Source organism: Peromyscus maniculatus, chromosome 11 (genome assembly GCF_049852395.1).
Source record: "Peromyscus maniculatus bairdii isolate BWxNUB_F1_BW_parent chromosome 11, HU_Pman_BW_mat_3.1, whole genome shotgun sequence".
Lineage (NCBI taxonomy): Eukaryota > Metazoa > Chordata > Mammalia > Rodentia > Cricetidae > Peromyscus > Peromyscus maniculatus.
The window spans coordinates 52,323,447-52,467,625 of NC_134862.1; positions in this window are offsets into that span (position 1 = coordinate 52,323,447).

The following is a 144,179-nucleotide window of genomic DNA, read 5'->3' on the forward strand; positions in this document are numbered from 1 at the left end:
TAAAAGACTGTGTGTTTTACTTTAAAAAAAAGTGTTCTATTTGATACCACAAATAAACCAAATTTGCATAGGCTGGTTCAAGTAAATATATACCAAAAACAGTCCCAAGATTGGGGAAACATTTGACATAAAACATAAAAGTGAAACAAACTGGCAATAAACACAATCCTTTCACACTCAGTCCTCTGGGACAAAAATGGATCCATTTGCAACCCTACCAAGCAGGATCATATACATATATGCTGCTGTGAAAAGACACACAGATGCCAAATGGGTGCATTAACCCCCCTTGGCACAGTTAATGTAGACATGCCCTTAGGGATCCATATAAGACCCATCTGTTCAGTCAAGCATTTGCTTAATTGTGTCAAATGCCTGGCAAATGCAGTGTCAGTTAATAGATAATAGATATGTAAATGCTGTTTGTGTTCCAGTACACATGCCCAGGGGCTTTAGAATACATACATAACTTTTTTTAAAAAAAAATAATTTCCTGTTAAGGATAAAAATGGAAGTTTTGGGAGCAACACTATTACTACTCATGATAGGCCAAACTATAATGCTGAAAGGCTGAAAGCTTTGTAACAGCATCGTCTTCTAGGGATGCTGGCTGCCACTCTATTTTTTCTGGAAATACAGAAGATCATGTTATTTGCCTTCAAAGTTATGAAAGGGCCTAGTTTACGAGGCCTCCTGAATGCCAACATGTCATCAAACATGAAGTAAGCATTATGAGTGGCTGAGAAGAACACAGCTTCTAGAAACCTGTCAAGCTGAGTACCTGTGCCAAGAGACGCTGTCAGGAAGGCACTCTGGAAATGCGATTGGACTGTGTGGGCACCAGCTCTGTATCAAGGAACTGAAAGGTAATAAAATTTGGCCCCTTATGGTTATAGAAAATTTTCAATATGGAAATATGAAGCACAATAGAGACCTTTAATAAATTCCCAATTCCTACTTTACACACTATCACTTTGCACGACCTTGGTTAGCCATAAAGAGAAAGTGAATGAGTTCTTGCATTAAACTGCCCATGACACCCTAACTGACAAGTACTGAGAATTAAGTTCTTAATATCCCCTTTCCCCTCTATGATGCAGACCTATTATCAGTGACATATTTGACAACTTTGAAGGAAATGGTTGCCAAAACGTTTGAGAGGATGTTAGATTGACAGTTCAGAACACAGCAGTCCTCTCTAGGTTTTATGACAGGAAATCCTTACAGCTTCCTTTTCATCTTTAAAATAGCCTTTAAGAATCACTTTCACTTGTACTTTGGACATAGATAGAACATCTTAAGCCTATATAGAGCATAAAACACTTAAGTGGGGCTTGATGCACTCTCCGGGCCTTCCAAAATGATGAATCAATTTTGATACTGACAGCCCAGCTGCTAGAAATAATTTCCATCACTTTTCATTTCCTTTGTACTCATTTTTTTTATTTTTCTTAGAATTGGAATCCTAGTGTTTTCTAGGAAGAACAGATTTCAACATAGACCTATTTTCTACCCGAGGAAAACAGGTGGCTGCCTTTTCCTCATTAGGGTTCAGCATCATTATAATTATATATGCAAGGTTAAAAATGTTACAGCCTATGTTAAGTGTTAAAACTAAATGCCACAGGTCCCTAAGCAGGAATTTCCACATAGTAAGTAGAACATACAATTGCTCAATGTCAGGCAATGAGGGACCAATTCAGAAAAAGGTGTCCTTCTGAGGGTGCTTATGGCTCTAGAGTTAAGCTATTTATTACTCCAGGGCTGCTTCATAAACCACGGTTGCGTTTGTTAAGGGATCTGAACATTTGAATATTCTAATAATACTATTTTTCTGTTTATCTATCACATTTGTGTTTACACAACTAGCAAGCCATTTTGGAATTCAGGTTCTAAGTGATACAGCTGAATGAAAGGCAACCATTGTTAAACTTTACTTTTTGAGATTTTTCTGAGTGGACTGAGAGCAGGTGGGGATTGTAACATGAGAGATCAGGTTGGGAGGACTAGAAGGGGAAAGTACTGGAAGAGACAACTAGAAAGGGAGGGGCCATTTTGGGGTCAGATAGAAACCTGGCACAAAGGAACCTCCCAGGAATCTAAGCTAAGACTCAGCAATAATGGATCCTGTAGCTGAACTGTAATAGCCTGAACTGGTAAGACTTCCATTGAAGGGATTGGAACACCAACCCAGCCACATAACCTTCAATCTACAGTCCATCCTGCCTATGGGATGTACTAGGGTAAGAGTGGCCTAGAGAGTGAGGGAGAGACTATGGGTATGGGATGAGGGTGGCCTAGAGAGTGAGGGAGTGACCAACCTGTGATTCAGCCTAAGACCCATGCCATGAGAGTAAGCCCATCCCTGACACTGCCTGGAGCACCAGGACCCACATGCTGGATGACACAAAGACCTACAATAGAACCAAATAAGACTGGAGGGGAAAAAATGTCACTGTAATGATGCCTAACTATACCAGGCTTTTTCTTTTGGGCCACCGACCAGCTCCCAAATCATAACATGGAGACTTATTATTAGTTTTGAATGCTCAGCCACACTTAGGCTCATTTCTGACTGACTCTTTTAACTTGTTTCCCTTTATCAACATCCTACCTAGGGGCTTTTTACCTTTTTTTAACAGAATTTCTAATATTTTAATCCTGTTGCATCAGTCCAAGATTTACTTATACACCACTGTATCACGCGTGTCATAGGAATTTACTTGCCAGACAATGTCTATTTACAGCCACTGATGTTATTTTTTAAAAAAATTTTAATTATTCATCTCTCATACAATATATCCTAACTGCAGCTTCCCCTCTCACCATTCTTCCCAGCTGCCCCTCCCACCTCCCCTCACCCCTAGATCCACCTCTCTAATCCAGGACTCTGAGGGTCATCAAAGGAACATGGCACAAGATGCAATAAGACTAGGCACAAAACCTCATATCAAGGCTGGACATGGCAACCCAGTTAGAGGGAAAGGGTCCCAAAAGCAGGCAAAAGAGTCAGAGATACCCACACTGTCAGGAGTCCCCCCAAAACACCAAGCCAACAATCATAACATATTCAGAGGACCTAGAGCAGGCCCATGCAGGCTCCATGATTGCCACTTCAGTCTCTGTGAGACTCCATGAGCCATACTTAGTTGATTCCTTGAGCCATGCTCTCCAGGTGTCCTCAACTCTTCTGGTTCCCACAATTCCTCCTCCCTCTTTTCTGTTGGGTACCTAGATCTCTGAGGGGAGGAACCCAATGGAGACCTCCAACAAAAGTAACACAGCTTTACACAGTTAAAGTAATATTCCACAACACCTAATAATAGTCTGCTCTACTCATAGATTGGTGCCTAGCCCAATTGTTATCAGAGAGGCTTCATCCAGCAACTAATGGAAACAGAAACGGAGACCTACAGCAAAACATTAGTCTGAGCTCAAGGAATCATGTTGAAGAGAGAGGGGGAAGGATTGTAGGATCCAGGGGGGCAAGGAAACAAGAAAACCCACAGAATCAACTAATCTGGGCTAATAAGGGCTGACAGAGTGTGAATCAACAACCAGGGAGCCAACACAGGACTGATTATGCCTTCTGCATATATGAAACAGTTGTATAGCTTGATCTACTTGTGGAACTCCTAATAGTGGGAACAGGGGCTTTCTCTAACTCTTTTACTGGCTTTTGGGAATCTATTATTCCCCATACTGGGTTATCTTGCCAAGCCTTAATACAAGAGGAAGTGCTTAGTGTTAAGGCAACTTGATATGCCATGTTTTCTTCATATCCATGGGAGGCCTGTCCTTTACAAACAAAAATGAAGGAGGAGTGGATGGGGGGCAAAAATGGGGTGGAGGAGTGGAGGAGAAACTGATGTTGGGATGTACAATAAATAACTAATATATAATATTTATATATACATATATATAATATGTATGCTGGCAAAAATAAAAATAAACTTTACTTTTCTATCTATATCTGCTTTTTCCTTCTTTGGTGTGAGGAAAGCATTTCTAAACCAATAATGTCATCCTAACAGCTGTGGTCAGGTATGGCATCAGAAATGGGGACATCTGTGTTCAGTAGATATCACCGGTTTCAGAACATTGACAATGCTAACACAAAGACTGGCCTGACTGCTGGTCAAATGTGATTCCAAGTCTGAATTGGGTCACAGTTATGCAGTGGGCAGAGTGTAAGGTGGCTTTGGTTCCAATGGGAGGCTTTGCCGAAATCTCCTACATAATAGACAGAGAAGAGACGGGCTATTTGGTGCCTTTGCATCAGTGACCAGATAACAGCATTCATTACAGAGAAAGATATCAGTACACGGTCTGGGTCAGGAAATTTGTCTGTCATATTGAAAGTAGCATCAGTCAAATTCTCACATATTCTTGGTCCCTGATTTCCAGTACTAATGATGAATCTCCTAATTTCCTGAGGCTTCATGTTACAATTCTGAAGGAAAAGGATGTTGCAAGCTTTTTGAACAACACAATCATATCAGGGAGACAAAGTTGGTAATAATAGTGTGTTTTGTTCTAGCCCTAAAATATAGTCTCATGTTAAAGAGTAACTACTATTTGGGAAAAAAAGGGCACCAACAAGGTTTAAACAAAACCTCCAGGTATATATCATTATGAAGAGCTGCTCACTTCAGTTACCTAGTACTATATAGGAAACCACACAAATGGGTGATGCTTGAAACTGGCACCACTGAGATGCTGCCTATCATTGAAATTGCATCCTCAACCAGGACTGAGGGACATAAATGTTCTTTATATTTGGAGACATGTGAGGCAGCTTTCACACACAATTACATGTGAGTATTTAATTAAAACTGCTTTACACGTATCAGAAATCTTAGTACAAAGTCTTATAAACAGTTAAGTTTCAGTTTACTTCCATCAAATTATACTGGCTAAGTAGAACATAGATAAGAAATGATTCTATTTTCTAACTCCCCAAATGCTGGTTTTCATTATTTTCTCAAAATTCTTTGAAAACTCTATTGCTTTATTTTTAGGCCATTTCTTTCTTCTCCCATCTCAGCAAATGAGAAGCCAATTGGCATTTTCACTACTCTTTCTGAAAGCCTCATCTGACAGATCCAACAGCTTTTTCTAGCTTCTAGCTTCCAAATTACCACAGGCTGTTTTGGTCATTTTTTCTGCCACTGTATAACACAGATTGCCTTTCTCCAGCTCCTAGTGGTTTTTTATGGTCTTTCTGGCCTCCAGCAGTAGCATCCTCACCATATGTATCAGTACCTACCATGGCCAAGTCCTAAATTTAGGTTTTTAAGCATTGTCTTCCTTGTCACTGTCTTTGTCTTCTTCATCATCATCATCATCATCATCACATTCCACCTAAATGTACCCAGTTCAATATTTTAAGGGTTCCTTAAAACCTATACTTTAAGGGTTCCTTAAATTTAGTGAGTAATTATCACTAACAAATTGTTTCTCAATACTTGACTGTGGTGTTCTTTTGTTGTTGGTTGAGTGCCACTCATGTTTTTCTAGCCCTAAGCAAGTCTTGTCATAGGCTGGGGACACACAGTGACCTTTAGCTTTTTCTTTTCTACCAATGGACTGACTAGAACAGTTATAATAGCTGAGCTTAACTCTCTACATCTCTCTGTGCAAGATACCTTCACAATGGAAATAAAACATGCTCTCTAGGCCTAGCTTGTGATGTAATTGTAGACGACAGACAAAATCTCAAGTAGTACCAATGGAAGGGCCATCTCAGTTCTGAGCTTTATAACTGGGTAACCAATAAAAGTACTTTTCATGATTTACAATTAGAAATAAATATAATTCTATGTGTCTTTTAGAATGTCATTATTCTAACCAGAAAACTTCATTTTAGGACAAGAACAAACCTTTCACTTAGTATTTGACATGTTATTAGTTCTTTGGGAATTTTATAGAATGTGTTTGGATCCTATTTAGACATACTTCAAAACTCATTCCAGATCCATGCCCCCTTAACCAATCAATTTTGTTTGCTTTTACTCTTCATCAGTTAAGTCTAATTTGTGCTACCCACATATTCTTGGATGTGTTGTCTTCAACTGGAGCTTGGTCTACCTCATAGTAGCAACACTATTCAAGGAAACTGGCTGTCCTTTTTCTAGTAGCTATAAATTGTCAAGAGCTCCTTGGCCAGGGTTAGGATTTCATGTTCCCCTCCCATGTCTATGCTATTATTTTTGTCTGGCTTAGCTTATAAGACCCTTGGGCATGCTGTCAAAACTGCTGTGGGTTCATATGTACAGCTGCCCTGCTGTATCAGAAGGTCACTGTTGATGAATCTTGCTGACATGATCTCATGTCTCATATATCCTGGCCCTCAGCACTGTAGCATAAATTCCACTTTAAATGAAGATATTCTCCATTAGTACCAGTAAAAAAAAGTTCTAAAAATGTGAATATTCTAATGATATTTCTCTGTACAACACATCTGTCTGTTTGCTGAACTGTGGCCTCTATTTGTTCATGGTGTCAACACTCAGAAAAAAGGAGTACTGTGTTTTGACATAAAAGAATCAGGAAAAGCTATCACAAATTTACCTTGTCTATACCTGGGGGAAAAAACTGTCAATATAAGTCAGATTCATAGCAAGCAGCAAAAGAGATACTGGAAAAGGATTTAATGAAGACACAAATTACCTAAGGAGATCAGGGCTTAAGGATTTACCCAGGGCTCAGAAAAATTAAAAATCATAACTTCAGCACAGTGTTTATACCCAAATTTCAAAGTACATAAATGCATTGCTATTAGTAAAAGAAAAAAGGAGAGGAGGAGGAAAAAAAGAAAGGAAGGAAGGAAGGAAGGAGGAAGGAAGGAAGGAAGGAAGGAAGGAAGGAAGGAAGGAAGGAAGGAAGGAAAAAAGGAAGGAAGGAAGACAAAAATGGCATTTCCAAATTTCTATAAAGCCAGTATCATTTAATGTCAAAACCAGTTAAAGACATACACACACATAAAGGAAGAATGAGAAAAGAAAACTACAAGCTAGTATCTCTAATGAACAAAGACTCAACAAATGCTCAAAATATTTGCAAACAGAATATATATGTACATCAAAAAAGATTATCTACCCTGACCAACTAAGCTTTGTCCATGAAATGCAGGGATGTTTCAATATAGACAAGTCAGTAAGTAATAAACCATACAAATGGACATAAAGACAAAACCCAAATGATTACTCAAAAGATGCAGAACATGCCATTTGTAAAATTTAGTGTGTCTTGTTGATAAAAGTCCTAGAGAGAATAGAATGAGCCAAAATATACTTCAACATAACATACAGCCACTATAAATCTTAAGTGGGAAAAAAAAGATTGAATTAGTCCCACTGAAGTCAAGAGATATTTATTACCCACCATTCTTTTTCAATATTTTGAGTGAAATACTGCATGGAACAATAAAGCAACAGAAGAAAAATTAAAGGGATATAAATAGTAAAAGAAATCAAACTATTCAAATTTGTAGTAGATATGATACTGTACATTAGAGATCCTCCAAATCCTGCCCCCAAACTAGAAATGATGAATAAATTCAGCAATATGGCAAGATATAAACCAATTTGTGCAAATTAAAAGCCTTCCTATACTAATAACAAACATACAGAGAAAGAGATGTTGGACACACTTCCATTATAACAGCCTCAAAGGAAACAAAATATCTAGGAATCAATCTAATTAAGAAAATGAAATGCCTGTACAATGAATACTTTAAACCACTAAAGAAAAATATAGGGGAAAAAAGGTACTAGAAAATGTGAAGATGTCTTATGCTCATGGCTTGGTAGAATTGATATTGTGAAAATGACCATTCAAAAGCTATTTATAGGTTCAATGCAATCCCAACCAAAATTCCAATTCATGCTTTAGAGAAAAAAAATCTTAAAACAAAATCATATGGATTACCCTAGATATTCAGAGCAGGTGGTCAAAATACTCCAGATAGTCAAAGAAATCTTGAGCAACAAGAACAATACTGTAGGGATTAACATTTTAAATTTCAAGACATAGTAAAGAGAAATTGTAGTGAAAACAAGATGGTATTGCCCAAAGACAGGTATGCAGACAAACAGATTAAGATTGATGACCCCAAAATGAGTATCTAAAAGTGAAACTGGAAACACTAAAAATATACACAGTTGCCTAAATGATACAGTTGTAGGAAATGACTTTCTGAATAGAACCCCATTTGCCCAGGAATTCAGGCCAACAATTAACAAATGGAACCCTATAAAACTAAAAAAGTTCTGCACATGCCAGGTGGTGGTGGCGCACACCTTTAATCCCAGCACTTGGAAGGCAGAGACAGGCAGATCTCTGTGAGTTGGAGGCCAGCCTAGTCTATAGAGTGAGTTCTAGGAAAGACACAAAGCTACACAGAGAAACCCTGTCTCAAAAACAAACAAACAAACAAAAAGTTCTGAACAGCTGAAAACAATTAATCAAGTGAAGAGGAGTCTCACAGAGTGCAAGATAATCTTTGCCACCTCAACATCTGACAGAGGATTAATATACGAAATATAGAAAGAATTAAAAAGGAGTCAAGAAAATCAAATTATCCACTCAGTAAGTGACTTTGGGATTTGAACAGGAAGTTCTCAAAGGAAGAAACCAAAATGGTCAAGAAATTTTTCAAAAAGTTTTCAGTGTCCCTACCATTGGGAAAATACAAATCAAAATAACTTTGAGATTTCATCTAAGCCCAGTCATAATGCCAAAAATTCAAGAGAACAATCAACATTAATGCTGGATGGTGTGAGGAAAAGGGAATCCTTATTCACTTTTACGAGTATTTCAAATTGGTCCAGCCCTGTTGCAAATCAGTGTATAAATTTCACAAAAATGTAAAAAATGAACATATGAACCTGAAATACTACTTCTTGGCATATGTCCAAGGGACTCAATATCCCACTACACAGATACTTATTCAGCCATGATAACTGCTTCTCGGCTGACAATAGATAGGAAGTAGAGGGAGGGAACCTGGGAAGAACTAAAAAGAAGTGATATAATTCTATTTAACTCAAAAAAAATTTAAAATACAATTAACCTATTAACCTAGTGTAAGAGTGGCTTATGTAACACTGAAATATGCCATGAAGAAGTGTCAAATTCTTGATTTTTCCTCACACTGTAGAGATGCCGCATTCTTTCTAATCCCAAGGAGACATGTGCCTATGTTTTTAATTTCCAATCTTACATTCCTTCTTCTTTCATTTATTTTTGATAATTGAGTCGTAACTAATGAAAACCTAATAGATTTGAGAAACTACTTGGTGGCCCTTGGCAGTGGGATCAGGATCTCTCTCTCTGGTTCATGAGTTGGCTCTTTGGAGCCCATTTCCTGTGGTGGGATGCCTTGCTCAGCCTTGATTTGGGGGGAGGTGCTTGAGCCTGCCTCAACTGAATGTACCAGGCTTTACTGACTCCCCATGAGAGGCCGTACCCTTACAGAGGAGGGGATGAGGGATGGGGGGGGTGTGAGGCTGAGGGCATCAGGAGGAGGGATGAGAGGGGAATCTGTGGTTGGTATGTAAAAGAAATAAAAAACATTTCTTAAATAAATTTTTTAAAATATTTACACAAAGCTTTTTCAAACATCTCTACCACATACAAGTCCAGGAATCCTAATTAGTGAAGCCCAAACTAAAAATTTGTATTCCAGTTCCTCTAACTATAATGTGATACTTCTATATATGGACTCATTTACCTGGGAGACAAGCCTCCAGACAGCTCAGAGCTCAAAAGGAAGCCATGGAGTCAGGGCTTACTAGATGCTTTTATCTGACGGGGTTGGGGAAAAGACAGTCACATACTCTCTTGATGGTTTCCTTCAGGCCTTTTCTTTATTCTTCTTTTGCATTTTTTCTTCTTTATTTTCCTGATGTTTTTCTTCTCTCATTCTTGATGGTTTCCTTTTAACTACATCTTTATTCTTGATGTTTCCCTTCTAGTTCCTTCTAAATCTCTCATTCTTGATATTTTCCTTCTAACTCTCTCATACCTGATGTTTTCCTGCTAACTCATTTTAACTTTCTTATTCTTGATGTTTTCCTTCTATCCTGTTTTAACTCTATTTTTATTCTTTTTCTTACAGCTTATATACCCCAGCAAAATCTTTCAGGTAATATAAAAATTACAATGTGATTACATTCTGTTTTTCAAGTGAATGATTACAATGAATCCAAAACAAATAGTAAAAAAAGCATGTTTTTATATCCTTTACATGAGTCAACATTTCATGTATTATAGGTGAAAAAAATTATCCCACAAACCCACATACATTCATACCCAAGCAATTTGTTATAGATTAACCATGTAGGAAACCAAGATATTTTTCTCAGTCAGGTCTTTTCCTGGCAGGCTGCAGTTTGCAGATACAAAGAAAGGGCCAATTGCTTTATTACTTATCTTGAAAGGTAGTGTTACAATAAGAAATCTTAAAGGAATCACAAACCTAAAATTTTATATAGGAAAACGAATCACTCAGCTCTACTTTAAAGCTTTAGGGTGCACACTCACTCATCAATAGTTGTTTATTTTTTAAACAGGAAATTGAGGGCAGAAATGGATATAAGGAATTAATCAACATCACTGGTCATTAACCAATCCTAGCAAGAAAAGTACATCAGCTAGTAATAAGTGGGCTGCTTTGTTTTTGTTCCCTGGCCTTAAAGAGTTCCACATTTAACCTTGTGCCTTTCTAAAACTTTAGAATACCTTGGGTTTTTTGCCTCAAAGCTATTTGACCAAAACATCTTAGTCTAGGTTATTTTCAATGATTTGTTTCAGCTATTATGCACTCTGAAACCTGTGAACACATCTTCCAACATTAATGTTAAAAGAATTTAAGCTACCTTGGCTACTGGAACTCACTTGTTTTTTCTTAATCATTATCCTAAGCCACAGTATATATGGCTCCTCAATAGAAACTCATGTGTTCTAGCTATGTGACACTTACTTGTATTTATTTTTATTCATCACAACTCTGTATAAATTAACCCTCTTATTATCAATTAGATAGTGCAGCTTAGGGAAGAAATCATCTTCATAATAATCCACAGGTTAAAATGCCCAGTAGAATGGAATGTTTCCATGAGATGAATACAGTACATTACAGGCAGTGGGAATCTCCCCACATCCAGTCACACCATACCAGATACCAGAGAAAGACAGCAACAAACATGTAAAGGCACAAGAGAAGCAAAAGACATTTTGGGGTTTGTGATCTTGGGGCCTTGCCTGTCCAAAATTGATCCAACAGAGAGTTCCCTCCTGGTGGGCTGATACCTTGAACTTCAATTGCCACCTGCTGCTCTTCTGACAAGGTCACCAGCAGTTTCCCCTGTAGAGAAATCACAAGATCATGATTTAAGTTTCATGCCAATTTTCTCATTTGTTTACTGAGAGTAATAGCACCTGAATATTATTTCCCAGGCAGCATGTGACAAGCTGATAATACAAAGCCAAAGTGGCGGGGGTGGGGGGGAGGTGGGGGGGAGCTTTACACCAATAACTTTAAGCTATTGAGAGTGATGGAAACATGAATTATTTAATATGTAATCATTTTCTATGCAGTCTTAAAGAACATGGATGCTAAAACTCTGTAAGTCCCATAACTGATTTTTTTCCAGATCTTATTCTTTCTTTAGTGGCTATAAAAGATATGTTTTGTCAGTCAAGTAAAAACACTTAAGACATGCTTCTCCTTAGACATTTTTGCTTTATTATTTATGGGTGAAAAATTATAGACCTGGGAGTGATCATAGTATTTAGTCCTCCCTTAAAATACATGCATAGCTTGGTCTTCTTATGGGACTCCTACCATTGGAAGCAGGAACTTTGACTCTTTTGCTGGCTTTTGAAACCCTATTCTTCATATTGGATTGCTTTGCTTAGGCTTAATACAAGGGGAAGTGCTTAGCATTACCGCAACTTGATATGCTATGTTTTGTTTACTCTGGGAATTTATTAAGGCAACTCCACATAGTTAAAAAAGAGGTTTATTTTGGGGTAACTTACAGCTAGTAAAGGGGTTGGTTACAGGATCCAGGAGAGGTGAAGTGCAGTCCAGTGGTGATCTTTGGAGAACTCTGCTCAGTCTACCACCCAACATCCAGGATCACCAGGAACCAAGAGAACCAGCACATCCAGATCTACAGTCTTAAGGGCTCCCATCTTGGCCCTGCCCCAGGGGCAGGTCATAGGTAGGCATGGTAGTTACCAGAAGCCTCACTAGGGGTACTACTTCCAGGTCACATTTGTAACAGCTACCCACTACTTCTCCCCGCTTTGTCTAAATAAGAAAGTTCTAACTGAATACAAAACTACATACAATAGGAATGATTGTCAAATAATGTCCATGAGGAATAAGGAATAATGGCTTAGACAAGATGGAACTACAACCAAAATGAACAATATCAAACAAGAGACATACTAAATGTCTAAGATCCAGAGAAATCTGCAGCATAGGTAAATGGCACATTGCAAAGATCATTCCAAAAGGTGGGTATTTCTATTATCCTGTAAAGACAAAAACAGCACCCTACCCCAACCCTTGTTTGTTAAATTTCTCTTACAACTTGTAGAGCTATCAAATTGGTGGATGAGCTTTTACTTCTCCTCATCAAGGGGTTTCTCCAGTTTAAGACACACATATGGTAAGTCACTAGACCACACAGGCAATAGGTGGCAGAGCTTGGGACAGTGTCCTATGGGATCATGTGAAGAGATGCCTCATATATTTATCATTGATCTGCACTCATTGGTCCAATGTCAGCCTTTGCCACATCTTCTACATAATCCAGAAGTTTGGAGTCTCCTGTCTGGGTTATTTCTAGAAGAAGTATTACTTCTAGGAGTACTCCATGTACAGATTTTACTTATATGACCTGATGTACCACATTTAAAACATTTGGTACCATGGGACCTACTTTTACCTCTGGGAATTGCATCTCCTATCCAACCAAGCCTCATTACTATAGTTAAGAGACTCAACACCATTAGTATAATGAATCCATTCTTCCACAGGAGGTGATCTGACCTTTAATGGCATAAGTATTCTTTTGTATTCTGTATTAGCATTGTCGAATGCCAAGGACTCATTTAATACTTGTCTTAATTCTTGATCTGACACAGCTTTCATTATACCTGTGGTCAGCCTTTGTAAAAAAAAAATCGTGAAATGTTCTTGCAGTCCCTGAAATATCCTTGTGTATACCTCAGTTGGTTTTCCTGATTCTGGAATTTTCCCCCAAGCATTAGAGATGCTGTACAGCATAGGGATATTGTATGCTCATTATAAGTGGCTTGTACATTCTTATCATAGAAACGTTCCTCACCAAGAATTTGATCTTGGGAGATCTCAAAACCTCTGAGTTTACCTTGTTGCTCTAAATTTCTTGCCTCTTCTCTCAACCAGCTTTTCCAATGTAACTGCTGGCTATATTCTAGAACAGCTGAAATTAACTGATGCCAGTCATCTGGAATGATTCTATGTGAGGGAGACCACAAATTTAACATCTGTCTTACATGTGTTGAGTGTATTCCATACATGACTATCACTTCCTTCATATTAAAAAAACAAACTCTCATTGAAATTGATTGTAATATATATTCCACATCTGCTGGCCTCTCATGGATGATGACAGGATAAGCCATTGTATGAGAGCCATTTGGAGATGTTACAACCTATACGGTTTGCCCTTCTGCTTACTAGGTCCCTTGTCATGTTTACTGCGAGTTTCTTCTAGGGCTTGCAAATGAGCAACTAGAGTCTGTTCTAGGGAGTGGACATCCTCTCTTGCAAGGGATTCCAGATTTCTCATGGAATCATGCAAATTTTTGTGTTCTAAAACACATGATTCCACAGAACTTATTTTATCAGTTAACGATAATCTTTCTTCCTTATAAAGTGTCTGAGGAGCAACAACTTCATTCTGGAGAGTGATTGTTCTTGGATCTTAATGACTCCCATCTCAGCCTCACCCCAGGGGCAGGTCATAAGTAGGCTTGGCAGTTACTGAAAACCTCACTAGGTGTACTAATTCCAGGTAAAACCTGAAACAGCTACCCACTACATTTGTTTATGCTCACTGGAGACCAGTCCTTTTCTGAATGAAAAAGAGGAGGAGTGGATTGGGGGAGAAGTAGGGGGAGGATTTGGGATGAGAGATGGAAAGGGAACTGTGGTCAAGAGGTAAAATAAATAAATTAAAAGTGCATTGTAATACAGCAAGAGGAATTAGAATGACTTTTATTCCAGAAGAGGAACTGTGGTCCTTCAACAACAGGTAATTAAATGCTGCATTTGGAGAAATACAAACTCCATCCTGGAGAGAACATGGTATGAGATATAAAGGCAGTATGGTTTGACAGGTGACTGGGTTTCTGCCTTCCTCTACTTTAAGCATCATGTGGTAGCTATGAAAGTATAGGACCTTCTCCCCAGTTCAGTTCCTCTAGAAGAAGAGCCAGAAATAAAGATTATCAACTAAAATAGTTATAGGAAACCACCTGAATCAAATAGAGAAGTGAGAAGAAAGCAAGGCGAAGAAGGAGAATGCTTAATTCTACGGGTAGCCTGATCTAAAACAGTATTTGGACGAAAATCTAACAGTGGAAGATCTGTGATGTGAGACAATAGGACTGACTTCTGCAGCAAGTACTGTCTAGAAGTTAGCCGTTACCTTATACTGAGGGAGATATTTATCTCTTGGATGTTCTTGGTGAATCATACCCTTTAGCAAAAAACAATTCTCAAGAGTAAAGTTAAGTTATCAAATGTGAATAATGAACATTCCAGCACCAGAGGGATGGATATCTGGATGAGACAACACATGGTTCCATGACACCCTTGCATTCCCTGAAAACCATCCCTGGAGAGGGAATCTGGCAGAGGCTGCCCTAGTGTCCTGCTTTGCTTCTTAATAAAGCAAGTGTAGGACGCACTTTTGCAGTCTATTCATCTACATCTGTAAAATCCAATAGTCTCCTTAATACTTCCATCTTACACACTCAATAGTCTGTTTTGCACAGAAATGGGAACACAATCCTTTTCATCATGTTTTCTACAATATCCACTTTATAATCCAAAACATTGTAGTAATATTACTCACTAACTTCCTGTTTTTAGTGATGCTATGTGCTTTATTAGAGGTGGCAGAATGGTGTGCACCATGTACGTGATGGTGCTTTCCATTCTTTACTCATGGTTCCCATTTAGCTGACAGTATGCCCTCTCAGCCATATAATACTATCACTGGCAATTCTTGCTCATTCCTGAAGGAGACTTTATTTTCTTGTCTCTCATTTTGTTTTTAGTACTCTATGTTGGATGCTATATTACTCTATGTTATATTCCATATTTTAATAACACAAAAGCAATGTTAAAAAAGAATGTGTTTTGTTTGCCAAGTAGCCATTATTAAGGAAAATGAATCCACAATGGACACATAACAACTGTCTGCTCCCTACGCTATTACTCACCTAAGCATGGCCTAGTTCTATACTGAATTGGACTTGATGTAAGTTGCAGAAAGAAAGGAGTAACCGAGATTTGTGAGATGTATTACTGAAGAGCTAGTTTCTCTTCTGACTCAATTAGCAGGCTGATGCTCAAGCCAATAGACTGTGGCAGACTATAACAGGATATATGATCTGACCTAATTTTATCACTGGGCATTTGTAGTTGGGGGCAAGTTAGATGGAGGTTGGAGCTTTTATTATAGAGTAGAAATGTGACTTGTTTCATTACCTCATTTTTGGGACATTGCGGTATTTTGGTGTGGATACTTTCCCTAGATGTAGAGTAGGCAATCAGTCCTAAGCAAGTAAAGTTTTATGTTTATTTTCATATGATAAAACTACAGTTTTTTAAAAAAAAAATGTTATCTTTCTAATTCATGTAGAAATTTAGACATAATATATAGATACCTGGAAGGAATTCAACAATTATTCAGTCCAATAGCCAGAGAGAAAAGTAAAAATAGAATTTTCTGTAGAGATAAAGATAGACATTTCATCAGTTTTAAAGGACTGTGTGGGAGTTATGACCCTCTAAAAAGCAGATACCAAAATTGGATAAGGATAAAAGAGTGTGTAGGGGGAAATGCTTGTTATGGATAAAGGGAAGAAACAAGAGTGTGTAGGACAATGAGACCATTAAGGTAAAGGAAACTGGCCAAGAAAAATCCCATGATATAAAACATTTCTAAGTAAATACAACCAGGATGCTAGGGTGTCCCCGAGTAATCGTTGTCATTACAGGTAGAATTAATAAAAGAAAGTGGAGGATGCTCAGCAAAATTTGAATTTCAAATCAACAAGCAATATTTAGTGTAAGTATTACCCAAGTGTTTTCTCCATATTCCTCAAATTGCTAATTGTTAATCTGAAATTCAAATTTAATTGGCTGCCTTGCATTTAATTTGACAACCATAGTTTCAAGAATTCCCTGGCAGTTAAGAATGGACTGGCACTAGTATGCACCTTTCTTTAATCATTGCTTAAAAAGGAGTAGGTGGAGGCCCGATGTAAATACTATAATTGAAGAGACAGCAAAGGGGCTGTCAGTCAACTATGCTTCCCACAGTAGGTGATATTGAAGGAGATGAGAGCAGCAAACCTCCTAGACAACACGTAATAGAACTTGGGGCTCCTGATATGCATTCCCTAAAGTCTGGAGACACCTAGTGGTCTAGTGCTTCTGCCTTGGCTGACAAACAGAGGGCAGATGATGAACGGGCTAGCTGCTGATGGGTAAAGCGAAAAGGAAGCAAATGTGTAGAAACAGCTGGGTCCTGGGTTGTCAGTGTTTGTCCTGACAAAGACTTCGGGCCCATTCCTAGTGCCAGGGGCAGGACAGATAGAGAGTAAGATGACAACACATCCATGAACCTTTACACTGTCAATACAATGATGCAGTGACTAGACATGGAGCACAGATTAGTAATGTCAATTAGTAAGTAGTACTATGTGTAACAATGACATAGGAAAGAGGTGAGGAAAGACACAGTCAACAAGCAGAGACTCCCCACTTGAGTCAAGAAGTACATTTAAGAACTCCCGGTAATGAGGTGTCTCCAAAATCAGTAGATCAACCCAACAAACAGACTGCAAATCAAAATAATTTACAATGATAAAACACATTCCTTATTTATACTGACCAGTGCCTAGTAAACTCACATTAGATGAAACCAACAAGTGTGGTTTCTTCTTAATAATTTTATGTTTTTCTTTGGTAACTTCATATGTAAATACAGTTTATTTAGGTAATAATCACCATGCCTCCTCTAGCTCTTCCCACATTACTACATATACATCCCCTCCCAACAGCATGTCAACTTTTTTATAGTTCCAAATAGTGAAGCCTATATACCCATAAGTGAGTACCATACCTTAGAGCACAAGCAACCCATGAGGGGCTAGTCTCCTGCAGAAAACTGATACTTCCAACAATGGCCACAGGCTAACATCAGCTCCTCAGCTAAATGTGAAGCTAGGTAAGCCCTTCCCTATCAATGCTATAGTATTGACTGGCTTGATGTTGTATGTGCCTTGTGCCAGCAAACTAGCTCTGCTGAGGGTTTCAGATTCTCTATACATGTGTATGATTCCAGAATCCAGACTGGAAGACAGAAAATGTTGAAAGTATGTTGTTCTCATGGAAAAGAGTAAGTAAGCAAGCTGAAACATGTATGCTTTGTCAAGGTTAGATTAAAACTATCACTTGTATCCTTTCTAATCTTTAAGGCAAGTTGTGTGGCCAACCTCAAGTAATGGGAATGAAGGATCCATTTAGGAGTCACTAGAAAGTCACAGAGCAAAGATCACTAATGGATGGCCCTATGCCAGCAAAGAAACAGCCATTTTGGAATTTTATGGACTGAGGCATACTCCCATATCTAAAATATTAAGAATTGGTTGGAGTCCCAACTGTACTCTTACCATCCCAGAATCTGATTCTATGGAATAGAATTTATTATAGGTGGGATAAAGTGAAATCATGAGTGAAAACTATTACTGAATATAACTGACATCATTATTCAACGAGCAAATTCAGACATAGCAGCTTACAAGAGGATGAAGAAAAAGGTTTCCTTTTGCAGATATCAAGTTGTCATGTCCATAGTACAAGTTTTAGTACTTAGGACAGTGATAAGAAATACTAGAAAGTTGGATAGGGGACAGGAACACATTCTCCATTTTAGGGCACAGGAGGGATTAAACCTGTCATTAAGCATTTTAGCCCACTATTTCTCAGTTCTGAAAAGAAATTTTTGATTCCTAAGCTGCATTTTTTTCCTACTTTGTTACAACAGATCCAGGAAACAACTACAGGAGTAATAGTATAATTATTTGTTAACTACTCTGAAAAACCTTAGTTTAGATATCAAACAACTATAGGCCAGGTCCAAATCAGATCAATTTATCTTTTCTACAATGAAAAGGAAGAATCTGATCTCACTTTTCTGGACACTCCATCCCATCTAAGGTCAGTACATAGCATCCCTACATGAATCCAGGATTAAAGAAGTTAGAAATAAAATCAGATTCAGGATTGTGATTACTATACATGATGGACAAGTCTGTTACTAAAGGCTGTGCTTTCAAATGACCAGAATACTCTCCCATAACAACATTAAAAACCCAAAATTGAGGTGCTGTTAGCTCTAAACTCTTCTATTTAGGACCAAAGAAAAATTTAACTTCAGCACAGTTTTAGGGAAACAATTGGAAGCCAAAAGTAAAATAAAAATAATTATATTAAAAATTGTTCTTGTTTGAAGAAACACGAGCTAGTTTTACAAATGAAGCAACTTGTGCTTAGAAGAATTTAAATGAGTTGCTTAAGGTCAAGCAACTAATTAGCAACAGAACTGGGACCAGATCCAGACTCTTCCACCCCCACCCTTTAAATTCCACAATACTCTACTGACTTATCTTAGTGACAGAAGAGATTTTTGTGGACTATTTGAGCTCTGTTTCACTTTTTTCCCCATTTAACTACATTGGAGAAGAGTCTGAAAGTGCCTCATACATTAAACACAAAGTAGCCTATGATCAAGCGGTTCTACCCTTTGCTACATGAGAGATTTAAACACATGACCACACATAAAGTTATACATAACTCTTCAGAAGGCCATTACATCAAAGGGCCAAATCATGAGAAAAATCCACATGCCTACAAACTGCTGAACACATAAGCAAAATGTGGCATACAACATAATAGGTTACAACTTCGCAATAAAAGGGAATAGTGTAATGTAATTATAGACATGCATTAATGTATATTATCCTTAGATGGGGTTGGTGTGCAGCTATTTTCTCTGAATTAAAATATTTCCCAAGGGAAGGGTAAAGAAGTTCATTGGGAAGCTAGAAAGCTTATCAGCTTCAAGAATTATTACTCTTCCAAGAGTCACAAGAAATTCCATAAGTCATATAAACAGCTTGCATATGCTGTAGCAATGGCTATAGAGATCAGAGTCTCCAATAGAGTTGCCTACAATATGAGCAGAGTGTCCAGGTCATCTAGCTCTTTAAGTCATTACCCATGCTGGAGTAGATTTTCCACTGGTGTAGTTATCTTTGAACAACACAAGTTCCTCTGAATAGCCCCAATAAACTCATCTGTTTACCTACCTAGACTTAGGTGAAATCATTTCTTTGGTCTTTTATACAACCTTATTTTTACTGAAAAGATTTTTGTTCCCATTTTCTCAGGAAAAGTTATACAACAATGGCATACACAATCTAAAAGCAGGTTACTCCTGATTATGAATATATGACTTCATTTACACAAAATGTCAAGAATGAACAACATACCCACAGGACAGAAAAAATATGGGAAACTTACAATGAATTAGACAAATGTGGACATAAAGGAGATTTTAGTGTGTGCAAGGTTTCTTTTGGCAGGATGTGTAGCAATCTAACTTAAAGTGATATTTTCCCAGTTTCATGACAATAATAAAAATAATTGAGTTTTGTAATTCAAACATCAAATTTATGACATGAGCATATATAGAATATATGTCAACATATATGTCAGCTTTTATTTGCTCTGAAAATGTAACTGATAAAATTGTATGAAGTTTTGTTTTTGCTTATAGTCTCAGAGTGATCAGTGGTTACAACTTACTTCAGTACTACCAGCCTGCAGTGAGACATAACACCATGATGACAGGAATGCGTGATTGAAGAGGCTTCTCACCTTATGATGGCCAGAAATCAGAAATAAGAAAGAAATAAAGGAGCCAGGGATAAGACACGCCTTTAAAGGAACACCTCTAGCAAGGCCCCACTTCCTCAAATCTGCTAGTCCCAAATTATGTAGCTGATTAAATAAATCTAGCACTTTTGACCCCCAATCCCTTCAGCAGTACTACCAGATGGATAAGCAGCCATCGATCCATTAGTTTTGGGGGATGGTACAGTTTATAACTAAATGATGACTAATAAAAAGGTATAATAGCAAAAGAGCATACTTTTGCTAAAAGATAAATATTTCCTTATTTTAAAACACCAAGGGCATAGAAACATCAGCATATTTTTACTAATTTAAATTTTCTCACAATTTACAATCTTTGGGTTTGCAACTTTGACAAAACCTTAGAGCATATTCAGCACAAAGTGTGTCATTGGATTCAAATAAAGATGTGTTGTACTGCAAACACAAACAGGCAGCTTGTTAGTTATGTAGAAGAAATTCCAATGAGCTTCTCCCAGGAAAACCAGTACTGTCAACTGCTCTGACAAATCTTCAAGAATCTGAATTTATACCTATCCCTCAGTATAACACCTCAGCTCGTATATTCATGCTCATGACTTAGCCCTAAGCAGCCACTTCTCAGCAAATATTGCCATGAGTTAAAGCTTAATGCATGATATTTTAACACTGAATAAAATAATGACCTTTAGACTCCTGGAAGACATGAAATGGAAATTCTCTCTCCATACCTTGTTCAAAACACTGTTCCGATCACATGAAGAAACTATATAATCTTAAGCAGTGTATCTTTCAAAGTGGCATATCCATTCTCCACCGGTTACAAAGATTATCACTTCTTAGAATCTGATGTACTTATAGATAGCAAAAATCGCAAAAACAGAACTCAAGTACAAGTGTTTAGCAAGTAAACACCACAAAATTCAATCACGTATGATAATTTAAGTACATAATAACACCCTCACAACTTTTACTTTCCTGTTAATGTCTCTATTATAAACACAATTAAAGATAAGGTCACTTAGCAAAAACCTTTCAATGATTTTGTAGGAAACCTTAATGACAAAAGGACATAAAATATACAGAAGGTAGTTAGCCCAGTCGACTTGGAATGCGTTCTAAAATCAATAGAGATAAAATAAGAAATGTTCCTCACAGAAAGTGCCTCACACTGTTATTGTGAAGATATTTTTGCATTTAGTCTGTTTGACCCTAATGCATCTTCAGGCGGCATTGATTACATTTACCTTGGCGAAATTCTTGTTTCCTTTTGTTACATAATTACATACTGTGTGTTTCTTTCTCTGCATAAACTATTAGATCTACCTAGTCATAGAATCATTCAGGTAGTTCATTCATATTGTACACACACACACACACACACACACACACACACACACACACACACACACACCACCACCACCATCATCATCATCATCATCATCATCATCATCATCATCATCATCTTTCTCTCTTCTTCTTTTCTCCCTCTCTCAATTTTCCCCTCCCTCCCTTCTCTTTATCTAACCCAGGAGTTCTACATTTTTCAAAGAAAAACAACACATAAACTAATGAATGTACAGTGTAGGTGAGAGAATACATGGTTTTCAATAGAGTAATAGCAAAATAAATGATATATATTGAAATAATTTTTCATACATCTTTTGGGAAAGATATGTCACAGGAGAACATCAGGGTTTGAGGTGTTTTTTGTTGGTTTTTTTTTGCCTATGGTAGAGTATTGAATTTTAATACTGTTACTCAACAAATATTTTATCTTATGCATATATATGTATATATATATATATATATATATATATATTCTTTCAGCTTCAGCTTTTTGTGTGTAACCAGAACAAGTATTAAGTTTGTATCTATATAACACATCTCTGCACATGCTATAGAGATGTGAAACCATAGTAAAAATTTAGTTTCCGGAACTAAACTGGAAAATCAAAACAAGCAACAATTTCTACTGTGCCTTGGACACAGTCTTTTTTTCCATAGGCCTGACAAGTATCATTTGAGCAGGACACAATTACACTTTCTAATACATACATAAGTGCTCTCACTATAGATTATTGTTCCATTATTTGCAGTATTAATTTTCCAGAGTCAATAGGTGTGATTTTCAAGGTGCTTGGAGTTGCAGAAACATGGATAATATGGCAGCACAGATATGATTAACAAAGGAAATATGGCAGGAGGACATTTGGAATTTCCACCACAGAAAAAGTAAAAATATGAGATTTTTCATATAAGTCATTTCAAATTGCACAAAGTGCCTGAAAATTAGTAAGATCAACAAAACTCTGCACAGTGAATCTAAACAGTCACCCCTAGATTGCCTAAAGGAATATCTACCCAAATAGTGTTTGAGCAGGTCTACAGTGGGGCACCATGAGAGTTTTTAAAAAGTCTTCATAGAAGTTTTTCATAGTATTTGTAATCTTTATTCCACATAGAATTCCTTTATCTTGTTATGGAAAATGCAGGCCTCATGACTTCACGTTGAATACAGAGTCTATATATACTTGCTAACTTCTCCTGAGCTTAATTTATACTTTATATTACTTAAAAAACAAATTATCCCCATAGCTTTCTGGCAGAATCTGTCTACTTTAGCATCATATTGACATTTCAAAAAACCATAATAAACTAGTGATGAAAATAGAATTCATAGATTCTCTCATAGTTCCGGTGGCAAAAATGTCAGAAATATTTTTTTCTGGATTAAATTATTGACAAGAATGCTCTTTTCTGAAGGTATAGAGGTGATCATTTTCCCTATTTTAGCTTTTAGAGGACTCCCAAACCCTTGGCCTTTTAGGCTGGTTCCTCTGTCTTCAAACTAGGGATCAGGTATCTTTAAAATGTTCCCTCTCTGCTCTTCTACTGTAATCACATCCCCATCAATTTGGTGGCCCCTATCTAATAAGAACTATTATCAGCACTTTGAATGTAGCCAAGTTATCCTACTTGGTCTCCCCACTGTGAAGTCTTTATTTTGATTATATCAGCAAATGCTTTTGCCACACAAGGTGTACATTCATTTACCTCAGGGACGAGGACACAAACATAAACAGGGAACCTCAGCCCAGGACACTCCTTAACTCCCCAGTATCACGTTACTTCATTTGCAACTAGAACTAATTTGACCTCTTCAAGTTGTGCTTATCTTCTTATGTTTACCCAACTTCACTGAATAAATACGGAAGTAAATTATTGGATAATCATAATTATAATCATTGCAGGTATCATATATTTACAGTAAGTTGGCTTGATGCTAGATGTGAGTAAAGAAAGAGGAGAAATATAGTCCACATTATGTAACAATGAAATGTAGTGGTTCACGTGGTTCTTCATATGAAAGATGTGAAGTTTTAAGATACATCATTATTAGAACTTGCAAAGGGTGCATAAAACTCATGTTTTTATTATATGATGGATAATTATAATACACTTTTAAATTGAATTTTTAACATTTTATTTACTTGTTGATTGTGTGTGTGTGTGTGTGTGTGTGTGTGTGTGTGTGTGTGCATGTGTGTGCACACACATATTCACCATGTCCCAAATGTGGAAGTCACAGGGAACATTAAGGAATCTGTCCTCTCCTTCTTTCATGTAGGCTCTGGGAATCTAATTCAGGTTGTCACTCTTGACAGAAAGGACCTTTACCTGCTGGAGCCATCTTGATGCTCCCTGAGTAATTACAGCAGGTTTTCTAATAATTAATTTTAACTTCTTCAAGTTAATTTCACTTCATATTTTTGGGTAGATCTTTAGAGTCTAAGTGTTATATGCTAAGATAGCTACATAGTACATACTTACGCATTTGTGTCCTCCATGTGTGTGTTTGAAAATCAGTTAAAGACCTTGGCAGCTTTAACATTTTTTACTTTAAATTTGTCATGTTTGAAACTTGATGACTGCTTCTTATATGTAGTACTTTTAAACTTTCTGTTTTTGTACATCAATTTAGTTCCCTTAGTCATCTTCACTGTAGTCAAACATCTGTGTTTTTATACCTAACTTTTAAGAAACTGCTCCATAGATTTGTTATATTGTCACAGAGCTATTAAAAATGACAATTTTGTTTTTCAAAGTGATCAAACTTAGAATTATTGAATAAGAAAACAATGATTGATCTAAGGTAACTGATTTTTTTCCAAAAGTATGTAAATAAAATAATCACTGAGGAAACCATGATGCAGAAATTTTAAATCAAATATTTCCTGACTTTTTCAAAAATGTTCATTCAGGTCTTCTTTGACTTCCACATTGTGTCACAGCAAGCATGTTCACATTCATGAATACACACACACACACACACACACACATACACACACACACACACACGTGCATACTCCTTTGTATTAAATGACATATAGGGAAAACTCATGTTCCCAAATAAAAGAAGCAAAAAACAGGATTAAAATTAATCATAATGTCAGGAGGATCTCTGTGAGTTCGAGGCCAGCCTTGTCTATAGAGCAAGATCCAGGACAGAAACCAAAACTACATAAAGAAACCTTGTCTCAAAAAACCAAAATTAAAAAAAAAAAACATAATGTTTATGCATTTATTCTGAATTTAGGAAAAAAAGTAGGTAAGAATTAAATTCACAAAAGTATTTAAGTACAGGTAAGGAAATTTATTATGTACTATCCATCATATGAGCATACTGAATAAAAATGAAACTTCTGATACTTGGGCATAGCACCATAGTAAAGTTTGCATTCTTATGAGAACCAAACAGACATAAACCCCTGTGAGAAAGAAACCAGATTGTTAGCAACTGGGACCTTAAATGAAAACTGTATTATTTTCATTTATTATTCTCTGATAGCTTCTTACATGTTTTATGCCATTAAAACTTTAATAGGAGGCCGGGCGGTGGTGGCGCACGCCTTTAATCCCAGCACTCGGGAGGCAGAGCCAGGTGGATCTCTGTGAGTTCGAGGCCAGCCTGGTCTACCAAGTGAGTCCCAGGAAAGGCGCAAAGCTACACAGAGAAACCCTGTCTCGAAAAGCCAAAAAAAAAAAAAAAACTTTAATAGGAAAGAGTTGGAAAAAATGTACCAGACATAAAATAAAAAAATGTACACCAAAGTCCTCTCCTTAAGGAATTCCAGACATTTCCATTTCTTACCTAGCATAATTTCATACCCTTTCTACTTTAGTGGGGTAAGTATGAGTTTCTCTTTTCTATTTTCTACTTCTTTTCAAGTTTTTGAATTGTTTTGGAGAAGACAGGTCTTAGGTTTCCCTGTTTTCTTATTCATTAATTTTTACTATTTACATCAATTGACATTGTATCATTGTCTCTTCAGTACTTTAAACATCACTAGTTTCTCAATTTTATTCAATAATTACTTTGACTACACAAACTCTTTGAGTCACCATTATAGCTGATTATTACTTATTCTAAAGCTTCTCACTGATTTTTAGAATGTCCGTAGTATCTTCCTATACTTCCTCTGTTCCACAACCAGGAACTGAGTCTACCTGAATGATATTTACATCATGTCAATTCAGTGTATGTGCAAAGAAAATGTGTTGCTTCATCTGGCCATATGAGACATTGTGATGAATTAGAATCGAAGAGCTTGGCTGAATTTCTGCCCCTATTATGACAGAGCCTGATAAAAGATGTGGAGAGAACAAAGAAAGTAACGATGCTTTAGATCAACCTCTTATACCAAGGAAGCTCTCTGTATGTTTTCTTCGACTGCATAATAGTTAAGCTTCCAATAAATATGTAGAAATGAGCAGAATGAGTGAATAGGACAAAAATGTCCCATGTGGAACGTCAATTCCTGTGACCAATAATGTACAAGTAATCAGGATCTGTATAGGAAAAGCAGAAGAAGCCTTATGAGGGTCAGTTTAATGAATAATATCTGGTAAATAATTAAAAAGAAAATTACCCCTAAAGTTGAATGTAACTCCTAAATGTGAATACATACTTGTCTAGAATTCAGAAAATATTCTATTGAAAAATTTTAGCTGTGTCTCTACACTTTTTGAGGGCATTTGCTAAATAATCATTATTTCAAAAACAATATATTTCAATGTGCATCACAAAGCACAGATACAATAAATATTGATGAGGTGTTGCCATCTAGAAAAGTTACATTGAATACTGTCCCAATTATTCAATTTGAAGTTTGGAAATGATCTTTTAATTCTTGATCTCATGATGTCATTCACTTATTTTTATTATGGATTATTTTTCTCTAAAGTATTTCTGTTCACAACTTAAATCACTTTTTTAAAAATTTATTTGCTTATTACTATCATCTGACTTCTGGTATCTTCTGTTCCACCAAATATTCACATATTTAAATTTTAACTCATAGGTCAATAGCATCAGAACATCAGACAATGACTTGTGAGAAGTTCTCAGATAGAAAACACTGAGGTAAACTCTTGTCTCTTCTATCAGGATACAGTAAGAACTATGTAGCATGCAACCTGGAAGAGAATCCTTACCAAAAGCTATTGCTGCTTGCACCACAGTCTCACATTTCTCCTCTAAAGCTGCAAGAAATGAAGTTCTATTGCTTAGCAGCATCACTACCCATGTAGCTCATTACAGCATCCTAAACAGACTGAACCACGCATCCAAACTTGGTATGGGGCAGACCCTACTCTCTGAAGAACAACAGAATGCAGAAATTATGTAGACAGTTCCTTTAAGAAATTTATAGCATCTTGAGGCAAATAATACTTGAGTTATTAAACAAATTTTGAAAAATCAAAGTAAGAAAAAATACACAGATAGGTTTTATACTTTAAAAGCTCTTCTAAATTGTGAGGTTTGAAGTTGAGATTTTTATAGTGAATATCCCTAGACATTTTGAACCTTATAGTAAATCTGTGAGCAATATTAGGCTGTAATATAGTCTTCAAGTGCATTGGAATGTGCACTCTTGTGTGTTGCAGTTGTTCAGAACTTTACTGTCTTGTATTAATCATCTGTCTCATCTCTACTTTCAACAATGCATTGCCGCATTACTTTACAAAAAAAGGAGAGGCATTTTCCTTTTATCTTAGAGGCCTTAGAGATGATAGAGGTTTAGCTCTTCTATTTTTATAAGCATATTTACATAATCCTTGGAGACTCATTTTCATACTATTTTGGAAGTATTGGGACTATTTTTTATCAAAAGGTAAGATCTATTCTCCTCAAACAATTGCACACATTTGTTTAGAAGCATTTCAACACTTCTCCTTTGTCTTCAAGCAAGCTTATCTGCCTTCAGGATTTATATTCCCATTTTAAAACAAAGAAAAGTCATGTCAAGGATTTCTGTGTGGGATTTCCATTCATTTATTCTTTATATCTCTTATTAAATTACAGTTAATGTTGAATCTTTTACGTGTTAGAGCATTTTACTCCCTGTTCTTAGCTATTAAAATTTCAGAATTGTCTATTCACTGGATCTGTGCCCTATTTGCTTGTGTTACTTCTCTGTTTGGTTTTATTCTTTTGAGTTGATAGACTGCTTTTAGTCTCAGAGCAATGAAATGAACAATACAGAGAAGCTTGAGGTTTTATTATCACTGGTTCTAGGGTGATTCCATTATTCAAATCATCCAAAGGCTGTGATACTGTTATTTGTTACTTATGGTACTGCTTAATAATTGCTTTGTTGATAGTAGTATCTATTGTGAATTATATACTAGATATTTTTTTCCAAAAGCCATTTTAGTGGAACAGAGAGAAAACATGAAGAGTTGTGATAATGGGATGTTGAAATATGAAAAAAACACTAAAGAAGACCAGGAAAAGATGTCAAAATCATTTTCTGTTTCTGCCAGGACACCAGCAGGAAGAAATGACACACAGAAAAGAAGTAATTGAATGATGTCTAAAGAAGAGAATATTTACAAGTTTATGTAAAGGGTTAATGACAGGAAGCACAGCTCACATCTGTGTAGAAGATGCTTCTAAACTAGTTTGCTAGGGCAGCCAAAGCCAAGGGAACAGAAAGGGGTCGAGGAGTGAACAGTAGGCAATGCTCACCCTGCTCTCGAGGCTGGAAATATTACATCAAAGCGCTGGCAGTTGCTTCTGAGGTCAATGAGTGAAAAATCTGTCCCAGGCCTGTCTTCTTGTTTGGTAACCTGTTTTCTCTTCTTTCCTCATATTATCTCCTCTGTACACATGATTGGTGAGAACCATAGCTATATGAGAATGATGACTAAGAGTGTATTCATGTAAGAGCAAAGTGCCAGGAGACTAACTGTGTCTTGTTAAATGAACACGCTGTCAGTCCTATCCTCTAATCTTTTCTCAATGTCTACATACAGTATGAAGAGCCTGACTGATTCTTTAGAGGAGGACCTTTCAGAGCACAGAACAAACAGAAAGACAGAGTATCAATTACTTTTCCTATTGTGTGACAAAATAAAACAGCATCAGAGAGGTTTATTTTGGCTTGTGGGTTGAGGGTACACTCCACAAGGGTGAGGAAGTCAGTAGTATAGTGGTAGAAGTATAAGACAGCTCTTCACATGTGTTCACAATCAGGAAGCAAGGAGAGAGAGGAAGAGGGAGAGAGAGAGAGAGGGAGGGAGGGAGGGGAAGAGAGAGGGAGAGAGAGAAGCAGAGAGACAGGCAGAGAGAGACAAAGATAGAGACAGAGAGGGAGAAAGGGAGACAGGGAGGGGAAGAGAGATTATGGGGTTCAGCTAATTTTACTACTTTTTATTCAATTTGGAAGCATAGTCTACAGAATGGTAATACTCTTACCCTGTGTGAGTTTTCCCATCATAGTCCAACCTTTCTGAATATGACCCCACGGAAATACTCATATGTGCGTTTCTTTAACTAGCATTCTATTTCAAGAAAACAACTTTTGGATCAGAGTGATGGGAAAGGGAATAAAGTTTTAATGCGTGAATATGGGAGCAAATGTTTATAATCCATAAATGCCATCTTAATACTTAATACCAGATTCTGAAATACCTTTCTAAAGGTTAAGGAAATGTAGTGCGAGAATCATAGTAACAGTATATCACAATTCCTCCTGATTGTGTGTGTGTGTGTGTGTGTGTGTGTGTGTGTGTGTGTGTGTAATTAATGTTGGAAAAAATAATATTGTAATCAGTAACTTTAGTAGGGTTTGTTCTGGATACAATTTTAATTAAGAAAAAAAATTATTGTCTGACATCTGAAGAAAGTGTCAATGAACTGGCACACAGTCCTCTTTACTATATACCAGTTTCAACAAATTTTATCATGAAAAAATTCCTGTTAGAGAATAGTGCTTTTTTATTGTAATGCATGCATACAAATAAAGTATTAAATGAAGTACTCTAAACGAATCCAGCAGTTTATTTCATCAAACAATAATCTGTTAATTGGGCATCATTGGAAGAGGCTGAGCAGCAAAGTCAGCAGTGAGCCTTGGGAGATCCAAAGTGAAGTAATATAGAGAGCACCTGCTTTGATCTACTTCAGGTTAGTCAGTTGGCTGCTATGAGAGGTGGAAATCAACTGCTTGTAGCTGATGACTTGTCACTAAGCCAAACACACAAAATATCCAAAAATAGGTTTCGGTTTAAGTACTAATTCATGCTGAAGTTTGTTATAAAGGAGTTCAAAGTATGACAGGCTGGACTAATGAAATCAACTGTAACTCAGAGGGATTAAACAGGATATTTGAAAGAAACAGCTATTCCTTGTTGAGTAGGACAAGAATTCAAGAGTCCTTGTTTTTCATACAGAATTTAGTGGGGTTTCATTTATTTATTTATATATTTAGTTAGTTATTAAAACTGCTTATTTTCTAAAACCAACACATAGTTGGTTTATGAAATGGTTCTAATTAGGTGGGTCTTTCTAATATAACCCTAATGGGCACTTTATAAATTTCTTAGTCATACATCAGCATTTTAATTATTTGTTGAGCTATATATTGAGTTTCCTGAAGTGAAAACTGTGCTTGCCTAGTCAATCAAAAATGTATCTTGTACTATGCAATATAACCTACAAAATAGATAACTAAATATTAACGTTACATAAAACTGAGTTATTCTGTGTTGGCACTCATGAAGGCTTGCTCCATTTTAAACAGAGGTGAAGGCAGGGTGGATGGGTGTAACCGCACACAGGTAAAGCCACAGAACATATGGCAACATAGATTAACAGAAATGGGTTGAGTTTAAATGTAAGAGCTAGTCAGTGGTAGGCCTGAGCTAATGGCCGAGCAGTTTTAATAAATATCAGCTTCTGAGAGATTATTTTATAAGCAGCTGTGGGGTCTGTGAGGCTTGGCAGTACCAGAGAAAACATCAGCTACAAATGGAGAGAGAGAGAGAGAGAGAGAGAGAGAGAGAGAGAGAGAGAGAGAGAGAGAGAGAGAGAGAGAGAGAGAGATTTCAAAATGGAGCTAAAAACAACTTCCTAGCTGTGTCTCTCAGGCCAGCTGCAGCCTGCGGGCTTGAGCTCCTCTATAGCAGGTTTGTGGTGTGCGAGCTTGACCTGTAGCATGGCAGGAATGAGGCATCTCCAAGCCACACATTATGCTGAGTGGTGGATTTAGCCTTTGCTAGTACAGCCAAAAAACATGTTTCTGGGCTACACTCTGTTTTAATGGAGGCATAGCCCCTTTGCTTCCAAGAGTTGGTGGTGCACATGGCTCCCAGAGCTGGCGGTAAATGTACCACCACCATATTGGGAAGCTGAAATGGACAGAATCAGCAGCCAAGGCTTCTGCTTCAGTACTAGTCCCTGCAGTTTAAAGCAATAGATTCACAATAAAACAGATTCAGATAAAAAAAAAACTCTAAATGGTTTACAATGTGTATAAAAATATACATAGGCTAGGAAGACAAAGGAATGTAGACAATTATATAAAAAAATAGAAAGTTTTAAAAAATAAAGTCTTTAAAGGAAAAGTAAAATTAATAAAAAAAAAAAAGCCACATAAGGATGGGTATTACACAGAGAATTTGGATTGTTTTGTCTTTGGAATTTTTAACTACAGAAAGACATTTTATTGTAAAGGCTGCTCAGTTAAACCAATATGAATATTTTAAAAATATCTTGACTTCAAAATTTGTGTTTAAGGATATGTTGCTTTGGAAAAGAAATGCTGCTTTTGTTTCCACAGAAGATGAGAACATGTGGATTGCTACCAAGCTAATGTGTTTCGATCAGCCAAGACCCCCTAAAAGGTCTCTGATAACACCATGGCCCGGATGATCCAAGATCCAAAACATCTTCTAGGCAACTGGCTCAGAAAATATAGCATCACAGACTACTCCAGTTGGGACTTGACCATAATTCTTCATTTTCTCAGGATCTCCATTATATTACCAGCATCCTCACCCAGCAGGAAGTGGTATGAGAAGCTATGCCCAAATTCTCAAAATATTGTTTATAAATGCTTATTTTTATTTAAAGAAGGCTGATTATAAAAGCAATCTCTTTCTAAAGAAGAAAGGGGGTAGTATAGATATGATAGGATAAAAGAATAGATTAATGAACCTACTTTTAAAGAGCAACAACTTGTTTTAAAATGTTTTACATTGCTATGGATTTTAGTTTATTTAAAGTTAATTTTGTTATACTGTATGTATATTTTTACTCTTGTTTAAGGTATTATGTGTTTACAACTCATTTAAAATTGTAATGTATCATTAAGAAATACAGATTATTAGCTAATCTTCTATGATAATCAAACTTATAGTTTGGCGCCCAATATTTTTATTGATAAGACCCTTTAAGATTCATGCTACACACCTCCATCGTTAATGAATAAAATGCATTGCAGATGTACCTATAGGTATTCTGATGGAGGAATTTTCTTGAGATATGTTCTTTGCAGTTGACAAAATATAATTCCAAGGATAAAATCATTTCCACTTTTTTCTAATTCAGTCACTTAGGCATTGACTTTATTACTATCAGGCAAATACTCATGCAAGCATAACATTAATACAAATTCTTCTTTGACTACAATGGACTTACGTCATTGACAAATAAGTACATACTTCCAATATATTCTAAGATTTCCAACAATTGTTGTGTCTCTTTCTGACACTATGATTATTATGACTCAGAGAATTTCTCCCTTAAAAGGTATGTATGTGACGGCATGGTGCTCAGCTGGTGATGCCATAGAGCAGAATGAACTATTAGGAAATAAGTGTATGTCTTTGAAAGGTTTTCCTCATAATGACCCTTTCCTACTTCTCCCTGGCTCCTATCCTCCATGTGATGAACTCTTTTGCTCTGCAGTAATCTCTCTACAATGATTCTGTTTCACCATGCATAGGTCAAAGAGGATAGGGGCAAAAGAACATCAGCCGAAATCTCTCAAACAGTGAGTTAAACTATATACTTTTTACCTTAGGATCATTTATTCAGGTATTTTGTCATAGTGATCAAAAGTGATTAACTAATATGCAGCAACAAAACTTGGTCAGATTATTTTTAGTGCAAATAGCCTGTGCGGTGAGGTGTGATTGCTAAGTATGTTGTTCTTTCTGTCAACTGTCAGGATAGCAATTGCCCTACCAAAGTAAACAATAAGCAATGATGTGATTTCCTTTTATCTGATGTGTTTCATACATATTCATGCAAAACGTATCTGATAAAAAACCATATCTGATAGCTTTAGAGAAGAAAATAAATGTAATATTTTAAGAGTAGATGCTTTCAGATTCTTAAATATGATATAATTACTATCTTAAAACAAACCTATGTACTAGTTATTATTGTTGACATTTTATAGATGTTAAAAAAGAGGATCTAGAGAGGTTAAAGACTTTCACATCAAATTCCATGGATGATGTGTGTCTGAATCAGATTAACACCTGAGTTGACTTCACTGTAAAATGTACTCATTCCATCAGGGATGATCCTGAGGACCTGTGGAGGTGCAATGTTTCTAGCACGTAGAACACACCTCAATATATTACTAGCATTTGGAAATGCATATTTAACTTGACAGTATTTATAAATCATGGGCTTCCTTCTCAGAATAACTGGTAGTGCAGAAATGCTTCCATATGCTAGAAAGTTGGTGTGTGCTTCTGATGAGGAGGGAGAATGTCATTCCATGCTTTGCCTGCTTATAATCACTCAACTGCAGCATGTGTAAATTTAGAAATGGCATTCCCACAGAATTAACTCCAGACAGCTTTACATTCCTGCTGACTTCAAATGCCTGATAAAGTTAAGTATGCAGTGCACCATTTCCAGAGTAACATAATTTTAGAGCTTGATTCAATGTTTATGTAGGCAAGAGAAATTTGAAAATTAAAGAATATTTAAATTTCTAAATAAATTTAACCTCTAAACTTTTAATAATAATGAGGACCTTTGATTTCTTGTAATTCCTGCTTTCCCACCTAATAACGATGTCATGGTTAGAACTTCCATTAAAGTATCTGCAATCACTTTATAATCTATCAAATGACATATCAATCTGACAATGAGGGATGATTTTGAAAACTTATGTGACATATTACATGAGATTTTTCATCAAGGTATAATTATGATTAGAAAGATTAGCATCACATTGACCTCACATAATAGGAATTCTCAGAAGTCTTATTCAGAAGAAAGGTTTATAGTCAGCCCTGGCTCATCCTGCTTCTCAGTCCATGCAGAAGGACAATCCAGTACATACTATGAATAAAACTATTTCATGAGAGCTCAAAATCCTTATGTGTAAAACAGATCCATTTTCTAAATAAATCTAAAACATCCTTAGGCCATTTCAAGGCAGTTTACCACTTCTCTCCAAATCCAAAACCCTTAGGGAGGTACTGAGACCATTCTTCCTCTGACTCTTTCGTACCAGGGCAAGAAAGAGTTTCCACATTTCTCATTCTTTCAGTGGCAAGTGGCTTGCTGTTTCATTCTTCAGTCATTCTCAAAGGATTATCAGGTTTGACATATTACCTAAAACCCCAAGATCAAAAGACTAGTAGCTTCTCCTAGACCAGAAAACATATCCTTCTCATCTAAAAAGATAAAAATGTCTCCAGACAATGAAAGGCATTTATGGGAGGTGTGGTGGGGAGAAGGGGAAGGGGGCAGGAAGGGAGAGAACAAGGGAATCTGTGGCTATTATGTAGAACTGAATAGTATTGTAAAATAAATAATAAAAAATAATAATAATAAAAAAGAAAATACAAAAATGTATATGTGTGTATGTCACTATAAAACACTGTGAAAATATTTAGTTACAAGCATTCTATTTTAATCACACTATGTAGAACTCAAAATCTGTTCCTCCACTCCAGTGCGCTCATCTTTTAAGAGCAAGTTAGGAATAGAGAGACAGATCTTAAAACAGTTCCTACTCTTTTTGTCTTTTCATGGTTCTGTGTTGCTAAACTTTTTGTCACAACTTAGAAGTCACAGAAAGTTAACTTACATCATTTCAAATTAGGACAATGGTAATCACTTGTTTATATTTCATAAATTTTCTATGATGTTCTTCACCACACGTAGACTAAACACTATGAAAAACACAGTAACCTAAAATCTGTAACCAAAAATTTATAAGATATTCTTTGATTCTAAACACTATAATTTCATATGGTATATACAAAATTGAAAAAAATAACTAGATTATGGGTGTAAGGAATCTTTGAATGTAAAATTTTTTAAAAGTAGAACCTAATTATGGGCTAAATGTGGGAATAAAATTCCTTGAGAATACACGGTAAAACTTTTGGTAAAAGTAATGATTTATTAATACTTAAAATACATGATGCTTTTTTAAGTAAAGGAATATAGATATTGTCATATGATATTAAACTATGATAGATTGATTTTCTTGATTTTTTTCGCTAAGATACTCAGTTTCTGTCAATCCTACTTACTCTCTTTCTGCCACTCTCAAAACTATAGTATAATATCACAGAGCTTTATTTCTGCATTGTTTAAAATATTTCCATTAAAGTCATAAATCAAAAGAGAATGAAAACTATCTCTGCTTTTGGAAATATTTTCCCATACAAAAAAAAATTCTTAGAAATAAGAAAACATGATAATTATTTGTATTTAGTAGGCTTTCCTCCAACAAACTCAAAAGAAATGAGGAAAGCTAATTAATTCATTACTAAATTAATTCATTACTAAATAGTAAATCTTGCCAATTAAAAAAAACATTTTGAAAAGTTTCTCTATGCAACTATAAATAATTACTAAAAATGTGGTAGGCAGTGTATTTCATATTCCCAATGATTTTTAAATGCATGGCTCCATTTATAAGAATAATAAACATACATGCATATGATTGTCATAGCACATTCTAGCAGCTGTGCTAAAGATATCAAAATGTAATTTAGAAAGTGGAGGAGTTGATATGAAGGCAATGGTGAAAAATCACAGGAAACCAGATGTCATCAGAGGCTCTGCTATCTTTGTGGAAAGATCACACAATTTTGTTAGGAAATGAAGGGGAAATGAATCAGTTCAGTGACCTAAATAAATCTCCATCTTGCTCTTTCCCAAAAAGTTTGTTACCCTGCGTTAAAATGAAGTGTGCTTACTAAAATATTTCCATTAAAGTCATAAAAATAACTTCATGTAGCTCCAACTAGGTATCTAAGAATAGGGAGTTTATAAAATTGGAAGCTTGTCTGGGACATGGTGCTCAGGCTAAAAGGCACAGGAACACAAACAACCCTGCCATCTACCGCACCTTAGAACCTTAGTCCTGCATTACGACTTGACAGAGAGTGTCCATGGCAACACAAGGTGAGCAGGCTGGCCTGAGTCTCTTCTCTTCCAACAAGCTGACAAATGTTAAGAAAGGGCCCACATCTCAATGTCATCTCATCCTAATTGCTTCCATAGTATATCAGCAAATGTCATTAACAAAAAATTGAGAATTTTGTTTTGTATTAGTATATTTTTGTTGCTATAAACAGATATTTGAATATGGATAATGTATTTAAAAAAGCTAAATATTTGTAGAGCATATTTGTAGCAAGGAAGAACACAAGATTAGGCTGATCCTATGCTTCAGCCACAGGTAGTGGCGCCATTGGCTGAATCACAAAATAGCAGACACCATCATGGAGAAAGGATATGCAGAAAGGAGAGACCACCAGCTGGCATGGGAGGCCAGACAGTAGATGGGGCCTTTTTTTCTTTTTTCTTTAATTATTACTTGAGGAGACACAAAACCCCCAACACACACACACACACACACACACACACACACACACACACACACCTACTCATCTCTGAAAAGGAACCATGGTAGATGGAGAACCATGCGAAAACATGAAGGAGTTTGACAATTTTGCAAGTTTCAGCTTAACCAGAAAAGTGGTATTTGTTTACTTCCCAAGCCTCATGAACCTATCCTTCTCTTTGGAGAGGGCATTTCAATTCAAGGGCATGTAATAGACATATGGAAAGTGTTAATATGAGAATTACACTAACTCTTTCAGAGAGATGCACTCTTATCAGTGACCTAAAATTTCCCAATATTTGGAATCACACTCCTAACAGAGCAGTAAGGAAAATAACACCTAAATCTATGGCATAGAGACATCATGAACACAGAATTTGCCATGCATGTCTGTGTTCAACACCAGCTTGACTACCTAACAAATGTCACACAAATATGGAATTGTTGCCACGGTGCCTGTGAGCAGAGTAGGGAGGAAGCAGAGAAATGCTCCTGTAAGTAATCACTTATCTGTTCTTTCTACAAAGAAAAAAATAAATATGAATGTGTTTATGGGGATAAGACAAGATCAAAGAACAAAGGGAATTTTGAAGTCATCATAAAAGCTGAATACTTAATAAAGATTAAATGATGATACTTTTGAAGGTACAGGAACCAGATACATTTTTTTATCATCTGATAGACCTTCTTTTCTATTATTACAATCAAGTTCACTGGGCAAATGAGAAAATCAAAGCAGCTTAGAAACAATGGAGGTTTTTTACTCTTTTAGTCCTAGTGGATTGAGGATAAAAAATTCAGAGATGTCATACAATGGGCCAGCCTGCAGGGACCCAAACTCCTATGTCTTTTCTGCTTCATGACATCTAGTGTTGGATTTAACACATATATATCATGGCTGAAGGAACTCTTGATATCACGCCAATATTCCAGGTTAAAAAATAATGTAAAAATGCCCTACACCACTACTGTTACCTGCTTCTCAATAGTGACAAACAGGCATAAAGGTGTCTGAAAAACTCAAGTTCTTCCTTGGTTTTATAACTATTCATAATGAAATCTTGGCAGTTTCTATTTGTTTGAAAATAAAATACAGATATTATCTGTTATTGCTGCATTTTTTAGACTTTGTCTATCAACATATAAGGAATGTCTAATTCAGCATAAAGCTTATTTCTTTAATATATATTATTAGTAGTAAATTCTCTGATTTGTTTAGTCAAGTTCTTTGAAAAATTATAGATTTTATGATGAAATAAAGAATGAAATGGCATCATTTCAACCCTTTTCATAAGCATGCCTAATTTTCATCAACACTATTATCTAAAAATTATATCAGCTATATCTCTAGCAGTACAAAATGTGTATTTATAAACTTGATAATAGAATGGAGGCAAGTTGTGATTTTTTTAAACTATTCAGTAACTGAAAATGACTCATGAGTTTACCTAAACATTCCAAGATGTTGGTCAAATGAAAATAATTTTGGAATGAAAGGAATACATTGTTGTGTGTGACTATACAAAACTGTCACTGAACTCAGTAGGGGAGATAACAATAAACTCATGCTAAATCACAAAGGAAAAGTAAGTTCAAAAAGAAAAAGGAAATCAACTCACAACACTTTGGAAATCAAGAGTAATTTAATTTGTATCACTGAAGTGGAAATACTCTTTCAGTTCTCTCTTCTAAACGTGGAGCATGGAAGACTAATATTTCACCGGTAGTGGTAAGGAAAATCAAGATGAGCAAGGGTCTATTATTTATAAACTTTTATTCTTCTCTCATTTAGTACACCCCAACTGCAATTTCCCCTCCCTTCAATCCTCTGAGTGTCTCTCCCATCTCCCCTTTCCCCCATAGAAAGGGAATATTTTTTCTTTTCATAAAGGAGCAAGAGCACTTAGGTAGTATCTAACTGAATCAAAGAAGATATGCATGAGATTAAGTTTAGTAATGGCCTAACATTCAAATTCTAAACAACAAAAACAGGACAGTGATGATTAGTTAAAGTAAGTTATTTTAGGACATAATAATTAGAAATCAATAACAAAAAAGTTAAAAAAATCATAAACATATAAAATGTTTATTTGGAAGCTGACAAACACACATTTGGAGGCCTTCTCTCTCTGATAAGAAAAAGAAAGAAAAATGTGTAAAAGTGTGGGCCAGCAAAATGACTCAGTGGGTAAAGGTCCTAGTCTCCAAACCTGGCAAATGTTTTCAACTCCTAGAACTCATTAGTGGAAGAGAACCCACTCCCACTGATTACCCTTTGACTTACAAACACAAGCCATGGCACATGCATTCTCACACACATTCACACACCTAAACACATATGCATGTATAAATAAATAAATGTAAAAAAAATTAAATAGTATAAAGACATTGTCAATAATAAAAGGCTATCAAAATATATAAATGTCAATATAAAATGGAGGTAAAGAAAGCTTAGGAAACATATCATGCTTTTATACTGAACAAATAACAAATTAACTTTGTACTACAAAAATTTAATAGAGATAAAATAAAAATGAACAGAACATATGAAAAGTTACACTCATAAATGAAATTATACTTACAATTACAGAAACACACAGGAAACTTCAGATGAGTCCAGTAAGGAACCACATCAAATACATCAAACAAAGTTATTATCTCTGAATTTTAAGGGTTATAATGCAAAGTCAAGAAATAGACTCATAGCTCTTGATGAGCAAGAAAAAGATCATGGACAGCCTACAGGAGAAGGAATGTAGTTCTTTAGAAGCCAGTGGAGATGGTCAGAGTTCAGTACAAGAAACATGAAGAACTGAGTTCTAAAACAGTGAAAATGAGTTGGAATTAAGCTTTTCTGTACCCTATCCAGTAAGAAGGGCTATGCAGTGGTCATCAGCTTTAGCTTTATGAGATCCACAAAAGAATGCTCATGCATGTAGTGCAATAATACATGTGTTAAATCAATGAATTTGTGGATTATTTTCAAAAACAGTAGAAAACTCCATCTTCTTTTAATTAGATTTGTGCTATCAAAATGTCTGTCCTATAACCTATTTTCTATAAACATGTCCTAAATTTTATGATTATCAAAATAATACATTAGTTCAGAAGGAAACTTGGTTTTGATGCTAAAATGGTCACATTATTTCTATTTGAGTCATTTATATGGGCATAAACATCATTATCCTCATTAGAGGGGGAAGTAATTGCTTGATGTGGCAATAGCTGCATTAAGCTAAACATAAATATTTTACAAGACATAATTATGTTTTATAAAATGTAAACAGAAATTGAGAAGAAGCTCATTACAGTCGCATCCTAAAAAGATACATGAGCCGAAAAGCAGACACTTTAAACTAGCTTTCCTGTTGGGTCAAAAAGGCGTGTGGCTATTCTTGCATAACACAGAAAGGCCATTATGTCGACATGAATAAATTCTTTCGATGTGAAAAACATGCCACTTGCCATGTGGCTGCTGGATTCATGAGGCAATTGAAAAATCTATTGTGTGTGACAACACGGAAGCTTCTTCCTAGTTATCCATGTGAGACCAAGTCATTTCCTCTCAGCATTCCATTTCCCTCAGGTCTCAAAAACATTTACATATTATCTTTTATTTTGAAATCTCAGAAATGAAAAAATACAATTCTTTGTACCTATAGCCTTTGGGACAGCCTTTCTAAGTACAAAACACAACAAAAATATCATAAATGTTTAGGTTTTTGTAGAGTAAAATAGGCTGCCATTTATAAATATTTTAATTGGTAAAGCAATATTAGAACATAACACAATTGAAAGAAGATATTTTTAAGTATTAGGATTCATTTTCTAAAAAGTTTTCAATTAATGAATATTATATCCATCTGAAGATTTTTGTGTGAATTATAGAGATATATTGAAGATAGTTTATTTCTAGTGTCCCTTCACCTGAATACTGTATTTCAGGAAAGGGAAAACACTGGAAATAAATGTAAACCCTGGTGAGATTCCTATGAGCATGAAACTCATGTAATATTTCATTTCCTCATCAGTGTAACAAATACTGAGTATCTTTAGACTAGACCCTACTGCTGGTGATGGGTTACTACAAAGGGGTCACTGAGTGAGTTCAATGGAGAGTGATAACAACATGAAGGAAAAATGAATGAGCAACATGCAATGATGCAACATGGTAGATGATTCAGATTAGAAAGTTAAAATAAAGAAATGAAGTGGAGACTTAGTAATGGAAAATTATGAAGTCAGAACTCCATCTACCCCTTTTATGGGAGCATGACTGAGCCTTAATAGGTTCAGCAGAAGACAATAAAACAAATGTAAGCAAAGGAAAAAATTTAAGTTTCAACACACAAGTAGCCTGGGTTATATTTCAGTGACCTTCTAAACATCCCTAGTTATAGATCACCATCATCTCAATTACAAATATGACAATATTATGGTGAGTGGTAAAACATCTATATTTTTATGCATTATTCTGACTGCCTCAGTTTACATAAATTATGAGAATGTAAGCAGGAGTCCAATAAAGTGCTTTATAGTAACCCTGACAATGAAGACAGATTTAATGGAAAAGTATGAAACTATAGAGGTAAGGAAAAAGATAAAGACTACATTACAAATATGAAATTTCAATTAAAATATGAAAATAAGAGTTTATGTGAATTTGATGCAAAAAGAAAAAAATTCAAAACTATCTGTGAGCTTTTTTCCTGAGTGACAGGGCAAATGGAAGATTTCTTTATTGAGATAAAAAGAACAGTTAATTGAGGAAATAAAGCATCATTATATCTTGGACCTTTAAGTTGCTTCTTCCATAGCCAAAGGAAGCCAATTTCAGAATGGGAACTGAGTCTTGGGAAAGCAGTTATAGCCTGAAACGGAAGCATGAATCTCCAGAAGTAGAATTTAAAACACAGGTCTGAGCATAGGACAAAGAGAAAAACAGAACAGAAATCAGAGGAAATCTGACTGTTCCATCATGAGGCATTATAGTATTTAATATACAAAAGAAGATAAGAAAGAAATAGAAGATACATCATCACTGATGTAGGAGCAAACTGCAAAATTTATACTATCACATAATAAAGGGTCTAAAGAAAAAATTGATCACCTAAGTCAAATATTATAGAGTAACTGGATTGGGATGAGAACTTCTGCCCTCACAACCAAAGTCTTGATTTACACAGATTCAAGAAGCCAAGTGGAAAAAGAATACAGGCTTAAAGTACAAGTACAAAGGAAAGCCTCTGTGCTGTGGGATGTTGTTCTGTAAGTTGTTAATATGTGTTGCTCTGATTGGTTGATAAATAAAACAGTGATTGGCCAATAGCCAGACAGGAAGTATATGCAGGGCAAGTAGACTAGGAGAACTCTGACAAGAGGAAGGGCTGAGTGAGGAGTCACCAGATAGACACAGAGGAAACAAGATGACAAGGCAAAACTGAGAAAAGGTAACCAAGCCACATGGCTAAACATAGATAAGAATTATGGGTTAATTTAAGTGTAAGAACTAGTCAGTAATAAGCCTGAGCTAATGGCCAAGCAGTTATAATTCATATAAGCTTCTGAGTGATTATTCTATACTTGGGCCACAGGACTACAGAGGCTTGGCAGGACCAGAAAAAACTTCTGGCTACACCTCTGTGACAACCATACATGGATATAGCCTGTGATTCTGTATGTATCAGAAGAGTCCAAGCTTACAATGAAGCCATTGATAAGAACAGGCCGAGGATGCAATAATAAGCAAGAGAGAGTCTCCACAAAGTCTAGAGCAATGCTTCTCAACCTACGTTTCAAGATTGCTTTGGGGTTCAAGAACCCTTTCACAAGTGTTGCCTAAGATCACCTGCATATCAGATATTTACCTTATGATCCTTAGCAAAAGCAAAACTACAGTTATGAAGTAGTGATGAAAATAATTTTATGGTTGGGGATCACTGCAACATGAACTGTATTAAAGGGTTGCACCATCAGGAAGGTGAGAATCACTGCTCTAGAGCAAGTGATGCTGTTGTTCAAAGATGGATTACAATAAATAATGAAACTTGAGTTTTCAGAGAGCTCAAAGTGAGTTTACAGAGTTTATAAAGGTTTGTGAAACCAGGTCAGTGTAAGAGACAAGGAGATAGATGCACACAGTAAAACTACATTATGAGAAATTACTTGGGAAAATTAGATGCTTCATGATCAGCAAGGCAAACATAGTTATTCATCATCATAATCACAGAAAACCATTGTTTTTATTGATGAACCCAATTCCTGGTTGAGACTCAACTCAAGCCATCAATAGCAGGAAAGGTATTTAATGTTTCTCATGTATATAATGAACAGGGCTGGAAACAACTGAAGTCAGCTGGTGCTTTTCCAACTATTTTTCTATCATACTTTTATTATATGATTACCTTTAACATACCTCACTTCAAATTAATTTTCATGTCATAGTGCATTGGATCTATTATAATTTAATCACTTACTTTTATGTTTACAGATCAATTTTTTCTCTATATAACTCTTTGGAGAGCAAAATATATCAAGTGTGAATCTTTCCCTCTAATCAAAAACAACAATGACAAATCTTGTTTACTCTCCAAAGATATGAGTCTATATTGGGGTCTGGAGCGACAATATGCAAAATCATACTGCCTATCTTTATAGGAGCTATTTATCTAAAACTTGCTTTCTCTAATTTCAAAAGTACATATATGTTTTAAACTATATGTTTCTTATAAATGCTAAAATCCAAGGTTTTATCATTAGTAATTCATTTTATAAAACACAATTTCCAAATAACATCTATTTTAATCACTGGATATAAATTTGATTTTAGATTTATTTTTATTTTATAATGTATGAGCATTTTACCTATATGTATGTATCTATGTTTGTATGTATATATGTATGTATGTATGCATGTATGTATGCTTACTTACAAGTGTCTGGTACCTACACAGACAAGATTGGGGAGTCAATTCCCCTCCACCTTTAGTCAAACAAGGTTATGGCCTAACATGGGTGCCAGGTACCAAATCCATGTCTTCTGCAAGAACAGGAAGTGGTACTATCTTAGCTACTCTCTCTCTAGATCCTCATCTTGACTGTAAAAGTGTCTGGCAGTCCTTTAGTTTTCTTAAAAAAAAATGGAAATAATTAAGACAGGGCCAGTGTCTTAACACTGTAAGATGCTGATTTTGTGTGTATGATTTCTTAATTGGCTATAACATCTCTGCAAATACAAAGTTCTACTGGATTAAAAAAGAATTTTATTCTGTTTAAAGATTTTGAATTACAAATAAAAAGATACTTGTAAGAGTCTCTTGTAACTCCTTTAAGAATGTTAATTCAACAATTTAAATATTCTCTCCAGGTATCTAATCCTTAATAAATTGATTTAAGAGATTTTGTATTTGACACAATCCCCTTACAAAGAGAGACAAGATTGCTTAATTTAGTCAGCTTAATTGCCTTCATAACACAACTTCCAAAAAGGTTTCCAAAATACCAGTGTCAGACCTTGGCTTTGGAAAACTAAATAACTGCTTATGACTATTAATTCTGAGATTCTTATGTTATTCTCAAAAGGATGTCTGGAGCTGGCTGAGAGTAATTGTCCTTAATTTAAACAAATCATTTATGTCCAAGACAATAAATAAAAAGGGATTATGATAACTTGTTTTTAAGTAATTCAATATTACTTCTTTTCTATAAACCCAAAACATTTGATAGCATTGGTCCAATCCTGCACTGCCATTGGGAATTAAAACAAAGAATGAACCAAGAGCAAATGGGATCACTCAGTTTTGAATTTGCCATTAATTTATCTTCAATCATTCGATCTTTATTGTTCTTTAAATAGTAAAGGAGAGGTATGTTGAATTACAGAATCAGAATTACAAGGGAAAAATTCAGGAAACATTTGCAGTAAATTTGATGTGATGCAGACCACAATGACCTCAATTTGAATTGAAAAATTCACAGGAGACTGATTACAGAAGTGGAAAGTTAAAGATATGGAAATTGCACTTGATAGCCATGACACAATTTTAGCTAAGAATAAGGACAGAACTAAAAGCTACAAAAATGGAAGGTGATGGCCTGTGTGGCTAGGGGGGGAATGGAAGGAGGAAAGAAGTATGAAGCATCCATGCTTCTTCCTGGAAAGGTAGACTTTTACTGTCTATAAAATTATACTGATTGCCTTCATTTAAATGCTCATTAAGAATAAGATTCTGTGCCCATTCAGAATGTAAAACTAAAAGTATTTGAAGATGGCTTTACCAATTAAAATTCATGTAAATAAGATTTCAGAACTTTATTTGGAAAGCTGCATCAATGAATATTAATGAGGGAGGAACATGAAAGAATCTATGTTCACCAATTCACAAGTCAGCATATTTGCAGATCTTTAATGTGATGTATCTTCAAGTATTTGTGCTTAGGATCTGAGCTTCATCTTTGACTGTTAATACCTTCAGGGAATAACTAAGTCTTATCTAATTTTAAAAAGCAGCTGAACATGAATTAGAAGTTCACTTCTACTCCAGCAATGACTTCCACTGTCTCCATGTGACCTTTCAAGGTTCAAATGTGTGAAAGCATTCACACAGTACTCTTCGGTGTTTATTCTAATGGATTTTAAGGTCCTCTATAATCTGAAGGATTTCAATATTGAAGTCATTTGCGCTCATGTCTCTGTAGACTTCAAGACTTGTCTATGTAATAATGATCAACAACCAGCTCATTGTCTTCACATGCAAGTCAAATTATGCATAGCTGGTGCTGCCAAAACAAGGTAAGTTTTCCTTTTCCTCATGCCTACTAACACCGAGGATTCCACCTTTGTAGTAAATGACAATTTCAGCCAAACACCCAGGATAAATATTAGAAGCTACCTCTGGTGCTTCCTTCTTTCACAAACCTCTGGCCTTTTCATAAGTATACCAAATCAGCTTGACCTTAGAAAAATAGACATAGCCGGGCGGTGGTGGCGCACGCCTTTAATCCCAGCACTCGGGAGGCAGAGCCAGGCGGATCTCTGTGAGTTCGAGGCCAGCCTGGGCTACCAAGTGAGCTCCAGGAAAGGCGCAAAGCTACGCAGAGAAACCCTGTCTCGAAAAACCAAAAAAAAAAAAAAAAAAAAAAAAAAAAAAAAAAAAAAAAAAAAAAAAAAAGAAAAATAGACATAAAATTCAAATTTCCCCCTCCTTCGCCAAGTCGGATCTTCCTCATTACATGCAAACTTTGAATAAAAACCTAATAAAGTTATTAATTACTAGAAATCAAAGTGTCTCCCTAAGGACTTAAAAGCTGAAATACCTGTCATGTTCCACTTATCTCTGGAAGCGTTTGTTCGACCCAAAGTACTAGAGAATCACAAATATGAAAGGGTATAAGCAGGGACCCAGTGCAGGTGTCGCAAATGAGATGAGAGTCCTTTTTTGCTCTAGGTAGCTGGAAATAACAAACAGGGAAAGCATAGCTCCATTTGGGGTAGCCGCTTCAACCTCTGCTTGGCGGAAACCTCCACTCTTGCTGCAGCAGCACAGGGCCAGTGGCCCAGCACTCTATGGCTGAGGATACAGCTCTGAAAACGGTGTGGGGGGTCCCTGGGCACCCAGTATTGCATCTCTGAGATACTCGCTAGCAGCTAGGACTTTGTCTCTGCAGCTTTCTGGAGTTCTCCCAATGGTCAGGGCTTCCGTCTTCTGCAGTCTCAGCTCTCGGCAGTCTTTCACCCCAGCAGTCTCTCCTCTTCGCTGCTCTTCGTGTTCTTCCGTTTCCGCTCTCTCTTTATCTCTCGCTTTCTCAGCACTTCTGGAGTCTCAGAGCTCTGCAGTGTCTGGGCACCATGCTCTGTCACGCTTCTGCTGCCCCTGAGCTGTTACAGGCTGTGCTTGGAGCTGGGAACTCTGGGAGACACCTACATTCTATGCCACCAGCTCAGCCCACTATACCAATGATAAAAGACCATAGATGGAAGAGAAAATCACTCTGAAAACTGGTTTTTGAAAGGGAAATGAACAGAATGGAGGTTTTTCTGAATGTTGGTAAATGTGAAGAACTCATTGGCTCATGCCCATTAGCTGCCATGGGTAGGAGAAAGGCTCCTTAGCATCCAGTGTGAGGGATGGTACGATATGGTCCAGCTTGGCTGTGAGAAAAATCATCTCTCATTATGGCCAGGAAGTTTCATTTGGTAGTTACCTTAAGCAGTCATAGCCACATTGGAGGTTTCTAAGCCATGAATGGCAGTTTTTTCCAGATAACAGTTCAAGAAGTCAAGTGCAGCTGCTTAAGTCACTTCTCTCACCACACCGGTAAATGTGCAATTGCCCATTCCGTGGAACTTCTGTATTGGCAGTAATATCCAGTGATGTGGGCTGGGGAAATATGGAGACAACCTTCCAGGAAGACTGTCTGGGATCATCATTGAGTTCTATTTGCAACAACTGCCTCTATAGAAGCTGGACAAGGAATGGTCTGACAGATGTCAATGAAACAACCACACTATTCACACCAAGCAAGTAATGTCATTTAAAAGGAACTATATCAAAGAACCTATGATTATAATAAAGATTTGCCATGAAATTTAAATTATAGAAGTATTAAGTCTCATCAAGAACCCTTTTGAAGGTGTGGGTCTTCACGTCTGTCTCAAAGGAAGTACAAATCATACAATTAAAGCATAGCATGCTAGGATAAAGTTGGAGCCATGATGTCATAAAACTATCATATGTTTTGTTTTAAAGACTAAGCAAGCTACCATACATCAGAATATGTTAGAAAAACTCACTATAAGAAGGAAATACCATTAAGAAAATGTAGGAAATAATAAAAAAAAAACAAAACAATAAACCTATATTAGCATAAAATCTGACTGAACAAAGGGGAATAGCATTCATTTAATCACTTAAAATGCATCTAGTGGGTCCCTAGTACAGAACAGCTCATGTTCCAAGCACAAGGTACACACCAATAAACCTTAGAGATGGAGGATACAGAAAATAATTAAGTTCATTAAGGTGGATAAGAGTAGCATAAGGAAAACAAAAGGAAGTGAACTGATAGAGAATAACTTCATGCTAGGATCCCGTCTCAGCATTGAGGAGCAGAACAGTAGGAAGGAGCTAGCTGTGCCCAGACATGAGGGAACAGCAGTACCAGTGGAATGGTTTAGAACTGATCTAAAATTGACTTGTCCTAGGACAGAAATGAATGTTACTGGGTTTGAGCATTGGTAGCAAACTGCAGGCATAACTGTAACCAATGTCCACGTGAGGTAAAAACATATAAGTTGTGATTTTAGTTGATTCTAAATGTAGGAAAAAAACTTTACTGGGTTGGGGTAATGAGAAGTATATTTAGTGTAATTAAATTTATCTATTTATTGATTTATTTATCTTTTTTGGGGAGGTGGTTATTTATTTTTTCGAGATATGGTTTCTCTGTGTAGCCCTGGGTGTCCTGGAACTCACTATGCAGACATGGCTGACTTAGATTCTGGAGATCCTTCTGTCTCTGCCTCCAAAGTACTAGGATTAAAGGTGTGTACCCACCAACAACAACTGAAAACATATTTTAAAATGAAGCAAGTAAAGCTAACCCTTGCAATGACTAAATTTTGTATGTTATGCATTGACTGAACCCTCTATGGCTGTGAGAAACAAGTTGTAGTAGTTTGAATGAATATGGCCCACATAGGCTCATAGGGAGTGGCATTATTTATGGACTAGGAGGTGTATTACATTCTAATAATGTATATTTCTAATAATTTACATTTTGTATTACAGAAAGGGAGGCATAACAAATACTGATGATGACTTAAGGAGGAGATGATGGACACTCCCTTCCACTATAACTTTACAAATCTCCCACTCATGCAACCTTAGAAATGCTAATAAGAAATAAAATGGGAAGATTTGAATTCCTGTCATTTCTTCTTTTGAGAATATTAATCACAAGGAATTAGGCACTAAAGGAAACAATTAAAAGTGTCTCTGAAACTTGAAAACATTCATCTGAGTACAGTCATCATTCATGCTTTGGTAAGCATGGTATGGATTTTTAGAAACAACTTACTTGCTTGTTACTCAGTCTGTATTTGTGGGATAAGCACATTTTCATTTTGTATACACCAATGTGGACTGTTTGTTACCTCTAAAATTTTACTTAAGCACTTCTGGAGTGTTTATTTTATTCCTATGTGTAGCTTTACTCAGTTGATTCTATTTCTCCACATAAAGTTTCATCTGCTAATGTTAAGCTGAGATATTGTAACTGAGGGGAATACTAAACTTTTATAGCTATAACAAACTTGGAAGAACAGACCAATTGAGTACATTGATTTTTACTTAAGTGAGCCTATTTTCACACCACCATTAAATGAAGACCAATTTTGTAAGGATTTTAATATTGAATTTGACAACTTTCCCATGTATTCTGTAAAGGAGATATTACCAATAAATTTACCTGTTGATTTTTATCCTGCTTATAAGATAATTTATTTAGGATATAAATCCTAAGTCTCTCATCTTAAAATGAGAAGTATTAGTAGAACTCAGCTGGATTAGGGGCTTATATTGTTTAATCACATTTTCTACCAGTTAAAAAAGTCAATTTTATTGAATATTTATCACTCCTAATATACTTGATTTTACTTACTTTAAGTTTTAAAATAGCTATTCTCAAATATTGATTATGAAACAATTCAATAAAATCTTACTGCTCAGGGTTTTAAATTTCTATTAATATATGCTGGCTTCACTGATACATGAGATACATATTTTAAATCAAAACACTTTAACTCCATATATTAACCAAAATTAACTCATAGAAGAACTTGTGAGTGTGAGGAGGTATTTTATAAAATGCAGCAAATTTCTTAAATATTCTCTTTCAAATTTGCCCAAATCATAGATGTCTGTTCACTACAGTTAAACATTTGATGGAGTTTATTTATATTATAGAAAAAAATGATTTTCTGTGCTGAGTTCCCTGAAGAGGAAGATTTTACTTGTAGTTAAATAAGTAATTGTAACATGTTTTACATGCATTCATGTGAATTAGGCTTTGGAGGTGGTACTAACATGCTTAGTATCATATGATTTCTGAAAAAAAAAACAGACATTGCTCATTCTTTGGAGTTAAGTCATTTCTTATATAGGTCAACTAAGTAGTTCATTTTTTACCCATTTTTTTCTTACTTATATAAAAAATGATGCATTTCATGTCACTGTAGATTTTCTTAACAAATAAGTTTATTCTGAATAATACTAATTTAGAATATTTTCTCTATTGTAGTTAAATAAAATCACAAACCATAAAGGTTTAAACATCTATGCAGATAGCATGCAGCTTGAATTTTTAAATATATAACATGGATTTCGAAACTGTGGGGTGTAATTCATGCCTGTAATCCAAAAACTCAGGGAGCAGAAGCAGAATTGCTGCCATGAGTGTTATGAGGCAAGACACTGAAAAAGAAGAGTTAAACAATCACAATTTTAGAAAGAAAATGTATTATATGGATTTAGTATTGATAAATATAATTTTACTGAAGTTAAAATTCCTGTGTTTAACAGTACACTGTCTCTCTTTCTTTATAACCAGATATTTTTCACTTCTTGATATTTTCGTTTTCTTTTTCTCAGTTCATCTCTGTCAATAGCACTATGACTTCTCACATGGCAATTTGTCTGAAACACCTCTCAGTGAAGTAACAGTGAGTTTCTCTTTGCTGAATCCAACCAGAAACATTTCATCTCCTATTTGAGAGGTCATTTGGTGTAATATCTCTACTCTCTGTTGCATTTTTTTGATCCACTTCTGTTCAGTAGCAGTGTTTGTCAAGATTATTCCAACGAGGGAAAGCATGTGACAGGACGTAAACCATAACACTGTGCTTTATCTTCAAAATCTTGTCTTCAAATATTCAAATGAGGTCAACAATGGCATTTACTATTATTGAGACTGTGCAACTCTGTCTGGGACCAGAGCAGTGGTAGGCTCATTCACATTTATTTTTATGTATTATACATAAGTAGACTCTGTTTGGGTTCTTAATTTCTTTACATATTAAAGAAAAATATATAATCTATTTTCTTCCTTTTCTTCTATTTAGCAATATTTTAGTTATTTTGCAAGACTTTGGTAAGATTGATATTTGCACAATTAGTTTTGGCTAGACATGGGAAAAGAATTTATGAAATTAGTGACAGGCTACCACAGTGTACAATGTATAGGAAATATTTTCAGTTATGTTTGTGTTGTGCTTTACATCAAAATCCAATCAATCTCTTTGAGATGCAGCAGCCATTGCTATTTATTCACACTCCACCCTGACTCAAAGCTTTGCTATTTTTAGCTGCATGCCCTTCACAGAATATGCTGTGGTGGTCTACTTTTCCCCATTCCCTCTACTTTTATTCTGTTAAAGTATATTCTTTCATTGCTAGAGTGCATCTACCTGGGCTCCCTTCTTCCACTGAAAGTCTCTAATAATTGATTACTTGAAGTTCCCGAAACTTTTACAGCAATCACAGTGATTGCATTTTCATTCTAAATTATTCATTTCCCCTTTCTGGAGAGCATCATCCCCACCTTATCACCGTAGTATGGTCATGAGACTTGATCGGGCTCTTAGAATATAAACAGGAATGATGCAGGTTGTACCTGAGAGGAAGCTTTAAATATATCACAGGGCTATGCTACTTCATTGTCTTTGCTATATAGAACAGTGATGCTCTAGGCAGGGCTTTCTCCTGTCTGTATCCCAGTGAAAGACTTGTGTTTTAATTAGGGTTTCTATTGCTGTGAAGAGGCACCATGACCATGGTGATTCTTATAATGGAAAACATTTAATTGGGGCTGAATTACAGTTAAAGGCTTAGTCCATTATCAGTATGGTGGGAATCATGGTGACATGCAGGCAGACATGTTGCTGGAGAGAAGCTGAGAATTCTACATCTGGACCTGCAGGAAGAAGGAGTGAGCTACTTGGCATGGCTTGATCTTCTGAAACCTCAAAGCTCACCCCAGTGACACACTTCCTCACCTTTTCCAACAAGGCCACACCTCATAATTCTTTTAAGTAATGCAACTTCCTATGACCTATGAGGGCCATTTTCATTTAAACTACCATATTTCACTCCCTGGTCCTCATTGGCTAGTAGCCATATCAAAATGCCAAATGCATTTTGTCCACTTTCAAAAGTACCCATGGTCTATTACAATCTCAACACAAGCCCATAGTTCAAAGTCTCTGATACTCATATTAACAATAACTCCCTGTAAAATCAAAAAGAGAAAGCAGATCACATACTTCCAACATATAATAGTACAGGATATATATTACCATTTCAAAAGGGAGCAAAATGAGGAAATATTTGACCAAAGCAAGACTCAAAGCCAGCTGGGTCAACTTTAAACTCTGCATCTCCAGGTCTGATGTTAAAGCACTCTCCAGATCTCCAACTCCTTTCAGTTAGTCCGGTTTCACACCTGTTGTGCAGCTCTCCTTGGCAGGTATCTCATGGCTGTGGCATCTCCAGTGTCTTGGGGTCTCCAAGGCAACCTAGGTTTCACATTCACAGCTTTACTCAGTGGCTGCTCTAGGCTCCTCCTATGCAGTGGCACAGCGGCCACATACCTGACCTCAGCAGCTTTCCTTAGTCAAGGAGGAAGGCTTTACAACCCATTTCTTGAATTCTTAACTCTAAAGCCAGAACCATGTGGTTGAAACTCCGAAGTTCTGCTGCTTGCTTCAGCTGGAATACCCCCCTTACCTCTGCCTTGTTCAATTATATCTGCATCAGCTTTCTGTTTTTGATTACCACCTAAGCTTGGCTGTTCTGGAACTCACTCTATAGATCAGGGTGGCCCCTCTCTCTTCTGAGTGCTGGGATGAAAGGTGTGTACCACCATGCCTGGCCCCGCAATTCTCTTTAAAACGCCTTTTCACTTTTCTTTAATTCCTTTTCACAAGTTGAGAACTTTGATGGATGCTTGCTCAGATGTCACTGTTAATATTCTGGCCTGGCCCTTGAAATCCCGCCCCGTGGCGCTGCCCTACATCCCACTGTAAAAGCCTCATTTTAGGGAAGAACCCCCCCCTCCTCGCTCTCTTCTGCTTTTCTCCCCTTTTCCGCCATGAGGTGCGCACACCTCAGCTTTTCCTCTCTTTCTTTTTTCCTGTCCCCCCTCTTTCCCTGTCTTTCTCTCTATCTCCCATCATAATAAACTCATTTCTGCGCAGATGCAGCACCGGGGTTGTGAATGAATGTCCACCTGCCTGCCGCCCACCACTGCATCTGCCCAGCATGCCAGCATGTTTTCCCTCACAAGTGGGATACCCCGGCCAGCCAGAGTCCCATGCATGCAATATCATAACAGGCATCCCTTCCTTTATTCCACTTAGCATCTGATTTTTAATATATTTACACTTCCTGGTGCCCCCTTCTCCTTAAACTGTTCATTTTGTATTTTTCCTTGCTTAGCTTGCTCTTTTTTTTATTAAAGATCTGCATAAGCATGGCCACTAATAACCATATGACACAATCAACACTGGACTATTTTGAAATCCCCTTTGCCAACACAATTAATCCAAATCTCTTCAATTTAGCCTCACACAAAAATTTGGGACAAGGACAGAAAGCAGCCACATTCTTTGCCAAAATACCACAAGAATGTTCTTTAGGCCACATATTAATATTCTTCTTCTCTGAAACCACTTGAGGTGCAATATCCAAATCTATATTCCTCTCAGCACCACCATCTTTCCTGCTTCTAGTATGGTCCATTAAGCCCCACTTAAAGAATCTAACTGCTTTTCTAATCCAAAGTCCACATTCTCTGAGATAAAAGAATGGTCAGGATTATCCCAGCAATACTGGGGTCGCTGGTACCAACTACTATCTTAGTTAGGGTTTCTATTGCTGTGAAGAGACGCCATGACCATGGCAACTCTTATAAAGGAAAACTTTTAATTAGGGTTGGATTACAGTTCTGAGATTTATCCATTATCAGCATGGTGGGAATCATGGAAGCATGCAGACAAACCTGGTGCTGGGCGGGAGGTGAGAATTCTACATCGGGATATCCAGTTAGGAGAAAGAAAGAGTGATCTACTGGGCATGGCTTGAGCTTCTGAAACCTCAAAGCTCAGCCCAATGACACAGTTCCTCCAACAGAGCCACACCTACTCTACCAAAGCCACACCGCCTAGTCCATAAATAATATCACTCCCTATGAGCCTCTGTGGGCCATATTCATTCAAACTACTACAACTTGTTTCCCTCTCATAAAGGGTTTAGTCAATGTAGAACATACAAAAATTAGTCATTGCAAGAATCGGCTTTGCTTGCTTCATTTTAAAATACATTTTCTTTTTTTTTTCCTTTTTTTTATTTTACAATACCATTCAGTTCTACATATCAGCCACAGATTCCCTTGTTCTCACCCCCTCCTGCCCCCCTCCACTTCCCCCAGCACACCCCCCATTCCCACCTCCTCCAAGGCAAAGCCTCCCCCGAGGACTGAGATAAACCTGGTAGACTCAGTCCAGGCAGATCCAGTCCCCTCCTTCCAGACTGAGCCAAGTGTCCCTGTATAAGTCCCAGGTTTCAAACAGCCAACTCATGCAATGAGCACAGGACCCAGTACCACTGCCTAGAATGCCTCCCAAACAGATCAAGCCAATCAACTGTCTCACCCATTCAGAGAGCCTGATCCAGTTGGGGGCCCCTCAGCCATTGGTTCATAGTTCATGTGTTTCCATTTGTTTGGCTATTTGTCCCTGTGCTTTATCCATCCTTGGTTTCAACAATTCTCGTTCATATAAACCCTCCTTGAAGGGCGAGGGTTGAGGGAAAGAGAGCCTGTGGGAGCGGGAGATCCCAGCTGGATCAAGAACAGAGAGGGAGAACAAGGAATAGGAGACCATGGTAAATGAAGACCACATGAGAAAAGAAACAAACAAAGTGCTAGAGAGGCCCACAGAAATCTACAAAGATACCCCCACAATAGACTGCTGGCAATGGTCGAGAGACAGCCCGAACTGACCTACTCTGGTGATGGGATGGCCAAACACCCTAATAGTCGTGCTAGAAACCCCATCCAACGACAGACAAATCTGGATGCAGAGATCCACGGCTAGACTGTGGGTGGAGCTCCAGGAGTCTAATTAGCAAGAAAGAGGAGGGTTTAAAATACATTTTCAGTTATTGGTGGTGGGCACACACCTTTAATCCTAGTACTTGGGAGACAGAGACAGGAGAATCTCCAGTTTCTAGGTCAGCCTGGTCTATAATAACACATTTCTTCAGTAAGTATATAAATAACCTCTCCTAACATGTAGTTCACATTTGTTCTTTTTCCCGAGGGAACATTATCAATGGCCATTTTTTTTCTCTTGGGTTATAGTAATCCCACTTAACTTTAACTTTGCCTGAATATCATCTGAACAGCAGGCACCATAGTTATCTGCTAATCTTATGTACTAGGATGGAATGGAAACAGAACTGCTTTGACTTTAATAAAATGTGGTCCTCGCCCAACTTTAATTCTGTATCTATGCAGCTCTAGAAATCCATCATTAAGTAACTTGCCCATCTCTACCACACCTCTGGTCTACTCATATCTAATCTGCCTTTACTTTCTAGAACTCTTCCCAAAGCAAACACCATAAATAAACAAATAATAAATAAATAAATAAAATAATTATTCTTTTCATATATACTTAACATTTCTTCCTTCTGGCATTCCAAATAACTTATATCAATTAAAGTTCCATTTAGGCTGTGAAGTTTATAACCCATATGATGGATTTCTTCTTTGCCCACCATGAGTTGGGTTCTGCCTAATTTGAGAACATTGCCTTTAATCACATCATTTTTTTCTAACTTTTAATATCAATTCCTAAAATTTTAGAGCGTACTTAATGAATATAATTTAATGTAGCTAATTATTTGTATGTGTCTGTGTGAGTACATGTACATGTATGTGGTGCATGCACAAATGTTCAGTTGCGCATGTCCAATGAGCAGGCATGTAGAGGCAAGGTCAAGTGTCTTTGTTTATTGTTTTGTAGCATCTTTTGAGACAAAGCCTCTAAGCTGGATACTTGTTCCTTTTTTTTTTTTTTTTTTTTTGAGAACAGATATATAGCAAGCTCTCTGTATTCATCTGCCTTTCTGCTACCTTTCGCAATGTTGTGATTACAGAGATATGGTCAGGGCCCACATTTTATGTGGTGCTAGGGATTTGAACTCAGTTCCCCATACTTGCAGAGCAAGTATTTTAGCCATCTCTCAAGCCCCAATATAGTTTATTTTTATGTTCAATTTTATATAAGGAAATTGATGTCATAAAGCTTTATTAATACTTAGTATACAACAAGCTCTACATAATGTTTGTTATGAGCTTTCTAAATATACATTAACAAGTAACAACATAACACAGTGAAACAGGATGGAGGCTATGAAATTCTATAAATTGTATCCAATTATTTAAATTGACATATTAATGACTACTAAAAGAAGAAAATTTATGTTTCCCTAAAACATAAATCCACTAGCAAAAGAAAAATGTTTAAAAGTATTGTTTCTCTCTCTTAATTCACTAAAATTTTTCAAATTGGATGATTCATGATGGTTACTCATTTGTTCTCACCCCCACTTCCTGATGTTACACCCATGAAAACATAGGCTATAATAATCTCGCACCAGCAAAATCAACAAAGGAAAACACACACAAACATACATCACCACTACTATCAACAAATAAAAAAATAAAAGAACAGAATCACTGGTCATTTATAATTCTTAATATTAATGGTCTAAATTCCCCAATACAAAGACAGAAACTAACAATGAATGCAAAAACAGATTGATCCTTCTGCTGTATAGAAGAAATATACCTCAACATCAAGAGTAGACATTTCCTCAGGTTAAAGGGTTGAAATAAAAGATGTTCCAAGCAAATAGACCTAAAAATCAGGTGGTGTAGTAATTTTAATAGCTAATAAATTAGACTTCAAAACAAAACTAATCAAATAGAGAAGGAAGCTACACACTCATCAAAGAAAAAATCAACCAATATGTAATTTCAATTCCTGAAATTGATGCCCAAAATACAATGACATCAATGTTTACAAAAGAAACACAACTACAGCTTAAATCACATACTGAACCTCACACACTGATAGAGGGAGGTTTCAGTACTATACTCTCACCATTTGACAGGACACCTAGACAGATGATACCAAACAGAGAGCTACTGGAGCTTACAGATGCTATAAAGCAAATGTACCTAACAGACATTTATACAACATTTCACCCAAACACAAAAGAATATATATATATATATATATATATATATATATATATATATATATATATATATATATTCTCTGCACCTCATGGAACTTTCTCCAAAATTAACCACATACTTGGATGCTGTGGGATAATGCTTTTGTATACTAGTTTAATAAAATGCTGATTGGCAAGTAGCCAGGCAGGAAGTATAGGTGGGATAAACAGACCAGGAGAATTGAGGGAAGAGAAAGGCTGAGTCAGGAGACACTTGCCTGCTGTCCAGGGAGCAGCATGTAATGGCACACAGGTAAAGCCACTGAACATGTGGCAACATATAGATTAACAGAAATGGGCTGAGTTTAAATGTAAGAGCTAGTCAGTAGAAAGCCTTAGCTAATGGCCAAACTGTTTTAATTAATATAATAAGCCTTTGTGTGTTTACTTGGGTCTGTGTGGCTGCAGACCAGGTGGAACATGGGAAATCTTCAGCTACATTTGGACACAAAGCAAGTCTCAACAGACAAAAGAAAGTTAAAATAACTCCATGCATCCTATTAGACCACCACAGTTTGAAGCTGGATATCAACAACAACAGAAACAACAGACAGCATACTAACGCAGGGAAATTGAACCACTCTCTATTGAATGAAAAATGGGTCAAGACAGAAATAAAGAAAGAAATCAAAGACTTTTAAAATTCAATGAAAATGAATACACAGCTCATCCAAAATTATGAGACTCAAAATAAGTTGATAGCATGAAGTACCTACATTAAAAAAAAAACCTGGAGAGAGCTAATACTAGAAATTTAACAGCACAGCTAAAAGTTCTAGAACAACAAAAAAAAAAATCACACACACCCAAGAGGAATAGACAGAACATCATAATCAAACTGAAATCAATAACATAGAAGCAAAGAGAACAATAAAAAAAAGAGTTGGTACTTTGAGAAAACCAAAATGATAGACAAACCCTTAACCAAAGTAAAGAAAAGAAAGGGGAAGAATATCCGAATTTTAAAAACTAGAAACAAAAATGGGGATATAACAACAGATACCCAGGAAATCCAGAGAATCATACAGACATACTTTAAAAATGCGTAATCCACAAGATTGGAAGATCTGATAGAAATGGATAATGTTCTCAATAGTAATACTTATCAAAGTTAAATTAAGGTCAGATAATCAATTTAAATAGGCCAATCTCCCTGAGTGATATAAGCAGTCATTATAAGTCTCCCAATCAAAAAAGCCCAGGGTCAGGTGGTTTTGATACAGAATTCTCCCAGACTTTCAAAGAAAAGTTAACATCAGTACTTTTCAAATTATTACAAGAATAGAAACAAAAAGAACATTACTCAATTTATTTGATCAGATCACAGTTACCCTGATACCCAAACCACATAAAGACCAAAGAAAGAGAATTACAGACCAATTCTCATTACAGATGTACATGCAAAAACACTGAATAAAAAACTTGCAAACTGAATTCAAGAACACATCAAAAAAGATCACCTACCAGGTTTTATCCCAGAGATGCATGGATGGTTCAATATATAAAAATCAATAAATGTTACCCACCATATAAACAAACTGAAAGAACAAAAAAAATCACATGACCATCTCATTAGATGCAGAAACCACCCTACATGATGAATGTCCTGGGGAAACTGGGGATACAAGGGGCATACTTAAAGATAATCGAGGCAATTCACAACAAGCACATAGCCAATATCAAATTAAATGGAGAAAAACTTAATGCAATTCCACTCAAAGCAAGAACAATATAAAGTTGTCCACTTTCTTTATATCTATTCAGTGCAGTACTAGAAGTCTTAGAGCAATGAAACCACTGAAGGAGATTAAGGAGATACAAATTGGAAAGGAATAATTCGATATAACTTTATTCACAGATGATATGATCATATGTATAAGTGACCCTAAAAATTCTACCAGAAAACTCCTACAGCTGATAAACACTTTCAGCAAAGTAGCTGAATATAAAATTAACTAAACAACAACAACAACAGCAACAAACAGCATACAAATGGAAAATAGACTAAGAAAGGAATCATGGAAATAGCACCTTTCACAAAAGCCTCAAATAATACAAAATATCTTGGGGTAATTCTATCCAAGCAGCAGAAAGACTTGTATGATTAAAACTACAAGCCTTTCAAGCAATAAAATGAGGAAGATATCAAAAATAGAAAAATCTCACATACTCATTGATTTGTAGAACTGATTTAGTAAAAACGGGCATTCTAACAAAAGCTATCTACGGAATCAATGCAATTGTCATCAGAATTCCAACACAATTTTTCACAAACCTTGAAAGGACAATTCTCAACTCCATATAGAAACACAAAATTCCCAACATTGTGAAAACAATCCTGAACAATAACAGAGCTGCTGAAGGTCCACTATCTCTAATTTCATGTTGCAGTGCAGAGCTACAGTAATAAAAACAACATGCTACTGGCATTAAAAATAGAAATGTTGATCAATGGAATTGAACTGAAGAAGTCTGAGACATAAATCCACACATACATGGACATCTGATTTCTTTTGTAAAGAAGCCAGAAAAACACATTGAAAAAAAGCCAACATCTTCAACAAATGGTACTTGTAAACCTAGATGTCTACATGTAAAAGAATTCAAATAGATCCATACATAGCACTATGCACAAAACTCAAGTATAAGTGGATGAAAGACCTCAATATAAAACCAGATATGCTGAATCTGATACAAGAAGGGGGATCTTGATTGTATTGGTACAGAAGACTTTCTGAATAGCACACAAATAGCTCAGATACTAAGATCAATAATTAATAAATGGAATCTCATGAAATTGAAAAGCTTCTGTAAGGCCATGGACAACATTAATCAGACAAATCAGGAAGCTAGAGAATGAGAAAAGATTTTTACTAACTCACATGCTAGAGAACCAATATCCAAAATATATAAAAAAATTCAAGAAACTAGATATAAAAAAATCCAATAAAAATGAGGAAGAGGTATAAACAGAATTCTCAATAAAGGAAACTCAAATGGCTAAGAAGCACTTAAAGAAATGTTCAACATTCTTAGCTATCAAGGAAATGTAAATCGAAACTACTTTGAGATTCTCACACCTGTCAGGATGGTTAAGATCATTAATAAAAGTAACACCTCACATTGATGAGGATGTGGAATAAGGGGAGCACAACTCTATTGCTGTTGGCAATACAAACTCGTACAGCCATTTTAAAAATCAATATGGCAGTTCCATAGAGATGGGAATCAGTCTACCTCAAAATCCAGCTATACTCAAAGGAGACTCCATCCTACCACAAGGACACTTGCTTAACAATGTTCATTGCTGCTTTATTCATAATAGCCAGAAATTAGAGACTGTTGGAGACCGACTCTGGACAGCTATGTCTTGAACCTTGTGTTACCTGCCACGATTTATCAAGCCTCCTGTAAATAGGAGGCTTTTAGTCTAACCTAGGAATGTAGGATTAAATAAACCTCTTTAAATCAGCTAGCTGCAGGGGCCTGGGACCAAAGCGACCTCCTGCTGACCCTCCTTAGGAATTTTCTTTGTCTTCTCCTCACTCCTGCTCCCCCTCCCTACCTGAAGCCCTGTTTATAAGCTCTAACACCCAGTCAATAAAGGAGGCCTTGACACAACTCAGACTGCTTTGTCTTTCTTCACGCGCTTGGTCTCCTTTCCCTCTCGCCCCCCATTGATTCACAGGTGGTCCCTCCTCGAGACCCTCGAATAACCTGGCCTGCTGGACGGGTCAAGAGACAATCTAAATGAACCTCAATAACAAATGAACACTGAATATGTGGTACATTTACACAATGCAGAATTATTCAGCTGTTTAAAAACAAAACAAAAGACATCTTGAAATTTTGAAGTTAATGGGTGGAACCAGAAAATAATCACTCTAAGTTAATTAACCTAGAACCAGAAAGATAATGTATTTGCTCATATGTAGATATGTTAAGTCAGTGATAACCAAGATACATACAAGGTCCATAGAAGTTAGACATAAAGGAAGGGTCTATGGGTGACACATGAGTCTCTGTGCAAGTGGGAAATAGAAAAGGGAGACTGGCAGCAGGTGGAGGTAGGAATGGGGGGAACAAGTGTGCAGTGGGAGGGGAGATAAAATAGAGGGAGAGAATGCAGAGAGAGACAGCTGTATTTGAGGGGCATTTGAGAGATGGTATGAAAATATTGGAATGTAAACTTCCTAAAAGATATAAAGGTAGCCGGGCAGTGGTGGCGCACGCCTTTAATCCCAGCACTCGGGAGGCAGAGCCAGGCGGATCTCTGTGAGTTCAAGGCCAGCCTGGGCTACCAAGTGAGCTCCAGGAAAGGCGCAAAGCTATGCAGAGAAACCCTGTCTCCAAAAAACCAAAAAAAAAAAAAAAAAAAAAAAAAAAAAAGATATAAAGGCAATCCTAATGAGGTCTCTGAAATTGGGGAATAAAGATTCTCAACTTGTAGATGTAACCAACCATCTTATTAAATAAGAAACACAGACCAATGTAAAAAAGAAAGCCGAGAGGTCAGAGCTCAGAGCTAAAATCTCACCCTTCCTCCCCTTTTCTATTTTAATAAAAATAAGCAAAAGGTTATAACTAACAAAAGAAAAACTATATACAAAAGTACAATAACTATATACAATATATACAAGTAATCAATGCCTAAACAATGTCTAGTCCATTTGTATTTGACAAATCAGAGAAAATAATTCCATTATCTATCCTATTTTGGTAAGTCCAAAATGTATCTAATTCCTTTCTATCCTAGTTAATCTTCAACTATAACTAACTAATCTTCAGCTATAACTAACTAATCTTCAAATCCCTCAGAGACCCAAGAAGGAAATAATATTATCTAACAAAAATAAAAACAGGAAATGCATGCAAGCAAATTCCAAAAAATTTGTGAGTTGACAGAAACAGCTAGCTGCCTGGACAGTCACCTGAGGTTTCTCCACAGTGTTGGGGCATCATCTTCAGCCTATAGGCTTAGCGTATCTGATAGACTCATTTGTGAAGTAGGATGTACACAAAGTCAACAGTTCAACCTCACATTGGGTGAGAGCAGTCCATGTACCAGAAACACCTAAATTCTACTAGTGTCCTGTCAAGATTCAGGATTTTAAATTCTGGAAATTGTTGACGGTTTTTGAATTCAGCTGTTCATTCTTCTTGGCTGTAATTATATGGCTTCATCTTAGCATCCCCTTCTTCTCCACATCCCTCTAATAAATGCCAGTCTATTATTGAGAGGCGTGAGCTTTCAGCTGCTGTTCCATTACACAACAGAAGCCATCGGCCCATTGCCTGTTCAGGTGCCTTCAAAGAAAAGGGCACTGTACCTTTTCTGGATTGCGAAGGCCACTTCAGGGATGGGGCCATATTGTCCTGGCCTCAGAGGATGCCTTTTGATAAAGCCATAACCACACTTGTTTTGGAAACAATCAGTAGTCCTTTGTTTCGTGTTCTGTCTGTCCATTTTGTCCTGTTGATTCAAGGATACTTTGTTGTTCAGTGGCTAACTTTTACCACAATGAAAGTTAACTCCATATGCAGTTTCTTCAATGCCCATATTTTCTCTGAAGTAGATTGGTACTGCCAGGAGCGGTCATGTCTCAAAAAAGAAAAATTTCTAAGTTATTAAAACATTTTAAATGCCATATTCTGTAGATCTCTGAAGGGTTTGAAGATGACCTATCTAAAATATATCTGCTCATTTTTTAAAACATATCTAATATGACTACAAGTTCTATTGTAATGTCTAACTACTAACTTTCATTTCTTTATATCCTAATAGTTGGTAATAATATTTAAGGATCAGAAAATTGCATTACATGGTTAAATGAAGGGTATAAATACAATGAGAAATATACATATAGCATTTTCTAACAATATCAATTTCAAATTTGTATACAGTATAAAACAATCCAATCCAATGTAAAGTATTTAAAACTAGTAATTGTCTTTTTCTTTTCTTTCTTTTTCTTTTCTTTCTTTTTTTAAACAAGAACCTTAAATCTAATCTCCTTTGCTTAGCCTTTTTCCTAACCCTTGACAACAACTTGTAACCAACCCCCCTATACAATGAAAATTATCCCAGACCCAAAACCCATTAAAAAGACAAAAAAACCACCTGCCCTATACCACCTCTTTGGGAATGTGGGTGTCGTATTCTTAAAATTGCTTCCTGCTGGGTATGGGCGAAGTTAACTTTATCCTGAAAGAAAAAGTTTAGGTTAATTGTCAAATTCTAGGAAAGGTAACTATATCCTTCATTATCCAGTCTGTGTATAATGCCAAAGATCAGGGTTTATCTCAAGTCCTTATTCAAGTAGTCTTTGAGACTGGATCATCTCAGCTAGTCATCTCAAAAGTGCTCTGAGCACCTTGTAGTTCAAAGCTGATCTGTAGATGATGTTTGTCAGCTCAATGATATTATTATTGCCCACGTGGAATTGTTGTTGTTGTGGGGCCCCATTTTCTTCCTGGAGACTTCAGCTGATGTTAGGCCTGGCCGTGATTTCCTGCAGAAAACTGATAAGAGACTCGAACACAAAGACATATATATATATGCAGCTAATTGAAGGCTTTTTCTAGAATTAGTTAGTACTCTATATGACCATTCATATCTTAATAAAGTTTAAAATGTATATATATATATTATATATATTAATCTTGTAAATTTTGATATAAAATTCATACTTTAAGAAAAGTTTAAAGAATCCAAATAGAATCAAAGAGTTGAGGTTAGTAACAGAATAGTCCCTTAATTAATTTGGCTTTTGTCCTGTCCCATAGCAGAAGATGGCTCTTTTATTCTGGCATGATACAGGGAGTTTGCATTTTCCTTTTAACAACATGCTTGAGTTTAAAGAATGAGAGAACCATTCTCCAACTCCAAAGTCAGCTTTAAATTTTAATTGAACTGGGACTGTTAGAAGACCAATAGTGTTAAATCTTTAGGGAAAAACAGAAACAAACATTTAGGAAGACATAAAATTTTTTAGATAATATATACCCATATACCGTTTCACTCTGTTTCCTGGGATAGGTGATTTGTCCCTTTTCTTCAGTTGTCTCATTTGTCCAGTGTTCTTCAGATTCCTTAACCTTCATTCTCCTAAAAGACAAAACCAAAACCTTTCCCCAAGACTAATTTTGGGGATGTTCCTTTTTGGAAAATTATTATCTGATTAAATGAAAAGGCATGTGTTACTGGTACAAGTTAGTTTAAATTGGATGTTCATGCTGGTTGATGAACTATCACCTCCGCTAAATAAGAGGTTTCTCTTGTTCAAATCGAACCTTTATCAATTTTGATGGTACCCACAGCTTATCTTCTCCTGTAGAAACAAAACCAAAACCTCGTCCCCAACATAATACATACCCTGGTTTCCATTCTGAGGTCAGCACATCCTTAAAGTATATAGGCTGATTTAATTCTGTAGTTTTTTCTATTATCCAATGTCTCTCTGCAGCTGTTGTTCCTTTCTCATTGGCATTCAAAAAATTCAAAGTTAATAGAGCATTATGCAGTCTATTTCTGGGGGTTTTTGTTACCCCTTTCTGTTTATTTAGCATATCCTTTAGAGTTCTGTTTGATCTTTCTATAACTGCTTGACCTGTAGGATTATGTGGTATACCTGTAATATGCTTTATATTATTTATAATAAGCAAAAAACGGTTTCATTTTAACAGATCATATGATGGAGCATTGTCAGTTTTGATTTGTGCAGGTATACCCATGATGGCCATAACTTCTAGCAAATGAGTGATTACAGAATCAGCTTTTTCAGAACTCAAAGCAGTTGTCCATTGAAATCCTGAATAAGTATCGATGGTGTGGTGTACATATTTCAATTTTCCAAATTCTGCAAAGTGAAATACGTCCATCTGCCAGATTTCATTCCTCTGAGTACCCTTTGGATTACATCCTGCTGGTAATGGCATTTGATTGTAGAAGGAACAAGGCCATCTCTTGTCACCAAATGAGGTAATAAGATTGGGTTGCATTCAGTTGAGTTGTTGACCAGCAGTGCACATGGAAATCCCCCAACAACCCAGGATGTTGCTAAGTCAGTGAGTTGTTCTCCACAAACTGACAATATGGATCCATTGCAAAGATAACACCCACAAAATTCATTGAGTTAGTGCCTACATGGAGCCTTGAACCCTACATTTTAATGTCTATTGCAGTAAGGAACTCTGCAAGTTAACAAAAGAGAAAAGAAAACACCAGCCCAGCCACAAAAGCTTTGACCTACAATCTGTCCTGCCTGTAAGATATTCTAAGGCAATAGTAACACAGAACTTGTGGAAGTAGCCAACCTATGTCTGATTTGAAATAAGATCCACTCCATGAGACAAAACCCATATGCAACATTTGGGTAACCAAGAACTAGAGATTAGATAACCCTGAGACCTAGGCTGAAACTAAACCCTACAGGTTTGGGGGGAAAAAAGTAAAAAAAAAAAAAAAATGACTCCTAATTATATTCTATTGTCCTTATAGATCAGTGCTTTTTCTAGTCATCACCAGAGAACCTTCCTCCTGCAACAGATGGGAACAGATACAGAGACTCATAACCCGTCATTATGCAGAGACAGTCTAAATGGGAAGTCTCCACTAAATCTTTCCCGTCTGATCCCAGAGAACCCTTTGGAAGAGGAAGCAGAGTGTGAGAGCCAGGGGGGATGGAAGAGAACAACCCCTAAATCAAGTAAGCAAGGTTCATATGAAGTCACAGAGACTGAAGCAGCACAGATCTTACACGGGTCTACACCTGGTCCTCTGTATATATATTATTGGTTTTAGCTTAGTGTTTTTATGGACTCCTGAGTGCGAGAACAAGTAGGTCTCTGATTCTTGTGCCTCCTCTTAGGACTCTTCCTCCTATTGGGTTGCCCTCTCCAACTTCCATATGATGGTTTTGCTTTATCTTATTATATTTTATTTTGTCATGTTTGCTTACTATCTCTTAGAAGCCTGTACTCTTCTAATGAGATACAGAAAGGAAGTGGATCTGGAGGGGAGGGGAGGTGGAGAGGAACTGGAAGAGAAGAGGGAAGTGAAACTATAATCACCATATATTACATAAGAAAAGAATCTATTTTCTTTTTTTTTTTTTTTTATTATTATTATTATTATTATTTTACAACACCATTCAGTTCAACATAATAGCCACAGAATCCCCTGTTCTCCCCCTCTCGCCCACCCCTCCCCCCAGCCCACCCCCCATTCCCACCTCCTCCAGATCAAGGTCTCCCCCGAGGACCGGGGTTGACCTGGTAGACTCAGTCCAGGCAGGTCCATTCCCCCCTCCCAGACCGAGCCAAGTGTCCCTGCTTAAGTCCCAGGATTCAAACAGCCAACTCATGCAACGAGCCCAGGACCTGGCACCAATGCACAGCTGCCTCCCAAACAGATCAAGCCAACTGACTGTCTCACCCGTTCAGGTGGCCTGATCCAGTTGGGGGCCCCTCAGCCTTTGGTTCATAGATCCTGTGCTTCCATTCATTTGGTTATTTATCCCGGTGCTTTATCCAACCTTGGCTTCAACAATTCTCGCTCATATAAATCCTCTTCATACTCACTAATTAGACTCCCAGTGCTCCACCAGGGGCCCAGCCGTGGATGTCTGAATCTATTTTCAAAAAAAGGGCAAAAAGGAAAAATATTTAAAAATTGAAACTATTTCATTCTACTTATTTATATTTTTAGTCATTTTCATATATTTTCATCATATTTTTTCTATCCCACAATAGGACTGATTCACATGAACTCACAAAGACTGTAACATCATGCACAAGACTTGCACAAATTTATGCTAGACCAAAATGAAGAATGAAAAGTGAAACATAGGCACAAAGTCCCACCATAGGCAATAAGTTATTTGAAATTGGCATCTGCTAGGAGAAGAAAAAGAATCATTATTCTCCAAGGAATTTGATAACTAATTTCAATTTTCAGGATCAATTTCCATTGCTTATAATATTCAGCAAAGCTCAAAATTCCATGGACAATAGAAACTATGTTGGACATTATTAGTAGAAATATCAAGAATTTTAGATTAAGAATTATCTGTATAATAACAAGAGAGAGTTTGGCAAGTAATATGTAAACATTTATGTTGATCAGTTACCTGCTGAAAGGCCCGTTTATCTCAAGGGATACTAATTTAATTATTTTAAAGAAGATGTATTCCTCATCAGATTAAAGTTTAATTAATTTACATTAATTTATAGCTTATTTTCATATGTGCAGTAAAACTTTCCTGCTATCTGTTCTGTGTATGCTTTTATAACATGAACAGTATTATCATGATATGGGTAGACATAAATGAGGAAAAATAATTATAAGTAAATGTAGATTATGAGAAATGAAAAATAAAAGGCAAATTGTGTTGAGTACATAAACAGAGACTGACGGATGTCCACTTAATTTTTTCATTAGGGAACTTTTTTATTCATTTTACAAATCAATCACAGATGCCCCTTTCCTCCCTCCTCTCGCCCCTCCCACCTCCCCACAAACCAACCCCCATCCCCTCCTTCAACAAGGCAAAGTCTTCCATGGGGAATCTGCAGAGCCTAGAACATTCAGTAGAGGCAGATCCAAACCCCTCCCCTTGCATCAAGGCTGTGCACATTGAGGAAGACGTCATGGGGATGGGGAGAGGCCAGGTGCTGGGGAGGTTCCCAGGAATCCACAAGGATGATCTCAGCTTAGAATATTAGCAATTGTGAATAGAATGCCTGAACTGGCCTTCTCCTGTGATCAGATTGGTGAATACCCTAAGTGTAATCATAGAGCTTTCATGCAGTAAATGACAAAAACAGATGCAGAGATCCACAGCCAAGCATCAGGCAGAGAGGTCCAGGAGTCCAGTCGAAGAGAGAGCAGAGGGATTCTATGAGCAAGGGGCATCAAAATCATGATGGGGAAACCTACAGAGACAACCAAACCAAACTAGTGGGAACTCATGAACTTTAGACCAACAGCTATGTTTACTTAATATTATCTAGGCAATGCTGCTAGAAATTAAAACTTTAATTAATGTAATTAGTAGTGCACAAGCAAGAGAATATTAAAACCAGACATATTTTTTCATTAAAGGTTTTCAATCAGTTCTCTATTTTATTTTGCTACACATTTAAGAAAATATCAAATCATATATTACTATTATTAAAATGATTATCTGTTTTTATGCAGTTAAAATTGAGCTATACACATAAAATTTCAAAATAATTAACTGAACAAGATATAAATGTTTAACTCACTAAATATTGAGTATACTGAAGCAATTTAATTATGTTATAACCATTTACAATTCTTCAAGGAAAATGCCTAGAAACATTAAAATTTCATGATCATCTACTACAAAGCAATAGATTTCGTATCCAAAGTCTATTTATAAAATAGTATGTCAGCAGCTATTCAATAATAAATGCAGAAGATATTTCAAGTTCTTTGAAGTTGACCCATTTTAGAAATAATGAACTTGTCATAATAAAAAGCAGAAAATACTGTCTTTGAATAAAAGGATATAAACCTGAATGTGCAAACCAACACATTTGCATGATGCATAAGAATAGCTCAACAAGAAAGGTGAGTCATATTAGCACTCAATGACATATAAACATAGAAGATATACATTTTAGAATTTCAATTATTTACAAAATGAAATCTCATACGACAGGATTGCAACTGTCATGACAAATGTATCTTTCTCACGGTCTACTTATAGTCCATGTAAGATTCAAGGATTTCTGAAATGTATTACTAATATTTTTTCATGTACATTTTTATAAAATTATATTGCACACTCTAACCCACTGGTACTCAATTAGGAATTAACAATTTAGGAATGTTCCCTAGTTTAGATTCTGCTATTTGCTTATACAATCTATTATACCCAGAAGACAAAGAGATAGCAGGATTGCTCAGCTCCCACTCAGGTATGTGAATGTCCAGTAACACAGTAAAACAAACTGAGTAATACATAAGCATGCAATTGATAAGGTTGATCAGTTCATCATCAGCAAGGCTTGTGATACCTTATGGTAATGTCAAATCTAATTAATCACAATCAAATCATCTTATAATATTAAATATGTGTTCTACTAGTTTATTAATATAATTTTACTAAAAACTAATTACAATGACTTAATATTAAAGCCAGATAAATTTGCTTTTTCAAAATGTGTCTAAACAGCATCTTTTAAAAAAATTTCATCTAATAAACATTTTTTCATTTAATTTACATACTGACTACAATTTTCCTTTCCTCCTCTCCTTCTTTCCCCTCGCCCACCTCCCAAATATCCCCTTCCTTATCCACTCCTCCTTGTCTCCATTAGGAAAGGAGCAGACCTCCCATGGGCTTGAACAAAGTATGGCACATCAAGTTGAGGCAAGACTAAGTTCCTCCCCATGCATCAAGGCTGAATGAAGAAATCCAGCATGGGGAATAGGTTCCCAAAAGTCAGCTCAAGTGCCAGGGACAGGTCCTGATCTCACTGCTAGAAGCCTTACAAACAGACCAAGCTACACAACTGTCACACATATACGTACAGAGAGGGCCTAGGTTGGTCCCATGCAGGCTCACTAATTGTTGGTTCATAGTCCATATGTTCCCAGGAGCTCAGGTCAAGTGTCTCTGTGGGTTCCCCTGTCATGATCTTGACCCCTGGCTCATACAATTTCTCCTTCCCTTCTTCAGCGAGACTCCAGGAACTCAGCACAGTACTTGCCTGTGGATCTCTGCATCTGCTTGCATCAGTTACTGGATAAAGGCTCTTTGATGACAATTAGTGTAGTTCCCAATCTGATTACAGTAGATGGCCAATTCAGGCACCCTCTCCACTATTGCTAGGTATCCTAGCTAGTCCTTGTGGATTCCTTGGAAATGCCCTGGCACAAGGTTTCTTCCTAACATCAAAATGCTACCCTCTCCATCAAGATGTCTCTTTTGTTACTCTCCCCCTCGACCTGTCTGCAAGCCTCATCCAGCCTGCCTGTCCCCTAAAGTTCCCACCTTCCATCCCCCAATTGCCCCCAGTTTACCCAGGAGATCTCTTCTATTTCCCCTTCCCAGGAAAATCCATGCATCCCTCTTTGGGCCCTCTTTGTTATCTAGCTTCTCTAGAGCTGTCAACTGTAGGTTAGTTATCCTATAATTTACTACTAATATCCACTTATGAGTGAGTACGTACCATTAAAAAGCATCTTTTTAAGTCTGTAAGATACAGGCACTCTTTTGTAATATTTAATTTACTAAATTTATTAAATTTAAATCTTTTATTAAAAATACCAACAAAATTGCACACATTAGTTTGGCAATGATCTATATAGCCCCCAATATGAGCTCTTCAGACCCTTAAAAACTCACATTTCTCATTCTTAAAATGAGAAAACAGGTATCACAATAAATATGTTGCTTGATATTATAAGCTACAACACGAACACAGGTAATCTCAGTCCATAATATACTCATATCATCATGCTTCATATATGACAGGATCTTTTTAGGGTTGAATTATTTCAATTTAAGTGAATTCATGTAAATGACTATGTGTGGCTTTATATTCACCATCATAATAAGTTGTAAGTTTCAGTTTTCATCTGCAGCCAACTCTTCCATCATGAGCATATATGAGCAATTTTTCTATGGGTAGCTTCCATCCAAGACCAAACTTCAAAGAAGTGCCTTAGTAAAGAACATTTGATTCTTTTTGATAGTTTGGTAGCAAGTCAGTTTCCTGTTACATGAAGAAGAATTGCAGGCAGACTCATTAGGAATTAGCTTCACCCCCAGCTAACTAGATATAATTTCTAACCTAGATATAATTTCTTCCTGTACTTTATGCATAGCAGATTTAGATTTAATTTTGATAAAAGGAAGGTCAGATCTCTTTTTTCATTTGGTGAAAAAGTAAAACTACTAAGGGCATACCAGATAAGTAGAGAGTTTGATCACAGCCACAAGATTAAAACTGGATGCCTCAAGTTCAAAAGAACAAAATTCCTTGTATTTTAAAATTTACAAAAAAAAGAGATGTAAATTTTAAAGACAACATGGACAACAGGAATGGCACACCAGAGTTACTCACTTTACAGAATTTAGAACAGTACCAGACACTGGCCTTTCAGCTTTATGATATATGGAATTCCATGTTATGTTTTCCCTAATGCTTGATAGCCAAATCTTCATTAATATTGATGAGTTTTCACTTTTAGTAACTGCTAATAATATGTTGTCATAATTTCCTTATTAAATCCAACAGAACACTAGAGATAGCTTATATCCTTAATGCACCAAAAAATTACCAAAAGACTAATCCTCATTATCTTCACTGGCTGCTGGCTCCTCTGGAGTCATCAATTATCAAGTCTGTATTTCTTTCAATTGACTGTGACTTCTAATGCTTGGAGATCCCCTCTGATAGCAAATAGTCTTTCTGAATCATCTAGCATCCTAGTCCTTGGATAACTACACGTTTTATTTTTAAATCTTCCTTTCAGCAATTCCACAGCACTAAAGTTAATGGTTTGCTAACCCCTTGCCTACCGTTAAAAGCAGGACTCGGCACATTTGTCTTGTAGCTTTGAGTCTGTTCTACTTTCCATTCTTTTTAAACAGTTGTTCTTCTATAAAGGCTCAGTGGGGAACTATTTCCCACAGGCACAATCAAGTGTTCACATCCGCTTGGTCTCTTTAGATCCAGATTCAATATATTTATTGGAACAAAATTAGCCTTTGCAACATGGGGTGCATTCTCAGTTTATCTAATGGCAAAACAATGAAAAGCAAAAAAAAGAAAGAAAGAAAAGAGAGAGATTCTTGTATTTTTAACCATTTAATATTACCATGTAAAAAATTAAATGACCTCTGTAGTCTTTTGAATCACCCCTTTTCTTTTGAAAATCATAAGACAATAACTACTCTATGATATATAATAAGCCTGCCTAAATTTAGCTTCATGTCATGTAACACAAGGTCATTCAAACTTACAAACAAGTATTTCCTACACCATGTGATTTCATGCCTGGTGAATAAACATAAAATATTTGTCAATACTACTGATAGGCAACAAATGATAGGTTTAGTGTTATATGTAAAATTTCTGACTAAGAGTTCTTAAAGAGTATATTTATATCATGATATCAGAAATAGAAGACCAAATTTGAAGTTCTCATATGATAAGAAAAAGTAATGTACAGCCGGGCGGTGGTGGCGCACGCCTTTAATCCCAGCACTCGGGAGGCAGAGGCAGGCGGATCTTTGTGAGTTCGAGGCCAGCCTGGGCTATCAAGTGAGTTCCAGGAAAGGCGCAAAGCTACGCAGAGAAACCCTGTCTCGAAAAACCAAAAAAAAAAAAAAAAAAAAAAAAAAAAAAAAAAAAAAAAAAAAGAAAAGAAAAAGTAATGTACAATACACAAGTGTTTTAAAACAAATTTAAAGAATGAGTATATCACTGCAGAATCATATTTACTTAAAATTGCATGAGAAGGTAGAACTTTTGTGACTTTATCATAAAAAATCCATATCTTATCAACAGAAGTTCAACAGAAGTCTACACCACAATTATTTAAGTTGGACCTAATACAGCATTGACAAGAGTTTTTAAAAATCAATGTTATTTTCCTATATATCTTATGTTTTCTTTTCTAGAATATTGAGTCAACTAATAAAGGCGACTACCATTACAATGTGCTGTACAGAAAATAAATGTTAATAAACCATCCTCTCATGAGTCTTATCTAGGATCACTTAATAAAGGAAAAGGCTAGACTAAGGCTGTGTGGTTGGCTCTATGAGTCAATCAATCACTTTAAAAATGCCAGGGAAGAGGCAAATTTGGATCAAGGATAAGAGGAAACATGTAACAGACCCAAAATGTCATTTATCTATGAATTTTCAACTAAAGCCCTTGCTTTGTTAAGTATTGTCTCACTTCTTCAACATTCTAAATAGAAAATAGGAGATAATACCTATTCTCTGAAAACATCATCCTTATACCTGAAAATTTGGCACAACATTTTTTTTCTTACAATTTGGATTCTTTACTAAAAGTGTATTTTAACAGTATGCTATGTCATCCAGATATTTCACAATTTAATAATTGTAATAGACCCCTTAAATTCTGTATGATACATTTAAATCATAATTGGTAGGAAAGACAATTTAAATTCACACTCAGTGTTTATACAGGATGATTAGGACAATTTTTAAGTACAATGTAGTCACACTACTTTAGAAATAAATATGCAGGTTCTTGGTTGTAAGTCCAACTATCTTCACTTGACTACAGAGTGAGATGTTTGGTTTGTGAGACTAAGCACCCTGATGGTGAAGTCTGACTTTGAGTATATACTATTTATTAAACACCTTCTTTTTCTATACTCACCAAGCACAGATGTTTCTAAACAGCCAAGCAGGTGGTGTGAGGTAATAAAATTAAATACACTGCTGAAAGTGCTATACCCATTTAGTTCTCTCACTATATTTTACATGAAAAAATATAATACCCAATATCCCATCTATTATATGTGAATCAATAAAGGAAATCAAAACAATACAACAAATACTTCCCAAAATCTAGTTAAATACTGAAATTAGCTATAGGGGATAATTTAAAATTAAAATCAGTCAAAATATAATGTATACTTGACAACAAGGTCAAGATTTCTCTTTCTGAAGTTCAGGAGACACTGCTCAAGAATTGAGTCAAAGACTAAATAGAGAGTCTCTTTGGTAATCATTTTCTGTGATTCATACTCTAGTATGTTGACTAAACCTTTGTGGAGAGAAGAAAAGAGGTTTCTACTGCTTAAACAAAAATCTGTGTGACATCAAAACTCACTCCTCTTATTACATCAGCAATGATTTTAAAGGAAAAGAAAGAGTAGTGAAACAGAGTAAGAGTACCTAGAACATTCTGGAGGTTAACAGAGAGTTATGAAGGATACCACAATGCAGAATATTCTGAATGCAAGCACAATTTAGCCAACATGATAGAATTGCACAATCTCACTCTTATTTCCAACGATTCACCATCTCACTAAAGATCAAGGTTACAAACATTTCCCTAAGCTTGTGTTTTAGAAGTTGTTTGTAGCTCCTGTCAATGAGAGGAAATGGTATATTTCTGCATTTGAAATATATGCCAGGATCTGTTTAAACTGAGCAAGGGACAGCTCACTAGTACCATCTCAAAACAGTATTCTTTTAATATCTTTGATATATCATTATAATGAATTGTTCACCAACTTCTCTGTTCAACATTATAATAAGAGTATTTTCTTTAAGTTTGTCCTACATATTCTCTTCAAAGAGTAAATAACTACATGTATAATTTCTATCATGAGCCATGTAGGAAGAGAGTGCCACTGTACTATGATATTTTGAATCCTAATATTTTTGGACTTCAGCAGCTATGAACATTATATTATTTATTCCCACTGAGAAGTTGTAGAAAACATTCATACACTTAAAAGGGAATGGTGTAAAAATTCTAAAATAGTCTATTAGCTGGCAGTAAATATGACTCAACCACCAAGTTATACTTTCATCTGAAGAACTGCTTTAGAGGCTAAGAGCCAGAACAGCAAGCCTCCATCACTTGCTTTTCATTCCCATAGGAATACTTTGTGTGATTAAAAAAGTATCTACGAACAATGATGTTTTTAGCTTCATATTATGCAGCAGCACACTGAATGAACAAGTTTCAAAGAGAACAAAATGGCCTCTTAACAAATATGTTTGTTTTACATTAGAGGCCACACAGGGCTGTGGACATCAGTACTGCCAAGCTGGAGGTACCTCAGCCTGGGCAGTAGTAGCATTCAGCTTGCTTAAATTCCCCCACATGGCTTTATTTTCCTGTGGTAGACTTCCTCTGCTGTTCTAAACTGCTGTGTTGTGATTTTTATACACCAGAAACAGCTGCTGCACTCACTGATGGGAAATGGAAAAAGTGAGTAAACAGCTTGCATCAGTATATTAAATATTATGGAAACATTTCAAAGAAAAGAGCAATCCTGTCGCATAAATTAATATTTCAAATGGTTATATCTCAAAGGAGACGTTACATAAGACTCTTTCAGATGTCACTATTGCAAGAAGAATACGGGGAAAATATTTGTTTTCATCATTCATACCATGTCTCTTCTCACAGTGTATAGATTCTCAAGTTGAAGAATAAAAATTTTCCATATCTAAAGTCTAAAGAATTATTAATATTATTATTTGAACATATTTAGAATATTGTGCCATTCTGGATAGTACTTACCGTCATAATAAATGGAGTTAATTCTAACAACATAGATGTACAATCTAATAAAAAAGGTTAAAAATAAAGATTGGGAATAAGTCTGGATTTAAGAAAACAATGAAATTGTTAAATATAAATCCATCAAAAAGGCATAAGGAACTCAAGAAATTAGTCATCAAAATGCCCAACAGTCCAATTAAAAAATGGGCTATAGAACTAAAAAGAGAATTCTCAACAGAGGAAACTCAAATGGCTGAAAGACATTTAAGGAATTGCTCAACATCCCTAATTGTCAGGGAAATGCAAATCAAAACAACTCTGAGATACCACCTTACACCTGTCAGAATGGCTAAGATCAAAAACTGAAGACACCTTATGCTAGAGAGGATGTAGAGCTAGGGGAACTCTCCTCCACTGCTGGTGGGAATGTAAGCTTGTGCAACCATTTTGGAAATCAATATGGTGCTTTCTTAGAAAATTGGAAATCAATCTCCCCCAAGATCCAGCTATACCCCTCTTGGGCATATACCCAAGGAATGCTCAATCATACCACAAAGGCATTTGCTCAGCTATGTTCATATCAGCATTGTTTGTAATAGCCAGAACCTGGAAACAACCTAGATGCCTTTCAATTGAAGAATGGATAAATAAAATATGGTACATACACACAATGGAATACTACTCAGCAGAGAAAAACAATGACATCATGAGGTTTGCAGGCAAATGGATGGATCTAGAAAAAAATCATCCTGAGTGAGGTAACCCAGACTCAGAAAAACAAACATGGTATGTACTCACTCATAGGAGGATACTAGATGTGGAACAAGGATAACTGGACTGCTATTCACATCACCAGGGAGGCTAACTGGAAAACAGAACCCCAAGAAAGACACAAGCATCACCCAATGACAGAGAAATGGATGAGATCTACATGAACGGCCTGGACATGAGTGTACGGGGTAATGAAGGGCGAGGGTCGAGAGAAAGAGCTTGGGGGAACAGGAGATCCCAGCTGGATCTAAAACAGAGAGGGAGAATAAGGAATAGGAGACCATGGTAAATGAAGACCACATGAGAATAGGAAGAAGCAAAGTGCTAGAGAGGCCCACAGAAATCCACAAAGATACCCCCACAATAGACTGCTGGCAATGGTCGAGAGACAGCCTGAACTGACCTACTCTGGTGATGGGATGGCCAAACACCCTAATTGTTGTGCTAGAAACCCCATCCAATGATGGAGGGAACTGGATACAGAGATCCACAGCTAGGCCCAGAGTGGAGTTCCGGGAGTCCAATTAGTGAGAAAGAGGAGGATTTATATGAGCAAGAATTGTTGAGACCAAGGTTGGATAAAGCACAGGGACAAATAGCCAAATGAATGGAATCACATGAACTATGAACCAATGGCTGGGGGGCCCCCAACTGGATCAGGCCCTCTGAATGGGTGAGACAGTCAATTGGCTTGATCTGTTTGGGAGGCATCCAGGCAGTGGTACTGGGTCCTGTGCTCATTGCATGAGTTGGCTGTTTGAAACCTGGGCCTTATGCAGAGTCGCTTGGCTCGGCCTGGGATGAAGGGACTGGATTGCCTGGACTGAGTCTACCAGGTTGATCTCAGTCCTTGGGGAAGGCTTTGCCCTGGAGGAGGTGGGAATGGAGAGTATGCTGAGGGGAAGGGGAGGGGGGCAGAAGGGGTGAGAACAAGGGAATCCGTGGCTGATATATAGAACTGAATTGTACTGTAAAATAAAATTAAATTAAATTTTAAAAAAGGCTAAAGTAAACAGACTTAGTAATACATGAAGCTTCTCTTGAAGAAAATTATAGTAATCCTATTATTCCATAAAATTTAATAAAACTTTAGAAAAAGATTGGGGGTTATACACTAATGATTTTAGCATGACAAAGTTTATGGAAATGGCCATTTACTTACAAAATCACAATAATCTTTATGAATGCAAATTGATATCCAGACATGCACAGTCACCAATCCAATAGAAGAGCAAAAACCATGGCCAATGATTCCTGTCAAGGAACGAGGAGCATAGAATTTGTATTCCTGTGCCTACCACATTTTCTGTTTTATTCCAAACTCAGTCTTTTCTGCTAAAATTCTTCTCAGATGGGTGGGAATGAGTGGCTGTCTTTCTTTACAGATCTACTAGCAAAGCAATTAAAAGTTGGAAGAAAATTGCACCAGAAATCTGGAGTACATAATTTATTGGTTTTACTACAGGGTGGTCCTTCTCAGTCATTTTAATGAGGGGGGATGCTGGAAAAGAGTGTGTTGGAGCTAGTTAGAGCTTCCAAATAAAACTCTATCAACCTTATTCTACAAGGCAACAATACAATGGGTGCCTGAAAGTAACAGTCATTTGCTCTTGTAGTATATAGCAGTTATTAACTTTATAATTATATGGTATCAATATCTGGTGCTTGTAAAAACTTTTCTAGAAAATAAACCTATGTCTTGTATATATGCGTTTAGTATGGGGTGAAGTATATACACATGAGTTAGAAAGCTTTGGTCTGGTGGTTTGATAAACTAAGCTTTGGCAGCAAATAGTCTCCATATTTAGAGGAGCAAGATGATATCTTTTTTGAGCACCAGACAGCATTTACAGGGCAAATATATGTTTCTTGTATTAATAGTCATAATCCTTGTTAGTGTTCTAAATAAGTTATATTTTATCATTGAATTTCATAATTCAAGATTTTGTTCATAATTTCTGCTGTCTACAATTACCAGTTGAGGGTGGTCATACAGAAAGCAAGATGTAAACAGCAAAAGATGGTAACACTGAGACCTTTTTCTCCATCCCATGTTAAAATGTACTTCCTTAACAATTTTGTTATTCCAACTCAGGATCTTGTTGTTAAATATAGATGAAAATATGCAATTAAACTGTATATTTGGAATAAACACTAGGAAACCTAAGTGATAAATCTGTAATGAACTGAGACTACTAGGCATAAAAAGGAAAACCAAACCTCTTCAAACTAAGAAGCTTCTGTAAGGCAAAGGGCATGACAAACAAGACAAAATGACAGCCTACAGAATGGGAAAATGTCTTTACCAACTCCATATCTGACAGAAGGCTGATCTCCAAAATATATAAAGAACTCAAGAAACTAGACATCAAAATATCAAACAATCTAATTTAAAAATGGGCTACAGATCTAAACAGAGGATTCTCAACAGAAGAATCTCAAATGTTTGAAAGACATTTAAGGAATTGCTCAACATCCTTAGTCATCAGAGAAATGCAAATCAAAATGACTCTGAGATACCATCTTATACCTGTCAGAATGGTAAAGATCAAAAACACTGAAGACAGCTTATGTTGGAGAGGATGTGGAGCAAGGGGAACACTCCTCCACTGTTGGTGGGAGTGCAAACTAGTGCAACCACTTTGGAAATCAGTATGGCAACAGAAAATTTGGAATCAAACTACCTCAAGATCCAATGATACCACTCTTGGGCATATACCCAAGGTATGCTTAATCATACCATAAGCACATTTGCTCAGTTATGTTCATAGCAGCATTATTTGTAATAGCCAGAACCTGGAAACAACCTAGAAGCCCCTCAACCAAAGAATGGATAAAGAATATGTGACATATATACACAAGGGAGTATTACATTGCTGTAGAAAAACAATGACATCATGAAATTTACAGGCAAATGGATGGAATTAGAAAATATCATTCTCTGTGAGGTAACCCAGACTCAGAAAGACAAACATGGTATGTACTCACTCAAGAGCAGATACTTATATATAAAGCAAAGGGTAACCAGACTACAACCCACAGCTCCAGAGAAGTCTGGTAACAAGGAAGACCCTGAGAGGGACACACGGATCACCTTGAGAAGGAGAAATAGATGAGAACTCCATTAATAAACTGGGGGATAGGGGGTGCAATGTAGGGAAGGGAATGGAGGATAAGAACATGAGGGAACAGAAGAGTCAAGCTGGATGAGGGACAGAGTTGGAGAGCAATGAAAGATATCTTGATAGAGGGAGCCATAATGGGGTTAGGGAGAAACCTGGTGCTAGGGACATTCCCAGGAATCCACAAGGAAAACCACAGCTTAGACTACTAGCAATGGTGGAGAGGGTATCTGAACTGGCTTACCCTAGTAATCAGATTGGTGAATACCCTAACTGACATCATAGAGCCTTCATCCAGGAACTGATGGAAGCAGATGCAGAGATCGACAGTCAAGCACCCAGCTAAGCACTGGGAGTCCAGTCGAAGAGAAGGAAGAGGGATTATATGAACAAGGGGAGTCCAGATCATTTTGGGGAAATCTACAGAGACAACTGAACAAAGCTCATAGGAACTCACTAACTTTAGACCACCAGCTGTGGAACATAAATGGGACTGGATTAGACCCTCTGCATGTGGGATACAGCTTGGACTGTTTGAGGGGCCCATGGCAGTGGGATCAAGATCTAACCCTGGTGCATAAGCTGGCTTTTTTGGAGCTCATTACCTATGGTGGGATGCCTTGATCAGCCTGGAAGTAGCGGGGAGGGGCTTGGTCCTGACTCAACTAAATGTACCAGGCTTTGCTGACTTCCTGTGGGAGCCCTCGAGGGTTTTTTTTTGTCGGGGGGATAGGTGGGTCGGGGTGGGAGGGAGGCTAGAGGGGAGGAGGAAGAGGGATGAGTTGGGGATCTGTGTTTTGTATATAAAATGAATAAAATATTTCTTAAAGAAAAAAGAAAAACAAAACATAAAAAAGACAATCAAAAAATCATAAAGTCTTCAGTTCTGTCTCTGAAAGTGACATTTCAATATATATCATAATTAAGGGGTGAAATATGCACATGTGTGTTTCTGTATGTATGTATATGTCTTTATCTGTTTTTACCAGTATAAGAAATTGTTTTATAAAAGGTGTATCCTGTTATCATTGTAATATCCTATATCTTCTATTTTAAACAACTACTTATATGCATATATACATATATATACATATATACATATATATATACCCCAAAGACTACAAAAACAACTTTCTGAAATAAATTACAGAGAATAAATACAAAACTACCAAATTAGTCATGTTTACTTCATCATCCTTAAATTCTCTTGAGAATACGTTCAAGGAATATGTATTTGAAGTGAAGCCAGGCAGACCATTGGTAGAGCCTGCTGCATAATCAAGTGGATGCATAACATAGAAGATAAACAGATGTTTATGAAAATAAGTGCAAGTGATCTGGGCTAAGTGCATAGCTTGTCTCTAGCACACCTACCTTCAAAATGGTTGTTGTTCCCACATTATTAACCAAAGTACAGGGAGCATGTTTTCTTTGGGGATTAGAGACAGATAGATGTTCTCTCATCAGCTACAAATATATATATATATATATATATATATATATATATATATATATATATGCAAATTTTGAGACAGTGACTTACATTCCCTTCTGGTATGGACTGTAATTTACTATATATTCTGGGTTGGTCTTGAACTCATGGCAATACTCCTAAAATAACACAGTGATGAAACTATTATAATTACAGGAGTGAATCACCACAACTAACTCAGAAATTACATTTTTAAAGAAGAAAATTATTGTATTTCACAAGATAATTCAGTGGCATGATCTTCAATCATTTGTAATAATTAACCTCCTTCAACACATAAATAGCAACCCAGGAGCAATGCCTGTCCCCAGGAATAACAAGGTTTAGGAAATTTATTATTAGGTGAACACATTTTGATGTGAAAACCCATGAAGCATCTTTTGAAAAGGATAATGAGGATAATGTTCATTTGGCCAAAATCAACTAGACTTACAATAAAAATTTCCCTCATTGTTTAAACAGAATTGTAAATTAGAAGTATGCAATGCTTTAAGAATAAAAGACTCATGGGAAGCAAAATGTCTGTCAAATAAATGGATAATGTCTCCATGCAATTATCTTCATTTATATCTCATTTATATCTGTTTTTACATTATATATGCATGTGTTTTAAATTATAAATAATCAAGTAAAATTTTTATTCTAAAAGGAAAAGCACATCTTGGCATGACACAGCACATGTTTAAACAGTCTGTTTCCTACTTCTAGAATGACCTAGAAGTTTTACTGCTTTGTTTGAAAAATTATTGGAAGAAAATTAAATTTTAGCTATGAGCTCAATTCTATTGTCTTTTCTCAAATATAGATTCCCTACTTCAAGTATTAAGTTCAATATGTTAAATGAGAGTTAAAAGAATAGCTTTTAAGCAAACAAAATCGTGGAAATTCAAAGCAAAAGCTAATATAACCTAGAGACAGAAAAACACACATCATAAATTCAGATAATCCTGTCACTTCTCGGCTTCAGTGAAACTCAAATGCCAGGAATGAGCTTTGAAATATTTAAATATGAAACCTGACACTCTGAACCGCTGTGGTTTTGCCATTATATTTTGTTTGTCTGTATTAATAAAGCATGACAACAAAAAGTTTTTAAACTTGTACATGACAGTTGGCCATGTTGATATAGGCCTATAAACTCCTATAAACTTAGTTCTCAGGAGGCTGAAGTGGGAAGACCACACATTTCTGTTCATACTAAATTACACAGACAAACCCTGTCTCAAAAAAATTAAAGAATAACTAAAACTCAAACTAAAACACATGGTTGGCAGTATTGATTCCTAGATTAATAATAGTCTACCCTGAGAGAGTTTGTAAATTAAAACATACTTCTTTTCAGTGCATTTTTTTTTTGTTTATTGCTACTTTGGAGATCTTGTTTCCTTTATTTCTATAGAAAGGCAGAGATGTGGGTTCTGTGTCAGAGGTCATGCCCAACACAGAAAGTCACCATTCCACAAGTGCTTGAACAAACTGCACACTTGCTCTAGCACATTTATACCTATGAACTAGTTGTCTAGACTCACTGAAAATCAGTAAGTTTCTAATGAATAAGAAAATAGGTCTACCAATGGAATTATCTCTCACTTGGAATACAAATTAACCTGGTATTTTACAGATCTCAAATAAAGAATAAGCAATGATAAAAGCTAAGTATGTCTCTGTGGTATTTACTATTTGTTTATAATCTGGAAAATACAACATCTTAAGTTGTAGAATAAATAACTCTTGTTTTAATAACTCAATACGTTTGACTTTTCAGTGTTTCAAAATAAACCACCACCACCACAACAGAAATAAGCCCGCTTTATTCATGTCATATCTTTTCGCTACTTAATTAATGATGTAATATTAGTTTTGATAAAATTCTCAAGCCAAATCAGCACACATGGTCATTTTAACCAGCTATGTACAGTACATGTGTAGCAATGTACTGAGACTCATTACTGTTTTGCAGACAAAAGGCAGAGACCCTATGACTAACCAGCACAATTGTGTCAGATAATACCAGAACAATCTGTCAGAGAGGGTTACACATTAATCAGAAGCCACCCCACCTATGCCACTAAGTTGAGGAATTCCTGACTGAAAGTATGTGAATGTAGCTAGAGTTTTCCTGCCTTGCCCACACTCAGGACAAATCTTTGTCACCCATCAGTCACACAGCTGCTCAGACCCAACTAAGGAAACACAGAGACTTATATTGCTTACAAACTGTATGGCTGTGGCAGGCTTCTTGCTAACTGTTCTTATAGCTTAAATTAACCCATTTCTATAAATCTATGCCTTGCCATGTGGCTCGTGGCTTACAGGCATCTTCACATGCTGCTTGTCCTGGCAGCGGCTGACAGTGTATCTTACTCAGCCTTCCACTTCCCCATAATTCTTCTCCTTGTCCGGCCTATACTTCCTCCTGCCTGACTACTGGCCAATCAGTGTTTTATTTACTAACCAATCAGAGCAACACATTTGCCATACAGAACATCCCACAGCATGTGAATACATCATCACAAATCTAGAATATTTGTTAAGAAAGAAAGCTCAAATTTCCATGCCTCAATAGGAAGGTTCAGCATAGCATTTTTGTAATTATATCAATTTTTGCTAATATTTACTATGTGCCAGCCTTTTAGCTGAACACTGCATTATTGCATAATTTAATGATGACAATGGTCTTCTCAACATTCTCTGTTAACATCTCTATTTTTCAGCAGAAGAAAATGAAAATGAAAAAATTAAATCATTGCTCAAGGTCATGAAGCTACAAGAATATGGACTAGATATTTGAAACTGAACTGGGCTGTCATTAAACAGTACTATATCAAAATACAATGCTATCAAATTTCAATAAAAGAAAAAGAGATTAATTACATCTAATCCAACATTGAAATTTTATTTTGTCTTATTATTAAAATACATACTTTTTTCTTACATAATAGATCTTGATTATGGTTCCCCTCCTTCTCCTCCTCCTAGTTCCTCCCCACCTCCTCCACCATCCAGTTCCACTCCTTTACTGTCTATCATTAGAAAATAAACATACTGCATATGAGCTTTCATCATGTTGATTTAAAGGGCTTTTTTTTTCCTTGGTGTCCTCCACACCCTGTGGTGTTAAAATCCTTTCTGCCTTCTCTTCTGCAGGTCTCCCTGAGAGCTGAGGAAAGGGATTTGATAGAGACATCAAGTTTAGGACTAAATGTTCCTAGGCTCTCCATCTTCACATAATATCTGGCTGTTGTATTTTTTTTTTTGCTCTCATTTGCTGCAAGAGAAAGCTTCTCTGATGATGGCTGAGTAAGGCATTGATCTATGAGTATAGCAGATGTCATTAGCAGTCATTTTATTGTCATCATTTTATTGCTATATTTTTTAGAAAAGTAGTATTTAGTTTTACACCTAGGTCCCTAGGCTGTCTAGTCTCAAGTTCTTGGTCACCCCAGCAGTGTTGGTTATGAGTTCTATTTCATGGCGTGATCCTTAAGTCAAATCAGATATTGGTTAGTTACTCCCACAAGTTTTGTGCCACCATTACCTTAACATATTTTGTAGGAAGGACACCACTGTAGATCAAAGAGTTTATGGCTGGTTTAGTATTTACATATATCTTTTGGTAGAGTGTGGGCTACATCCCTTTAATAAAGACATTAAAACTCAGGATTAAAGCCTCTATGTAGGCATCAGCTGGACTTTTTCGTGTTCAATAAGTTGTGTAGGTATTGTCTTCAGTAATGAAACCTTGCTGTCAGTTTGTGGAGAGCAACTTATTGTCTAGGCAACGACCTGGGTTGTTTGAGGAACCCATGGGACCCTTTTGGCCAACAATACCATTAAATATAAGCCTGCCCCTGCACTGAAAGCTTCATTTGGTGACAAGAGATATCATAAGAAACAAGCAAAGCCGGGCGGTGGTGGCGCACGCCTTAAATCCCAGCACTCGGGAGGCAGAGGCAGGTGGATCTTTGTGAGTTCGAGGCCAGCCTGGTCTAGAGAGCGAGATCCAGGAAAGGCGCAAAGCTACACAGAGAAACCCTGTCTCGAAAAATCAAAAAAAAAAAAAAAAGAAAGAAACAAGCAAAAACACATAGTACTTGGAAACTTGTGATTTTAAATAGCTTTCAGAAAACTCTGTAAAACCTCACTCAGACAATGAATGCTTATGTTTCACCTTGTAACACAAAAGTTATCAAGAAAAAAAAAAGACTTCTGTGTATTCTGGTTGTATCATCTTGAAAGCCACTACAACCTCAGTTGTGACATGAGCAGATATAAAAGTACACAAACCTTTATCTCCACTTTCCATCAAATAACATGATAAAACATTTGTTACCATTGGATTAGTAACATTCATATCGTGAAGGAATAAATCTTAGCATTAATTTGAGAAGTATATCAAATATATGACTATTTTCACTTTAGAATAACCTATGTGCATTCATGCCTGCTGTTAGAAAAATTAAAAGAAATATTGTTGGTTAGTCCATCTGGAAAATTAGGTTTATAAATCATATGGAATACATAATCTCATTTTGTAAATGGTTTTAGAATATGTCTATTTCAATATTCTAGATTTAATTTATCCTACTTAAAAACTTACTTAAACATTAACAGAATGTCCTAGATGGAAGATAGCGTAGGCTGTTTTAGAATTTTAAGTATTTAAAAAGAAAACTAAAATCATTAAATTTGTAGATTCAATTTAAATACCATATGGAAATTCAATTATTAAAGATTATAAATAATATAGCCCATTAAATCATTTTAATTTTAATCAAAGATTCATCAAGAACTGAGAAACATTCCATCTTTAGAAGAAAACATAGGCAGTACCCTACAGCATATAGGTGTAGGAAAGAACATTCTTAACAGGAGACATTTGCTTAAGAAGAAAGGCTAACAATTGCCAAGCAGGACCTCATAAAAGTAAAAGGCTTCTGCACAGAATAAGTCAGTCTAGTAAAGAGGAATCCTGAAGAATGGGAGAGAATCTCTGTCAACTATATATCTTATAGAGGATTAATAGCCAGAATATATAAGGAAATAAAACACCAAAGCATCAAAAACAACTGATCCATTAAAAAATGGTATATGAATGGAGAATTCTAAAAAGAAGAAATAAAAATAGCTAAAAAATTCTCAAATCATATATGATTATTCATAATTAAATATGAATCATATCCTTTTCAACTGAGAAGGACCCAAAAAAGGGATGAACCTTTATTTTCTGCTAACAACTTTAAATGTAAATGTTAAAATGGACTTTCCCTTTGATAGTTGAACAACATCTCTTCTAAACACCATGAATAAACAAAATAAAAAGCACATTGCTTGGAATATCTGGCCTCTTGTGGAGCTGTTGGCCAGACAGGTGCCAAAGCATCTTGGGCTATTGACCATGCTCTGTGTTATCCTACCCTAGAACTTAATGAGAAGACCCTATTGTCTAAGGCACCACATAACTGAGTCATAAATCTGGACACCTAAAAGCTTCCTTTCTACTAGATGGCTTCCATAGTGCTGGAAGTTGTGGCATATGCTCCCTGGGGACTGAGGGGAGAAGCCATCAATTTTACCAAGCTATGAATGAACCTTGCAAGCTATAATAGTGACTCTGCCCACAGGTGCAATAGCAGCATGAACATCAGGGTATTAACCAACCTCTTGATGATTAGACTTAAAGTTCAGCTCCATAAAATGAAAACAAAATCTGGTACCATTGTCAAGCCAAGAACTTTTGGCTAGATGGGTCATAGACCCTAGGAAAATACCCACTATTATTGCATAGTAAATAGTCATTGTATTAAAGTGATTCCTGTTGGCTTACTATTACACCCATAAATTAATACATCCCCCAACCTTCATTAGATAGGCTCCTGTTTAAAGGAGATGGTATTTAATACAGAGATTCACAAGTAGTCAACACACAGAAAACAAAACACTACAAAACGTAGGCCGGGCGGTGGTGGCGCACGCCGGATCCCAGCACTCGGGAGGCAGAGGCAGGCGGATCTCTGTTAGTTCGAGGCCAGCCTGGTCTCCAAAGTGAGTTCTAGGAAAGGTGCAAAGCTGCACAGAGAAACCCTGTCTCAAAAAAACCAAAAAAAAAAAAAAAAAAAAAAAACACTACAAAACGTTCAGCCCAAACTGGAACCCACACACTGCTGCCACCTATCCTCGCAATGCTCAGGGATCATTGCTAGAAAGAGGCAAAAAGAGTGTCAAAGCCTGAGGTGGAGGATGACTACAATGGAGAAGCATCTTCTAGACACAACAGAGCTGCTACACAAACAAACTCACAGTGCAAATGACAGCATGCACAACACCTGTGCAAGGCTACATTAGAGCAAATCCTAACACAAAGAGGGGCATTGGGAACTAAATCTCAACCCTGAGTAGATCTTCTCTGAGTGTATCCCTTGGTAAGTCAATCACACTCCAGTGGAAAGCCACACATTCAAGAATATTTGCTAAACACAGTTGTTCTGGATAGATTTTAAAAGTAGAGATATGAAGCTGGGTTGCAAGTGAAGGGGGCTAAGGATTAGGGAAAAGTTGGGAGGTAAAGTTCTCAAAGAGCTAATAAAAATGTTAAATATAGTAACTAAAAGTATTTTTCATTTAAAATATATACCTTCATAATGTATTTATTAAACTTAAAAAAATCTGCACATTTGAAAATAGTTCTCTTTAGTTTTGCTTACTTTTCCCTTGTTAATTAATGTAACTCATATGGTTCATTTATAAGGTTAGCTATTATTTTTCTTTCTGCTTTCAATGAGATTTTGTTGATCTGCTGATGCTGTTATTATGTCACATGTTACTATGAATAGATTTGCATTAACCTTGCACATTATATCAAATATACATAGAAAAAAGTGTTTAGACAATTTACCAAAATAAATTTATTGCAATGTCTGCCTAAAATAAAGACAATGGGGTTTCAGAGAAACTTTTCATGCTTCCTTTGTGAAAACCAACCCTAAACGGGAGTGTTAAAATTTTATTTAAAAAATAAGATACTATTTCCATTATCTGCACACAATTCTCCTCAGATTGTTTATGTCACCGTCCAAATACTAGCTTGTTTAGGGAGGAAAAACACAGACTCTTTTTGATGTTGTACTTTAAACATTTTCATATTTCCCATACCCAACCAGTGTTTTAATATTATGGTATAGCAAAGCCCAAGACTATTTCCCCAAATACAAAGCACAGACGTTTTTGAATTTCTGTTACATTTTTGCTCCCAAATATGTAACTTCTGCCATGTACACTGAAGAGGTAAATACCATCTCTCCACCAAGAACAATCGTCTGGGAAAACAGATTTGTATCTAACCATAGCCACACTGCTACATAAGCACAATGCATGGTTCTGAAAGGATTCTCAGTGTGTCCTCTAAACGGGTCCACAGTGACTGCAGACTCGCTAATCAGGTTACTTCACTACTTAGCGGAACCATACGAGAAAGGAACTTCAAGGTTGGATTATTGTCATGAAGTCGCAGTTCCATTCTTTATTTCCCTCCAGTGCATGCGTGCCCAGTAGAAAGGAGTCTATTTTCCCTCTGACCCGCAGTTTCTCCAGACACTTTGAACAATGACATTTCTCTGTCATTCAGCACACAGAAGCTGATGGCCCTTTGCTCCCATTCCCTGCCTTTCACTGTTCTCACTACAAATTCTTCAGTGGTTCTTTAAATGGTCCCAAGGCAATTTTCTTCTATCAGCTCTTTCTTTTTATTCACATTCAGGGATCACAATAAGTCGGGGCATAGTACAAGAAGCTGCAAAGAAAGACATTGAATCCTCAGACACTGAAATACTAAATCCACAATAGAGGAAAGAGACACACACAGAGATTAGGGAATATTTATTGCTTCCAAGAAAAAGAGATGGTGTGGGTGCATATTATCTAGGATGATGTGTAACAGGATCAACATTTAGAGCAGAATCAACTCATGTTAGAGTTACCCAAATCTGTCTGTCACTTAAATAGAGAGTCTTAACTGAGCATATAGTTACCTAAGTGATTTTGACACTAGTTGGCTTGTGGTTTAGCTAATGGAATTATGGTTTTGCATTCCAAATAGTAACAACAAAAAAGAGTTGAATGACACTGATGACATCTGAGTAACTATCTCATAGGAAAGTCCCTGACCTCAGTTTCCTTTCTTTTCTTTGATGACAGACAGGAGCATGGTACTGTCACGGCTTAGCTCTTCCTTGAGATAAAAACAACATTTTTGACATAAATACAATGGATGGACACTACATTCCTGCGTTATTCCCCCTGCTCCCAGGAAGAGCCCTGCTATCCGCTGTAATAGTCATCAGACAGCACTAGAGTGAGAATACAGCTTCTATTTTATTTAAGTAACTACAGTCTGGGATCTCTATTTAAAGATCATAGCCGTAACTCCAACTGAAAGAAAATTTTATCTGGAAACTTGATATGTACATTAAAGTATTGTTTTAAAACTGCAAAGGACAATAAGGACAATCATGCATGTCTATCCCTGCACAGGCCAAGTTGTCTGGTTTAATTCATTCAAGATGACGAAAGAGGAAAATGAATGGGAAAGCCACAAACACACATTTCTGAAATCAAGATTTTAAAACTATAACTCCAAAATTTGAGTGATATGCATTTCTTTTCAAAAATAGGAAATGAACTATTGTACTGTAAGATGACAAGATGGTTACTAAGTTAAATTGGCATAGCATCAAACCACACCCTTAATATGTTTGTTTTTTTACCACAAGGGAAAGTAGAGCTGTTCTCAGTCTAAAACAGAAGCCTTTCCATGCAGTGTATGGAGATAAATCCAAAGACCTATTGCTTTACAAGATACTGAGAATAAAGGATAGTTAATGAGTTGTGACTAGACAAGACATTTACATCTCTCTGTTAAGACACAGAAAAAAAATTCCAAAGAAGGCGTAACAAAAGAGCTACAGGATGGGGAGCTAGCAGGATATAGACATGGAAACTCTGAGCTCACAGCAGCTGTGCATACTGCCACTATATCCACAAAGGTAGGACTCTCTTAACAGTCAGCTATGGAGGGGAAAGGGCTCATGGGGTCCTATCACATACTTTAGATCTATTATCAATGAACAGATTCCAGGAGATGGTGAGGTAGAGCATCCAGTTGTATATGCACTGGTGAGCCCATTAGGATTTGATGGGTGTAGGCAAACTCAGAATTACAAGAACAGCTCTAATTAAACTCTAGAGAACACTTAACTAAAGTCAAAACATAGAAGCATAGATTTAGATGGAGAAGTTGAGGGTTGCTGGGAAGGGAAATAGTAGAGTTACCATTTCTACCATCTCTCATATATATATATATATATATATATATATATACATGTGAATATATGTATGTATATAATATATACACAAATGGTAAAAGAACAGAAATTACTTATTAAACAAATCAATAAATATAATTTTTCAAATGAACTAACACACAATATGAAAGGAAAGGTCATAAGGTGTCATAAGAAAGAAGCTGAGACTGCAAAGAACAAAAATAGTTACATTGAGTTGGAATTTGCTTATGGAAAGTTTCAAAGTATGAGGCTTCTTCAAGGGCAATAAACTCAGTTAGGCAAAGTAAATTGTTACAACAAAAATCTTATCAGAAATGTACAGAAAATTGAGCAAAAAAAAGTTATAAAGAAAAATCTTATGGAACTAAAATAAAAATACACTGCTCAAAATATTAAAAAGCACAATTGTGAATCTTGGCAGATGACTCAATGGGTAAAAGCTATTGTGATCCTCCGACCTCTATATATAACTGTGACACATACATAGCTGTATTTACACACACACACACACACACACACACACACACACACACACACACACATGTCATCATCATCATCATCATCATCATCATCATCATCATCATCATAGGGGAAGCTGCCACTTGCGATGTATTTTATGAGAGAACAAATAAAAAGTAAAAAGAAAAAAATGATAACAGTAACAGTAACAACACGTTTATGAAAGTGTTTACAGTCACATGTTTAAGAACAAAGAATAAGTTTTCAATAAATGTATATGGTGAGCTAAAGAAAGCAACTCAGTCTATAATGGCTAATGAGCAACTATCAAAACAAAATTAAATAATGCTTAAGAAAATTATAGTGCCAGATGGTAGTGGTGCAGGCCTTTAATCCCAGCACTCAGGAGGCAGAGGCAGGCGGCTCTCAGTGAGTTTGAGGCCAACCTGGTCATGGAGCTAGTTCCATGACAGCTAAGGATGTTATACAAAGAAATTCTGTCTTAAAAAAAAAGGGGGGTGGGGGTGGGAAGAAAACAAAAGAAAAGAAAAATATAGCAAAAGCAAAAACATATGTATACATTCTTATGGAGGCAGAAGAGTGGTTTGGGAACTATCAGAAAGTTTGAGAAATATCAATCTACAAAAATAAGTTGATCATCTATTAATCAGATAAAGGACATTTAGGTTGTTTCCATTCCATGGCTATTGTGAACAGAGAAGCAATGAACACAAATTACCAAGTATCCATGAGTAAGATTCAGACTCCTCTGGGCATATGTCAAGGATAGTGTAGCTAGGCCACATAGTATATTTATTTTTAGCTTTTCAGAGGCTTCTCTATACTGATTTCCACAGTGACTAGACCACCAGTGAATAGGGGTACCTTTTCCCCTACATTCTCTACAGTATTTATCGTCTATTGTTTTGTTGGTATATGCAATTCTGTCCTAGGTAAGATCTCAAAGTTGTTTTCATTTTCACTTCTATAACTTCTATGAATGATGCACAAGTTTTGAGGCATTTATCAGCTATTTTTATTTCTTCCTTTTGGAATTCTCTGTTCATATCCCATTTTTAATGGCTTACTTGCTTTTTGACACCTTGGTGTTTCTATTTCTTTATGTATTCTGAGTATTAATACTCTATCAGATGTATAGTTTACTGAGATTCTCCTCTAGGATTCCTTCTTCACTAGATGGGTTGTTTATCCGTGCAGAAGCATTTTACCTTCATGAGATGTTTCTTGTCAACTGTTGACCTCAATTCTTTTTTTTCATTTTTTTTGTTATTTTTTCTTTTTTTATTAAGGAAATCTGTCCATCATTTTATACACCAATCAAAGATCACCCTATTTCCTCCTCTCACCCCCAGCCTCCCCCTCCCAACCCAACCCCCACTCCCACAAGAAGGCAAGGCCTCCCATTGGGAGGCACATCCAGTACAAGCAAGGCTGTACTCCCTGCCTCAAGGCTGTGTGATGTGTCCCATCATAGGTAATGGGCTCCAAAAAGTCCCCTCATGTACTGGGAATGGATTCTGATCCTATCTCCAAGATGACCACAAGCAGATCAGGCTACACAACTGTCTTGCCATGCAGAGGGCCTAGTCCACTCCCATGCAGGCTCACAGTCATTGATTTAACTTTCATGAGTTCCCATTAGTTTGGTTTGGTCATCTCTCCATCATGATCTTGATGCACTTGTCATAGAATTCCTGTTCTCTCTCTTTGACTGGACTCCTGGAGCACTGCCTGGTGTTTGGCTGTGGATCTCTGCATCTGCCTCCATCAGTCACTGTGGGAGAAAAGGTCTGTGATGACAGTTAGGGTATTCAGCCATCTGATCACTTACTTGAGTAGGCCAGTTCAGACACCCTCTAGACTATTGCCAGTAGTCTAAGGTGGGATCATCCTTATGGATGCCTGGGAATTTCCCTAGCACTCTGTTTCTCCCTATCCCCATCATGTCTTCATTTACCATTGTATCTCTCTCATTGCTTTCCCACTCCATCCCTGTTCCAGCTTGACCATCCCATTCCTTTATGTTCTCAACCCCTACCCCCTATCCTCCATTGCCCACTCCTTGTCCCCAGTTTATTCATGGAGATCTAATCTATTTCTCCTTCCCAGGGCAATCCATGTGTCCCTCTTTGGCTCCTCATGCCTGTTGTTTAGATTTTATTACATATTCTATGGCTCTTGGAGCAAGCACTGTCAACCTAGATGGGAAAATTTCTTTTGCAGTATATATTTATGTCTATACACAAACATATAATTTTATATGTATTACTTATATGTAATTTTAGGTAAATAGATAATAATATGCTTCCTTATTACTTTGCAACACTCATCTATCTAGGCCTAGGTTTCTTTGCTCAATATGGTCTTCCCTAATTCCCTCCATTTACTTGCAAGTTTTATGATTTCATTTTTCTTTAAAGATGAATAATATTCTGTGGTGTGTAGTTTGACAAAAACTGCCTCCAAATGGATAGATTACCTAAATATGAAATCTGAAACAATCAAACTTTTAGAAGAAACCATAGGCAGTACCCTACAGCGTATAGGTGTAGAAAAGAACATTCTTTATACGACATAGTTTGCTAGTCCCAGATAGATGAGGAGCCCCATTTAAGTTGTTGATCAGGGTTATTCAAGAGATAGTCAAAGCCATATAGGATATTGCCATTATCCTTAGTTGTCTTGAAAAAGTTGAAGGTAAATCCCTATTACAGAAGACACCATGTTCTTCAGACACAGGACCCAGAGGATCTGCTCAAGATTTGACCTAAAAGCCTCTTTCCTAAGGAATAGTTTTCATGGTATTAGAAGTGTGCCATGAAAGTTTCCAAAGGGATAGAAGTAACCAATAGTCATTGCTAGATATGATACCATTGAACTATATCACTGACTAGCAAGGCACAATATCCCTAAAAGTGTAAGAGTGGCCCATACACCTCGGGAGTAACCAACACATTTTTAATTGGACTCAATCCTCACTTAACAAAAGAGAAATCAAGAATTGCACTAGAAACCTAGCCAACTCCCCAGGGTTAGTAAAGCCATGGATCTTGGAGGAAAACCTATGACTACAACTTTACTAAACCAACATATCTCCTAATTACATACAAAAGTGTATTCTTTTTTCTCAGATTACAAGTACATGCCTTTATAAAATTAAAATGGAGCACGAAACAGTCATTCTTTAGTTTTAAATAACAGATTAAAAGTAATATAAGACCTAGAAAATGTTCCCATCAATGCTCTTGTACAGTATTCTCTGTGATACTTAGCATGTGTCTAAGAATGTTGTAGTATGTTCTAACAGGACACATAGGAATGTATATAAAATTGAAACATTTTAAAATATGATTATATTTAGCTCAATAACTAGAGCATATCACTTTCAAGAAAAATGATGGAGTATATTTGGTCATTTATAGATAATAGTTCTATGGCAGTAACTATGGATTGAAAACATGAGTTTCCCTGGGTGGAGCTCTGGGAGCCTAATTAGTGAGAAAGAGGAGGGTTTATATGAGCGAGAATTGTTGAAATCAAGGTTGGATAAAGCGCAGGGACAAATAGTCAAACAAATGCAAACACATGAACTATGAACCAAAGGCTGAGGGGCTCCCAACTGGATCAGGCCCTCTGAATAGGTGAGACAGTTGATTGGCTTGATCTGTTTGGGAGGCATCTAGGAAGTGGTGCCAAGTCCTGTGCTCATTGCATGAGTTGGCTGTTTGAAACCTGGGGCTTATGCAGGGATGCTTGGCTCAGTCTGGGAGGAGGGGACTGGACCTGCCTGGAGTAAGTCTTTTTCAAAAGTGTATTCATATATGAATAGATAAGTATAGGTCTACCTCCCAATCATAGAATCATCTATTTGCAATACATGGAGATCACTACAGAAAAACGCAGCCAATAAAATGCAGAGAACAAGTTGTAATATGGTTACTAACCCTAACTGATACATTCCTATAATGCAACTCCTGTACCCAAGGCCCAGGAATTATAATGTAAGGAATGGTGAAAAGATTAGAGCAGCCTAAGAAGAAAGAAGTTTTCTGTGAGATTCTATGTGTCTGTAACTCACATAAATGTCAGAAAAGCTATATGTGTGAGGTTTTATCAGAATACCTGCCTTAAAACTACTTAAACAAGAATGACAATAGACTAAAATGGAAATAGGAAATCTCATGATACCCCAATCCAGAAAAAGATCTACAAGCAAATAAGAAATGCTGAGAGTTCAAGAAATAGTCTTCCATGGAAGGGCACACCAACTGGTTATGAAATACCAAGTAGTCAGCCCAGAAATCAAATACAAACAAGAATATATACATATATATGTATGTATAAATATAAACAATAACTATTGTAGTTATGTATATTTATGTGTGTGCGCGCGTGTGCGCGCTTGTGTGTGTGTATATATATGTATTAAAGAAAAAGAGTCCATGAATTTGAAAGAGATAAAGGAGTTACATCAAAGTTATTGGACAAAGGAAAGGAAGGAGAAAATAATGTAATTAAACTTTATTTAAAAAATAAATTCAAGACACGTTATTATTCATTTGGCTGTGAAGGAAATAGTACAATTTGAAAAGAAGAAAATGAAGTCCATTCATTTCCATCTACTGAGTATGTTTTTAACTAAAAAAGATGAAAAACAAGAGAAGTGAGTAGTTATTTTATATTTATAAAATAAGATATTAATAACATCTAGAAGACAAGGGGAGCCTAGGAGTGAGTGAGGAAGCCACAGAGTCACCAAGTTCTGAAGAAGACTACATGATGTTCACATGCATGATGCTGCTCATGGTGTCTCCTCACACACCATATGCTAATTACTTGGGGATACAGTATAAACCACTAGAAATATTTGTTCCCTTTTTGATATTACATACATACAAATTAAACCAGAGATTAGACTGATGGCAGTGCCTCTGAATAGCTGGCCAAGCCAGGTGGCTCTTCAGAGCTGAGTGATTAATAACCTAACATTCACCATGTATCTTGTAGTCTGCATTATTTTAAGAATTGTCAGTATCTGAAAAAATTACTAAAGAAGATACTCTTAACACTTAAGTTAATCACTCCTAAAATGAATAGTGTGAACATACTTATTTTTAGATATGAAACGCTAGAAGCAGCCTTTGTATCTTACTTTCAGCCATTTTAGATATCTATTAAGGGAAGGGGATCACTTCCTTGACCCTAGCTCTTAGAGAGCTACATAGGCAATTTGATATAACATCACACTTTCTCCCTCAAAACAAAACAACACAGATGCCTCTTAGAGAATGCAAACTTTTATAATATGATATCCAAAAAGCAATATACATTAAGATTTAAAATAAGTAAGGATAATTAAGTTTCTAAATGTGCATTGAAGTACAAAATTTATTAATTTATTCTGGTATAAAAAAATTCTATGTCACTCAGAGATTGTTCAATTGTCTCAAAGTCTGACTACTTGTCATTCTTAAAGTTGTAGGGCACACCCTCTTTTTTCTTTTTTAATTATTTTTTAGGTTTGTTGAGACAGGGTTTCTCTGTATAACAGCCCTGGCTGGCCTGGAAATCGATTTGTAGACCAGGCTGGCCTTGAACTCACAGAGCTCTGCCTGCCTCTGCCTCCTGGGTGCTGGGATTAAAGGTGTATGCCACCGCCCAGCAGGCCACACCCTCCTAAAGTACCCTCTAGCTCCCTTGCATCTATCACATCACTACCTTGGATTTCTTCTCTTGTCTTTTTCTCTTCCAAAATCCTTCTTTTCCATCCTCTTGAGCCCACAGATAATAGTTCCCTGAGCCAAATCTGGCCAGTTTAATTTTGTGCAGGCTAGATTGGAAAATAAATTCTTGGCCAAATATGATTCTCTTTACAAAATTAACAGCCTACAGTTCACAGCTGCTTTTACACCAAAGTAGCAAAGTTTAGTAGTTACAGTGGGGACCAGCAGGCCTGCAAAAGCCTAAATATGTACTTTCTTAGTCTCTATAGCAACAGTTTACAGATCCTGGATTTCAGCTTTGTAATTCTTCTTGCCCCAGTTCACACTTTCTCAGGCAACCAGTCAACTCTGAATATTTTATTATGTTCACAAGCTACTCTACCAGACCTATCTGTCTGCATATTTAGCTTCAAATGTCCAGGTCCCTGAGTCTTCTGATAACATTCACTTGAGTATTAGTTTCTTCACATTCTACTACATCTAACACTAAACCCATCATTTTTTTTTACAAAGCCTTGGCATTCTTATATCTCAGTAATTATGCCCACATCCACTAGGCATTTGATTACACTTATCCATATTATATGTATGTTTATACATAACAGTTTGTACATGAATATTCTACTATTTACATGGCATTCAGAAGACAACTTGCAGAAATTTGTTCTCTCCTTCCACCTTGTTGGCCTCAGGAACTGAACTCAGATTTCCAGCTTGTCATCATGTGTCTTTACATGCTAAGCCATCTTGCCAACCCCCATGTGATTTTGAACTGAAGTAATAGGAGCAACTTTGTTGACTTTTTTCCTTTCCCCAAGATCCTACATTTACTCTCTTCTGTGTGGGTATCAAATACTCCTAATCATGTATGCAGCAACCTAGCTATGATAGCACTATATTTTCTCTGGACTGCTGTACACACTCAATTCCTAAATCAGTACAAGGCATTATTTTTCCAATCTCTTTTTCACAACCAGCTAGCACTATTCTCTACTCTAGGAGATTGAATTATTACTTCTGTTTTCATCCTGCTACCTACTAAGTGTCTCAGCAACCACAAGCTATTAATGGTGATAAGAAACACTTAACAAATATAGGGCATCCGCATGTTCACTATTAGAAAGGGAAGGAGTATAGGATTAAAACTCATTTTATATCAGATATTATATTTTTTAGAATAACATAGCAAACGACTCAGATGATCAACCCTGCTTTCTGGACACATAGACTATAGTTTCCATTTCTGTTCTGAGTTTTCATTTAAACATGGACATATAAAACATCCAGTAGAGTAATATGGAATATGGTAGCTCTTTTCCTGAGGTCTGAGTCCAACAGCTACCATTTATTATCCTCTAAATCAAATCCTCTTACTCTTCAATATGGGACGATAATAAGGAACTTGTGTTTACAAGATGCCAGAAATTGAACTTATTTTGCAGCTTAAATGAAAATAACTGGAATACTGTGGTAGACTAGATGTAGACTCCAACAAAAAGCCAGATCTTAGGCACAAATGATATAAAATACCTGGGGGTAACACTAACCAAGCAAGTGAAAGACCTATATGACAAGAACTTTAAGTACCTAAAAAAATAAATTGAAGAAGATGTCAGAAAATGGAAAGATCTCTCATGCTCATGAATAGGCAGGACTAACATAGTAAAAATGGCAATCTTACCAAAAGCAATCTACAGATTCAATGCAATCCCCATCAAAATACCAACACAATTCTTTACAGACCTGGAAAGAATAATACTCAACTTCATATGGAAAAACAAAAAACTTAGGATAGCCAAAATAATTCTGTACAATAAAACAACTTCTGGAGGCATCACGATCCCTGACCTCAAGCTCTACTATAGAGCTACAGTAATAAAAACAGCTTGATACTGGCATAAAAACCAACATGTGGACCAATGAAATCAAATTGAAGACCCTGACATTAATCTGCACACCTATGAACATATAATTTTTGACAAAGAAGCCAAAACTGTACAATGGAAAAAAGAAAGCATCTTCAACAAATGGTGCTGGCATAACTGGATATCAACATGTAGAAGGCTGCAAATAAATCCATATCTGTCACCATGCACAAAACTTAAGTCCAAGTGGATCAAAGACCTCAACATAAATCCAGTTACTCTGAACCTGATAGAAGAGAAAGTAGGAAGTAGTCTTGAATGCATTGGCATAGAAAATCACTTCCTAAATATAACACCAGTAGCACAGACACTGAGAGAAACAATCAATGGGAACTCCTGAAACTGAGAAACTTTTGTAGAGCAAAGGACATGGTCAACAAGGCAAAGCGACAGCTTACAGAATGGGAAAAGGTCTTCACCAACCTCACATCTGACAGAGTACTGATACCCAGAATATATAAGGAACTCAAGAAATTAGACATCAAAATGCTCAACAGTCCAATTAGGAAATGGGCTATAGAACTAAACAGAGAATTCTCAACAGAGGAAACTCAAATGGCTGAAAGACATTTAAAGAATTGCTCAGCATCCCTAATCATCAGGGAAATGTAATTCAAAATGACTCTGAGATACCACCTTATACCTGTCAGAATGGCTAAGATCAAAAACACTGAAAACAGCTTATGCTGCAGAGGATGTGGAGCTAGGGGAACTCTCCTCCACTGCTGGTGGGAATGCAAGCTTGTGCAACCATTTTGGAAATCAATATGGCACTTTCTTAGAAAATTGGGAATCAATCTCCCCCAAGATCCAGCTATACCATTCTTGGGCATATACCCAAGGAATGTTCAATCATATTACAAGGGCACTTGCTCAGCTATGTTCATAGCAGCATTGTTTGTAATAGCCAAAACCTGGAAACAACCTAGATTCCCTTCAACTGAAGAATGGATAAATTAAATGTGGTAAATATACACAATGGAATACTACTCAGCAGAGAAAAAAAATGACATCATGAGGTTTGCAGGCAAATGGACGGATCTAGAAAAACTCATCCTGAGTGAGGTAACCCAGACTCAGAAAGACAAACATGGTATGTACTCACTCATAGGAGGATACTCAATGTAAAACAAAGATGACTAGACTGCTACTCACAACTCCAGGGAGGCTACCTAGAAAACAGGACCCCAATAAAGACACAGAGATCACCCAATGTCAGAGAGATGGATGAGATCTACATGAACAACCTGGACATGAGTCGGGGAAATGAAGGGCAAGGGTTGAGTGAAAGAGAGCTTAGGTAACAGGAGATCCCAGCTGGATCAAGAACAGAAAGGGAGAGAACAAGGAATAAGGGACCATGATAAATGAAAACCACATGAGAATAGGAAGAAGCAAAGTGCTAGAAAGGTTCCCAGAAATTCACAAAGATACCTCCACAATAGACTACTGGCAATGGTTGAGAGAAAGCCTGAACTGACCTACTCTGGTGATAGGTTGACCAAACACCCTAATTGTCATGCTAGAAACCTCATCTAACAACAGAGGGAACCGGATGCAGAGATCCATGGCTAGGCCCCAAGTGGAGCTCCAGGAGTCCAACTGGTGAGAAAAAGGAGGGTTTGTATGAGCGAGAATTGTTGAGACCAAGATTGGAAAAAGCACAGGGACAAATCGCCAATCGAATGGAAACACATGAACTATGAACCAATAGCTGTGGAACCTCCACATGGATCAGGCCCTCTGGATAAGTGAGACAGTTGATTAGCTTGATCTATTTGGGAGGCATCCAGGGAGTGGGACCAGGACATGTCCTCAGTGCATGAGCTGACTGTTTGGAACCTGGGGCTTATACAGGGACACTTGGCTCAGCCTGGGAGGAGGGGACTGGACCTGCCTGGACTGAATCTACCAGGTTGAACTCAATCCCCAGGGGAAGCTTTGCCCTGGAGGAGATGGGTATGGGGGGTGATCTGGGGAGAAGGCGCGGGAGGGTGGGAGGGGGGAGAACAAGGGAATCCGTGGCTGATATGTAGAATTAAATTAAATTATAAAAAAAGCCAGATGTTAGGAATCTCTACATTCTACCACTACAAAAAAAATAAATACATAAAATAAATCCTGATATCAGATGAGACAGGAGTTTTTTAGATGAGCAAAACATTAGTCCAAAGATCTTTCCAGAAAAGCCCCAAGGGAAAGCTGGGTTTGAATATTGAAGCTGAATGTTGATTGACACAGAGTGAAGAAAAGTAATGTGATATATGACACTAGTCCAAGAACAAGTGTTTCCCAGCAGAAGAAAAAGGTAAGAGCTAAGTTCACCTGAGGTCTCCGTGAGGAACAAAGGAGAAATATGCTCTGAAGACATTTGGACTTCTAGCTTCTACAACTAAATAGGTTAATATTTATTGTCATTTCAGCTACGAACTACTGTAGAATTGCTAGCTGTGACTAGATGAAGTTCTTATTAGCTCACCCAGTACAGACTCAGAAAAGATGCTAGAGTTGAAGTTAGGTGGAAACGGAGTACAAAGGAGAAAGAGAAAGTAAAGACAGCAAATGCAAACAAGTGTCTCTGAAGATAGCATGCATGTGAGAGTGGGAAGTGTGGATGCAAGGTAGACTGGAAATAGTGGATGCAGAAAAGCCTTGGAAGAGAAGAAAATAAATTGACTAAAATCATGTACAGATGTACCAGTCCTGAACATTAACAAGAGTTAACATTTGTCTCTCCTCAGACTACCGGGGCAAAAGTTCATTCTGTTTTATAGATAGACAGATTTGGTAATGCAGGTGAAAGCCTTCATTCTCCAAAGGAAGCCAAGTTGACCAAGCTGAAATTTACAAACATATCTGGACTTAGAAGTTTGGTGCACTATGAAATAAAAGCCTTGGGTGGGAAAATAAATTTATAGAGAAATTAAGTCGTGTTACAAACCTGATGGTTATGCATTAGTGATACCATCAACATTGGTCTTCTTCTTTTTTCTCCAATAATATTCTGTAGCAGTGGAGCAAGCACAGAGCAGGGAGAGGATCAGCTTGGTGGGGATTTGCTGATACCAACAGAAAGATGGAAACATTTGAGATTTATGGAGGGGTAATACTTAGTTACAAGTAACATTAGTCGGGATAAATCATAGATTATAAGCTAGAAAATAATAGGGATAAGAGACATTAACATTAAAAGGATGTAGAACTAAAGTTTCCAGCAGTGCTCAAGTGGCCTCTGTCACATGATGTCACCAAAGAGAACCCAAGCTGGAGCCCGAAACTAGAGAAGGAGAGAGTGAACTGATTCCACCTAAGTCCCACAGGCTGTCTACTATGGGCATTTTACAAAGAAATCGTATATTACCATTCTCACAAACTGCAAACTACAGATCCCATGTGAGGGCAATATCCAGAGAAATAGTATCCCTGAAGTGTAACTTTTACTAGACCTCTGAAAAGTCAACTGTACATACAAGATATCAAAGGGACATATTCCAACAGTTACAAGTGGAATATCATCATTTATAACCTTAAAGACATTTCAGTTTCACAATGCAAACATAAACATAAAAACTATTTTTTTCATTATGATAATAGGACTACTATACTGATGCAATCACTCCTGCAAAGTCGCAATGATGCAAGTATCAAATGATTATCTTATTTGTGGGAATATCAGGGCACATTATAGAATCATCAGATCAACTAGAGAGCTATTGACTACTGCCAAGATATGCATGCCACTTCTGTGCCCTTAGGACTGTTGTGCCATGGTGGTCACTGACATGGTTCATAGATGACATAGCTAAGTAAGACCATTGGTTGCCTTCCTCCTTTGAAAGTCTCACGGCACCTGATGGCGTCATGAAGGCTAGTCCTCAAGGAGGGGCCTTTCAGGTCAGCTCCAGCTAGTGTTTCTATACCTTGTTTCTGAAGTCTGAAGTGTGTAGTGTTATAATATCAATTATAATATTCAACAATAATTAAAGACTAAAAAACAATAAACACCAGTTATGTGACTCTTCTAATGGAAGACCTACAAAGAAATTATTACAGATGGAGAATGAATTAATCTATTGAAAGAGGGTCACAAATAAAATGCAAAGAAACACTAATTTATAAGCACATTTTCCAAACAAGAGGCCTCAACCCAATGCAAAGAACTACAGGCAAATAAGGAATACAAAGAGTTAAAGAAATAGTCTTCCACAGGAAAGAGCACAACAGTCAGTTACCTAATGTGAAATAGCCCTCAAATTGCATAAAATCAACATTATGTAGACTGAGCATGTTAAATTGAAGAAAAAATATACATTTATAAATATAACAACAATCAATAAGAAAAGAGGCCAAGTATTAAAGAGTTGGGAAGGATATATGGGAAGATTAGGGGGAGGAAGTGGGAAGGAGAAATAATGTAACTATATCATAATCTCAAAAATAAAAGGAAACATAACTATACTACACTGACCATTCAATAATTGAAATATATTAATGTATTATGTGTTCATGCAATGAAAGTTTTTATTGCCAAATTACATTAATTCTGAGCCTCATCTTTGTTTCTTTCTCAAATTTATCACCAAAAATAATCAAGCCAAATAGTTTTCCAAAATCAATATAACATTCTAAGATAGAAATATAGAAAATTTGAAAATGGAAGATACAAGAAAATAAAGAGATGGCAACAAATGCAGATGAAAGGATTATCCTAAGTACATCCATAAAAAATGCATCTCTTCCTCCCCTCCACGTGAATTATCAAATTGTGTCTATGTATTACCAGAACTTTGGGCTTATTCATAATATTTAGATAAGAGAAGCTGAAGTAAATGGATTCTGTGTAGCCCTGTACCTCTGGTATTGTACTCCTGAGAGACCATTTCATGGATATAGCACCCAAACACCTGATCTCCTTGGCTTGTGAATATCAACTCAGCTTTGCTACACAATGTATTCCATCCTTCTCTTTATCACTGGAAGCTCTAGTACTAAGTCTGAGATATTAACGCCATACAACAAACCATTATCAGTTTTCAGGTTAGCCCTTACCTTGTCAGGTTCAAATTTTGTGTTGGAATGAAATAATTCCGAGATGCTGTGATTTCAAAATCCACCTAGTTTCAGTTGAATATTACCTTTTTAAAATTTATATTTTCTTGGAAAACAATATGGATTATATGATCGAGTCCTAACTATTTTTAGAAGTGTAACAAGTGAACAGTTTATTTCAGTGTTAACTATGGGCACAATCACAGTGGAAACAGCATTACAAGAAAACGTTTACAAAATATTATGCAGTTATATCTACAAAGACATCACCCTTTAAATGCATTAGATTAAAAGAAATCTCTATTATGTTTTTTTAAAAAATTAAGCTCCAGGGGGAAAAAGTAGAGAAAAAGTAAGTCAAATATCTTGAATTTAGCTTATCCAGCATTATTCCCAAAGTTTAGAGTTAACAGAAGAGCTGGAACTGTTAAATTAAGTTTTCTACCAAGAGAAGTTCCATACTATGGTTTGGAGAAGAGCCTAAGGTTATATTTAAAGCTGTGATTAGAACCAAGAGTTTGCATAGATCAAAGTAACATCTTCTGTTTTATGCATCTCTGCAGAACAATTAAGGATTCTGTTATTAGCCATCTGCTTTCTTTTGGCTTTAGTTTTAAGTGAAACTAAAAAGAATAGGACACATTTGAATCACCATAAGCAGTTGAGTTTATTTGTATTAGACTGATAGATTCTGCCTTGGTCTTAAAAATGAAGGCTTTCAACTGAGCTGATAATTTAGGTATATGCTAAGACAAGGTAATGGGTCAGCCAGCAAATCTCTCATTAGGAAAGGCTCTGAGAGTTGGGAGGTTATCATAGGAGTACCAATTAAAATGTCCCAAAAGCTAAAACTAGGAACTTCTTTTCCACAGTAGTACATCATTAAAGGTCTTCTTTCTCCATAATTCTTAACAGAAGTAGAAAAACGTGCTAATCACTTAAACAGTAAAAAAACAGGCTTGCACTGTTGTATCTGGGAAGTATATTACTTACTGTGAGATGACTGTGTATACATTTTTGGAGTGTGAGCTATTCTTTCTAGTGTTAATTTCTATGGAGTTTCATGTGAAAATTGCTTCTTTTAATCAAAATATTTTCAGCTAATAATTTCCTCTATACCACAGGGGCTAGGAGAAAAAAAAACTAATGAGAGAAGAAATCCATCATTTGCATTTCATTAAAAGACTACTCAGAGAAATATTTAAATATTTAGAAAAAGGAGAAAAATTAAAATGATATGGCCAGGTTCAGTCAAATTACCAAAATAGTTTTCCATGTTGTGTTCGCTCACCTGTGCACTTTGAGTCAGCAGTGCTACATCACATGGGTGCTCACAGTGAGTCTTTTGAAGAATAGCAAATGGATCTATAATCAACTTGAAACATCAAAATTATGTTTTTGCAGATATCTCTCCATTCCAATCACTAAAGTAAGTACATGGCTGAATACTTGACTCCTAAATGCCAGTGGAATCAGTCCACTCTGTAGAAAAAGAAAACTAAAGTATATCCTGTGTTATTAAATCCAAGAGTTGAAAGGATATATGACTTTACGTTCTTAGATTTAGAATGACAAAACATAAGGCCTGGGTAGAATCTTTTTTTTATTTTATGATTTAATTTAATTTTACATATCAGCCACGGATTCCCCTGTCCTCCCTCCTCCTGCCCTCACCCCAGCCTACCCCCCATTCCCATCTCCTTCAGGGCAAGGACTCCCTGAGAATTCAGCTAAGTCTGATAGATTCAGTCGAGGCAGGTCCAGTCCCTTCCTCCCTTCACCCAAGCTGAGCAAAGTGTCCCTGCATATGCCCCAGGCTCCAAACAGCCAGCTCATGCACTAAGGACAGGTCCTGGTCCCACTGCCTGGGGGCCTCCCAAACAGTTCAAGCTAATTAACTGTCTCACTTATCCAGAGGGCCTGATCCAGCTGGGGGCTCCTCAGCTATTGGTTCATAGTTCTTGTGTTTCCACTAGTTTGGATATTTGTCCCTGTGCTTTAGTGAATACCCAGAGCAGTCCAGAGATGAAGAATCTCACCATTCAGGAAGCATGGTCAGTACTCTGAGTCCACCTGTCTAATCACTCAGACTCTCAGACCTGAGAAACTGTAGGATCCACAGACAAAGCAGGGCTGGTCTGTAGTTAATTAAGTCATGAGAGAAACACTTTCATAGTGCTGGAAAATGCTCTAGCATCTACTGCAGAAGAGAAGATATCAATGGCATCCCTGAGGCCAACCCTCCATGTTATAATATCAATGTGCCATTTAAACTTTGCTCACAGCCAAGATTGGCAGGAAGGTTATGAGAGTTACCAACTGTTTTTGGATCAAATCTGAGGCTGGCTCCTCAGGAAGGATTCCAAGCCTAGTACTATAAACTTGGCTCTGGAGGTCACGTGCCCTAGAAAAGAACCTCCTACTTATGAATTTATAGTGACTGCAGCAGTGTACACAGGGGTTCCAGAGGTCCAAGCGAAATGGAGTCCAAGTACTGAGAAATGAGGGGAAACTAGCCCCTAGAAGCTATCTCCAATTGTCAATTACTCAGAAGGAAAATGGCTTTCTCTAATAGAGTTTCAGTGAGTATACAAACTAGACACAAAGGTAGGACCCATGTCCCGCAGTATATGGCCAACTCAAAACCAGTCCAATAGTATTTTTAGAGATATTTTATCTCATAATGCTTTGGTTGAGCATCTTTTACCTTTTTGATTAGGGACTATGGTTTCTGATCTTGTTTTGCTTTTTTGGGTGTCTGTATATGTGTGCCTGCATATGCATGTGTCTCCTGTACCTTTTTTCTCATTTTGTTCTGTTTGTTTGCTTTTATTCTGGCTTGTTTTCCTTTTATTTGCTTATTTTTCTTCTAAAGAGAAAAAAAAGTATAGAGTTAAATGGGTACAGAAGCATGGAGGATCTGGGAAGAGAGGAGAGAACCTGTGTGATCAGAATGTATTGCATGAAAATGTTTTCAATTAAAAACTCAAGAAATAGCCGGGCGGTGGTGGCGCACGCCTTTAATCCCAGCACTTGGGAGGCAGAGGCAGGCGGATCTCTGTGAGTTCGAGGCCAGCCTGGGCTACCAAGTGAGTTCCAGGAAAAGGCGCAAAGCTACACAGAGAAACCCTGTCTCGAAAAACCAAAAAAAAAAAAAAAAACTCAAGAAATAAGAGACACATGTTGTTGAATAGCACCCTAAACATTTATGTTTGCACCCTTATGTTAATCTAGCCCTCACCCTTGGCTAGAGAAGCTTCTCTGAACAGTTCAGAGACTTATAATTCTTACTGATTTTCAGTGTGTGATAGTCTGTTTGGGGAAAGATGAAATCTCAAAGGCATTTTGATGTGTAATTTTCTCATGACTAGTGAGGTTGAACATGTTTTTTTTTATTTCATCCTTGAATGACTGTTCATTCATTTGTTGGCTGGTTTGATTGATTTCTTGTTCAGATGGTTTATTGTAGTTCTTTGTATAATCTATTGAACTTTATCAAATGTAGAGCTAGCAAAGATTTTTTTTCTCCTTCTGTGGTTTGTCTCTTCATTGTATGAACAATTTCCTGGGCTGACCAAAAGTATTTTAACTTCACAAAGTCCCCTTATCAATTATTGGCCTTAATTTCTGAGCAATGGTGCCATATTTAGAAAGACTTTACCCATACCTATTATCTCAGAGTGTTTTTCTTCCCTTTTTTTTCTAATAGTTTCATGTCTTACATTAAGGATTCTGTTCCATTTGGAGCTGGTTTTTAAGTAGAGTGAGACGTGGGGCTCATTAAGTACCACTCCCCCCACCTTTCTGGAAAATACTGTTGAGATATTTAAGATCACTCCACTGTCTTTCCTGCTATTTTCATTATTTTAGGTCAATACAAATTTTTTCCTGAGGAAAAAAATTACATGATAAATTTCCAGCTCTTTCCTTCTTAAGATGTTTGTTTTTAAATTAGAGGCATGTGGATTAGAATAAATGCTCAGTGGAGATTTGGTATTATTTGGCTCACACTTTTTTTCATCAAGTAAAATAAAACACAACAAATAATTTTGCATGAACATACACAAATTTACAGAATCAGAGCCACAAATTCTATGAAGCATTCTCATGCTGTAGATCTATAGCACAGTATTTTTTTTTAATATTTACTCTTTTCTTAAAAATCTCATTGAAACATAATAATATAGAATTCAGTGGCACAGTAATTCTACCAACACAGTCTATATTATTGCTAAAAGCAAGTGTACATTCTCCAAAGGGACTGAAAAATAACCGATAAGTTGTGTAATTATGTTCATGTTTATTTGCAAGCATAATACTACAGTGTATAGTTTAAAAAGGGAAACAGCTTCTCCTCCTTCATTATTTACAGTTGAGCTCAATTATCTCTGGGGATATATAAAAACAGTCACAGAGATAGAAAATTTGAGCAATAATCATGTTTTGGCATAAATAAAAAACTTTATCCTGAGTTGTATCGTATACCCCTGTGGCAGATAATCACCACATATCATTCAAAAAAGGGACAACATTCACTTTGAGTGCTAATACATAAAATAAACACTGCATAGAATTTAACAGGAACTCTTGGAAAGACTTTTTACCCCTCTTTTGACTTACTTAATTTGGTTCTTATTTTTTTAAACTAAATCTTCAAACCAAAGTATTAACATTTTTTTAGTATCTGTCTACCACTGCACTTTCTATCATTCTGCCTTTTAAAATATCTCTTACTGCATCTTCCTTTTTTAAGCTCTTTTATTATTTTTCAGTGATTAAAATATATTGGAAAAAAACAGGTTAAATTGAGAAGTATGAAATTCAGGCTCGAGAATTTTATCTTTTAGAGTATTCATATCATTTGATTGCTGAAATAAAGTTTTAGCAGTTGATGGTTTAAAAAGACTAGATTGTTATAGAATATTAGTTGAAGATGTGTTACATTTGTTTATGCTGTAGATCATTTGTTTAATGATGTAAAGATGTGTTGGATTCTTTCATGTTCCATTTGTTTAACTCTGTGAAGCTGTGTTATTTTGCCTGTCTAAAACACCTGCTTGGTCTAATAAGAAGCTAAATGGCCAGTAGCTAGGTGGTAGAAATGATAGGCAGGGCTGGCTGGCAGAGAAAATAAATAGGAGAAGAAATTTGGGAAGAGAAGATTGGGGAGGAAAAAGAGAAGATGAGGAGGAGTCCAGGGGCCAGCCACCCACCTAAACAGCAAGCCACAGAGTAAGAAGTAAAGAAATGTGAGAGGTAAAAGCCCAGAGGCAAAATATAGAATGAATAGTTTAAGAAAAAACTGGCTAGAAACAAGCCAAGCTAAGTCCAAGCATTCATAAGTAAGAATAGGAATCTGCGTGGTTTATCTGGGAGCTGGATGGTGGGCCCACAAAAGAGAAAATAGTTAAAAAAAAAAAAAAAAAAAAAAAAAAAAAAAAAAAAAAAAAAAAAAAAAAAAAAAAAACGTAAATGCTAGCTAGATCAGGTTGGAGTGACCTGAGATTAACAAGGTTTCTAAGAATAGAACAAAGAGATAGAAGAGAACAGCATTTAGAAAGGTTAAATTGCATTGGAGAAAATTTAATAGTAGGTGGGCACTCTGTGATTCTGTTCATGTTGTACTCATAAGACAATCTACTATGGGGATAAATAATGAAGTGGAAAACTGAGTGTCTTTAACTGCCCATATATCACACATACTTTATATCTGCCTATGTGTGTATTAGAAGAAAGAAGCTCAGACAGGTGAAGATTTTTATACTAATGTTTTTTAAGTAAGTGTTACTACTTTCAAGGGTTTTCCTAATTTGTCAAACAGTTACAATACTAATACTTGCATTCAGGTTGGTGGTAGATTATTAAAGTAATATTATATTGTAGCCAAAAGTTTCTCTGGTCCTGCCTGGCCCCAAGGTCCCATAGACACATATAAAATTATCACTCAGAGGCTTAATATTATTTATAAACTGTATGGTCGATGGAAGACCTCTTGCTAGCTAGATCTTATATCTTTAATTAGCCCATTTCTATTAATCTATGTTTGGCAACTTTTTCTGTGGCTTTACTGGTCTGCTGGCATCTTGCTTCTCCTTTGGTGGTGCCTGGCATCTTTCCCTCTTCTCCTTTTTCTCTCCACATATCTACTTGGATTGCCCTTGCCTCAAAGCTGTCTTGTCATAGGCCAATGTAGCTTTATTTATCAACCAATCAGAGCAACACATATCCACAGCATACAAAAAGGCATCCCACAACACTACCCCTTTCCTGTCTAATCAAAAAGGTTTTAACATTAACATAGTAAAATTACATATAACAAAACAGTTATCAAGCAAGAATTATAGTTACAATATCTAGTCTATTTGTAGTTAGCAAAATTAAAGAAAATATCCTATGTATCCTATATTTGTGAGTCTACAGTTTCATATCTAATTTATCTTTTATCATAACCAAGGAAAATTATAATTATAACTATCTACTCTTCAATTACATCAAAGACCCCAGAAGGATATAATATTACCCAAGTAAATAAGAAGTGCATTATAAGCAACTTCTAAAAATCTAGAATGACAGAGACAGTTGGATGCCTGGATAATCACCCATAGTTCCTCTGCAACATTGGGGCATCCATCTTCAGCCTATAGGTCTAGAATTTTTTAGTCACTTCTCCCCGTGTCCTGTAGAATATCTGGCAATCTCCTCTGTGAAGCAGAAACCTGAAGGATCATATCACCTCATTTTGGCAAAATTTTGTGGTCATTTTTCCATGGGTCCTACATGTCCAGTCTATACAACATTTTTTCAGTCTAGGAGGAGGAGGAGAAGGAGGGGGGAGGAGGAGGAGGAGGAGGAGGGGAAAAAGATAAACTCCATGTGAAGTGTCTTCATGTTCATCTTCCTCTTTGAAATAAATTGGTACTGCCAGGAGCAGACATGTCTCATTGTCCAGGAAAGTCTGTTTTTAAAACATTTTAAAGGCCATATTCTGTAGGTCTTTGAAGTGTTTGAAGATTACCCACCTAATTTAAATATATCTATGTATACCTAGAAAACTTAGCTAACGTAAGTATAAGTTTGATTATCATGGATGACTAATTATTAATCTGTATTTCTTAATTATACATTACAATTTCAAATGAGATGCACAAACAAGATATGTTTGTATCCTTAGACACAAATTTATAAGTCAAGATACCTTTAAAATATACACATTGGTTTAACTCAGCAGCCTTTATAATCAAATGTCTTTCTGCCATTAAAAATCCCAAAGACAATATAACCCAGACTCTCTGTGTGATTTCCATCTTTTACATGGCTTATTTTTTATTGTCTCTTTAAAGACTTTATTTCTGAAACTATCTATTTTCTATAAAACTGCATATACTTCTTTTCCTCTCTCTTCCAAGCCTACATACATTTTTACACACAATGTAAACCATTGAGAGTTTTATTCCATCTGAATATGTCTAATTGTGAATCTATGATCCTTCTCTGACCAGGAGAGATATTAAATTGTTAAACTGCATGGTTAGGACCAACATGGCAACCTTGGCTGCTGACTACACCCACCCCAACTTCCCAACATGGTGGTGGTATGTTTACTGCCAACTCCAGGAAGCAATGTGTCTATGTCTCCAAGAAACAGGGTGTAGCCAGAAAGTCTTTGTTTTTGTTTTTGTTTTTTTTCTTTTTGGTTCGTACTAGCAAAAGCTAAATTTGCTATGCAGTGCACTGCATGGCTTGGAGAAACCTCTGTGTACATCAGTGGGAATCCACCATGCTGTAGCTCAAGCTCACACATCACGAACCCACTATAGTGTAGCTCATGGCTTGCCTGAGAGACACATTTAGGAAGCTGTTTTTAGCTCCACTTTAGAATCTTAAAAAAAAAAAAAAGCTTTCTCAGGTTTTTGGTGGAAATTCTTGCTACCATGTCTGAATGCCAAATGTAGTCATATGGTTTTCTCTGATCCAACCTGGCCCAATGGTACCACAGCCGCTTATAAAAATAATCACTCAGAGGCTTATTATTTACAAACTATATGGTCTATGGCAGACTACTTGCTAGCTAGCTCTTATATCTTAAATTGACCCATTTCTATTAATCTATGTTTTCCCACACTTGCCATGGCTTTGCCGGTATGCTGGCATGTTGCTTCTCCTTTGGTGGGGCCTGCATCTCCTTCCTCACCTTTCTTCTCTCCATATATCCACTTGTATTTCCCACCTGCCTCTAAGCTGCCTTGTCATAGGTCAGTGCAGCTTTATTTATCAACCATTCAGAGTAACACATACTCACAGCATACAAAAGGCATCCCACAGCATTATATACTTATTGTTGGTTGAACATAGGCCCTAGTAAGGACTAACCTGTTATGGAAACTGCTGGCTGTTTACCAAAATCGTATTTTCTACTTCCATAGATCACATGCCCATGACTGCAGGTTACCCTTCATGATAGAAAAGTCATGTTGTAATGGCTATTCTTGGTTGTCAATTTGACTACATCTGGAATGAATTGAAACCCAAGTGGTTAGATATACCTATGAGTGACATATTTTTCTTCTTAACCAAACAATTCGAAATGAAAAGACACAGTTTTAAATCCAGATCTTTTGAACAGGGAGGATATACCTTTAGTCTGTCCCATACCTTCTACAGGGAGCCTTATATAAAAGACATGGGAAAAGGAAGCTTGCTCTGTTTATCTACTTGCCCTCACTTTTGCTGGAAAGTCCATTCCTTTGTTGACATTAGAGCCTAATTCTTCATTATTTCACACATACTGAAGACCATCTGAGACATCCAGCCTTCTAGACTGAACAACTACTAGATTTTTGGACTTTCCTTTCATAGACCGCCATTGTTGGACTAGCTGTACAGGAAACCTGAAGGCTGCTCTGGTAAGTGTGTGTGTGTGTGTGTGTGTGTGTGTGTGTGTGTGTGTGTGTGTGTGTGTATGTGTGTGTGTAAAATATATTTAGATACACACACACACACATATATATATATATTCAATATGAATACATATATACATATTAATTTTATCAGTTCTGTTCCTCTAGAGAACCCTGACTAATAAACATGTATATGGTAACTATACCATAAATATAGTGGTGTGCATCACTGGGAATTCTGAACTATTCTCATTATTCTTTCCTGTCTTCTGATGAATCTTGACCCTGCAAGGCTGGGTCAATTCTGTGAACATGAATCTTCATCATTATGACCAGAAAATGCCTCTCTCCTTATTCTGAATGTGTGCAAACCATTTTTGGCTGTCTGACAGTTTAATAAAGAACAAAATATCTTTCCCACAGACTAGAAAGTGCTTCTATAAGTACAGAAATAAGAGACAAGATATCACTCCTGTCTCCCAGGCTCTCTGACAAGGGAGAAGCCTAACTTCAATATGCGGCCAATTAGGAAACCCAAATGATCATTGAGGAAGATTGACAAATTAATAAATAACTCAGTGCATCAAACACATCTCATTATCAACCTCCCTGTAAAAACACTAAGAAATTTCCCAGTGGCTTACTCTAGCATTTAAACCACCTATTTTTTTTTTTTTTTTTTTTTTTTAGAGAATTTGGGTTATGCTCTGCCTCTAACCTATTGCAAAGTGTACATATATCCTTGATAATCTTTTTCTTACCTAATCTATTTCATACAAATTCTACTTTGATACCCTCCAAACAAGGAGAAACACCAACTATCTCTCTGAAAATATTAAAAATAGGAGCCTGTAGGCAACACAGAAATTGGGACTTTGTATTAGGGAACAACAACAAACAAACAAACAAAAATAAAACACAAGTGCAAAGACACACAAAGTGACACAAAAGAAATATATACAGTCTCTATGAAAATATATTCAGCAGACTTCAAGTATGATATGCAGTAAAAATACTAGCAAAACTCCCATTATCTTCAAATGCAGACCAAGGATGACTTTAGGGGGTTGTTAGAAAATAAAAGAATGCTGTGTTCTTGGTTTGGTACTAAAAGATAAGCTAGGGAAATAGTCTTGGGCATGACAGGAGAAATGTAAGCAGTTAACAGGAAGAATTTAGAGATTTTCTAAGTATTAAGAAAGGCACTGTTTATGTAACCCAAGAAATAATAATAAATATCTTGGGGAAAACCATGTGAAAGTAGAAAATCATTTTAGAATTGTACAGTTTATCAGAGGGATGGAGCATTGATGCCCAACGTGATCAATTGGTTAATAGGAGAAAACACAAAGAAAGGCAGAAAGGACTGACTTCCACTGGGCAACCTTCACTCTGAAGAGTCTAAAGGCTTGAAATCATATTTCAGCAGTGGCAGAACAATGGGTGTATTTACAAGAGCATAGTCATAAACTGTCATGTTCACAAATACTTGTATTATTACAGTTGATTTCTAGAATTTTTAAACTTGAATTTCTGGTCTATCCATGCTGTGTCCTTTAGTAATTTCATCTGTCATTGCCTCAATTTCCATATCAGTAATTAATGCTAGAATCAATCCCATAAGCTGTTTTTTTTCAGGACTGTTGTAGTTCCCATTAGGGTTTGGCAGTGACAGAACAAAATGGAGAGATGGTAATCAGATTCTATGGTTGATAATTTTAATCCAGTTTGTTTGAAAAACCAAAAGACTTGGGGTTCTTGGAAAGTGCCTGAGCCTACTGAGAAAACATCCCAAATAACTGAGTATCCTGTGCTCCTCAGAAAGCTGACAAAATGGATGTGCAGGCATACAGACATACAACAGAAAGGAATACTCTGCAGTATGAGAGGATCTTCAGATAGTGTTTAGAGCAGAGTGGTATGCTGTTCAAATATGCTTCCATTACAGAGGAAGTAAGAACAAATAATAATATATTTCTGTTCATTATACCATGATATTTGTATATAGATCTTTGCAATTGATTAGAACGGAGCTAAATTTCAAAGAACAGCAATCTAGCTCTTGCAGAGTTGAGTGGCCTAGATATTAATAAGGATATACATACTAATGATGATGAACCAGCTGTCCATGGAAAAGCTGATTTAGAGAGTATTCATTTTTATCATTTTGACAGCTCGCATGGGAAAACATACAGTATTCATTCCTTCTCCTTGTGCTACAGTCAAATTAGAATTTCATTTAGAGATAAGAAGCCAATATCACAGCATTTCACATTCTCATCTTTATGACCTACTTATTTTTAATACTTTCTGCTAAGAGATGGGTATTCTTCAATGTCAAATGGGAATGGTTTTATTTCTCTTGTTATTTTCTAACTTAAAAAATAAAGATTTCTTTCACCTCTCAAGTGGACTTTCTCAAATGCATCTTAGATAGCATTGATTGGTTTTGTTTATTTTCTTTTAAATACTTTGAAGTGGAACATTGTTTTGTATTTTTTCCAACTTCTTATTCCGCAAGATGTATTTGTATTTAAATTCTCATTTTAGAATTTGTCATTCATTTCTAATTAGTGAGAGATAATTAATTATAATTGGAAATAGATAACAGTAATATGTACCCATGTGTGTAATATTTTCAATGACCATAATAATGTTTTGATCACAACTCATTACTAATTCAACTTTTTAATGCTGTTTTGCTTGGCAACCAAATTAAGGGGATTTGAAATTAGCAGAAAGAATCAGCATACAAAGATCAAAGGAAGAGAGAGAGAGGAATAGAACATTTCATTTCTGATTTTTTTGAAAATACTATTTTGTTAACACAAATATCACTTGTAATAAGGACCAGGTAAAACTCAATTTTGTGCATTGTTCTCAAATTCCATTTTCTGAGTCATTCATGATTTTTCTACAAAGTACAATGCTTTCAAGTTACTCAAGATGCTTGCTTAAATGAGATCTACCTCAACCTGGTCATGAAAGGATCAAAGAATATGCATTACAACAATTAAGATGCACTGTTTGGGGCAGGGAATCTTACAGGTAGGAAATGAGCCAATTAAGTGCCACAAATTAGACAAGACATGAGTATCCTGTCAACACTTTTAGAAAATAGCCTGCTCTGAAAAGCCTCAAACTGATAGTCATGTACATACTTTAATGACATTTATACATGATTGGGGCAATTAAATATTTTAACTTCTAAGTGGCAATTGGAAATGGCTCTCTTGAAATGGCAGGGCCAGCCTGACAAGTCAAGAGCTAGAATTAGCTTGTGTCTTATTGGGCAAATCCATTCTGCTAACAGTACTTGTGGGGGAAGCAAAACCCTAGATTACCACAGCAAAGTGGGGGAAGCCAAACCCTAGATTACCCAGACTGTTTTCTTATATGGAAAGCATTCTCTATTGCTCTCTTTTGTTTGAGGTCCTAATTTTTGACATATGACTCACAAGTCAATACTTGTTACTGTATTAGGATGCTGTGTGGCTGTTACTCTATGCAGGTAATGTAAAAATAAAGTCATAGCCAGAATCTGTATGAGAATAACAAACATATATTAAAGCATTACAATGGCAAAAACAATAAGCTAAACTTCTGGAAGGTGTTTAATCATTTAATTCTTATAAGAATCTATAAAATATGCTGGAAAGGGGAAATGGGGAAAGGGACCAAGAAGAGGGAGGAAAGGAGGCTGCAGTTGGGATGTATTGTATGAGAAAAGAACAAAGAGAAATAAAAAATAAAAAGAACCTATAAGATAAGTGCTATGATCAGTCACAAGTATTTGTATATCAAAATGATGCAGTAGTACATTGTGTTGCCATTAAAAGAAATGAGTTGAGGTTAGAGAATTTAAATACTCTGTCATTCTGGATGGGAAAGACACATGAATTGAATAGATAGCTTTTATGTTTACCCAAATCATAACCATTCTAATTGCATTTTACCCCTGTGAAGAGACACAAATCAGTGGCTTTCTGGAAAACAAGCTAAAATATCTGGAGACAAAGGTGTGAAGAACAAAGTTTTGTGCCCTGAAGATTAAACAGAGAGATGGTAGCCTTCATAAATTAAACACACTGATTGAAGCAGATATCCACCGTCTGGAGAGTACAAAACAATATAAAGTAAGTATTCTCATCTTCAATTTCAGTAGATTTGTCTTATGAAATACATAATTCATGCATCTTCCCGGTCACTTTCTTGTCAGTATCTCAAAGGAAAGCAGAAAGGAAGGACCATTTTCATACTAATCAAAGAATATTTACATCAGAGCCAACCACAGTTCCCTAAATGTGCACAGTCAGTGTGAAAGCCAGAATGAGTTATTCAAGCCTTATAAGTTATTCAAGCATCAGGACTGAAGTGGAGCACTTTTAAGAACAGACTGTAATAAAAAAAAAAGTCACCATTCAATTTCCTTTAACCTTTTCTTTTTCCCACCAGTTTTCCAATTAACAACCTGAGGTTTCACTAACAGGCTTCTGAATCCTGTGTTCCTGGACCACTTCTGCAGGCAGCTCTTTGGCATCGTGAAGCCTGAGAAGTCACCCTCATTTGTCCTTCTCTTATCCAACAGCAGATCGCTACTTAATCCCCATCTATTTTTAAAAGGAGTGCGTCAAGATGGTTCAGATGGAAGAAAAGAATACTAAACACTGTAATTGTCCTTAAAGTTCCTTTTCATTGTCAATTTTCACCTTAGAAATACAAGCCTTGGGCTGAGATGAATGCAGTGCAGATGTGATCAGCTCGTGCACAAATGCCCTAGTTTCCATAAGTACACAAAACAGTAAGGTCACACACGGTAAACTACAACAGGAATTAACAATAGCAATCATGGGGCTTCAATCTGTTCTCCAAGACTCCAATTCCAACAAATACAAAACCAGTGCACTGAACGCCACAGCCTCCCTGTGAGGTTGTTGTCATTGTCACCGAGAGGTGTTCTTTTTGCAGCCTGGTTTCATTTATTCTGTGGGCTTCCAGGAACAGGACTCCTCCCAACTGCTCTGGGAAACGTTGCCACAATTTAATAGATGTCACTAGCACAGAGGAACTTTCATGCTGTTGTGACTAAATTTTTCTTTTCTTAATTGCATACCATTATTCCTAATTATGTTTACTGGTATGGTGCTAATTAATTATGCTCTATTCTTCCTGTTAACACCCTTCAAATATTAGTAACAGTTATGTCCCTCATTAATTTTAGCTGGGAAACCTATGTATATTTAATGCTGTATTATTTTTCAAATGTGTGTCAAATTGTCCTCTTCTTCCAAGATATTTTAATCCCCAACATGCAAAGTATTTCTGGATTTTTATTAAGCACATTTTTATAGCATCTGATCACTCTTAGCCTCTAATATTAATAGTAATTGTATCTCATGTTTTAATTTTTATACCCAATCCTCTTTTATTTTCAGTCTTTCTTTAATTTCTTCTTACCTCCTTTCTCCTGCAGCTAGATGATCTAAATATTAATTTTAGAAATGTTGCCTGGAACCTGAAGGATTCTCTGCACTTAAGTGTGTATGATTTTGCTCAGGTCTTCACAGTCATTTGTTTTGACTTACACCAAGAATGTTGATAAGACAATATCTCTTCCATCATGGCTTCTGACTACCTCTGTGCAGGTACTCTTATAGCATTAGGCTTCACTTCTGGCCACTAGCCCACTGGCTTCTTTTCTTGAAGACTCCCATGCTATAAAGGCATATTATAAAGTCTATAGTGTGAATCCTGGACCACTGAATTCTTCACCTTTCTTCCTAGCTTTCATTAGCTGGACTTTAAAGCAGTAGTAGAGAACTCCTTAGCACACACTAACCCTATTTTCTTGGGACTCCTCCTTGTATCCACAATCACATCTTTTTAGTTCAACAGGGGAGCTTTTTGCTTGATGCTTAACATTCTGAACAGTTTATACCAAGACAGTTTGCTCTAAGGAAGCATACCATTAATTATTCACCTACAAATTCCTATCACACACACACACACACACACACACAGAGAGAGAGAGAGAGAGAGAGAGAGAGAGAGAGAGAGAGAGAGAGAGAGAGAGAGAGAGAGAGTTTAAATGAAAATTTCCATCTGGGCTGACAGTGTCTCCCCAAGAGCCATAGACCAAATACCAAAGCCCCAATAGCAGGCATGAGGAGTCTTCTTTCAAGTTGTTGATCAGAGCTTTCAATGAGACTCAAAAAACACTATAGGCTATCACTATAGCACTTGGTTGCCTCCCCCCCCCCATATGGAAGTGAAGGTTTCCAAAAGAGGAAAGCAACCAACAGTCCTATCAAACTAAGATGTCATGGACCATAACAAAAATCAGCATGCTATAATACCCTATTGATGCAGTAGTGGCATGTATAGTTTGGTGGTAACTAATCTCTAATTGGACTTAAGACACATTTAATAAGAGTAATATCATGCCTGGTACTGAAAACATAGTCAACTACCTAGGACTAATGAAGTTATCAATCTGGGAGGAGAACCTAAACCATAACTTTACTAAACAAGCAAAATCCATGACTACATTCTAAATTCTTATCCTTATACCAACAAATGAGTGCAGTACTCACTTCCCATCAAGGAAACTTCTCTTTGCAACAGAGGCCATTATAGAAAATTACCAGCAAACAAATTGTAGAGTTGTGAAATACAGTCCCAACTGATAGATGTACAACACAAGAGAAAGCAGAAAAATTATGAGTCAAAGGAAAATGGAGTTTGCTGTGAGCCTGTGTCTCTTAGCAGTGCCAGAATCTATACCCATGAACTTGTACCAACATTGCTACCTAAACATGACCTGAACAAGCACAACAATAGACATTCTAATTTGGAAGGAGGAAAGTTCATGAGTCCTCAGTCCTAGGGGTCCCAACTGGCCATCACTTGTCACTAAATGAGGCTTCCAGTGCCAGGACTGAATTGTATTTAATTGATTATTGGCCAAGGAGGGTCCCATGGAAATCCCCAAGCAACCAATGCTGTTGCTAAGACAATGGGCTACTCTCTGCAAAGTGAAAGTGGGGCTCCATTGCTAAGGAAAACACCCACACAATTCAATGAACATGGAGAATTCCAGCTGGTGTGTACATGGAACCTTTACCCCTACATTTTAGTGTCTTTGGTGCAGAAAGGTACTTTGCAGGCTACCAAAAGAGAAATGTGTATACTAACCCAGCCACAAAATCCTTGACCTACAATCTGTCCTGCCTTCAAGATACTCAGGGGCAATGGTGGCACAGAACTTTTGGGAGTAGCGAACTAATGTCTGATTTGACTTAAGGCCCACTCCTCAACATAGCTAATACTACTTAAATAACAATGAACCAGAGACTATATGACTATACCCCAGAGACTTAGGGATATATATATGAAAGAGAGACTCCTATTGATATTCTGCTATGCTCATAAATCAGTACCTTAGTCAATCATCATCAGAGATGCTTTCTCCTGCAGCAAACAGGAACAGAAGCAAAAACCCAGAAACAGACAATATGCAGAGAGGGGGCGGGGAGAGAGAGAGAGAGAGAGAGAGAGAGAGAGAGAGAGAGAGAGAGAGAGAGAGAGAGAAAAGAAGAAGAAGAAGAAGAAGAAGAAGAAGAAGAAGAAGAAGAAGCAAGAAGAAGAAGAAGAAGAAGAAGAAGAAGAAGAAGAAGAAGAAGAAGAAGAAGAAGAAGAAGAGAGAGAACTTGGAACATAAAGCTCTAAATTGGGGATCTCCATCAAATTCCTCTCCTCATAGGTCAGGGGACCTCTTGGAAGAGGAAACAGAAGAACCATAAGAGCCAGAGCAGATGGAGGACACCAGGAGAACAAGGCCATCTAAACCAACTGAGCAAGACTCATATGAACTCAGAGACTGAAGCAAGGCCTGCATGCGTCTATACCATGTTTTCTCAAGCTTAAGCTTTCAACTTTGTATTTTTATGGTAATACTGAGTGTGTGAATGAATGAGTCTCTGAATCTTATGCCTGCTCTCGGTACTCTTTTCCTTCTGTTGGTTTCACTTATCCACATTCAATGTGATGGCTTTTGTTTTATCTTATTATATTTTGTTTAATCATAATTGGTTGTTTTCAAGCCTGTTCCTTTCTAATGAGAGACAGAAAGGGAGTGGATCTGGAGGGGAGGGGAGGCAGGAAGAACTGGGAAGAGTAGAGGGAGGGAAACTAATCAGGATATATTGTATGAGAAAATAATCTGTTCTTAATAAACAGAAAATTAAAAGTGAAAAAAATTAAAAGAAATTTTAAGAGCAATGAAAATATTCTTCCCCAGGTAAGAGCATCCAATTGTTTACCCTATACTAAATGGTCAGCTCTGAAAATATATACATACAAGTAACATTATGTGGGCTGAGTAGACAGGATTTATATATTTGGGAATATATATGTAACAACAAATTAAGAAAAAGAGGCCATGAATTTGAAAGAGAGCAAGGGGATTACATGAGTGGTGTGTAGGAACAAAAGGGTGGGATGATGGAATTATATTATAATCTCTAAAAATATAATTTAAAAAAACTTCAGTGACAAAGTATCTTCAACTTAATTTTATTCCATTTACTTGTATTTTACTATGTTTTTAGGTCAACTCAGTCATTCAAACTTATTGAAATCTATGGGGTATAGAGAAAAATATTAAATTACGAAATGAAAAACACAGATAAAAGATAGTAGAAATAAGATTATGCTAAACATAGTTCCTTTATTATCTCAATTTTCCAATGTCTTCAAAGTATGTTTGGCCATATGCTAACAATATTTTGATCAATAATGGGCCACAAATAAAGCAGAAGACCTTTAAGATTATATCGAACTGGCAAATTCTTATGTCTATTGATACCATAACTTTTAAAACATCATAATTCATTCATTATGCTTTTGGCAATGCTGGCATAAATAAACATGATGCATGCTAGTTGTATAACAGCACAATGTATTCAAATTTATAGGTTGACTAATATTTGATAATAAAAGTAGCCTAGACCAGTATAATCATCTTTCCTATAATTTTCATCATTATACAATACATGTCTATTTATTAAGACATGAAACGTTTACTGTGAAACCGTATGTGGTGCTCATCTGACTAGAAACTCAGGTACCTTATCTGAGCCAAATTCAATGGCTACATCCTGATATGTATCAGGTAGTTGCTCTCCACTACATAGGTTTGTGTAACTAATGAATTGTTTAACTGATGAATATATCCATACCTGATGAAACATTTCTCGTAAAACATCCATAATGATAAGAGCTACATTAGCGTCCACAATTCCATCACAGACATAGACGTCATACACACTTGTGATCTTTCATATATTGTAGATGAGGAATTATCTTCTCTTAATCAAGATGACACATCTGGATTGCAGTTACCTTAAAGCTTAACTAAGGAAGACTGTATTCCTCAAAATTTCCTATTAGGCAAGTTAGTGAACCAGGAATATATGTTCCTTTCTTTATTTTTCTAGCAAAAGCTGTTCTCAGGTCTGTAACACTTTGGCCTATCCCCAGCATGTCTGCTTGTGCTGTTCAAAGCAATTCAGAAAGTCTACATGTAAGATGGACATTGGACCTACTTGTGAAAATGGTATTCACAATTATTGCTGAATTCTATCTAGAAAAGACTTACTGAAAAGGAGTTATGTATAGTACTAAACACCTAATATCAAGCTTTTTTGAGACTATCCGAGAGGATTTCCTAACACATGGTTCAATATTGTAAAAAAAGATGTGGGAAAAATTTAAAGTTTAGAAAGACATGAGCCAATTCCAAGGTGTGAGTAATAGAGCACATAGGAACATGAGCTCACAGAGACTGAAGCAGCAAGCACAGGGCTAGCATGGGTCTGTATCAGGTCCTCTGGATATATGTTATGGCTGTTAGCTTGATGTTTTTGTTAGACTCTTAACAGTGGGAGTAGGTGTCTATGAATCATTCTTGGGACTCTTTTCCTTCTATTGGTTGCCTTCTCCAGTCTTGATATGAGGGTTTTGCCATGTCTTATTATATCTTGTTTTGTCCTGTTTGGTTGTTCTCTTGGAGACCTGATCTTTTCTGAAGAGGAAACAGAAAGGGAATGGATCTTGGAAAGAAGGGAGGTAGGGAAGAGTTTGGAGGAGGGGAGAGGGGGGGAACTGTGGTCAGGGTGGATCATATAAGAAAAGAATCTATTTTCAATAAAAATTTAAAAAAAATATAAAAGGGATCTGGCTTCTAAGATGACTGACTTGTGTTAGAATTTTCTCTGGATCAAAACCATTATCTCCACTATGTCCTCCACTTTTCCAGAAGCAGAACATTCTCAGTGCTGAGAGCTTTGAGAAAAGTTTATGCAAGAATTCTGAAAGGCTAGTCAAGGTTCAAAATCCAAGCTTGATCCCATTTAATCATTTACCAACCTCTGTGAATTATTTAAGAACAGAATTCTTAGCATATTCTTGAGATCTGTATTTTAAATGGCTTGTGAAGACAGCTGAATCTTCTCCTCCCTGCATAACTCCTCCCTGCAAAGTGACTGTGATTCTCTACCTATCAATAGATAAAATCTTGCACACAAGCTACGATTTTTAAAAATCGTTTTTTAACCCATATTAACTGTAGATTGCTGGGTTACACTGTAAACTTTCCATACATGAATACAGTGTATTTTGATCACTCCCTATTCTTCCCAACCTTTCTATGCCCAGTTCTATCCCAAGCGTATATTCCTAATGTTTAAAATTTTTTCTCTTCTGTTTTCAGGTCATTCTTTTAGTCCCTTCATATGAGGGGAAATGGAGCAACTGGCTAAACTTTTGACCCGAGGCAGCTTACAAAATAAAAGGAATGACAATTCTTATTCCAAAATGAGCTGAGCTCCAAGTAAAAGTTCATTGTCTCCTATCTTTATTACAGCAAATGAGCATGCACTAGCTCTCTAAAGAAAGGAAGGCTACCTGGAATAGAACTAAGTCAGCCCAGTTGTCCAGTTGAAAAACCTAGCATTTTTTTCGGCTGAGTTAGGATCCCCAAAATGGATGAATCTCCAGCTGAAAAAGTGGGGTGCTTCTCAGAACAACTCAAATCACTCCAGTAGCCTAGATAACAAGTAGACACATGGGAAATATTTGGTGAGTATATTAAGCCATTATTTGAAGTTATTTATATATAGTAATCTTTAAAGGACCACAGAGGGACAGAGAGTTAAGAAGAACTAAAATCAAAGTGGATCCATTACTAGAAAAACAATAGTATAAGGCGAGTCCCTGAGCATCAGGAGTAGCAGCTAGGAGGACAACATTCAAGAGTCCAGATTTTAGAAACATGAGAAATAAAGATGCCAATGGACTACCAAAGGAAACGAGCCTTTAAATCTGATAGGAATGTTTCTAAGATAAAATCAAAGTGATATTCTTGCTTTTCCAGCCTCATTTTATACTTTTAATATACTGAGATCATATGTGTCTCAGAAAACATATAAAATAAATTTAAAAGAAACATTTAAGTTATGTACATTTTACAAATAATCTGTAGCTAGTTGCCATGACCAAGAAGAAGGACATCCTCATCAGGAAACTGAGTGGCTTTCTGAACTTTTATAAAAATTTGAGGTTAACAACTGACACTATCCAAGCTGTATCTGAAAACCAAGTGGTCCTAAAACTATCCTCAAATGTGGGCTATGAAGATGATTCAGTGTGTAAAGTGACTGCCGTACAAGCATGAGGACCTGAGTTGGGTCCCTGGAATCCATGCTTAAAAGCTGGGGATGGGTGAGGTCTGAGACATGCGGTTCTCCAGGGTATTCTGAGCAGTCGTTCTGGCACAAAAACTGATTTTCAAATTCAGAAAAAGAGACTTTAAATTAAGTTAAAGAAGAGATTCGGGCAAATACCCTGATATCAAACTCTGACCTCAAGTACCCACAGGACTAGCACACATGTGCAAACACTTATACATACACATATACTTTACGCACGCGCGCGCGCGCGCGCGCGCACACACACACACACACACACACACACACACACACCTAACCTTCAAGTCTCAAGTATGGATGTTGCTAGAGTTTTCCTGCCTTCCCCGCAGTCAGGACAAATCTTTGTCACCCGCCAGTCCCACAGCCGCTCAGACCCAACCAAGCAAACACAGAGACTTATATTGCTTACAAACTGATGACCGTGGCAGGCTTCTTGCTAACTGTGCTTATAGCTTAAATTAGTCCATTTCCATAAATCTATACCTTGCCACGTGGCTGGTGGCCCACCGGCATCTTCACATGCTGCTGGTCATGGCGGCGGCTGCAGTCAGTCCTTCTGCCTTCCTGTCCTTTTATTTCTCCTCTCTGTTAGTCCCGCCTATCCTTCCTGCCTAGCCACAGCCGATCAGGTTTTATTTATTGATCAATCAGAACAACTTGACATACAGACTATCCCCCAGCACAGCCAAGTGCAGACCATCTCAGACACCTGCACTCAGGCCCATGGTCCTAATCATCCTCTATGCGGACCTGCTGGGTAACGCCACAAAGAACCCAAGAAGGGCTCCCACAGGACATACAGAACATCCCACAGCATATGGAAATGATCTAAAGAGTTATTTGTTGTAAAAGATTTTTATTTGGTTTGGTTTAGTTTTAATGGGTTTCCCAGATGATATTCCTTAGTTCACACAAGATCTAACATTGGCAACTCATTGCATTTGCCTATGAATGTCATTTCTTCCTTATATTAGTCAAACTCCATCTCTACTTAACTTATATATATTGATTCTTGCAGTGTCCTTCAGGATTTTTATACGCACATACACACACATACACAACATGTAATCCTCCTTACCTGTGGTGATTTTTAAGTATCTGAGGGCAGCTAGCGCAGCATTACCTTATTAAAGATTAATAAGTGACGGTACTATTCATCTCCTCTTGGATCAGTTGTAAGTCCCTGCAATGCTTTAGTGAATTGTAGCATGGATCCTAATTGGTCTTCATAATACAAATCCGGAGTCAGATATCAGGGTGAAAGCTGAAAGATCGGAGAAGCGGAGCAGCCAGCCACTAGAGTCCTTACCTCTATGAAATCCTCAGCCTGAAAGGGACTGAGCTCCTTTCTCCTCCATGTTATATTCCTTTCTCTGCCCAGCCACATCACTTCCTATCTTAACCCCCTCTAGTGCTGGAATTAAAGGTATGTGTGTGTGCCTCCCAGGTACTGGGATTAAAGGTATGTGGCACCACTGCCTGGCCTCTATGGCTAACTAGTGATTGGCTTTACCCTCTGATCTTCAGGCAAGCTTTACTTGTTAGATCATACACAAAATGTCACATAAGTAAATTTAAATTCCAACAAAACTAAACCAAAATTGTGTTTAATAATTAAAACTAAAGTAAAAGTTTATAAAGAACTAAATTTCTCAACAATTATGTCCCCCTATATCTTAATTACACTTTCTATTGCTGAGAAGAGACACCATAACCATGGCAACTCTTAAAAGGAAAACATTTAATTGAGGTGGCTTACAGTTTCATAGGTTTAGTCCATTATCATTATGGGGGGAATATGGCAACATGCAGGCAGACATGGTGCTGGAGAAGGAACTGAGAGTTTTACATCTTGATCCACAGGTAATAGGAAGTGAACAGTTTTACTCTACTGAGCGAAGCTTATAGGAGACCTCAAAGCCCACCCCCACAGTGGCACATTTCCTCCAACAAGGCCACATCTCCTAATACTGCCTCTCCCTAGGGGGGGCATTTTCTTTAAAACCACCACATTACTGCTATCTATAGACTTGTCCCAGGCAACTTCACACTGATAAATAAGAAGTCAGGATTTTCTATCTTTGTCTTTATTCTGTTTCTATAAAGTGCAGCATCAAGTGTCACTGATTTAACAAAGGTTTTCAATGTCTCCTTGCTCTGGGTAATCACAGACTTTCAGGATGTCTTATTCAATGAGTAAATATTTAACACTGCAAATATTATGAAGGAGATCTACATAAAATTCATATAACCCTTCATCCAGGCCAGTACTGGTTCATTTATAAGCTCTTTGATACAGTTTATCACCAAGTATGAAAACTCTTAACTGTCTTGCCACCCACCCCATTTATCTAATTTTACCTACAAGGAGGTAATGCTGGATTTGAGAAACCCCATATCTACTTCATGACTAATCAGTCATTGCATAATATGAAAGAAATAATTTAGGTTCTCTTTATTACCCATATTATAGAACTGAATTTTATTAACTGATAAAGCAAATGTGAATCCTAAAATAATAGAATATGTTTTGCAAATCATTAATATATCTAAATTTATGTTGGAATCATTTCTGTACTTTTCAAGTAAACTTTTATTCCAAATATTACTCTTATAATGTTCTCACTATCTGCCTTTCCTCTCTATGATCTAATAACACAAAGGAGCTTTACTACACTTAATGTCCTTGATGACTCATTAAAATTGGAACACACAAAGATATAATGGACCCAAGCAAAAATAGCCCTTGAAGGGAGTAAATAACACATTCACAATCCTTAAATAACACACACACACACACACACACACACACACACACACACAGAGAGAGAGACAGACAGATAGATAGATAGATAGATAGATAGATAGATAGATAGATAGATAGATAGATAGATAGAATGGAAATAGTTGTACAGTTCTAAATTAGTCAAATCAATAAATATTTACTCAATCTCAAGCTATTTCCAAGATAATAGCTAAGAAATATTATAATATGCAATGCAACTGGCATTTTAGAGGAATGCTAAAGTATAAGCATGCAAATGGAGAAATAAAAATGCTTAAATAACAGCACCAGACAATTACAAAAGAGATGTCACAGAACAGAACATGATTCACTGTCAGATGAATTATTCAGATAATAAATTTTGCAGGAGTTCAGGAGAGAGAGGGAGAGTGCTCACTTCAGACTGGGGTGCTCAATTCCATGAAGATAAATGTGAGCTGTTTCCAAGGATGGATCAGTGAGTAAACTTTAGATGAGAATGGGTCAGAGGAAAGGACACTTTGAGAATTTGTCACACCATCACTAGAATAGAGTGACTGGGGTGTCAGGCAAGTTTTTTTTTTTTACAAGTCATCAGTAAGTTCTTGGAGGAGCAGCTGGCATCTGTGCAAAGAAGGCTGAGAAAGCTATTTGAAGAGTTATGGTAACTTGGGAAATGACTTGGGAGCATGGACTATGGTGAGAAAGGTAGTCTTGTCAGTCATATCATTTGGAGTAGCTACAGATGAGAGCATAGAAAACTAAGCAAAAATAGAAGATACGTTCTCCTCCTATGGAATCAATTATTTAGAAACCTATAAGCCAAATGTCATAATGCTTTTTCTATATCCATCCCATGTGAAAAAGAGACACAACTAGGTGAAAAGCTCTAAATCAATACAAGAGCAGACATGGTAAGTAATGTGTGACAAACAGAAGGCACAGTACAAAGTCAAGAAGGATATATGAGTTGTTCAGTGAGCAACAGACAGATGCTCCCGAAAAATAGCTGTTATGGTATGCAGCTGGCTTCTGTGTTGACAGCATGGCATGCTTAAAGAACTGTGAAAGGAAGGAATCTTGGAACTGACAAATGAATTCAAATAATACCATACAAGATCAAAGTATACCAAAAGCACACCTCTAGATCCTGTGTCAGTTGCCTGCTCTAGCTACATAGCTTGTTTCATGTTGCTAGAGGTTAGACCCTGCGCTTATACCAATTATTGAATCTAGAGCTATTATGTTTCTACTCCCTTCCCCTGATTTATTCTGTGCTCTTATCCTGTCAGGTATGATCCAACTCGCTGTTATTTGTTCCACCCTTCAGGGAACTCTGCTTTCTTAAACATTCCTCCTGCACAGATGGGATCCACATCACAATTTTGGCAATTTCTTACTGGAGGATATACTTTTTTAACATAACATTTTTGTTTACTCTCTGTGATAATTTCTTATATTGTATTTTTATCACATTTACCCTTACTCCTCCACTGAACTTCTCCCATTATTCTCCCTCAACTCTGTGTCCTCTTTTGTTTTGTTTAATAACTCATGGGTCCAATTTGTGCTGTTTCCCATACTGACTAGGATATGTGGCTTCCTGATACTTTTATTTCCTAATCATATAATCATATTTATGTTATCTGAAATTTTAACTTCCTGTATTTATCTGTTTGTCCTTTGTATATTGCCTTATATGATATTTCATGCTACCTGAGTAGATTTGTAAGACTCTAACATGTAGTAATATAGCACAGACATTTATGCACACCTATACAAAACACAAGTGAACAAAACATTCAGTTTTTTCCTTAGTCTAGCAGAAGTTTTATCTATTTTTTGTTATTGAAAATGAACATTTTGGTTACAGTTTCCCCTCTCCCAACTCCTCCAAGTTCTTCCCTATCTATGGATCTGTTCTGTGTATAGGCAGATGAAATACATATATTCAATTTTTCTGAATTTCACTCAGCTCTTCAATGATAAATTATTACTCACATAGGAAAGCAGGTAGTCCACAATGAAGTTTACATAAAATCACTTCGTTTACCAACTGCTTTTAAAAATGGCATTCCTGTTGGCCTTCCCCTGAAACACCCAGCAAGCATATTATACTTATGAGATTCCAGCTAAGAAAATAGGCAGGCTTTCAATCAATACTCTCAGGAGAACTTGTCCCACTGGTGAATAAATTACTGAAGAAGATAACAGCAATTAAATCCCCTATGGTGTACAGAAGTTATAGTAGAAGAACAATTTCAAATTGATTCTAAAAGTTTCAATATGAAACAATCCAGTCTAAGTCCATGCAGACTGCTTATATAGATTGCTATAAAACAAATGGTGTATAAACACTAGAAACATATTCCTCATATTGCAGAAATGTTGAAAGGCCATGAAGGTGCTGTTAACAGATCTGGTCTGTGTCCAGAATCCACTCCTATTCATCAATCGTCCTCATTTCTCTGTATCCCCATATGGTGGAAGGACTTTGATGGTTGATTTTTGTCAACTTCACAGAAACATGCACATATTTTGGGAGAGGGAATCTTAATTAACAAAATCCCTCCATAAGATTGGCCTGTGGTCACATCTGTTGGGTATTGTCTTAATTAAGGATTGATGTGGGAGGGGCCAGTTCACAAAGGAGTATCATTACTGGACAGGTAGTTTGGTGTCTATAAGAAAGTGGGCTGATCAAGCCATGAAGAACCAGTAAGAAATGTTCCTCCATGGCCTTGCTTCATTTCCTGCCTCCAGTTTTCTTCCTTGAATTCCTTCCCTGGCCTCCTGGGATGATGAAATGTGATGTGGGCCTGTAAGCTGAAATAAATATTTTTATCCACACGTTGCTTTTGGTCATGACATTTTATAACAGCAATAGCAACCTTACTATAACAAGGAGCATTTAATCTCTCTACTACCTACAGCAATAAGGGCACTAATATTACTCATGAGAACTCACCCCTCATCATGCAGCCACCTTCCAGATGTCCTACATTTTAACATCATGTCTTTAGGGAACTACATTTCAGCACCTGAATTTAAGGTTAAATATAAACGTTTAATCAATTCCAACTTTATATGGCCAGATTACATAAATTGAGTACTTCTACTGAGAACTTGTTTTGAGATATTTGATTACACTATGGATAGATTTGAAACTATTGTTGGTTTAATAAAAAGTTAAATGGCCAATAGCTAGGCAGGAAGTATAGGCAGAACTTCCAAAGAGAGTGAGTTCTGGGAAGAAGAAAGAGGGAGTTGCCAGCCAAACACAGAGGAAGCAGTACATGCAGAAGGAGAGGTTGAAGCCACGAGCCATGTGGCAGCACATAGATGAATAGAAATGGGTTAATTTAAGTTCTAAGAACTATTCAGAAACAAGCCTAAGCTAATTAATCATAATTAATAAGAAGACTCCATGTCATTGTTTGGGAGCTGGCTGGCAGGACAGAGAAAGATTCATTACAAGAATGTGGTGATATTATGTCCCCCAATATATTGTGCACCCTTATAAACTTATCTGGGGTCAGAGAACAGAACACTAGACAGACATAGAGGCCAGAAAATGGTGGCATACACACCTTTAATTGTAGCATTCTGGAGGCAGAGAGCTGTCTGGATCTCTGTGAGTTCAAAGCCACACTGGAAACAGGCAGGCATGGTGACACACACCTTTAATCCCAGGAAGTGATGGCAGGAAGGAGAAAGGTATATAAGGCGTGAGGACCAGGAACTAGAGCCTTTTTAAGCTTTTAACTTTTAGCAGCAGTTCAACTGAAATCCATTCGGATGAGGATGCAGAGAATGAGGAAACAAGAACAGCTGAGGAATTGGCAAGATGGGGTTGAATGTGGCTTGTTCTGTTTCTCTGATCATTCAGCGTGTTATGTTTTTATTAATAAAACCTTTTAAGATTCATGATACACAAGAACAATATAATACACTTACCATAATAAATAGGTTTGCTTGAAAGATGTTTTTCCAGTAATGCTATTATCAGATCATTAAAATACAACCATAAGAGAACCAAATAAAAGTCTTTGTTGTAAAAAGAGGAGTGAGAGAGGAGGCACAGGGATGTAAAATAAAGTAGGCTGGGTTCACTTAGTCATTCTGTGTTAAATAGATGGAGCAGGTTTGAACAAGACACTAAGAGTCCTAACAAGTGTCATCTAAATTAGTGTATTTGTGAATATACGAAGCACTGAAAGAAGCCAGTTATCAAAGTCGGGGAACTAATATAACTGCTGTGTAAATGTTGTATTTAAATTAGTGAAATTAGAGTCTTTTTTAAAGGATTTATTTTACTTATATAGGTGTTTTGCCTGCCTTTATGTATGTTCTTTGCACACATTCAGTGACCTGGGAGACCAGAAGAGCTTACCACAGGTCTCCTGGAACTAGAGACACAGATGGTTGTGAGGTACATTGTACATGATAGGAATCAACCCCAGGTTTTCTGAAAAAGTAACCACTACTCATAACCACTGAGCCATTTCTCCAGGATCAAATTAGAGTCTTCTAAAAATAAATATTTTTGTCAAGTATGGGAAACATGCCTTTAATTATAGCACTTGGGAGGCAGAGGCAGTCAGAGCTCTTTACATTTGAGGCCAGCCTGGTCTATATACTGAGTTCTAAGACAGCCAGGATATACTGTCTTTTAAAATGATAATATTTGTAAATGACTAAAGTAATTTAATTGCAGGAGAAATCCTACATGAAATAATATAAAGGGAATGCATATTATTGAAGTATTTTATGATAAAGAAACTTATTTATGATATAGAACATTATTATCTAAATATTGAATACCAAAGTGTGTTAAAGTGTAAAAGAAAAATATGTAAACATGAATTTGGTTACTTTTTCTTCATAATAATTTATAAAAGAAAGTACTGTCGTTGCTTATAAACTATAATTATGCAGAAAGATTAAAGTATTTAAATTAATAATTACAGATTCTGGAAAAAATGACTAGCTCACACTTGATCTCAATTTTTCTAGTTGTAAAATAATGCCAAAATACTTGGTTTCTTTCCTGCCAGAATTTTTTTTTAGAATCAAGTTTAAAAAAAATTACTGTTTTACTTATACTTGAAATGTTACTTGTTGATATTAGGAAAGGGAAAATTTTTTCCAACTTCCAATTCAGCCATAATCTTATCTCATTCTCCAATATTCATCTTCTTCTCCCCCTAACTTTATAAACCATTTTTTCTTCCCACTCCTTACTCTGTGTGTCTCTGTCTCTATCTCACTCCTTATAAAGCACTTTTTGTCTTAACAATGATCATTGTCTCAGGCCCCAAGAATAAGAATATATATAACCCGATGACACAATGATTGAGCTTCTTTGTCAAGTTGACTAGGACAGGTATAATACATTATTTCCAGAGTATCTGTGAGAGTATTTTAGAAAAGGCCAGCATTTGAATGAGGAATACAAATAAAGGACCACAGAGAAGGAAGAGGAAAAGAAAGGGGTGCTTGTTCTCTTCATGAGTTGCCACATCCTTTTCTCCTGCCATGCCACCTCAGAGCCCAGTGGTTGAATCTCTGGCTCACAGATTTCACCAGTTGCCCAGGTTCTCACCCCTGTACTGAGCCCTTTAGCCACCGGCTGAATTATACACCACTAAGTTTCTTGGTTCTCTGGGTTATGGACAGCATATACTGAAAGGTATTTTCCTCTGCAACTCCTGAACGAATAATAGTAATCTCCTATTAACAAATTTATTTTTCCTCTGAAGAACCTTGAAACCTTGACTGATACAAAGTTTTTCAAAGCTTTCCCAAGCTTCTGGAAGAAACAACGACAGCAATTTCTCCAGATTTATGCTCTCCCTTTCATACTGAAGCACTGTCACTGAGAAAAGCTGCTTAGTTGGGAAAAATGTATTTCCTGCTCTCTGCACATGTCACCAGGGAGGGGCACATATGGTATCTAGAATGCGAAATTTGATATATATTTATTCTCATAGTATTACAGATGTTAAACTTGCGGTACAGAATCCTCATAGTGGATATCTCCTTAAGTTCTATCCATGATAGCAATATAAGCTCTCCCTGACTATGTTATTTAACAAGCAGTGTGTGTCTCTGCTCTTTTCTATTCCATCTTATTCTACATACTAGAAATGTCAGGAATTGGTTTTCTCTGTTGACTATTTTCAATACAGCTTTATTTTAGAGATATTCCATGGCAAATTTTAAAAAAAAAAGTAAGTTACTTAGCGTTTTTCCGTGTATATAATGCCACTGCAGAACTATATATACATACCATACATATGCTCTACATATGTAATGTTAATATAGATGGGACTAGAGATTATGCCTTTTAAAGAATATCTTACAAAACTTAAGTTAAAACATTTTCAAAACCAAATTACTAACCCTGGAATTATTTATATTGATATTCCATGATCCACACAGTGACTAGACTATCTTTAGAGGGCCTTCAAAATTTATTACAGAAGCAATTTCCAAATTATTGACAAAAATGTAATACCTTATTGAGTAAAAATATAGCTAAAGAATGTTTTTCTTTTTTATACTTTAAAATATTTGGCATTATTTTATATTTTTCTCAGATAAAATATCCAATTGTAGATAGTAATATATCTCCATGAAGACTGTTTAAAACTCTTGGATTGCAAAGTATTTACAAATCTTATGACTTTAGCCATCAGTCCAATAAGGTTATAACTAAGTTAAAAACATATAATAAAGTTTTGTGTCATTCAGCTCTGTGCTTGCCCTGAGCCCTGTCCAGCCTTGATATTAAGGTTGTTTTTTTATTGTATTTTGTTTTGTCCCTTATGGCTGTTGTCTCTTGGAGGCCTGTTCCTTTCTGAATAGGAAATGGAGTGGGACCAGAGCTGGGAGTGATCAGAGTTAGGACAATGCTAGGAAAAGAGGGAGTGAAAACTGTGGTCAGGATACATTATATGAGAGAAGACTCTATTTTCAATAAAAATTAAAATTAATAAAATCTTAAAAATTGTATTAAGTCTAAATATAATTTGAGTGTGCCTTCCCCTAACTGATAGAAGTTTGTAGGAAACCTATTTGCCCTCTTACAACTCTCTTTCCCAATGTATCTGAGAATATTATAAAGAGCTCAAAATACAAACAGGAATAACCCAGGCAGGCACACAGGCCCAGTAGGCAAGAGACATTAATAACATGTAGAAGCAATACACCAGAATGTGAAATTCCTTATTTAGAAACCTGGATGGCATAAGGGGACATATTTAACTGTGCTGAGCTTCATTTTCATATACTCAATGGGAACACAGTGATATCAAAATATTTTTAGCAATGCACTTTTTAAAATTCAGGTATTCGGGTAGGAAGATGGCTCAGAGGAGAACACCTGCTATACAAACACAAGAACATCGCTTCCAATCTCCAGAATCTGTGCAAAAAGCCAGAGATGTTTACACACATGTCTGTACCCTTAATGCTATGGTACTTTGAAAGGCAAATATGAGAGAATGGCTAGGGCTTGTCGGTTACCAGCCTAGTTCCAGATTCGGTGAAATAATCTGCTTCAAGTGATCGAGCAGAGAATAGCAGGCACCTCATTCTTTTCTTGTCGCCAGACATGCATATGTATACATGTGCATATACTACACTCACCCATAAACACATGAAAATGAATAAACCAATGAATAATAGTCAGATATTACAACGACCATAAGAATACACTTAAATAAGTTTCTCTTACTACTACTATGACCTATACTCAGCACTCTAAATAAGACAACAAATTTCTTAATTAAAAAAAGATAACTTGGTAAGAGAAAGAATGTCACGTGTAGTATCATATTATCAGTTTGTTTTTGTTTTTGCTTTTGGGTTTTTTGGGGGGTTTTGTTTGTTTGTTTGTTTCTTTGTTTTTTCGAGACAGGGTTTCTCTGTGTAGTTTTGGTGCCTGTCCTGGATCTTGCTCTGTAGGCCAGGCTGACCTCGAACTCATAGAGATCCACCTGTCTCTGCCTCCCAAGTGCTGGGATAAAAGGCGTGTGCCACTACTGCCCAGTTATTTTCAGTTATTTAAGCATGGAAGTCTATTCATGTGTAATCACTTATATATTGATTAACATCTCTTTATGTGCATTATCAACAGAGCAGTTCTCTATTATCAAGAGTTTCTATGGAATTAAATGGACAAGAAAGTCTTTATGTAAGATGCCTACAACAGAGTTGAGACTATTGCAGAAACCGTAGGAGACTGAACTCGACTCCACCATGAGAAAAAGTGGGAGAGTTTAAAAATACTTAATGAGCCAGTGGGATCATAACCAAGAGTAGTAATGGGGCTCGGCCCGTGGAATGTTGCCATATATTTGTGTTAATTTAAAATTTACCAGATGTAGGGTTATTCCTGCCCCAGAGACCAGGAAACAGGGGTCCTATTAGTAGTTGATTATATTTTAGATGAAGTACTCTTAAGTCCCTTTAAAAAGATCCCCCTAAAGTATAAACTGATAAAAATGTGGGAAAATATTTTTGTCACAAAGGATCAGGGAAAATATAGTTGAAAACTGTCTAAAGAAATTGATGCAAGGCCTATCATGGTGGCATAAGCCTTCAATTCCAGCAGGGGAGGCAGAGGCAGGTGAATCTGTGCAAGTTCAAAGCCAGTCTGGTCTAGAGAGTAAGTTCCAGGACTACAAAATGAGAGCATGTCTCTACTATATGCTGTAAGAAAATGTTGGTGTCCCTAAAGTTAGAAGCAAACACACCTCGGCTTTAGTGAAGAGGAGGACAGGGAAGGTTAAGGACATCCTAGTAAACTCTAGAATCAATAATCTACTCCCCAAATACTCCACTCCTGAACTCATTATATTTCTGCTTATTTAATTGTACTTTAGTCCTTGAAATGGAAGATATATTGTTAGTTACTGCTATGTAAGCAAACCCAAGCCCAGTGCCTAAAAGTAACTTTTTTGCTCAGCTCATCAGGAGATGGCTGATCTATGAGAATCCCTGAGGATTTTGCCCAGGTGGAAGGCTTGGAAAGCTCTTCCCTTGGGCAATGATGGAAATGGACAGATGAGTCTTTTTGTATTATGACCTCTTAAACCTTTATTACTAAAAGTAAGGCATTTGGCTGATTTTTGGGTCAAGGAAACAAAAAGACTTTTACCAATAAGAAGGAGGCTCAACAGTTTGCTACATACAAACTCAAATTAATAGAAGAAATTCTTTCTGAGTTTCCCCATCATGTCTAGACTCATCCATATAAAGTAATATAGTTATATATCCAGATTGCTAGTTGCATTTGTTTTTATTTCAGACATACTTCTTGATCCCTTTAGCAGATGACAGACAGTGCTGGCATTATTGGTCATTCACAATCTTGGAGAAAACAGACCCACTTGAGTCTTTCACAGAATATAATTTAATCTTTAAAAATTTGAAACAAGTAAGGAATCATCCAAAATATTTATGATTTTTAGAATGAACAGAGCCATGGCAGACAAATACTTGACTTCATGACAGCTGGTTACGTTCGTGCAAGAACTTCCCATAGTCAAAAAGAGCTTTTCTGAGCAAGTAAGAACTAAGATCTCAAGAAGTTAAATATATACATACAAGAAGGTAAGATCATTGAAAAGACTTATAAGGGAAAAACATGTTCCAGTGTTGCATGAATCTTAAAAGTTCTTATTAATAAAATCAAACCTGAGCCAGGTATTGGGTTGAACACTGGAAGATCAGAGAGACAGAACAAGCCACAGCTAACCTCCCCTGGCCAACTTCTCAGCTGGTCTAGTTCCCTCAGACTGGAAGCTTCTGTGTCCTCATCCCAATAGCTCTCAGCTGAACTACTGCTCAAAAGCCTGAAAAGTTTAACCAGCTAAAAGCTTCTAGTTTCTGGTCCTCACGCCTTATATACCTTTCTGCTTTCTACCACCACTCCCTGGGATTAAAGGCTCGCTTTCTGGGATTAAAGGCATAAGTCACCACCGCCCAGTTTTTGCAATGGGTTGTTATTAGCTCTGACCACCAGGCAGCTTTATTTATTAACATACAAATAAAATCACATTTCAGTACAATTAAAATATCACCATATTCCAGGCTGGAAAAAAATCATATATACAAATACCTTGTGTAACATCTTACAGACATGGAAAAACTAGACAATAACAAAAGGGGGAACAAACTCTAGTTAAGATTATTTCTAGTTACATCCACAATGCTTGAGATTTATGTAATTTTTTGGTACACATTTTTTATTTTATAATTTAATTTAATTTTACATATCAGCTACGGATTCCCCTGTCCTCCCCGCAGCCCACCCCCATTCCCATCTCCTCCAGGGCAAGGAATCCCCTGGGGATTCAGTTCAACCTGGTTGATTCAGTTCAGGCAGGTCCAGTCCCCTCCTCCCAGGCTGAGCCAAGTGTCCCTGTCCCCAGGTTCCAAACAGCCAGCTCATGCACTGAGTACAGGACCCGGTCCCACTGCCTGGATGCCTCCCAAACAGAATCAAGCTAATCAACTGTCTCACTTATCCAGAGGGCCTGATCCAGTTGGCCCTCCTCAGCTATTGCTTCATAGATCATGTGTTTCCATTAGTTTGGCTATTTGTCCCTGTGCTTTTTCCAGTCTTGGTCTCAACAATTCTTGCTCATATAAACCCTCCTCTTTCTCGCCAACTGGACTCCTGGAGCTCCACCTGGAGCCTGGCTGTGGATCTTTGCATCTGCTTCCCTCAGTCATTGGATGAGATTTCTAGCAGGACAGTTAAGTTATTTAGCCATCTGTCATCAGAATAGGTCAGTTCGGGCTTTCTCTCAACCATTGTCAGTAGTCTATTGTGGAGGTATCTTTGTGGATTTCTGGGGACCTCTATAGCACTTTGCTTCTTCCTATTCCCATGTGGTCTTCATTTATCATGGTCCCTTATTCCTTGTTCTCCCTCTGTGATATTGATTCAGCTGGGATCTCCTGCTCCCCTAAGCTCTCTTTCCTTTGAAACTTGCCCTTCATTACCCCCACTCACGTCCAGGTTGTTCATGTAGATCTCATCCATTTCTCTGCCATTGGGCAATCCCTGTGCCTTTCTTAGGGGCCTGTTTTCTAGGTAGCCTCCCTGGAGTTGTGAGTAGCAGTCTGTCATCTTTGTTTTAATCCACACACCTATGAACATATAATTTTTGACAAAGAAGCCAAAACTGTACAGTGGAAAAAAGAAATCATCTTCAACAAATGATGCTAGCATAACTGGATGTCAACGTGTAGAAGGCTACAAATAGATCCATATCTGTCACCTTGCACAAAACTTAAGTCCAAATGGATTAAAGACCCCAACATAAATCCAATTATTCTGAACCTGATTGAAGAGAAAGTAGTGTTGAATGCATTGGCATAGGAGATCACTTCCTAAATATAACACCAGTAGCACAGACACTGAGACAAACAATCAATCAATGGGACCTCTTGAAACTGAGAAGCTTTTGTAGAGCAAAGGACATGTACAACAAGACAAAGCAACAGCCTACAGAATGGAAAAAGGTCTTCACCTACCCCACATCTGACAGAGGGCTGATATCCAGAATATAGAAAGAACTCAAGAAATTACATATCAAAATGCCCAACAGTCCAATTAAGAAATGGGATATAGAACTAAACAGAGAATTCTCAACAGAGGAAGTTCAAAAGGCTGAAAGACATTTAAGGAATTGCTCAACATCCCTAATCATCAGGGAAATGCAAATCAAAACAACTCTGAGATACCACCTTAACCTGTCAGAATGGCTAAGATCAAAAACACTGAAGATTTATGTAATTTTTAGATTTTCTAGTAGCCATGACAAACATTATGGAGTAACATGTAAAATCACTTTTAAGAATGCATTTTATGTAGTATTTCTAGAAATTATCATTTTTATATTTGATCAATATGAAACTATTAATGTATATTTTATATACTTGTTGCTCATATTTTCTAAAATGTGATGGATATTTTAAACTTAAGGCTCTATTTTGCCTAGCCTATTTCATTAACTACATGTTGGCTGCAAGTTGTATAGACAGTGCATATCTAGTCCATAAAGGTAATTTAAAGCCTATAATCTTTGTCTTAGTGACATCAACATAATGTTGTATCTTTTAAGCATTGCTTATCCCAGACATATTATGGCATTCATGCAATCAGATATGTTTTCTGAACATATCACTGGCTACAATGAAGACAGAGAAAATTCAGTAGACCTAAGAAGCTTAAAGGTGGCAAAATTAAGCTAGTAGAGATTTAACAGAAAATTTAGCAGACACATTCCTTTATATTTTAAATGAACTTTTCTGAGACTGTCAGGTATGAGCAGGGCATAAAAATCAGTTGAATTTCAACATGTTCAAAATGAACTGACTTAACACTAAAGGGATAGCAAAATTAATGACAAGCTTTCTCTGTTCATTGGGCTATAGACTCCATTTCACCTCGTTTATCAATGGCTCATGAAGTAAGGGACATTCACTCAAGAAAAAAAAAGACAGGAGGAAGAAGAGAAATGAAAGTGGATTTGAAGGACTTTAAGACCCTTGTATTGTTTTCTTAGTTCTTGAACTTCTTAATTAGACTCTCTCCTCTTGAATTGGCATTCTCATTGCCTCTTTTAGGATAGAGACATACACTGCAAAGGTACGGGGATAATGACAGAGTCTGGATTGCCATTCTGTGTTTTAGTTAATGCAGAAACACTAAACAGTTGGCATATGGCTCCATCCATACTCTATCTACTTCCTTCAAGAGTAATTGCTTGCAACCAGTCTCAAAGTAATCTCAAACAAATGCAGAATAAATCCCTCAGCTAAGTGCTTTTTGCACGTAGGTTAGAAAGAACAATGAGCAGAAGTGTGTGCAAAATGATATTGAAAAAAACAACAGTACAGCATTTCATGAATAGTACACAATGAATCACAATATTATTAATATTGAAATGTAAATTGAGATGTTATGTTTTTTTATAAAGAACAGCAATTGATAGAAACACAGACTGTTTGATCCCCCCAAAGTCTCTCAACTATGACATATTCATTCTCTTAAAATTATAAACTTAAGCATGCTCATAATACTTCTAGAAAACTGGAGGAAATGATGAGGGACATGACCAACTATGTTTTCTTTAACTAGCAGATGACATTCCATTTTCCTTGGGATGTCACGGAGAGATATCTTTATCCAAAACCCTTAGGGTCATTTTCTTAGCCACACTTCTTATGCTTTATTTTCAGTTAGGATCAGTTCACATCAATGAGAAAAAAGATAAAATACCAGCTTAACTGCAGAGAGCCTGTTGTGAAAATTTAATCACACATTTCTGACTTCAGCTAAGGCAACAGTAGCACCAACATTTTCCTATCTATGATATGTTCAGTTATGAGCTGATCAGCTTTTGCTCACAACCATTATAGTGGCTTTATTTATTGTTTTATTAATAAATAATCTCAGGGGGCAGATATCAGGGTATTAACCTGATAGATCAACAGAGCAACAGAGAAAAAGATCAGCTGCCCTCCTCGCCACCTTCTCAGATCAAAAAGGCCTGCAAATATTTTCAAGTCCCTTCTTATTCCTCCTCTCTGAGTCTCTCTATCTTCCTTCTGAAGACCTCCAAAAAACTCTATGGTTCATTGAAGTTGGCTAAAAGTGTACTTCACCTCTGAATCGAGGTTTAACCCCATTGGTGGTCTCGGAGTGACAATACACGCAAATCTCCTGCAACAAACCACCTCGCTTTAAAGATAAATAGAAAAAAAAAAAAACTTCAAGTTGCCAACTAATATCTCAGAATCATCACACAAATGTTCTTGGTTTGAGTAAGCCAATTCTAAGTTAATTTTTTTCAATACTATTTAAATTGCTTTTAAAATTCCTCATTTTTCCCACATCTAGCTTTGTGGTTTCTTCTCCTTTTCTCTTGCTTTCTTAGATATATTATGTATATAAAGGGAGAGAAGTGAGGAATCATACCTCCAGGGATTTAAAAAAAGCCTAGTCATAACTTGTTTAGTTCTTGAATGGTTTATAGTAGCTTGTCCTTATGAAGTACCAGAAATAATAAGAGGGAACAGTCCCACCATGGGTACATTCAGGCATGAGACAAACCGTTCCAACAAAGTTCTGAATGACTAACTTTGTGTCACGAAGATAAGGGGGCAAGGCAGCCTCTGTCCTGAATGTAGCCCACTTCTACAGCTGGTTAGCAGAGCCGGAAAATGTTGCTACCTTTGGTCTGATGCAGGTTGCAGGGAGACATGTTTGACAAATTGTAGCTTCCTCCCACAGAAAAGTCACAATCACTCTTTCTAATTTAGCCTCAGGCTACTTAACACCTTTACTTCCCATCCAATATCTGAAGAGTTGTTTCTAGGATGTGGGTCATCTGCATTTCTCTACAGCTCCTGCTTCCCTTCAACACAGCTTCTTTTCTCCTTGTCTAAAACCTCTGGCTGCAGAGATGATCCATGTATTACCTTTCACTTCTCATGCAGTATCTCTTTTCCTGGACCATAGTCAACTTAGTGGTGGTAAGGTCAGACTTTCTGTGTTGAAGTGAGAAATTTTTATAACCTTCCCAATTTAATTTCTTCTGAATATAATCAACAAAGGAAGTTTCTTTCTGCTAGCAAAGCTTTCAAAATCATTCTCTCACACATAAAATGTGTTCCCCGGGTTAATAATGTGAGATTGCATATGCGTATACATATACACAAATATTTTTCCCTTAATATCCTTTAACCCCTACAGATTTACTCTTCGAATCTATAGGTAAGGACAGAAATGGCTTAAGAATCTTGCCCAAGCTTAACCAGAGCTAACCTAAACTGAATTTCTGATATTCAACCCAATACTGTTAAATCAATGCTACTACTCAATTCATATCCAATTGTAGACTTCCCCAAAGGAAAAGCACAATTTATCCAAACACATTTCCTCCCAACAGTATTGGAAGATCTCTGAAGACACTGAGCAAAGAATGAAATTTGACACAAGGTACAGATAAATGGTTATCCTGTGACCTTTATGGTTTTGTGTACATTAACTCAGTGGATGAATCCCAAAGAGGCCAAATAACTTACTCAAAGAGTAACCTACTAAGTGACCAGCCCTCCAAAACCAAATGATGTGGTCATCTAGTGATGTGAAGATTTCTACTCAGACATTTTCACAATATACTTTTTTTCCCTGTAGACTTTTATGAAGTTCAATAATCCTTAATCAAATTTTATTATTTTTGACATCATTATTGGCTTGTACCAGTATTTAATTAATGCTTTGTTTAACATTTTATTTTTTATCATTTTACCCTATTGTGGAAGTAAAGGTCAGACAATTGGCTTGACTAAGAATGTTTTATACCACTGATTTACACACCTAGCCCCTTAAAAATCTATTTCAAGACTACAAAATGAAAATTGATAACACTTAACTATGAAATGACACTTAATATTAATATACTAGAATGAAATTAATAGTAAAACATTAAAAAACTCCAATTAGAATTAAAATTCAATAAAGAAATTTCTTGGGAATACAAATACAAATGAAAGTGTTGTGAGTTGTTTTAGTTGAGATAAAATCTCATTTATCCTAGGCCAGCTAATAACTCTTTGTATAGACACTGCTGGCTTTGAATTTGTTATTATGCTATGAGGATGCCTCTGGAATCCTGGGACCACCATACCAAGTTCTCAAAATATGGTTTTCCATAGCATGAATGATGATTAAAATAATATGCTGTAAATTTGTATTTGTTTGGATGTGCCTTATTTTTAATAAACACATACAAAATGGTTCTATATTATTAAGATTATTTTACTTTACATATTTTTATCTAATTCAGAGGAGCTGCTGGATTTGAGATACAAACCTGATCTTTTCACATTTTTCAGCCCCCCTGCCTCATTTACCAAATCATTGATCTCTCTATAGTTTTGTCATATAGCCAGTTGTGAACCTGAGTTCATCACTAATGGAAGGCTATATGTTCTTTTAGTGGCCTTTCCTCTCACTGGCTAGGCCATACAGACATATCACTAAACTCTATCTAATGAGAGGCTGCATTGCCTTGTTCAATTCACTCCATTACTTAACATGTAGTTATCTGAGACCTGGAAGACAGATTATCAGTTCAACAAGAAGCAGTCTTGATTTGAGGGGATACATATACGTTAGACTCTCAGGACTGTATGTACTGAAGGGGTGTTATAAAGAAGTGACCCTTGGGGCTTGAGTTTGGGGATTACTCAAAGCACTCCACTCTCAGTTTATTAGAATGTGGTACTGGGGAAAAATTGAATAATTACTGGGATTTCTAATGTGCCAAAAATACATATGGTAACAGTATAGCTTATTCCAGCCAAGCCAGCCTTGGAATATTTGTATTAGGATCAAGTCCTGGGTCAGAAGGCTTTGTGTTCTAACTCTTTTGTGCAAAGGCCTGCTACACAAAGATTAATCCCCTCCCTCGAGGCACCAGAATTCTCTCCACTGCCTATTGTTTCCTAGCCTAATTCCATTGAAGAGATGAGGTTATGAGGGGAGGATTTGTAAGAATGCCTTTCCACTACTTCTCTTTCTATGAGTAAAGTTGTTGGGAAATATCAGAAGACATAGGAGGTTGCATTAGACCTCTAGTTCTATACAAAAATGAACAAATGGAGGAAGGGATGAATGAACTAATTAAAGAGTAGAGGGAGGGAGGGAGGAAGAAAGGATGGAAATAAGGAAGGAAGGAAATACAGTGAATGCCAAAATACTTAAAAACTACAACCAAAATCTTTAATGATGTCTCTCCAATTCTGTTTTATAGCAAACATTTCTCCAATGAAAGATCATCTCCTCATATGCCATCTACCATTCCTTATTCTAATAGGCTGCATGTCCACACTCCAAACTAACTCTTAGCTATAGGTATTCTATGAAATTCTCTTAACCACTCATCATTGATTCTCAATCAATGATCTTTCTAAATATTCCTCCCTCCAAATAATTATTATTCCCCAAATGTACTAAAATGGATATATAAATACCAAATATAAGACTATACAAATTATTTTCTCTACTCACATTGCAATACATATCTCAGCTAAATTTCTGTCCACAGAAATTTATGTATACACACACACACACACACACACACACACACACACACACACACACACACACGGACTCACAGACACTTAGTGGCTTTCTTTTGGAAGTATCTGTGTCTGTGCATATGGACTGGGGCTAAACACATTTGCATAGCTTTTTGTTTGTATAATTAAACTGGTTCTACCTGAATTAGGAAGAATAATTTCCCTCTACTTTAAAGTCATGGCTGATGTGGAACCATATATGGTATAATAAAGCTCAGTTTGAAACGTCCTTTTGGTCACAGAGTACTATATACAGGTCATTGAAGATGACCCTGCAGAAACTTATCTTCCCTCACATAAGTTTACATGTCCTTATTTTCTTCTTCTGACTCAGCCACTCCCCATCTCTGTGGCTAGTATTTGCTGTCAACTTAACTGCATCTGGAATCAACTAAAACCCAAGCAGCTTTGCATATCTGTGAAGTATTTCCTGGATTGGATTGTTGAAAATGGAAATATCCATCCTAAACTGGGTCATTCTCAGTCAGAAAGCCCACACTAAATCTGGCCCGCACCTTCTAGAGGTAGACCACATGAAAGAACATAGAAGAAAGATGCTTTTGCTTGTTGCCTGTTTACCCTCATTCTAACTGGAAAACTCATCTAGTTG